This window comes from Sinohyriopsis cumingii, chromosome 11 (assembly GCF_028554795.1).
Source record: "Sinohyriopsis cumingii isolate HCF-2022 chromosome 11, ASM2855479v2, whole genome shotgun sequence".
NCBI classification, from domain to species: domain Eukaryota; kingdom Metazoa; phylum Mollusca; class Bivalvia; order Unionida; family Unionidae; genus Sinohyriopsis; species Sinohyriopsis cumingii.
The window spans coordinates 105,139,244-105,283,422 of NC_142971.1; the positions used below are offsets into that span (position 1 = coordinate 105,139,244).

Sequence of the window (144,179 nt, forward strand, 5' to 3'; positions counted from 1 at the left end):
ATGTTGCAGCTCAACCTTTGAAGTACTTGTACAAGAAAGGACAAGGTCATACATTCTTTTATCTTTTGCCTTGCAAGTTATTATTCTGTGATAGGGATAGTGCTTATAGAAGTGAAGGAGGATTGAGTTCCAGTAGTGTGGACCATATACATTTATCAGAAAGTTCCAATGAGAGCCATAGTGCTTCTAGAAAACGCAAACTTGGAAACGAAAAGGATAATATTGAGACTGAGAAGGCCAGATATGAAAAGACATCATTGAATGCTTTAAAAAGTGCTGGAGACTCTGAGGATTTATCACGAGATGCTACTCTCCCAATTCGAGGAAGGCATAAGAAGTCCATGCTCATAGTGGAAGATGGCTTTGTCCGGATTCGAAGGGAGGATGAAATGTCTAGTATTACAGAACAGGAATTTGACACTTATTCTCGATCAACAGATCTTATTAGTGGCAGTCAAAGCAATGGTCAAAGAAGCTATGATGGATCTAGTGAAAACAATATTTCTTCATGTTTTCCATCAAATGATGGGTTTTCACAAAGTGATCATGCAAGTGGAGGAGTGGTGATACCATTTTCTTGGCAGATTCCATTCAGCCATCACTGTGCATCGGACTTAAATACATCTGACATCGTCCTGTCTCTTTCCATGTCAAATTTAACTAATGAAATGGAGACAGAATTACAAAAAGCTTTTCAGTCCAAACCAGTTAGTGACATGGACCTTGGATCTAATATAAGTCTTCCAGTCACACTGGAATGTTCTACAAATAGTGACCACCGATGCAATGTTGACTTTTATCAGGAGTATCATGAGGAGAACCATACCCCACAAACTTCTCCTTCTGTAGATTATTCAGCAAACCATTCCAGTGTCATTTCAACCTCTCGTCTCCTGCAATCAAAACATGGCAAGGATGATCCAAGCATACGGAAAAAGCTATTTGATAGTGAATAGTACTTACATAAATATGTCAGAGAAAAACGATAAAGTTGAAATTGAATAATTAGTAGAGGAGAAGGTTGCTTTAGGGACCATAAAACTGATGAAACAAAATGCATGTATATTGCACTGTAAATCTATATAATATTCAGGATATACATAATGTGTTGATCATGTTACTCATGTTGGTGTTTAGTTTTGGTGAGTATTTTTTAGTTAAATGTCATGCACCTGTGGGATATAAACCATATTTACATCAGTATGTTTACTTAGCTGTACCAAAATATGTACAGTCAGTGTTCTCATTTACCAGCCCAGTATATCTAACTCTGTCTTTACATTAACAATTCCTGCATACCCCCTCTCATGAATGTCAATGCCAAAGAATGAATACCAGCAGAAATCAAAGTATCAGTAGTGTACATTTATTAGATGAGGTAAATGCAACTTGTGGCAGACATCTAACCTAAATTGTGAGTTGTATTATTTTAATTCTCTGTAATCGTTGATATTTTCACTTTGTAATACTGGAGGTGTTAGCATTGGTTCACCCTTCCAGTGTTCAAATTCTAGGGGAGTTCATGTACTGTTATAAAGACATAAAGATGGTGGCATTTCAGCTGGACTTACTGATGTGATAGAATCAACCAATGTATAAGTTGCCTCCACCACCCATTTAAACCCCAACCCCAGCAATGGTTAACCTCCATTTTTAAATGTGCTGCCAAGGCTTCCAGCAGAGAAACAGAAACTAGGAATGTTTAAAAAAGTGCTTACCTTTGGAAAGCCCATAGCAATGGCCTTCACCCCTTGCCAGCCTGTCTCTGAATTTTGTTTTCAAGATGGGCAGTAAACTTTCAGCTGACGAGTGCCCAGAAATTATTAACGAGAATCCAAAGATAATTGTCATCATGTATCCTTTTTCAATAATTTAGTCGATGTCTGTTAGAAAGTCATTGAAAAGTTTGTGTTTAGTTTATTGTCTGTGGTTTAGTGCTGTAATATTAACATATGGATATTTGCTCTGGTAAATGAGCTGATTTTGGTTTTGGTATCTCAACTGTAAAGTTATGTCAAATAATCTCGGTATATTGTTTTGATAGTACACATTCTTCTTGAGTGAGCTATTCTCTATTCGATTGACTTGTACATGAAGTACAATAAAAAAATTAATTTTGCTGATTGGGACATTTTGTGTTTGTGTTTTGCTTACAAATTAGTTTAAAATAAGTATTTTTTAAATTTAGTAGGAAATTAAAAAGTATTGTGTTTCAAATGTGTACCAGATATTGTCTTATTGGTGCCTTGGTGTCTTACAGTGACTTTGACTTTGGCCTTGTCTTTGTAGTTAGGCTTTGAATTTGCTCATCAAAGCTGGTATTTGTTCTAACAGATGTTGACAGAGGCATTGGTAGTTTACACTTTCTCCTGTGGACATCCCAAATTAGATCTATGTCCTTGGCCAGTTGAGAAAGTAGTAGTGGGAAGAAGCCCAAAAATAATGGTGAAGGAGTTTTTCAAGGATACATAGATGTCATCAGTTGATGTTGGAGCCTTTATAATACCAGAACTGGATTGCCCTTGTCATCCATATGATATCAGTGGGAGATCAGATGCTACATAGATCAGGGAAACACATAGAAAATGTGAGCAAAGGCATAATGCTGGCACTTATACATCGCTAGGGTAACCTATTATAGTATTCCATGCATAGTCATTAATATAACAAGTTACCCTTGAATAAACACTTTTATTTCTACTTAAAACTACATTGGTCAAAAAGGGCCTCCTATGTAGGCAAAATGTATCTAAATGGAAAAATGTATGTCATCTTGACCTTTACACCAAAACTTAGCCAATCTTAATAAAGCATAAAATGTAGGTCACAGTGACCCTTTTTGGTTGTAATGGTGTAATAGAGATGCATCCAACCATTAAATGGGGAAATGTTGGTAACAGTGACCACCTTGTATTGTAAGGATGTGGTACATTTAGGTATACAATCATTTACTTGGATTATTCTACTCTGACAAGTGCTGAAGAAAGAAACTTAAAACACAAACTTTAACCCAAGTCACTGAAGCATTAAATATAAGTCACAGTAACCTTTTGTGGTGAGGGGTGTACTATTTATCATGCATTACATAAATCAAGTTTCTTGGTTCCAGACAATTTGCAAAAAAGACCTATGTGATCATGTGCTAAATGCAAAACTTCAAGCCAGTAAAATCTTATCTTTTCAAAGGGTATGGTACTGATGGAGGTGCATAAAATCATTTAGTTTTTTTGTCATGAATAATGATTAAGAAATAAACATAAAACACACAATCAAGCCATAGTCATTGAATTGTGAAATATGTCACAGTGACCAATATTTGTGATGAGGGTGTAATACTCTTCAAGATTCATCCCCTCACCATTTCATCATTATAGGTTTTGCAGTATATATAGTATATATATTGGGCGCAAAAAGCCTACGTGGTCTAGAACAAAACAAAAACTGGAGCCAATAAAAAGTGAAATGTTCGTTGTAGTGACCTTCATTTGCTGTAAGGGTGTGGGGTAGTAAGTAATAGAGATCCATACAGTCACCTGTTTTGATAATTCTTGCTTGAATAGAGCTTGAAAATATGTTTTGTAAATCTATGAAGGCTGTACAACTTATGTATATACAAAGTTAGCAGGGGACGATTGTGGCCCAGTCTTTGTGTGCTGGAATTGTGTCTGAACGAGTGTGGATTCAAATCCTATTGACATATGTTGACTGCCATGGTGTGTCCTTTGGCAAGGCACTCTGACATCAGTTGCTTTGTTACTAAAGAACGTTGATCATTTTTGTGCCATAAAACACTTAACCAAACCAAACAAAATTGTGCCTCTCCATTGAATATAGATGCTGCAAAAGCCTCACGAAACTGTTGTCTAGGATGTAAAAAGGAGGAATAGTTGTGGTGAGGCTGTACACATGTATATGCTTTTATATGTATCAATACCAGCACTAAAGGTGGTACAGAACCTATCCTGTTTTGTAGTGGCATATTTATTTGTTAGCTTTCATAACTTTTTTTTCAACCGTATCTCTTCAGTTGAAAATACTGTAAGCTGAGGTATGAATTATGGATAAATGGTATGAATTGTGAATATTTTGATTTTTATGTGCTATTTCTGCTGAATTCTTTGTCTCTTTTCTAGAAAAGTTGATTTTCATCTTCTGTTATAAATGTGGACAAAAGTGTGAATGTTTTGTGAAACATTTATTGTCATATTTTTGTTCATGCAATTGTATAATTGATCATGAATGAAAATACATGTGTCAGTACTTCTTCCAGGGGTCATCCACCAAATATTCTGGCTGCCACACATAGCCTATCATGTGCTGAAAAATGGCATTAAACCCAAAAGACCACAAGACCAAAATCTAAATGAAAATGGTACCAATCTGAAGTCCAATATGGCTACCACAGCAGCCCACTTGAAAATATTATTGTTACTTGTCCGGAATGAAAAGTCTTATGGACATGGGGTTTCTGCCTGAAAACTTATTATGTCTTGTTGGTCGTGAATAGAAATTATAAGTGCCGATTGCACATCCAATATGGCCATTACAGCTGTCATCATGAGATTCTTGTTATTAATAATTCTTCTGAATGGATAGTCATTATCAACATGAGGTTGTTACTACAAGACTTCTTGTGTTGTCTAGTTGGTCCTAAATGAAAATAATGCTGCTCGAACATAGTCATTATGACTGCCACATTGGCCATACTGAAATCTTGTTCAAGTGACAGTTTTTAGTAAGTCATAATAAATAATTGTGCCGATCTGACTCCAGTATGGCTGCCACAACAACTATCATGAAAATCATACATCAGCTAACCCCCAACTTATACGATAGTTGCATTTCCAAGAGAGGTCCCATATTTCAAAATTGCATAATAAAAACTGTTTTGCATCAGTGCCTTTTTATTTTCATTAAAAATAAGAAATTCAGTTAACTTTGATACCATTCATTTTAGCTGTTTAGGAATCCAGTTTTGTTTTAGACAAATAATTTAATTTTTTTTTAGTCTTCACCTACAAAATTAAATTTACAAAAAAAAACCATATGAAATCTTATTAATGCAAAGTTCATGTAAGTCAAAAGTGCTTAAGTCTGCATACACCTGTACTTCTTCTAGAAAACTGGTCATATTGACATTGTGCTTTCACCAAAAGACTTCTTATGATGGCTAATTGGTCCTAAATGGAAAGGGTGCAAACCTGATATCCATAATGGCCACCATAGCAGCTGTCTTCAAAATCTTGTTATTTTTACTCCTCCAGAACAGAGAGTCATATCAACATGGAGTTTTCCCTGGAAGACTTGTTATGATGTTTTGTTGGTCCTAAATCAAAATTATGCTTTTCTGAGGGCCAGTATGACTACCACAAAAGTGGTGGCCATCTTGAAAATCTTGCAGTGTTTGCTCTCTTAAATGGATATTTATTTTAATGTGGGATTTTGTCAGAAGACTTTCTTGTGGTGTCATATTTTTCATATTTTTCTTAAATGAAAATCACGGATCCTCAGTATGGTCACTGTGGTGGCTGCCTTGAAAATATTGTATCTCTATTCCTCCAGGATGGATGGCAATAACAACATGTTTTCAACAGTAGACATCTTATGATACCTAGGTTAAAAATGCCTGACTTCCATTTAAACAGAGATGTTGATCCCTTCCAGCTGTAGAGTATGGAATTGATAAGTCCAATTAAATTCTCTATCTTTCAGATTAATGTTGCTACTAGAGAGCTTTGTATTAGATTAGAAGATATATACTATCTGACAAAGAATACAGTTTTTATTGTGTTCTGATAAGTTAAAGTGTATATACACTTAGGCGGAAGCAAATGCTTGGCTTGTTAGCCTTTTGAAACCAGAATGCCCAGTTTCTCTTTTTGTTAGTATTCACCTCGCTTCTAATCAGTGTAGTTGAGTTTGATAGAAGTGCTTGTGCACTTCCATAGAGATTCATCTGGCAGTTTGTGGTTTTGGGATCTGTCTGATTGGTATCTCACAGAGGGTCCCCTTCACTTCCAATTAAATTTTAATTGTTAGAAAGTGATTACTGAAAGGATGTGGAGATGTACCCTACAATTTGCTGGGGATCTAGTCACCTCCCAGTCCCTGACCAGTTTCTTTACTAATTTGTATCTCATCAGGAGGCTGCTTTGGCATTACCAGCAGCAAAGGAGTATATAAACATGTCACTGATTAGACAGTGATTAGTTGAACAAATCAATCAACCAGATCAATTCACTCTAATGAAAATGGTGCCAATTGTACATCCAATATGGCTATCATGAACATTTTTCTGTCACTACTCTGCCCGAATAGATTGTCATATTGACATATTTCTTCTTTTTTTATTTTTTATGAAAGACTTCTAGTGATGTCTACAGGGGACAATCTGACATCCACTATGCACACCACAACAGCCAGTTTGAAAATCTTGTTATGACTGAAGAATATCAGTTTCAGCACTTAGCAGTTAAAAGGAAGAATTATCTTGAATTCCCAAATATTCTCTTTGGCCAGTAGAGCACCAGTTCCTTGGAGGAATTTTTGTTATCATTTGTTACAACATTATTTACATAGAAAATGCATTTTTGCTGACCATACATGTATATGCATCAATTATACTGATTTGTTATATTTTCTAATTATATTTTGTTATGATATGTTATAAAATTCTTTGCCCAAACAAAATTGCTGTTTCCATGTGTGTGTGTACAAACATTTATCAATCAAAAAATCATAATCAGCAGCTGGAAAAGGAGGAAGTAACTTTATTATCTTGTGTACCTTTGGACGGATAATGGACCAGTACATGTTCTGTTTCAGTATGTCATGATCAAAACTATGCTCTTGCATCAATTAGCGTTTACTTTGAGGAATTAGAGTGTGATGGCAACGTTTAAGTTTGCTTCTGTAGTAAATTCAAAAGAGTTTCACATATTAAAACCACATCTTTCACCGGTGTTCATAACATATTCATTTGTAGTTCTTTGGGACATACAAAGAAAGCAAATAAAAAATAAAAATTTTAGAGGCAAAGGATTTATTTGTGTGAGAGATCATTTTCTAGGTTTGCAGTTTTCTTATATTACTTTATATATTTGAGCCAGGAATTTCTAAGCATGATTATTATCTTTACTCATCAAAGACAAAGCTAATACTCAGAACTGGATGGCATATGAAAATGGGATTTTCACTAAAAGACTTCCTATGATGCCTCCTTCGCCCTAAACAAACACAGTGCCAATCTGACAAGCAGTATGGCCACCATCTTCAAACTCTTGTTACTGCTACTTTTCTTGATTGGATTGTCAAATCAACATGGGGTTTTCACTAAAAGATGTCTTAATGTGTCTAGCAGGTCCTCATTGAATGTAGTGCTGGTCTCTCACATCAAGTATGGCTGCCATGGCAGACATCTTGAATTTTATTTTATTGATGTATGTCCTGAATGTCGACATGTGGTTTTCAGTAAAAGACATAGTGCGGTCTTAAGTTGGTCTTAAATAAAAATGGTCCTGATCTTAAGTCCAGTATTATCGCTACAGCAACCATATTGAAAATCATTTTATTGCATCTGCTCCTGAACAGAACGTTATATTGACGTGGGGTTTTCACCAACTGAATTCTAATGATGTCCAGTTGGTCCTAAATGAACATGATACCAATGTGAAATCCCATATGACCACTACATTGTGGCCATCTTGAAAATCTTGTTAGAGTGACTCCTCCTGAATGGAAGGTCACATCAACATGAGGCTTTCACTACAAGGCTTCTTGTGATGACTACATGTACTTGGTCCTAATGAAAATGATGTTCAATATGGCTGCCACAGCAGCCATCTTGAAAGTCTTGTTACCACAAATCCTGATGAATGGATGGTCATATCAACAGGAGGGTTTCACTATAGATTTATCATGATATCTACTTGGCCCTAAATGAAAATGGTGTTGATCTAATATCCATTATGGCTTCAATAGCAGCCATCTTGAAAATTGTGTTATTGCAACTCCAGAAAGGAAAGTCATATTGATGTAGGGTTCTTATGAGAATGAAGTCTAGTCAATCCTAATTAAAAATGGTGCTGATCTGAGTCTAATATGGCTGTCACATTAACAAGCTTGATAATCTTGTTATCACTATCTCTCCTGAATGAATGGTCATATCTTGGGGTTTTTCACTAAATGACTTTTTATAAAATATTTTGTTCACTGTAAATTAAAATGGTGCTAATTTGATGTTTAGTATGTGGCCATCCTGAAACTCTTGCTACTCTTCTTACATTCTGATTAAGGGATTTAATCAGAAGAGTTCTATGGTATCCATTTGGTCCTAAATAAAAATGACTAACCCTCAATATGGCCACCATTATGGCTATGTTGAAAATCTTCTTATTGCAACTCCCTCCAAATGGATGGCTATATCAAGATTGGGTTTTCTCCAGTAGACATCTTATGATACAGTCCCAAATGAAAATAGTTCCAGATGTACATCCATGATATCTGTGAAAATTTTCCTGTCACTAAACCACTGAATGTCTGATCATTTTGACATGGATTTGACCAAAGACTTCTAATGATGTCGTCTTTGTACTAAATGAAAATGGTACCAATCTGATATCCAATATGACCACACCACAGCAGCTAATTTGAAACACTTGTTACACTGAAGAATATCAGTTATGGTTCAGCACTCTAAAGTTAAAAGGAAGAAATGGTCTTATCTTGAATTCCTTAAAATGTTTTCATCCAGTAGAGCATCAGTCCCCTCAAGAGACTCTTGTCTTTAACAAATTTTTGTTTGGATATAATTTCATAGTGGAATTCTGACAAATTACAAACACCGGCATTATAAATCCCTTCTTTTTTAAAATTTTCATTTTCTTCCATATTATAGGAATGGGATCCTTGTGTGGCCAGACATTCTACCTAGAATTGACACTATATGAGTGGGAACTTTTCATTACTGTTTTGTATAAGAATATTCAAACAGTCTGTTTGATACCTGATTCATACTGAGTTTGCAGATTAAAACATACACATATTAATAGATCCATTTCGCATGTGGTCAAGACTGTAATTAAATACAGTATTCTTTCGATGACAAGCCCTGGCGTTCAGCCTAAGAAATGTACCAGAATCTATAGGATGAGACTGTGTAATACTCTTACCTTTAGTAAATATTTGTCAGATTTGTATAGTAGTAGGGCATGGTTATATCATCAAGCATGGGCTTATCATGCAAGCATTGGTCTTATTTTGAAAGCATGGGCTTATTATCAGGCATGGGCTCATTGTGAAAGCATGAGCTTATCATCAAGCATGGGCCTATCATGCAAGTATGGGCTGATTGTGACAGCATGGGCTTATTGTGAATGGGCTTGGCCTTATCATCAAGTATGGTCTTATCATCAAGCATGGGCTTATCTTGCAAACATAGGTTTAACATGCAAACATTGATTTAACATCAAGATAAGGCTTACCATCAAGTATTAGCTTAGCATGCAATCATGACTTGTCATCAGATATAGGCTTACCATCAATTATAGGCTTAGCATGCAAGCATGACTTGTCAACAAGCACATGCTATCCATCAAGTATAGGTTTTGCATGCAAGCATTGACTTGTCAACAAGCACATGGTTACCATTAAGTATAGGCTTACCATGCAAGCAGTGACTTGTCAACAAGCACATGCTTATCTTCAAGTATAGGTTTAGCATGAAAGCATTGACTTGTCAACAAGCACATGCTTACCATCAAGTATAGGTTTTGCATACAAGCATTGACTTGTCAACAAGCACACGGTTACCATCAAGTATAGGCTTAGCATGCAAGCATTGACTTGTCAACAAGCACTTGCTTACCTTCAAGTATAGGTTTAGCATGAAAGCATTGACTTATCAACAAGCACATGGTTACCATCAACTATAGGTTTTGCATGCAAGCATTGACTTGTCAACAAGCACATGCTTACCTTGAAGTATAGGTTTTGCATGCAAGCATTAACTTATCAACAAGCACGTGCTTACCTTCAAGTGTAGGTTTAGCATGAAAGCATAGGCTTATCATCAAGCACTGACTTGTCATCAAACATAAACTTACTATCAATCATCATATAAATATGGCATTCTTACAAAAGGTCAGACTGACATCAGTGTGGTCTTGCTCTACAAGATAAATTTTATATCCTAAGTATATTCTACCCAAAAATGATGGAGGTATTGAAAAAAGGACACCTACATCTACCACATAGACTGATGTGCACATTTAGTTCAGCTGCAGGCAGCACAGACCCTAATCTGCCATTACAGATCGCTCAGGTAGATCATGGTCTGTGTTGTTTGTTGTACTGATTACTCCTAATTGCACAGACCCAGATCTGCTGGTCAAGGAGATCCTCCTTGACAACCACTTCTGGTTTGTTAAATGAATAGATCATAAATTTGCACAGTTAAAAAGTTTCTGTCATAATGATAGTTTGTAACTTACCAGTATATACAGTATATACATGCTTATAATGTGAAGTCAAACTGCAAAAAAATAAAGATCCTGATCTTCTGTAGGGCTATGTTTGTTCTGTTGATTACTCCTAACTAAATACACAGACTCTATTGATTACTCCTAACTAAATATACAGACTATTGATTACTCCTAACTAAATACACAGACCCAGATCTGGGTCTGGGCAGTTTGCAGCTGGTTTTTATAAGTGAGTATGTATGGTATTTACAAGCTTATTTACATTTTACTGAATGAGGCTGGAACAGACTTTATTTTCAAGGTCAGGGCATTAGAGTATTGCACGTTTAAGATCATTCAGATTCTGTGTAAAAGGATGTAATCCTATAAAAAGTAGAGACTGTGTTCTAACAGTCTATTTTTTTTACTATTTTGATATTACACAGGAGCAAAAAGTATTTACAGATTGTATAGACCTTGAGACTCAGAAGCTTCAAAACATCTACTTGCAGTTTTTTATGTTCATTTTACAGATAAACATTTACAGATGTGCTTAAACTAACCTTGTACAAAGTGCCCTTCTGTTGCAATGCTTGTGCATTGAAGTTCATCCCCTTGGTACATGGTATCAAGTGAGTGAAGTAGCAGTGCATTACAAGTACAAATGTAGGGCACAAGGATGTTCTGTTCATTCGAGGTGCTACTTTGTGTTGTGGAAAGGTGAGAGTCAGAAATCTGTTGTGCCATTTTACTGGAATTTGATAACCATCTATACTCACTTGTAAGCCGAGTACAACTGCAAACAATGAAGATATCCTGATCTGCAATAGCATAATTCGCCTGCAGATCCTGGTCTATATTGCTTGTTTTACTGATTACTCCTATCAAACTGCACAGACCCAGATCTGCCGGTGCATTATGCGATGATAGATCTGGGTCTTTGCAGTTTGCAGTTAGACTCGACTTATAAGCGGGTATATACAGTAGTAACGTTTTTAGCCCATTCAGCTGGTTAGTAAAATGACACTATGTCTGAAATGGTTTGAAATAGATTTATTGTAACGGCTTACCACTACTGGCCTGTCAAAGTATTAGATGAATGTGATTATTGCTTCTCTATTTATTGGCATTTCATTAACGCAGCAATTGCCTAGGCATTGAACTCAGGAAAAATTCAGGTGGATCTTCTTGTCTCATGTTTAAAACAGATAATTGATGATTCTATCATGTCAGTCAGTCTTTATTTGGTATCACTTTATCTCATCACCTACAGCCATGACAAGCACTATTAGCACATGCGCAATGCAAGTAATAACATAATATTTCATGCTGTACATTTGATTGTGGGAACTGTTCCCACAAAATTTGACTAAAAATACATAGTAGGGAATATTTAACCACTTTATGTATATCAATACCTCTAAATTGTTTTGATTTTAGATTTAGTATTTTGTTTTCTTTGAATTAAAACAATCAGTCTTGAGGATTTCAAAACTGCTGCTACAATTGTAATAACAATTTTATGCAGATGAGTGTAAGATGATCATCAGATCAACTATTTTCTGTTATGAAGTAACATATACTTGTACATAGTATCCACATTTATTGCCTACTCCCATGTTTGTTTCTACTTTTTGTTCCCTTTTGACTGACTGTTTTTGTTTCCTTAATGAAGAGCAGATGACCAGCACTTGAAGCTGCTTTATTATATTCTGGTTTATGAAGCATCTCAGTGATGTATTTGTTTTAAATTTGATTCTTGTAGGTGGACATGAATCTACAAAAAGCAGACTAGCATCTCAACTGGTAACTCACTGGAAATATCATCAGTGTTTTATCATGTAACAGCAAGAAGCCAACCTTATATAATTTAACAAGTGCATGTAAAATGCACCAGGTCTCTTTTGATATTGGGTACTCGTTGAGACCACTAGAAAGGCAGTCATGATCCTTACAGTACTGTGGTTACATTTAAGATGTTACTTTATTTAAAAAGAAAAGCAAACATAAATGGCCGAGTTGCAGCATGGGTTATGTGCCATAATGTATGTAAGCTATCTGAAAATGTCATACTTGTAATATTTGTTAAATACATGTTTGAGCTGTGAGTTCAAGATACACTTTCATTCAAATATCAAATTTTTTCCATATTTAGAATATCAATATTTAATCATTATAATTTTCTTGGTGCATTTTTTACCTGGCAGGTGTTAAGTTAAAAATACATAGTTGTGTATACATGTATATAAGCTGGGCTAGTCAAATTACTTTTCTACATTTTTGTTCCTTGCATTTAAAGTTGTTGACATATTTTATTAAAATAAAATTTAAAAAAATCTTAACTACATCTTTCTTGTTCTTTTTGTTTTAATTTTCTTACTCTACAGACTAAACTGTAGTGATTAGACAGTATATCAGGTAATTGCAAAGACCCACAGTCATTTTTAAATATGGTTATACATGTGCATGTAGTCTTTCTCCTGACAATTTTGATTCACATAGATCCATTACAACTTAATTTAGGCTCGGCTAGCGTGGGTACGTGGGAATGCCTGCCAGTAGCTTCTTGTGGGTCGGTGGTTCTTCCCTGGGTTTTCCAGGGTTCTTCCTCCACCAGTTATACTGGCCGCCATGTATAGCCTATCTTGTGCTGAAAAATGGCGTTAAACCCTAGAACAACAACAACAATAACAACAACAACTTAATTTATGCATTTATCTTTTAATGGTTCAATATATTGCTGTTTATCATATACATGTATACTCACTTATAACTCGAGTCAGAAAACAAACAACAAAGATCCTGATCTGCCATATCATATTGTATCTGCACATCAAGGTCTATGCTGTTTGTTCTCCTGATTGTTCCTAATAAACTGCACAGACCCATATCTGCTGGTGCATTGGTAGATCTGGGTCTATGCAGTTTGCAGTCAGACTCTTCTTACAAGTGAGTATATTTGGTAAGTTTGTTTTGTATCAGCTGAAAGTAATTTAGGATTTGTCCAAGCAGTCATAATTTTAAAATCTGCCTGATTTTAAAATATAACTCAACAAGTTGTATTGGGTCAGTTGCGTAAAACAAAAAGCCATTTGAACCATCTTGATACTGATGTGCTATCAATGATGAATTAGAAAATACTGATTCAGTGTTTTTAAATAGTCAGTGGTCAACTAAGGTCAAATAATTTCCTTGATGAAACTTACACTAAATCAGGCAGGCAGTGTATCATGAAAAATCCCAAAACCGTTTGACCTGGCAAGGATCAACATTCTAAACACTGGTAGATTAATGGGGAAGGATACCTTTTCCATAGACTTTAAAATCAGCTTTACAGGAAGAGCAGAATTTATATTCATGTCCCTTTGAACACAATTGCAACCACTGAAATTACAGTTTCCAATCATCATTGGATTTTGTGATGCATGTATTTGGGCTGATTGGATTTTGGTGTTTTGAATATAAAAAAATTACATGCTGGGTTTTTAAAACATATAAAATTGCTTCCAGATCTCAACAAACTTTAAACACCAAAGTCAAATTGACTCAGTGTTATACCGCTTGACCTCTTGAGTAATACAGCCATAATTAATTAACATTATTAATCCTGTCCAAATTACTTTTGACCCATCTTGACAACTGTAAGCACTGAAGCAAAACATACCTTGTGGAGAAATTCAAACTAATGTTAATGTTTTATGTTGATTGTGCTCTTTAGTAACCCAAACATAATCATTTAATTTCTTTAATCCTTTCCAAATTACTTCTGCACACACATAGTAGTATCTACCTTGACAAACTTCAAATAACAAAGCCAGCTGACCATGCTGACAAGATCAAAGGGTGAAATTAGCAACTACATGGTCTTATCTTGCTTTAATCAGTTCAGTAAAGAGGTCACAGGCAGTATTACCACAGATATACTACACCTTAATCAGAATATGAACAAATGGCATTACATTTTTCACTAAAAAAAACTTGCATGTGGGAGAATTCAATTAGTGATGGGAGACACCCCAAAACTCAGGAGGTTCATATGTATGCAAAGTTGCAAGTTTTCTTCTTAAAGGTTGCTGTTGCTGTTGCTGTTGTGGGGTTTAATGCCATTTTTCAGCACACAATAGGCTATACATGGCGGCCACTATTAATGGTGGAGGAAGAACCCCAGAAAGAACCACTGACCCACGAGAAGCTACTGGCAAGCTTTCTCACATACCCATGTTGGCTGAATCCGAGATTCGAACCCACACAGCCAGCGGTGAGATGGCAGTGATCCATAACGGAGAGTGCTTTAGACCACTCGGCCACTCAGGGCCACCTTCTTAAAGGAAAAGACTGCTTGGTTTTATCATTAAGGCCTATATAGCAGCCCTATCCAATATACTTAATTTCTTTGTGTGTTTTGCAATAGGGTTTCACCCTCATTTTTTTAGAAAATTTAGGTACATTCAGTTTTGACAACCCAGAGTCTTTAACGTCTGTCACCAAGATTGGACCTTTTTTGTGCTCTCCAAACTTTTCATGTTTTCTTGGCCAATTTTCTAAACAAGCTATTGAATCAGTTGGCTATTACTGTACCATGGGCCTTTCTCTATGATTGTTCTCTAGATTATGTCATGAAAGCTACATTCTAGTGGACTTTTCTCTTCATTCTATGCAGCCATAGTGTGTAAGCATAGCAAGTTTCCAAACTATCCTTCACTATCTACTCTGCTGACAAAAGATGTTCACTCTGACAGTAATGGCACCATCTGCCTCCCTTTCTACAAGAAAGTCAGCAATGAAAATAATAACAAATTAAGCATTGCTGCTGGTAAAGAGCAGTTTTGGGAAGTGGAACTAATTTTAATTATGCAATCCATACCCGTTATTATTACTAAATTAGCCTCCTCACTCCCCACTCTGATATTCTCTTAGTCTTGGTTTAAGTCATAGTTGGATGAGGACTATGTTTATTTTTAATCAAGGCCTCTAATTACTAGTTAGAAGAGAAAATTTACCTTGAACTGGGGACCCCATACCTTGAACTGGGGACTAGTGCCTTGAACTGGGGGACTTGTGCCAGGATGAGCAACATCAGAGTAATAATAAGAGACAACAATTATCTAGTTAAAATTAGTATTACTCCCCATAACTACATTTTATAAAATTTCATGTGGCTTACATAACCTGGTACAAGAGCACAGATTTTCCCCATCCCTACTCAGGTGGTGATTCTGCTCAAGAAAAAATAGAAGATCATTCTGCCTTGGGATCCCTGGTATTGAAAAATGTGCAGTAACAAGGTAAGATTCTAGTATAGTACTGCTGAAATTATTTGCCATTTTAAGACATGTAATATTTTTGAATAAGGTTTTCATACAATTTACAAGATACACTGTATAAGCCATTTAAATGTTGAAAAGATGGTCACATAAGCGGACATTCAGGACTTTTGCTTGATAATCACACAATGATAAGCCATATAAAATTGAATTTTTTTAACTGAAAAGAAATCTGGGTTGATATTATTCACTTCATGAATTCAATAAAAGAATATTATGCCTTAGATAATTTAATTAAATATGGAACTTTGGAAATACATTGAATTCATTGAATATACCAAACAATATTACATGCTGGGTTATTTAAACTTGGTATCTTGAGACAAACACATATTGATGTAATCTGTTTTTCCAGTGACAATTTTTTTCTTCGGAATAAAAGTGATATAATAACAAATTAATCTGCATTTATTAGGTTCAAATCAGGTGGTGATATGAAGAAAAAAAAGAACCAGGCAGCCACATAAATAGCTTGCTATTAGTCATCAAAGTAAATTTATGAATTTCAATTGGTCTTTGCACTAATAAATATATAATATAAAACCTCATTAAGTCATCAAAGTAAATTTATGAATTTCATTTGGTCTTTGCACTAATAAATATATAATATAAAACCTCACTAAGTCATCAAAGTAAATTTATGAATTTCATTTGCTCTTTTCCCTAATAAAAATAGAATATAAAACCTCACCAAGTCATCAAAGTAAATTTGTGAATTTCATTTGGTCTTTGCACTAATAAATATAGAATATAAAACCTCACTAAGTCATCAAATTAAACTTATGAATTTCATTTGCTCTTTTCCCTAATAAATATAGAATATAAAACCTCACTAAGTCATCAAATTAAACTTATGAATTTCATTTGCTCCTTTCCCTAATAAATATAGAATATAAAACCTCACTAAGTCATCAAATTAAACTTAAGAATTTCATTTGCTCTTTTCCCTAATAAATATAGAATATAAAACCTCACTAAGTCATCAAATTATAAATTTCACTGCTCATGTCTGCATGAATAAGATGGAAGAAAAGTTGAAGCAAAGCCATAAAAGCCATACAAAATAAAAAAACACTTCATCCTCTTTTAATTTCAAGGTTGTTTTTGATTCTTGTGGTTGGAGGGTTTCAAAAAGAATCCTATGCAGCTCTGAAAACCATTCTGTTATAGTCTGACTCTACATCCCCGTTTGTTTGTACCCCCCTACCGATTTCAAAAACGAGAATGTTAAGTGTGATAAAAAGTGCACAGAACTAAGTCAATTGAATCACTGATTTATAATGTCTAACCTGACTGTGACCAGAATGGCACTAATGTTGGCATCCCCTGCACCATTTCATGCATAATGGACTTTCAATACTAACACAGCGCCATATTGCGTACACTAAAGGCTAGTTTATTTCCATCAGACAACATAATGACATAGTTCATCCTGTTCAGTAACTGCTGAATAATTGCATAAATTACATAACATTGAGAATTTGGAATTATATCACTCTGCATATATGAACGTAGAAATTAAACCGCTTGTTAAATCCACATGAAAAGCAAATTTGTAGTTGTCATTATTTTCCTTTGCTTGAATCGACATTGTAAATATTGGAAGCAGATGACTTATGTATGTACATCTGTAGTCATGATACACCCCTTTGCTGAAAATGGACTTGTCCATAAATTGGAAATGGATCCGAGCATGCCCGTCTATTACACTGAAAACTTCCGTTAAGCATGAAACGCACATACAATGACGGTGTTAGGGCCACTCTACTCAGTCAGGTTAGAAACTATAAATCATGAATGAATTGACCAAGTTCCTTGCACTTTTTATCACATTAAAGGTTTACATTATTTAAATCGGTAGGGGGGTACAAACAAACGGGTTTGTATTGTCAGACTATAGGTGAATTAGTGTCCATTCCAAGAAGTGATTTCAGAATTAATTTTTTAAAATATAAATCTGATTCAAAGGTCAGATTTTTGAGTACATTTTAAAAGTGAGCATGTGAAAATATGACCAGTGTGTGTGTAAAACAATCAAATGTAGCATTATTTTTCTTGAAAATGTCCCCAATGTGTATGAAAAACAACCAAATGTGGCATTATGTATCTTGGAAATGTGCCCAATGTGTGTGAAAAACAATCAAATGTGGCATTATATATCTTGAACAATCTAAATTGTAATCATCCAATAAGTGGTTAAACGTATAGTTTACTGTTGTACATATAGTTACAACAGCTGGTTTTATCAATGTCATTTTCATGCAGAAATATTTTCCATGAATGGTTAGTTATTCAATTCCAGCTCAGCCAATCGGATACAAGATCACCTCATTAATATGTGTCAATTTTTCTCATAATAAAATTCATTGGACATCTTGATATATACAAATATTTAATAAGTTTAATCATAATCAGATCAGAAATATGCAAGATTACATTATCAATATGACATTTCTTGCTCTTTATCAAACTTTGCTAAGAACTGGATCAGTCTATATTCCAGATTTGACTGAAATCAGGAATATGACCTCCAGGGTGGTAACAAGCGCATCCAATCAGATGCAAGATCACCTGCTTGGATCTTGTTCATTGCTGAGCCTGTATGCAATCTCTGTGATGTAAGCTTATAATCCAAATCTGATACAAAATTAGATCAGAAAAATCACCTCCAAAATGGTAACAAGTTTAGACAGGCAGATGCAAGACCACCTCATTAATATGTATGGATCTCGGTTATTACAAACATTTTTCTAAGCTCTCAATATTTTCAAGCCTGATTAACATGCCCAACCAGTCTGATGGAGGATCACCCTTAATATGCACATTTCTTGCCCCTTATTAAACCTCGCTGAGAGTTTGTTCCAAAACTGTAAAGAAAAGGAATTGCCATAATGACTTCAGGAAGAAAAACCTTATGAAACTAATACAAATATGTAGTACTGCAAGACTGAATAGTGTTTGAGTGGCTGTACTGGGACCAAAGCACTTTGCCAGTGTGGAAAGGTTTTAAATTACTATATTAGACACAAAATATGAGCCATCTTGCAGAGGAAGGCAGTTTATGGAAGGGTGAATCTGGGGAAGTTTTACTCATATGATCATGACACAACCACTATTGTTGATTTTGCCAGTTGAAGAAAAGCAGAAATGAGGGTATCTGCCTGGGTTATAAGTATCCTCTTATTGAGTATAAACATTCTCAGTATATCTATAAGGTATTTATAGGTTAGTGTAATTGCCTACATCCTAATATCTTGGATGTATTGTATCAGTTTGGCATATGGCTGACAAGCATACAAGTCGGCTAAGCCAAAACAATAAGTAATCGGTACGCATACTACAACCCTTTAAATTGTAACTGTTTTTCATAATTTGCAAATTTTTATCAGATCTCTTGACGTCATGTTATGAAAAGAAATTACAAATATTCCAATAGTAATGCTCCTTTTGTTCTTTATGCAATTATTTTTATAATTTCATGCTAAACACTTAAACAGATGTCAGAGCTAGATATTGAAATGTTTGAATATTACCATACTGTCAAGGCACATTCTTACTGACATTATATATTGCCTTCTGATAACATGTACCATAAATGTTTTTACCGCCTATAATAATGCAATGATAACATGTACCATAAATGTTTTTACCGCCTATAATAATGCAATGATAACATGTACCATAAATGTTTTTACCGCCTATAATAATGCAATGATAACATGTACCATAAATGTTTTTACCGCCTATAATAATGCAATGATAACATGCACCATAAATGTTTTTACCGCCTATAATAATGCAATGATAACATGCACCATAAATGTTTTTACCGCCTATAATAATGCAATGATAACATGTACCATAAATGTTTTTACCGCCTATAATAATGCAATGATAACATGTACCATAAATGTTTTTACCGCCTATAATAATGCAATGATAACATGTACCATAAATGTTTTTACCGCCTATAATAATGCAATGATAACATGTACCATAAATGTTTTTACCGCCTATAATAATGCAATGATAACATGTACCATAAATGTTTTTACCGCCTATAATAATGCAATGATAACATGTACCATAAATGTTTTTACCGCCTATAATAATGCAATGATAACATGTACCATAAATGTTTTTACCGCCTATAATAATGCAATGATAACATGTACCATAAATGTTTTTACCGCCTATAATAATGCAATGATAACATGTACCATAAATGTTTTTACCGCCTATAATAATGCAATGATTCTAGCAATAAACCAGATACAAAATAAATCAAGTCCTATATAATCACTATGCAGATGTCTGAGAGGTAAGGAAATCAAATCAAATCAAACAGGATATTGTTACAGAGACATAAATTTATATGATATCCATGATCCCAGGTTTGGTTTTGCTGGACTTAATTTTCAGCACATGATGGGACATACATGGTTGCTAGTATATTTGATGGAGGAATAACCCATGAAAGACTATGGGAAGAACCACCAACACATGGGAAGTAACTGGCAAACTTTCTTTAGATACTCATATTGCTTGAGCTGAGATTTGAACTCATGAAAATTGAGGTATGAGATGTGTAAGAGATCTGTAAAGCCAAGTGCCTTAGACCACTCGGCCACCTGCTGTAGCCAGCTCAAAGCATAAAGGCAGAGTTATCTATATCCACATTGTCAGAATGCCTGTCAGGAGGCAGAAAGATTTGTTGTAGATTTTATATATAGGAAGTTGATATCTACAAACTGTATTGACCTTATATACTTGCTTAATTTGGTCAAAGTCATATTTGGTTTTTGTAATATGACTCTATGGTCTTCAACTATGTAACAAAAAGAAAACCCAACAAGTTAAGTAAAATTTAACAAATAATTTAATTCTCTAACTTATAAAATGAAAATTAGGAGGAATATATAGTACAGTATTGTGATTTAAATCCTGAAAGTTCACAAGTCCAAACGTATAGAGTGTTCTATGAACTCCAGTGGTCTTCCAAATGAATTTCAATCTTGAATATGATGATACACCAATCCTGATGTATCACAATGATATAATCCAGAATGTCTTTGAATGAATTCACAATGTTCCAAAAGTAATGTTTAAGTCCATAATATCAATGAGCACTTGTAATTCCATTTAATAATTTAAAAAAATAATTCCCTCAAATTATATCTGAACACAACTAAAAGTGATTCCACAAAGATTGATATTCATACAGAAATGAATAATTAATGGCTCACTTTGTCTTCTTTATATATAGACTGTCACTTGACTTATTACACAACAAAATTTTATGGACCTAGGTCATTTCCAAAGGTAATTTCCATCAAATTCATAAACAAGAATAGGTCTATTTACTGAAACTTTAGCAAAGAACTTGACAAAAATCAGGTAAATCTTAGAATTTCCAAGAGGAAAACCAAGGTCATGAACTCAAATCCAAGTAATCATGTTTGTTAATAATGATCATTATCTTAGAGTATAATCTACAATCATGGACAAAAGTAAGATGTTTACAAACGTCACAATATATAATCATGAACAAAAGTTAAACACACAATATAGATATACATAGCACTTTCACATCTGGTATGATATGGATGGGCTGTTTGCGTGTCATTTTCACTAAAGAATTCCAAAAACCATCATGAATATGTACCGGTATGTAAAGTTTCAAAGAGATATCTTAAACAGTTTTGGAATTTTACTCCAGAAATGAAAAGCAAAAGAAAAACTTTAAAGATATTGAAACTGGGGATTGATCTCTCTCTCTCTCACACACACACACACTCTAACACACACACACACACACACACACACTCTCTCTCTCTCTAACACACACACACACACAGATACTGACTCAAAATATTAGGGATATACTGAACAGTTTGAGAGTTTTCCTCTGGAAACAAAGTGTGAATGATGATTGGATGGATGGGGCAAGAGAAATATTTAAAACTGAATTCCCCACAGCAAAAGGCAAATTTGGACATATTGAAAAGTTTTGAAGTTTTGCTCCAGAAACTGTGTATAATGGATAGATATGCAAATAGACAAAAACTAAAACAAACAAAAAAAATATGTATAATGGACAGATATGCAAAAAGACAAAAACTAAAACAAACAAAAAAATACTTAACCAATGAATTCCTAACTGCAAAATCCTGGACCACAAGTCTAATTGTTTAGAAAGTTTCAGAGATATACTGAACATGATATGTAACTTCAAAAGATGAATGGATAAATGAAGAGACAAAATTAATGAAAATAATGAAATGAACAATTGTGAATTGCAAAATGTATTCGTGGACCAAAGTATAATATGTGTACCAAGTTTCACAGAGATCAAAGTATAATATGTGTACCAAGTTTCAAAGAGACATCTTGAACAATTTTTTACTTTTACCCATGAAAGAAAATTTTGCATGATGAATAAAGAGATAAAATTATTGAAAATAGTGAATTTCAAAATTGTGAATAACCGGAATAGTATCATATGTGTACCAAGTTTCAAAGCAATATTGAACATTATTGGAGTCCTGCTCATGAAATTAAAGTCTAAATTTATGTCTCCTGCCATTATGTTGTTTAATGTGTGTGTGTGTGTGTGTGTGTGTGTGATTTGGATTTTTAAGCCATACTGCTACATGTCTACAAATCCAAATCACTATGGAAGTTTATAGTGATTTCTAAGCACTGGGGCATCATGCCAGAGACATTTGTAGCATCATGTCCCACCCAGTCATATTATCCTGACACTAGGCCAACCAGTCCTAAAACTAACCTCTTAATGCTGAGTGCCAAGTGAGGCAGCTGTTAGTACCAATTTTATAGGTCTTTGGTATGACTTGGCCAGGGTTCAAACCAGCGACCTCCTGCATCCAAAGCAGACGCTCTTACCACATAGGTCATGGGAGCAGTCAATGTTTAAAGTGGTAAATATCTGAGATAATGGATGCTGTTCTGTTTCACATCAACAAGAAACAAAAGCATCAACATTTTAATTCAGCAAAAAAAATCAAAAATTTAAATTACAACTATCGTGGTTAAAGATATAGCACAACAATAAGTGCCAGTAGACTGAGCTATCATGAATTATGAAAGCAATTTGATGATGATTAAGGCATAATTCTTCACTTTGCAAGTGGATCTGTTCTGCAATAAAGCACTTGTTGCATTAATTCATTTTTCAATAACAGGGTTGTAAAAGAACAAATCTGGAAAAATAGTGTGTACAGGAGAAGCATGAACATGTAAGCTGCAAGTAAATAATAATAATAATAATAATAATAATAATATAATAATGAGGACTTTGTATAGCGCCTAATCTTTAGAAGCTCTAACCACTTTACAACATTAGACAACACCTATAAGATCAAAAACATATAATAATATGATTACAAAAACAAACACCATGAAATGAGAAAACGTTTAAAAAAACAAAATGCTGAATTTTGACAATGAAAAGTCATATCAATCATAGACATTAAGATTATATAGTCAAAACATTACACACATGATCCTGAAAACTGGTAGATAAAAGTAAATCCAGGACTTTTAATTCATACCTTTATCCCAAATATATATATTTTTTTATTATGTGTAATATCACAACTGCAAGAAATCAGTACCCTCCAATGATGAATACAAATAATACTATACAAACTGAGATATCAACACATTTTTATATTGAAAATTTGTTTCTAATCTCATCTGGACACGTGAGATAATATACAACCTTTCTGCAAGCAGTAAAACTTTTGACTTTGGAACCTGCATTTTATGCGTAACTTTCTTCGATCAAGTGTGGCTACCATACTTGATTTTTGAAAGAGTACAGGAAATAAAAGTCAACATGAAATTCACTGCAGTTCCAGCTGCAAATGTATACAACTAGCAGTAAAGAACTTATTTTGAACATCAATATATACAAACCATAATTCTAATTTACTTATTAATTCAACATCAATATATACAAACCATAATTCTAATTTACTTATTAATTCAACAGCTATGCAGTGGCACTACTCTTTGTTTATATTAAATGTTTAATAAATTAAAGACAAATGGTTGAAAGTTTTCTCTTAACTGCCCAGGTTTTGGTATAAAGTAGCTGTTTCAATTCTAGTATGCTGTCAGCAGTCCAGTATCTTTATGGTCATGTAATAGTATTGGCACCCCATGTACATATGCAAACCCTTCAGCCAATCTAAACTGTACATGAAAGTCACAGTCTTCTCTGGCACAGATTAGATGCTCCATGACATAGTACATGGTCTCAGAAGTGACTGATGAATTTTAATATGAGAGACCTTACAGGTATTCTACCCCCACCCCACCTCATAGATGAACCATACAGCCAGTAACCTTCCTGAGGCATGGAAAAAAAATGATGCCAACATGTGGAACTGATATTCAATCCCCCTCAAGAAGAAAACTGAAGTCAAATGCTGAAATCTCTTACAATGGGTAGGAGAAAAAGAGACAGTTGTTTATAACTCTTGGTCCAGCATCAGTACTGTAACACTACAATGTAAAGACAATTCAATGAAAATCTAAAAAATATTTAACTAAAGAATGATTCAAAGCATACTCTGAGCATAAAGGAATTCAGTAATGGTATTCTATAAATTAATGACGTACAATGTGCCCAGTCAACTGAATAGTTCATAACTAAATGAAATTATTAGCTAAAGAATACACAACTTCAAATTAAGATGAAATGATCTGTGACTGAATTGTGTTCAGGACCTCCTCATCAAAGGTGAAAGAAATCTCAGTAACAAGGGAGAAAAATGTATCCATGACAATTAAAATTACTCAGCATGGTGAATATGCCCAGGAACAGCTAAAAGCTATATCAATCTCTAAAACTTAAGCCATCAAAAAATCAAATGAAGATTATAAACTGAAACAAAACCCCGACAGGAACCCCAGTCCAGTATCAAGCAATAGTCAATAGGAAACAACTCCTGCTGGCATAATAGCCAAGCAGTCAAGGTGCGTAACTCTAACTTCAAAAAGGGAGGAAAGCAGGGTAGAAACTTTGGCTGGATTTATGAATGACAGACACTTGTCCTGCCAATGGAAAGCAATGCAATGAATGCAACAAGATAAACCATTTTGCATGTGTCTGAAAACCTGCTTTTGAATGTAACGACAGCACATCTCAGTGATAGCAATGATTGAGTTCTTTGTGGACTGCATTATTATTATTATAATATATATATATATATATATATATATATATATATATATATATATATATATATATATATATATATATATATATATATATATATATATATATATATATATATAACCATGATCAAACCATTATCTATATTGAAATAGGTTCCAAATAATCCAATTTAAGCTTCACACTGACTCACAAGCAAATATTTTACTAAATCAATATTTTAACACAATTTGTAGGGATATACGATTGTGCTAAGCTGATTGACACTCAACTGTTTATAATTTTAACTTGCTCAAGGTTTAGGCTGTTGCAAATTGTGTTGCAAGTAATGACAGTACCAAATTATTTCTGTCATATATGCAAAGACATTCTCAGTCTTTAAGCTTACTCTGGAGCTAATAAAGCTTATTTTCACAGCATACAAAAGGAATGTGGGGCAGTTTATAGACAACACAAGTTCAGGACTTAATTTAGAGACCATCTGATCAGAATGTTCCAATATATTAAAGGTATCAATCTTTTCATGGGAAAATTTGACCTCAATGAAGTAAAGTCCGAGTTGGATCATAAGCAGATTAAGTCAACTGTGAAAAAGCCATCATTTTAAAATATCAAGTAGTAAAAACAAGTTACAGCTGCTGCTGCACAGGTCATGACCTTGAAATTTGTAATTTGCCATGGATGGCCTCAGACCAGAAAGGATTGTTTTTGTTGCTGTGGGGTTTAACGCCATTTTTCAGCACATGATAGGCTATACATGGCAGCCAGTATTAATGGTGGAGAAAGAACCTGGGAAAACCCCCTGAAAGACCCACCGACCCAAGAGAAACTACAGGCAAGCTTTCTCACATACCCACACTGGCTGAATCTGAGACCTGAACTGCCGCAGACAGAGGTGAGATGGCAGTGATCCGTTAACGAAGAGCACTTTAGACCACTCGGCCACTCAAGGCCCCGAACAGAAAGGAATGCCCTCCTTTGATAAGCAAATTTTGTAATCACCTTGACAAATTGTTTCTCTCGGAAAAAAATATTTAAAAGTCCATTCATGAAAGATCTATGTTTGATAAACTTTATGTAGGCAACTTGGCTGCTGACAAAACTATTTAACATTTGCAAGGGATACCATTGTCTGGCCCAAAAATGTCAGCATAAGTCACAGCAGTAATGCTCTTGCCAAAAATGTCACTGCAGCAATTCTGAAATGCTCAATCTGCATGGAACAGTGACTGTGAAATGTCAAAAAGAACCACTTATTATCTCACATACAATTCCACCATCCATATCAAGTCACTGGAACAGAGCTGTTCATTTGGGAAAATAAAACAAATGTGTGGTTTGTGTGATTTCTATAACTGATACTTTAAAACTAAGACTCAAGAATATTAATCAGAGGGATTGATTTCTAATCCAGGCACATAAAAAATGTCATGTCTGATAATAGACTGCAATATACTCTTTTGAGGTGTTTGCCACATTCACCCATGCTACATCTATCCCTAAACAACAGCATGGCTCATAAAAAAATGGTCCAAACTATTAAAAATATAAAGGCAAAGGCAAAGACTGCGTGGGTTCGAGTCTCAGATTCAGCCAATGTGGGTATGTGAGAAAGCTTGCCAGTAGCTTCTTGTGGGTCGGTGGTTCTTTCTGGGGTTTTCCCGGGTTCTTCCTCCACCATTAATACTGGCCACCATGTATAGCCTATCGTGTGCTGAAAAATGGCATTAAATCCAACAACAACAACTCATGAGAAGGCACCTAAGAGCTATCATATCATCTACCAACCAGCAACTCAAAACTCACATGATAAATCTTGCTTTAAAACTTGTAAATCTATTCTTAACAGCTACATGCATCAAAAGAGGCATTATGACACCTCCTCAAAATGGCTCAAACCCCTCCATATGGGAGAGGCCATATATGTTAGACACAGTCATGGGCATTGTAAACTGGTAGATGTATAACAGCAGGATAGTCCACATTCCTACACCAATCCATACCCAAAATGGATAAAATCTTTTGACACAACCATTGGTATTTATTTAAAACAAATGAGAAACCATCTGATGATGTTGACTTTTACTTGCTAATAGATGAAAGAGTTTTTGACATGGAAAAAGACCATTTGGGTGGAATTGCCACCATTTGTCAATTCATTGTTGGCCCTGGATAATAATACAGCTGTGCCACCAAGAACACCAATTAAACCACCAATTTCCATTACCACACCTACAAAATGTGTGTCATGCAGTCTGATCATATTGCTGAAGCTCAAGTTCATCCAGGTGAGGTGGGGTTAGGTGAGGTGAAGTGAGGTGAGGTGTGGCAAGGGGAGGGGAGGGGAGGGGAGGCAAGGTGAAATCTTGTCAAATACATATCTAGCCAAATAAATCTTGCCAAATCCATATGTAGCCAACAAAATCTAAATAATTTCATATCTACTCAACTAAATCTAGTAAAATCCTTATTGAGTCAATTTTGACAAATTCATATCTAGTCAACTAGATCAAGCTTAATCCATATCTAGCCAACTAATTTCAATTCAGTCAAAATACAGTCAACTAAATCTAGTAATATCCTTTATACTGAGTCAACTTTATTTAGACAAATCCATATCTAGCCAACATAAATTGTGTAGATGTAGAGTCAGTTATGGCAAATGGTCTGAAGAACATTAAATCCTCACCCAAATGGTCTGTGTGTATACATCGCTGTCAAAGTAACTGATATTTCCTCATAATGTTTATGTTTGCTTTTAACTTCAGAACTATTTTCCAGGTATTTTATTAGTCTAAATCCATTCAGGTATAATGCATCACGTGTACAACATGATTATTAATACCTTCAAGTGAAGAGATTTAACTGTGCCCAGTGTATCTCATTTATTTTGCTACACTTGAAAGGGAAGTATGTAACACTAATATTTTTCTTACCAGTTGCTAGTTCAACACTATTTCAACATTCATATACTTTAGTATCATAAATTTTGTGGGGTACCAATTTGTGTGCTTTTCGCTGACAACACATTTCAAGATCCAATGAAAATTAGCCACATATGATGATACCCACCCCTCTTGTCCATTTTCTTAATGTGTTTTGTTACTAGAAATTGATGAAGCTACTAGTATTTGATAAATCAACGTCAATACTGTAATCTGGTAATAAGGTATTAGCTTTTACCCATGTTTGTTTTATTTTAACCTGTTGCAAAAGAATTTAAGGTATCAAGCAGCTGTAATTGCCACTCACTGCCTTATATTTCATGTGAGATAAGTATGAATACAGAGAAATAAGAAAAAACATAAGGTTTTCAAACACTAGTAATACTTAAAATGAATGAAAGAATTAAAAAAATTCTAATCTATGAAAACTAAGTTCAAATCAGTTCTTCAATCAAGTACAATTACAGTAACTGAAAGTGAAAAACAATTAATGAAAGTGAAAAACGTCTTCCGGAAAAATATTTTTTAATAATGATATCTCTCAAAATACAACATTCAATGTTTTATCTCATAAGACAAATAAGGAGACATGGACTTCTACAGTCAGCATAACATGAACATTTGGCAGAATCCTACCATCTGCAGCTATACTAGAACCCGTTTAAGTAGTTAAATCTGGTTTCCTTTATTATGACAGCTGCCAAACCTCCCAGTAGGTGTTGAGGGTTGTTTCTTGAGATTCAAAACAATTTGAGGTTCCAAAAGATGGTGATGGTGGGGTGGCGTAGTGGATTGATCAGTGTATACATCTTTAAAAAGTGTCTTTTTACTATTGAAAATGAGGGGTTTTTTTTACCGATATAAGCCCATTGAAAAGGACTGCAAAATCATAATAGAATAAAATATGTTTTCACTGAAGCATTTAATACACTTTCAAACAGAAAACAGACTTATTGTTGTCATATGATCACCATATGTGCACAGTCATATATTTACAACCACAGATACAATAAATAAATCGAAAATACACATTTCATTTTGAAATCCCCTGAATAGTGTAATACAGTCTTAACTAAATGCAGTCTTTGCTGCTCTCAACAGTTTAGGAGACCTGCCTACCAAAGGAAAACTGAATGCAGCACAGGATTTCATGGGGTGGTTTTTTAGTGGTGAATGACATTATAAGTATCATCTTTCAAACTAGACCAAATGAATGGAAACTCTTCAACGAATTTATTTCTGTTGTGGAGTCTATGTAGACTTATTTTAGGTTTGTTGTCCAGATTACATTTTATGTTAAAAAAAATTATCCTTTACAATAAACTGAACACAGAGCAAACCAAACACGTTTCAACTCATCTTTATAATGGTGGCTGTTGATTCCAGAAATGAAGAATATCTCATTACTGGATTTGACTGAAAAATTGAATTTGACAGGAAATTATATAAATTGTGAAAAAATGTGTTTCTTTGTTATAAATTATTTATCTGCTAGGCAAATCTGGGAAGTTCCTTGATAAATTGGGACAGCTGGTCTGGCAGGTTATGGTTCAGTAAGGGCTCAGAAGGTGATCAAGTGTTATTAGAGTTTGTCTTTGCACTTATCAGCATCGGGATGGTACTGCTGTTTAGAATCCTCAGTAGGACTTTGAAACTTGGAGATTAGGACCCCACAGTCCCCTAAAATTGGGGGTCCATAATAGAAAATGGGTGTTTCTGCACAGAAGTGTCTGAGTGAAACATTTTATCAATCTCAATACATTTCTTGTTGTAAAAATACAGAAAATGAAGGTTCCAGAACCAATAGTCCAAAAGGATTGCTTTTCCTTGCTTTACAGCAAAAAAACATGACACTCTGCCAATATTCAACTGTCCATCACTCTTCACTGTAAAAGTTTCTGACCACTTCTTGTCCTCTGTTGAACATTTACTTTCATGGGCATGTTTACTGGTTTGGAACACCAGACGCTGCAATATTTCTCCTTTTTAGCAACACTTTCGTTAATGCTGGATCAGTTCTTAACTGCTTTATGCTGTTACTGCATTTACTACATGCTTTCCTCTCTTCAAACAAATCTGATAAACTTATTTGCAGCAAGTTTGTGTTAATTATTTATTTGGTTATAAATCAATCAATTTAACCAAGTCAATATAATTTACTGTGGTGTGCTTTTTGTTTTGTTTGGATAATCCACACATTTTCAAACCAGTCAAAGTAAAGCCAACCATTTTTAAAACTGAGTCTATTTTGGATTCAATTTGCAGATCTTTGCTTAAGATTAAAAGACTACATAACAGTAGCTTGGTAGAATGGACCAGATAATTACTGTCAAGGCCATCTGACAGTAAAGACCATATACGTGAGTTTCAAATGGTTGGTTTGCCTTCCACTAATACACTTTAATTTAACAGGTGGCAGCTTTGTCTACAAGGGGATGTTTTTCATTGGTCTTGTTGAAAGTAAAAACAAGCATCCTCAGGATTCATGTTCTTTGATAACTGAGGATTCAGGACTTAAAACTGCCAGGGGTTACAGACACAGTTTATGACACAGGATAAGATGTCTGAAAATGCTCCTGCTTGCTGACGTGCTTCATAAAATCAAACTTCATCAGCTAGGAGTTCTGAAATTTAGTTTGATGGGCTGTGATCACTTTGCCAATTATTTATCCGTTTGTGAATCACAGTTGCATTTCAACACTTTGCTTAAACAAATGAATCACACAACATTCCATGTACCAAAATAATAAATGGAGAAAAATCCTACTTCCAAGAAATGTTGCTGCTGATTTGCTGATCATAAACTAAACATTGATAATGATGACTTAAACAGTGTAATTTAAGGAAATGAAGATTCATAACTTTTGCTTCTTCAACGCGCACCTCTTTGATCCACCTAACTTGGAAAAAATTGGACTGTTACACCGTGGGTACCTTATCTCTGAAAATTAGCCTGATGGGTTCTCCCTCAACAGGTTCTTAACAATATCACCCTAGCTATCGTCTGTCAGTTAGGTTGTTGTTGTTGTTGTTCTAGGGTTTAACGCCATTTTTCAGCACAAGACAGGCTATACATGGTGGCCAGTATAACTGGTGGAGGAAGAACCCTGGAAAACCCAGCGAAGAACCACCGACCCACGAGATGTCAGTTAGGTAATGTGTCTAAGGGTGGTTTCATATTCCAAAACCCATTTCAAACCCCATACACCCAGAAAGTGACCCAGGGATTATAATAAAAAATGCATCACATATTTGATAAGTGCATTATAATGTTGGTTAAAAAAAACTGGAAAATGTCATTGCAATTGAAATTTATGTACATCTGACCTTTGATTCACCCCCACCCACCAATTACCCTCCACCCACCCCTGGAGGCAGGATGAAGTATAATGCAGATAGCTATCCCAATGACAACATAACTACTAAGCTTGTTAGTTTCCACCCAGCAGATTAGGAGATGTGGTCATGAACTGATGGAAGGATGAATAAAAGGTATCACAAACAAATTGCATACAACAACAATTAAATGTATACAGCTTTAGAATTTTAAATATTGCACAGAACAGCTACATAACTGAAAATATTAACATCTAACATCTTAGCTCATGGAAACTGAAGAGAAAAAAATGACAACAACCTCCACTTTGGTCCATATCAGAATGGACCCTCCATATGGCCCCCCTGTCACTAACATATATAATCTTAGGACACTGCTTGACAGAGTGACTTGGAGACACTGAATTTGGAATAAATTCTCTCATAAACCAATGGTCAAAGGGACCGGATGTCTGGAAAGTCGACGGACATAATTTTGGCATTAGAAGCAGACAAAGCTTGAAAGCACAAAGTACTTGCATCAATTTCATGAAGTTCATTGATACCAATATAATGATTTGCTTGAATTTAATTGTTTATATTTGCATGAATTTAAACACAAAACATAAACCAAAACTCATTAAATTGGGCTTCTATTTCACCAGCATTTGTCTGAAAGCCTTGACTTAAAACATTTGCCTGAATTAACTCAAATGACCTTAGCCTTAAATTTCAACTGAACCTTGAAAATCTTTAGACTTAAGCATAAGTCAAAATTTAAGTTCTATTAATGAATTTCAGGTCAGATTGCTTCATCCTAATGTTGGGTTTAGGTCAACACTTTAGTTCTATTAGTGAAATCCAGGCCTGATTTTAGAAATGGATTATTGACACCATTTGAAGCTAGAATGACACCACTTGAAGTCTATCACTAAGAGTTGCCTGCCCATTGTCAAGATGCCTGGACTACAGCAACTCCAGCATCACATCTCTGTGTAGTCATATGCTCTTCCATTGTCTCCCAGGTGTCTGTGATGGGATCATAACAATCAACAGTCTTTAACAGGGTGCTGCCATCATACCTGGAAAAGCATAAATTACAATCAATTGCATAAAATATTTGATAAATTTATCAAGATAATTTACAAGAATGATATTCACATTATGTGCAACAAAAGTTTTATTTTATGTGTGCTGTAGTTAGAACCCAAATGTATCTTGAACATGTGGATTTTCAACAATGCTGAAATATAATACTTGGCTTAAATTATAAAATTTACATGCACATTGTTTGTAACCTAAACACAGGAAATCAACTTGCACATAGCTTATATATATATATATATATATATATATATATATATATATATATATATATATATATATATATATATATATATATATATATATATATATCAGTCATAATCTGGTAATTATAAGCAAGTTATATGGTTTACCAAGTTGAGATAGAAAGCCATCAAAGTTAAGATCCAAGGTTTATTATTGCATCTGTTCAATGTAAGTATGTGGTAAACTCTATTTTAAGGAAATGTACTTGACATAGGGTCAAATATGAATGTGTAATCCTCCTGAAAGAATCAAACAGTTAACAGCTTATAAACAACAAATTAACAATGATGATGAACCATAAACATTTTTAGAACAATGAACTTCAACCACTGCTCATTTACTGCCTGCAGGCCTTAGAATTTAAATTTTGTAACCAAAATAACTGGTTGACTAAGAAGTACTAGTCCTGCTGAACCCTCACAAAACTCCTTCTGCATCTTCACTAGGTCTTCCCATCAAACAATGACAGACTCATACTGAGATTTACCTGCCATCAGATTACTGAAATATGAAAACAACTATTCTGATAGTCTTGGGCTAGTAGTCTATTGCTTGCTTGTTTTGAGTCCCAGACTGACCGTAAGAGGCCTTGGTATCAAAGTGGTAATATGTGAAAGTCAATTTCAGCTGATTGTAGAAGGTATATCCTTGCGATTATTTTATAAAAAAATACTTCACCAAATTAAAAATGGTATCTATTGAAGCGGTTTTGACAACAACAAAACAAATACAGCCAGTAAATGAGCAACAATTTCTGTTTGAAGACAAATCTGTAACAGATGACAGTCAACACAATGAACACCAATTTTTGGAGTAAAATGCTTTTGATAATACTTGTGCATACTACACTAGGGGAATACAACCACAACTTCGCATATATATAGTCCTCCTAAGTATATTTTCAGCAACAAAAGTTCTAAATGTTGTTTTCCCCGTCGAGGTGGAAGTCAAACAAGAGTGTTTGTGCCATGGATAAAGCAGCTGGTGCCAAATCTCATCTCCTAGTGTGGATGTGCATGCATTACCAGGTTTAAATGTAAATGTGGGAAATCTGGAAGGGTGTACCAATAATGTAATCGCCTGGAAAGCAACAGTCTGATGCTGCTGTTATAAGCTTCACTAGGTCAAACTCAGTTGCCTGTGATGAAAAGTCTCTGAAGTAATAGCTAGAAAAAGTCCTCTCTGACCGACATACCACAGCCTGGATAATATCAGTTATGATCAAATGTTATTTAAGTAGCAACTGCCCTAACCTCTCGAAGTGATATGCACAAGAGACTCATTTAGTTTTGGGTCAGTTCTCAATATTCAGAGTGATTAACCAACCCATCCGATTTTGGATAGTATAGCTTGATCACAGGTATCATCCTATCCTTTTTTAAATAACATCTCCCTCTCCTCAGAGCTTCAAGTTCACATCAAGTACCATTTCAAAAGCCCTAATGGGATCTCATTGATGCCCTTCAAGTCAAAGGTTCCATGTGGAAAGAGGTATCACAACAACAGACTGATTCCCAAAGGCAGAAGCTCATTCTTAACAATACAAGCACATGTTTAACTGAACCATCAAAATAGAACTTCAAATAATTCAGGTCAACTAACAAGACATTTATATCATTGACTCTGTCTGTTGTAGCTATAACCACTGGAAGAAAACTCTTCTTTACACTACTTATGTTTTCAAAGTGGTGGACCTTCTTGCCTGAGCGATTCTGTCCAACACTTATTCTGAGAATTGTTTTCCCCTGAGAGCTAACTTGATTTTATTTAGCGCTAGGTTCAACAATTCCAGGTTCTAAAGAAAGATCTTCATTCATGGTTGCATGAAAAGAAAGATCAACATTTTCTTGCCTAATTTATTGATTTATTTAGCCAAAACAGCTCATACATTTTCTGACCATCATGTGCAAGTATTTCTGGAATTACAGCAATTGTTAGTGAAATTACATGACACACGATCCCATACAATATCCTGGTTATCTTCTGTCAGCATAAAATGCTTGCATCTCATGTATTTGCTCAATCATGCTCTTTGAGTTTACACCTGTAGTTATTGAGTAATACAAGGGCGTTATCGTAAGATAATATTAGACAAGAAAAGTTTGACTTTTTCAGTTACGACAGAAGAGGAGCAAAAAATACAAACTGAGTAAACTGCTCACTTCCCTATTGTGAGAAAACTCCACAGAATCACTCAAAAGAGACAAAAGCACACACAGATTTGATTTTTTGATGTCACAAACAAAAGTAATAACTAACATATGGATGGGAGTTAGCATCAGTCCTTCTACCCAAAGGGAGATCACTCTTATCTGAGTGCTACCAAAGTAGGCATACAATATTTAGTGCTTTTGTAGTGAAAACAAGCCTAAAATGTATTATATTCAGCTGATATATTTGAAGAAGAAATTACTGTACAAATTGGAACTATTTCTGAGGGTCACTATGTGTAATTCTGCAAGGCACTGTGGGTAAACTTTGTTCCATGTTATCCTTTGGCAAACTCAACTATACTGTCAATGAAAACTTTTGAAGAATAGCCAAATATGTCATACCCATGATACCCATTTACCCTGCTGATAATTACATACAATGACCTCTAAAGAAGGTGCTGATTTTTATTGAAATTTATGTTGTGTTTACCATCATTTGCTACAAATTATGTTCTATCCAAAATTTAAATTAATACCTATGCCATTTACAGGTGAAACAGCAGCTTGCTGAACTCTGAAAGCCTTGTTAACTTAATCAGACAATTCTGTACTGAATTTCTAAATCTTAGACTCCTCCATACAATTGCTGGTAATAAAAAAATTCCCCTTCAAAATTAAATTTTCTATCACCTATGTAGTGAATGGATAAAACAGAGACTGCTTCAGTATAACAATATGCTATACCAAAAATATTTATGAGTACCATAATATCAGATCATAATAATTTTAAGTCACAGTCTGATATGATGGTCTGTAACTTTAAAAACAAGAGGCCCAAGACTGTTCACCTGGCTGATGTCTGCCTAATAGCCAAATGTAAAAGCAGTCAGCTAAATCTGGGTCAGTAGAGTGCTTTCTGAAGACATTAATTCTAAAGCTGACGATTGCATATGTTAAGCAAACAACTGTTAAAAGGTTTCACTATCTTTCTGTATATTTATCCCTGATTGCTGGCATATCAGCATTGTTTGGCCCTGAATTTGAAAGGCCTTTATACTGAAAACTTTCTGTCAAAGTTGGTCAAATTCTGATAAGGAGTTTTTTAAGTATCTTTTTAGCAATGTAGCCAGATCTGAGGCTTCAAAGCAGTTCATACCATTATGCATCTGTCCAGTTTGGTCAAATTCTATTCAACATTTCATAAAAGCTGTACTATTTTTAGTAATGGTGGCTATAAGTGATTTGAAAATAACCGAGATGTTAGTATGTAATTGGTATATCCAATAATGTTCTCTAAGAATAGTGCTACTAGAGAGCTCTGAATCAGATTTAATAATTTCTATTTTCTGATATTTAACACAATGTATGTTGTTGTCAGTCATATTAAAATGCTTAGACACGGGAATTTTATGATTATGAATATCTCTCAGGTGCTCTTTTATTCTCACTTGTAATTCCCTTTTTTGTTTCACCTACATATTGTTTACCACATTTCTCGCAGGTGAGTAAATGGATGACATTCTGTGCAGTACAGTGTCCTCTAAGTTTTGATTTATATTTGAGGTTAGTAAATAAAATTTTAAAGATCTTTGATTTATCCATTCTATTGCAGAAACTTAAGTCTTACAATCTAATACTTTGTTTGCGAATGTTTTTCCAGTAACACTAGGATGTTTTCTAGAAAACTTAGTTCTTATTAATTGGTTACCGAGTTTATAACCAATCTTCTGCACAAAAATCGGTTGATGATGAAAAATCTCTGGGAGAATCAGGAAATAATTATCTTTATGATATGTGAAGATAGCTGGTATTACATTGCAATGCACTGAACTTTCTTGAATAAGTTTTAGTAATTCTGAACGACCTAGCCAGCTTGCTTTTTGAAAAGCCTGTTAGAATCATAGTTGGATAGCCTCTTCTTTCATGAAACTGAACTAAATGGGAGGCAAGTTTTTCAAAGTCTGATTGTTTAGTACAGATTCGTCTAAATCTTAATAACCTACTAAATGGACCTGATTTTTTACCATGGTATGGATGGTAGGAATCGTCATGGAGATAACAATGTTTATCTGTCGGTTTACAGTATAAATCGAATACTATTGTATTATTTTCACAAATAACTGTAGTATCTAGGAATGTGATCTCATCCTTCGAATATTCTTTTGTAAAATTAATAGTTTTAGGGTAACTGTTACAGTATGAGTGAAATTTATTTAATTCCACCTCAGAGCCGATCCATATCATAAATATATCACCAATAAACCTAGGACAGATGTATGGCTTATAGGGTGCTGATTTTAGCATTTTCCATTCAAGCTCACCCATAAAAATATTGGTGTATGATTGTGGCGACTTTTGTTCCCATTACAGTTCCACCAATTTGTTGATAATGGGTGTCATTGAAAGAAAAGTTGTTACAATGCAATACCAATTTTAATAAAGCCAAGACACTATGATTAGAGAATCGATAATTTGGTTTATTTAAAGCTAGGGTTCTAGCTATATAGGTTAAACCTTCATGACTTGGTTATATTGGTGTAAAGATAGGTGACATCCATTGTGACCAAGAATGATTCATCTGGTAAATTGTGAATCACTTGAACTTTACTGATACAGTCAGTCATGTCCTTGATATAGGAAGATATTAATTTTAAGAACAGTTTGATGTGTTGATCAACAAGGCTGCTAATTTTTTTCTGTTGGTGAGTTGTTTCCACTATTAATTAGTCTTCCAGGGATTTTCCCTGGAATAAGGCATTTATGTATTTTAGGAAGGAGATAAAACCTAGGAGTATGGATTTGGTCATTGATGACGTTAAGAAAAATCTTATCATCTAATTCCCCTTTATCATGAATTTGTATTAAAAGATTTTTCACCATATTGTGGTGTCTTTATGTCACATCCTTCTTTTTGTTTTAACAATTCTCATCGTTAAGTTGTCCAGGGCCTCTTTGACGTATTCATCAGTATTCATGATTACAATTGTAGAGCCTTTATCGACTTTTTTTATCACAATATCTTTATTACTGGTAAGTTCAAGTAAGGCCTGGTTCTCATTTTTGGTGATATTCAGGCAGTTTCTTCTTCTTTGTTTAAAGGAAACTAATGATAATTTTGCCATTTTGCAGAACTCCTCAATATACTCATTTCAGTTTGATGGACACCAAGTGCTTCTTTGTCTGAATTTATTAAATAATTCATATTCAAAGGAGTAAGTCTCATCATCCCTATTTCGGGTACAATGAAAAAATGTTTCAGTTTAATTTGTCGAAAGAATTTCTCTAAGCCTTTGTGGATTAGACCAAGGTTAATTTCCCTAACAGAAGGACTAAAAGATAATCCTTTATTTAGGGCAGTGATATGTGACATGGTGAGGGGAAAGTTAGAAAGATTGATGACAAAATCTGAGATATTAAGATGAGTATCTCTGTTGTTTGAATTATTGTTAAAGTTTGCTGAACTTGCAAAGAGTCTAAAGCTGTTTAGAATACCTGGTTGGGTATTATTTCTTCTTCCAAGACCTATGTTGTTCCGCGTTCATTTACTGGGCTTGGATCATTCATTACGTTTCACCCGTTGTCTTGCACTCTCAATCTCTTTTAAAAGTTTATCACATTTCTCATGGTAAAATACTTATAAATGTCTGTGTATATGTTTAAAAGCTGCCTCTGTACTTTTGATTAAATCCAGATGGCAAGTCTCTCTAAGTTTATTCCTGGCAATTTGGAAGGCTGCATCACACTCATCAATCTTGTTATGGGTGTGGTGAATGTCAGGCTAGTTAGTTCTTTGAGGCTTCTTGGAGGATCCTCAAGCAATTTTCCCTGTAAGGCCATACTCTTGGAGGTATTCCAATACCTCTTTTAATTTCACATATTTGTAAAGAAGTTTTCTCGCTCCTTTATAAAGTGTAATTGATTGGGATGGTAGTAGCAAGCGCTTCACTTTCAGGCATCCTGTGACTGGTTCTTCCAGTTTTCAGTTTTTGTTTTAAGTCTCATTTCTACTGACAACTGTATGTGTAGAAGAGCTGGAAAAGATTACTGATGCACTCTCATACAGACTCATAGGGCTCTCATTAGTTTTGGGATCTTGTAGACTGGACTCCCGCTGAGGGTCGCCTTAACTTCTGATAGAATATAGACTTAAGGAAGACAATGACTTTTTGGATGCAGAGGCCCTCCTGTCTGCTGGGGTGTCCTAGTCACCCCCTGTCCCTATAAGTGATGACTGATAGGCACCAATCTGAATGCATGTCATGCCAGAATACTTCTATCAAATTTGTTTAAAGTCTTACTTTTTTTTAAAAAGGTTCTTACTAATGACCATATTTGATGGTAGACTGGCATCATTTGCAAAAATCTGAAAGCCAATTGTGCAAGAGCACTTTCTCTCAAATTTAGTCAAATTTTGTTAAGTGGTTTTTGATCAGATGTCATTTAAATGTTTTCTATTTTATTAGAAATGACTGCTACATTTTATGGTGGATTGGCATCTTTTGTACAAACCTACAAGCCCTTCATGCTCAGTTGCTTTCTATCAAATTTGGTCAAATTCTGTTTAGCAAAAGTTGTTTTAAAGATATTTCCATGTTTAGTAATGGTGCCAATATCTCAGCAGTCCAGCATGATTTGCATGACTTGAAAGACCATCATGCCAGAACTCTGTTTATCATATCTGGTCCACTTCTGTTAAACTATTTTTCTGTTATTTTTAAATGCCAATTATATCTGATTGCAGCTCAACATCACTGATGTTTCGAAACCCATTAATGTCATAATGCTTTGGTCAAACTTTGAGGAGTATATGGGAATGATTCATTGAAATTCTTTTCTACCTTTGGTTATGGTGGTTATATTGGATAGCCAAGTAGCATAAAGCCCTTCAGTGTGTGTGTGCTGTTTATAAAATTCTGTTCAGTGGCTTTTTAGAAGAAGGTTTAAAAAATTTTTGTATTTTATGAAGGATCTGCATCATCTGTACAAACCTAGAAGTTTTTCATACAGGATGATTTCCATAATATTTGGTCAAATTAAATAGAGTGGTTGTTGAAAGAAGTTGGTTTTTCTTCTTTTTAGTTAATGGTGACTAGTATCATCTGTACAAACGTAAAGCCATTTATGCATTGCAATGCTTTCTGTCAAATCTAGTAAAATTATCTTCAGCAGTTTGTCTGACAAAGTTACACTAAGATTTTTTTCTTCTTCTATTTTCAGTAACAGCTGTCATATTTGAGGTCAAATTAGTGTAATTTATATAGAGTTAAATGTTCTTCATGCCAGCATGCTCTCTCGCAAAATTGGTTGATACGGTCAAGTTGCTTTTTGACAGTAAGTTTAAAATAGCTGTTTGTCAATCGACAATGCACAACAGACAAAACATACCAAACACAGGACCATGCCATAAGCTCAATGGGCTTTAAAGCCATTTGAGCCTAAAATCATTTTCAGTTATGTCATAAACAGAATTTCAAATCTATGTTAAAACTTGCTCAGTGACTCAATAGGCCACTTGCTAGCATATATTATGGTACTGATTTCATGATCACAAAATTTTAACAAACACAACCTTTCAACAAATTAGGCCATGAACATTTATATACTTATTGTGCTAAATAGACATCATTAAGTATCAAGGATCAGTTATTTGTGAAAATATGATATTGCTTACAGGCTGATCAGTGTTTTTTCATGAAATTTTGTGACACTAAAATATTATTTAATGTAAATAATAAACATTACTGTCAAGATTCTCTATTTAAACAATAAACCTACCCAGCCACAAGAAGAAGTTTCTCATTCAGAATACAAGCCCCTACATAACAGCGTGGGGCTTTCATCTGTCGTACAGATGTCCACTGACCAGTGTAGACATTGTAACACTCTACTGTGGCTAGGTGCTCAAAGCCATCATATCCACCACAAACATAAATGGTGTCATCTATCACAGCCACACCAGCTCCTGGAAATAAAACAAATAAAAAGAAATTGGAATGAAACTCACCCGGTGTAAATTCATATTTCTCTCTCTCTCTTTCCCTCTCTCTCTCCGCTTACTTGATAAACCAAAGAAACTGAGAAAATTACTTTTTTTCTTTATATTTATGGTATAGGATAACTGTGTCAAAACTTTATTGTTAGATTTATATGAAAAATAACAAAATATGGCAGGTACAGTTGATGACACATGTCTAAATTTTATCAAAGCCAACTTTTGCATCAAAATAATGTTTCTTTGATACTACTTACCCAATCACAATACCCTAAGGAGTACACCTACTATGCAAATCTGGCCCTCCCAGGTTAAAATCGTCAGTTATGAAAGCTAAAAGTTGTCAGTCTGTCTACCTAGGTGGTAATTAATCTCTCCGTAGTACAGAGTTTGGTCCCCTGAATACTTCAATTAGTACTAGAGCATGGTTGAAGATCTCTGAGTACAATGTAAATGCCTTATCCTGGTCCAGACTGTTGAGTTCCCACTGCTGGATGTATACCTTGAACTGGTCTTTGGGGACATATGTAGCTGAAGGAATCCTGGACAAATTAGAAGCAATGAACATAACAATGTGGCCTCTGAACCAATTTATTCAGGCAACTGATCACCATGGCAAATTCTTTCCCATTTAACAGTGAAGAATAAGAGTCATACACTAGTTTATCCGATAAAGGCAGTGCGAGAATGTCATCATTTCTCATTACAGGGAGGCTGTTATGGAAAACTGAGGTGAAAACGGTCACCTTCTCTCAGCTTCTGGTCCACTTTTTTCCTTCAGAACTGTGGCCTTCTGTGTGGATAAGATAGGCAGGACTGTTTCCCTATCTGTTCTGTTCAGGGAGGTGTCCTTTGTATATGTTTGATTACTTCTCTGAAAATATTTCCTTGGCTTCTGAGACTGTCTTTGTTGGAGATATGTTTCTTTGGTGGTTTGCCCGCATATTTCTTCCACCTGGCTATTGAAAAGGTAAGAAAGGAATATCTGCATTCTTAGCATGTCTTTTTGGCTGCTTTTTTAAAATGTGGAAGTGAAGAGCAGTGCATATATTTCTGCCAGTTGTACATTTTTCATTACCGCTAAGGCAATGACCAGTGTGTGTCAATCAGTTTGGTTTAGTTGCTGTACCACATGAAACACAGACTCCCATGCATGTCTGATGGGAGTCATGTGGGAGAGGATCAACTGTTTTCTTCTTGCTACAAGATTAACTTGAAACTTATTCTAACATGGACCCTACTGGCACGTTTTTTGTCATTAATGAATTTCCAGTTCAGTCATTCTTAGGACAATTTAGACATTCACAAGCCTGCAAATTTTTTCTGCCTTCTGCTGGGGTGAAACACTGCTCTGTGTGTTTTATATAATCTCCTACTAAAATCTGATAGTAGGCATCACTATAAAAATAAATGTCTACTGACACTAGGGTCCAGTAAAATGTCTGTAAGCAAACCCAACAGGTTTGTGACTCAACCAGACTATGGATGCGGCTAGAGTGCCTGTTCTTGATTAGCAAGTCAACCAATGCTGAAACTCTGGACCACATCAGATCAATGTCTGGAAGGCATTGCCATTGCTTGTCTTCATCATGTTAAACAAAGACTGTGTAGACTGCAAGCATACTTTGTCATCTCTAGAGGAGTGTTTCGAAATCTACAATCTGAGATGTAGATGGTGATGACTGTCTAATGTGGTGGCTAACTATACTAGTAGATTGTCCTGACTGGGATATGATAACTTCCAGACAATCACTAAGTACTCCCTTTCAGTGGCATAGACATTGTGAATGAATTGATTCCATTATCATGTGGGTGATCTGGATCTGAAATGGGCATAGTAGCTTTGGCACTATACTGGTTATGCTGATTCACGAGAATGCCAGTGTTCTGATGGCAAGTAGACATGATGGACAAAGGTATTCACTCCTTTATGCGTAGGATCGACTGTTGTGTTGACCTGTTGCTATCTGATACATATGGCAGAGTCTGTTTGTGGTGGGACAGTACCATTTTATCTATTGTGATGTTACCCAGTTCCTTATGATAGAATAAGTTATTAGATATTTGATCTGCAGAACTGATCCTTACTTTCATGGAAGACTGTACCTAATTTAGCTGATTTGATCTTGATTTAACTGATATACAGTTGGTAGAGATGACTGGACATCAAACCCATGTGATATCAGACCAATTGGTTAATGTAAAAGTGATTTTTCATGTTGAGGCTGTGAAGGAGGAGCTGAGGCTTTAACTGTTGTTGACAGGGATATCCTAGTTCAGTTCTTGGCTGGTGAGCATTCTGGATTGTGATACTATTCCCAACACAAAGTCACTGACCTAGGTGACATCAGCATGATAACTAATAGCATCATTGTCCTCAAAGTAAGCTTTGGTACTTTCCCTTTCTGTTCTAATAGTGCTCCTAGTACAGAGGCCTGGTGACTTTTGGTCCAACCTGTGCAAATTTTACATGTCTGGAGTAGCAACCCACACACGGAAGACATGTCCTATGGCTGTCTTCCATACCTTTCCTGTGTTTACATTGTTAACACTTGGTCTTGCACATGATCTAAAATCTCTAGGACAAAAAATAGAGCAAATGATATTATACAGGTATAGTCATTCACATCTGCTTTATAAACTCACTAAATTGTGGAAGTTACCTGCAAGAAAGTACCCACATGGTAGCCTATACAGGTAAGGATAATAAGGCACTGCTTGTAATAAATACAGATAAGACGTTATATAAATTATCCTGCAGCATTGATTTTAATAACTAAAAAGTGGATGCTAAAACAATAAACTTTTTACAGAAAACTTATACATCTGACCAAAGCTGTAATTGTATGCATGCAGCACTGACTACAATAACCATTGCAACCCAAAGTTTTATATGCAACCAAATTTATTTGAACAAGAAAATAAAGCTATTAAACATATCCCTGATATTACAAGGTCAGCAGGTGCACTATTGACCCATGCATGCTATGTTCCAAAATGGTGCCTATGTGTACATTTATTACTAAGTTGTAATTTTACAATAGCTAGAAAGAGTCTGACTTCAAAAGAAAGGAACAAGAAAAAATATCATACTTTCTTGAGAAAAGAAACACCTCCAACTTGCTTGAAAGTCACAATATCTTTCCTCAAAATTCATGAAGATAGTTTGTGAGGTCTCTCATCAGGAGAAAGCATGCTATTCAGCATGAGTGAAGTAGTAATTTAACTAATTATGGGATCTGGTGTCAATCGCCGTGCCAAGGGGAGATCACTCTAATTGCCACCTATCTGCGCAAACAACTTTTAGCTGTCATAGCTTGAAATTTCAGCCTGGGTGATTGAATTTACAAGGTGGAGGTACTACTCTCTAAGGTATTATAATCATGTTTCATATCTGAAGAAAAAAAATCCAACAAAGTCAAGTAAAGTTATCTTGTGGAAACAAAACTGTTGACGGACAGACATTATTACTATATGGCTCGACAGACATTGTTAAGAATGGGACTCCTAAAAGTAGGTGATTAGCTCGATTAGTATAGTGATATCTTAGCAATCATACATTATGGACACTAATTATAGACATACCAGATCGCTTGCTGGACATCGGAGCTAAAGTTGAGAACTCATCTGTCATAATGTCATACTTTTCTACTATCTCCAGAAGATTTACCCCATCATATCCTCCAATAAAGTAGATACTGTCTCCTGCTAGAGCTAGTGCCATTCCTTCTCGCCCCAAAGTCAGACTCCCAACTATCTCCCACTTGTTTAGAATGGGACTGTACCGCTCCATACTGCTGTGACGGATGTAGCCATCAAAACCTCCACATACATAAACCATACCTGTGGTGAAAGAAAAAATAATATGATGATGCTGATGACAATGCATCATAACATTAACACTTCCTCTGCTCATCATCTAATATTATTATCATCACCAATGTCATCATCATTAATACCGCTATTATCGTATGCAGTCCACGCCAACAAAGCTGCAATATCTAAATCAAGGTTACAGACTCCAGAACAATTTTCTAACAGAGATAGAATGACTATTCTGATTTAACTTAAGAACAAAAGAACAAAAAGTAGAGTGAGAGTCATTTGATTTTAAGTAAATATTTTTTAAAAAACTCTAAATCTACCTATTAGTCTAAATGTCAGCACAGAAATAAGCATCAGTATTAAACTCACTTTTTCTTTCTTTGTTCAGATTTTACTCATTATACACGGAACAAATCACTATAAAACCCTGATTAAACTGTATCCCTTCTTACAGTGTGGGCAGGGTCATAAATTGGCTAAAATGACATGAAACTGGTTGAACATTATTTTATTGTTGCTACTTCACGTGAACATAATAGCGCCTCTTCCCTAAAATAAGAACTGGGATTTAACATTAGTGCACATCCTAGTTTTGCATTCTTATCACTATCATTACTCATCCATTTATCAACATACCTCAATATAATGCTCCATTTATGTCTCTTCAATGATTCCATTAACTGCATTAAAAAGTGGGAGCACTTTATTAATGAGTTGACTATAAAGAAAACAAGTGTATAATGAATGGCACATTAAATGTCCACACCATAGTTTGTAGTCCTCTATACAGATGAAACTTTCTGCAAAAACCACCCAAAATAAGCCATATACTCAGATGACCACATCTGTTGATAGGATACAGCCATGTTTTAGTCATGTGACTGAAGTAGTTCCAGTATGCAATAAACAAATTACCTTTTTTTCTATTGGTGGATTGGCACAAGCTGTAGTGAATGTAAGGTCTGATTGATCTGGATTTTGTTTCACAACACATCAATACAAGTAAGTTATATATTGCCTTACCCAGGTAAACATCAAGGTAAATGACCCAGGCTGATCCGATGGCTGGATTCAAATACAAACTAATAAGCCTCCAAAAAATCTGAATGTATGCATATATATGATCATGATTCTATATTCAACTTATTTTGAGTCAATATCTTGGGATAATTTGATGGAAAAATACCAAAACATCCTCTAAGAGTGGAACCCATTACTAAAGAACCTAAGGGACAAGTGAAATTGATTTATTAACTAAAACTATGTTATTACTTTGTGACTATGAACAATAAACATGTATTATTACTTGGATTGTAAATTAGTGCTTCCTCTCTATCTTATATATATATATATATATATATATATATATATATACACACACACACACATATATAACACACACACACATATATATATATATATATACACACACACACACACACACACACACACATATATATATATATATGTGTATATATATATATGTTTATCCAAGGTATAAATCTAACCCCTGTGGACAGTGACACCAGCAAGTCCTCTTCTGTACATCATGGAGGCAACAGGTTTCCAAGCTAATTCCTCTGCAGAAAAATCCATACACTCCACAGAGTCAAGCCGAGCTTGCCCATCATATCCCCCAATTACATATAACATGCAACCCACTGCTGCTGCAGACACATAACGCCTCTTTCTAGTCAAATTCTGAAATAAACTATTTCATCTAAACTCCCTGGATCATTGAATGTACATGAAGTCTTAAGAAATATTTTATGAGATGTGTGGAAATTTCAGAGATTTTACCAAACCATTTATTGGGAGAGGAAGCAATCCAAAAAATCTTTCGCAAACCAAAGCTGCTTCCTTTATTCTAAATCCAAATAAACAGGCTCTGTACATACTGTATGCCTGCTGCCTGAGGTTAAAAATGTCAAAATGGAACATTGAAATTGAATTTCTTTTAATATGTAATGAATACTTTCATGTTTTTTAAGAAACAACACATTTCCTACGGTCCTATTTAGAATGAAGACATACCATCCTTGCTTTCACTTCAATAAATTGTTGCTTTCTCTCTTTAATTAATTAATAAATTTTAACATCTAAAATATTTTCTTTACTTAAAAAAATAAACATATATGAAATACATGAATATCAACATTATCAGTGTAGTAGTAGCACATTCACTTTGCATCTTGGCTATCACAGGTTCATTCCCTAATTAAGGCCAGTGTGATGGTCCGTGTTCACCCACCTAAGGTAAATGGGTTAGGATCTCTAGTTTCCTGAATCTGAACAACCAATATGCCAACAATGAAGCTGTCATGAGCATTTTGCCTCATTTGAAAACTCGATTGATAATTGGCACAAAATAAATAAAGTTCAAACTTTTCATTATGGTAGAGCAATGTTAAAACAAAAACCAATGCAAAATAACAATTTCAAGGTATTATGTTTTTCTTTCATGAATTTATAACAATAAAACAATGAGTGTGTTTACTTTGTATGACTTTGGCATTTGATGACACAAACTATTTTTACATCCTTTATTTCATTAGGACTTTTTACTTTAATATGTAAGCTGCTAGCATAAAATCATGCAGAAATTTCCCCTACATATAGTACATACCGGGAGCTGAATCCACTCATCAGTTTTGGGACTGTATTGCTCAACAACGTCAACCATGTTCTGATGAACCCCAAATCCACCTATCACCACCAACACATCATCAATCCCTGAAAATGGCACAAAAGTATTAGGGTTTTGGGTAATACTATCACATATTCTATTTTACAATTTTCCCTCACTTTAAGGTATTGCAGTATAAAGCAATTCTTCTACCTCAATATATGAATAATATAATTTATAAGGCAGTCTGATTTTGTGACTTCCATGAGGAACATTAAAATGAGGGACTAGTTTAAAGTTGCAATGGATAAATAGTGAAACTTCCCAAAATAGGACCCTCTGGAATCCTGCATTCTCTATAGACAGGTCAAACATTTTGGCCATAATAAGGCAATTTTAATACCAATCAACTCCAATATGCTGGCAACTTCTATGAACTTGTCCAATTCTCTGGTTCCAAGAGTGACCAGTTAAGAGAAGTTTCATGACTATTCTACTACTATTAATACTGCTGCAACTTCTGCTAATGTCACTAATGCCACCTTGTTAAAAAGTTTTATGAATTAGCAACAATCAATTTTTGTGGCTGCCCCCCCCACCATCAAACTAATCAGAAAGTTAATTCAGACTCAGTGTACCAATTGATAGTTAATACAACTATAGAATAGAAACTAATGTGTGTTTGTGTGTGTGTACAAGTATAGAAGAATAAAAACTAATAAATGTGTATGTATGCACACACATATGTATGTATGTATGTTTGTATGTATGTGTGTGTGTCCGTATGTATGTATGTATGTATGTATGTGTGTGTGTGCATATGTATGTATGTATGTATGTATGTATGCATGTATATGTACATACATATATGTAGTTAGGTAGGCAGCTATATAGGCATGTATGCTGGATCTGCAGCAATATTTTAGTAAATATGGAATATAGCTCATTAAACTTAAACTTTCTAAGGACACTACTGTAGAAGCTTAAATTTACATATTAACAGCTGCATGCTAATTGTTTGCAAGTGCTACCTTTGTTTTGCAAATGATAGGAGGATACAAACAAAAATATCTGCTCTTTGAAAAGCAAGTTGTTTAGTAAATTAGTTTTCTTCCATAATACTTACCTGATCATATTACATTAGGATAACTTTCTTTGCTACCTCTTATTCATTCCCTCTCGAAAAGACAGAAAAACATCTTTCTGTTTCAATATTATATAGATGACCGGAAGCAACTCTTACAGATTATTTTCCCTTTCTATCCACTAGATGGCTACTGGTATATCTGGTTTAAACCAGTTTTTTATATATATACATGAGACCTTAAAAGATGCTCACATTGCAGGGAAGTGTGGAAGCGATTATTTGTAATGTGATCAGGTAAGCATTATAGGAAAAACATACAACTTCCACCACCTGCTTCATGTGTAAAGGATTTATCTCCCTCTGTAGTCTATCTGCCTTCACGGCAACGCTTGGGTTTTCCATCATGGAAGGGGATAACGAAAGTGGATGAGGCCTGATAAACAATATTCTTACGGAAGGCCCTGAAAAATTACTTGGATCACCCAGACATTTTGTGGAAGATATCAATCCAAGCCTGATGAAAAAGGAGTCTGACACTGACAGGTAGCGAACATGGGAAAGCATGATGGGTGGCAGGAGGCTTGGATGAGGAGAAACACTTTCTATCTCCTCTTTCTGCCTGACAGTGAGAAGTAGGGGTGAATGACTTTATATAATACTCTTGGCCATGGCTATTCTGTCATCTTTAGGAATTGTCTCTTCTGTATCCCTGCTAACAACTGTTCCTTCTTTGGAATAATCCCTGAGTGGGAATCCAAACAAGGGAGCTTGCATTGATAGTAGCAACATTTGTGCCACCTGTTTTCTGACATCCTCAATTCAACCCCTGATAAAAAGGAGAGAGCTCAATGGGAGGTTATGCGAGGCCACCACACTGTAGGACTTCAGAGGGGAAGAGTTCAAGAGTGCATATCTTCTGAATAAGTTCATGTTGAATGAGGACGTCAGGCATTAGCCATAGTGTGGTTAAAAATCCCTATTCAAGACCTTGGTGATACGGTTCACTAAATCCCAGGCATGATCAATTCTAATGTTCTCAGTAGGACAAAAAGTCACCAAGGACACAAAGTCAAGTAGTGAGGAAGTTCTTACAACATTGCTCACTAGCTTCGAAGTGGCAATGAAGACTTGCCTGTCCCCTTTTTAACAAAGTGGTTTAATCATGCCAAAAGCTGAAACTTACTTGTCAAAATTAGGTATTTCCAAAACAGTATATAAAAATGTGACTTATACCAGTGAGATGAGAAGATAACTGGCAAGTGACTCATGCAAAAGAAGGCTTTTGCATAACCAGGGCTCACAAATGAAAGGTGTGCCAGAGATACCGTGGAAAGTGGTTCAAATATGTCTTCTTCAGTCAGTTAATACCCAAGATAGGTTCCACATTGTGCATATTAATGTTTATGTTCATGTATACTCAAAATTGGAGAGTAGGTCAGATTAGTCCCAGGTTTGTCTGATATTCTCTCTTCTGTGATGATGAAAGGTGTCAGTGATTGTGTAGTGGTAACCCTTTATTGTACTCAGTGTGAATTTTTTCTCAAAGAAGAGCCTGAGCAAGTTATCTATTCGTGGTATAGATGCCTGGAGAAGTATGATGTGTTTGTTTGAGTACCACTGGATGAAAACATGCCATTTGCATTCGCATATTTTCAGAGTGGAGGACCTCTTCATTACTGGTTGTGATTTTTTTTATTTCTAAGGGCTTGTTTTATATGATCCAGATGTGCAGGTAGTTCTGAAGTAGGAATGAAACAATTACCATCATGGTTGTTTGGATAGATGAGGGAAAATCCGAAGTCTCCTTGAAGTTCCTGCACTTTTTGGAATCAGCAATGTTGGAGGGTAGGCAAATGCATCCAGCCCATTTCAAAACTATCAACAGAGTATCGACTGCCTGAGTTTTGAGTCTGGGACCAGAGATACAAAGGTTGGGATTTGGTATTCCACCCTTGTTGCAAATAGGTCCATCAACAGTCATCTCATCAGCTGTTTAAGAGCATGTCAATATCCAGCACTTCTTGGCTAAAGGGTAAGTTGATTTATCTCCCTTGTCTGCCACAAGTGTCATACTGAGGAAAGGTCAGTATGCAGGCAGATGACATCTTTCTCCTGAGCTGTGTGTTTTTGAGATTTGCCCTTAGTTCTAGTCTTTAAAACAAATAGAGCATAACAGAACACAATGTTGGTGCAGAGCTAAATCTTAAAAAGTTGACCAGAAATTGATAAAAGACAGTCTAATGAATGAAGCTTACAGGTAATATAAAATGACAATACCACTTGTAAGGAGAAGTATAAACCTGTGGACATGAACATGTGATGTTAGAATGAAGTGTGGTGCAGAGCAATACCAAATGATGGTTACCTGGAAAAAAGTGATAGCAGATGATCTCAATTACAATGCTACCTGTAGGGAAGGTCAAGGATGGTATGTACAGATAGGATCATTGAAGTATGGTGTTCCTGCACACATATAGACATTATAGTCCGAACCTGTTCTGAGAAGTCGCATAGGCTACCCATGCAATACTCTTGAAATATGATGGAATGTTTATGCAGATAAACATGACTCAAGTGTCGCCTATAGAAACATGCATGAGTGAGACATGACTGAGTAAACCATGTATAGAAATCTTACCTGTACTTGTCCAACCAAAGCGGAAGCAATATAGAAATATACATAAGTGTCAATATTACACACAAAAAGCTTCAAAGAGGAAATAAGGCACCGTTATAGATACTAACAAAGTAGGTGAGACAATATCCAAAATGAATCAATTACCTCAAGCCCACAGACCAACTGTACAAGTTAAAAACAATGAAGTTGCCATTCGGACACAGCAAATGCCTTGGAAAAGAAACTTACCAATATGTACCCATCAGTAATATTAGTCACCTATATTAGTCGTTTTTGTGAGCACTAGAGACATGCACATAATAAAATAATTATAGCCCGTACCTAACTTGAAGTAGCTTAGGCTCCCCATGCAAGTACAAAAATGTGTGATGATGACAAAGTGTTAGAAAAATTGTAAAGGCAGTACTTTGTCAGCATAGGAAGAGAAAAAGTTGGAAATACAGATGGAGTATACTTTCCATAGAAGTGAAAAACTCCTAATGGTATATCTTCCACATGGATTCAGGTTTCTGTGATGTCTCTCATCATGAAAGTATGATTCGTGGCATGAGTGGAAGTAGTAACTGACGTATTCTTAAGCTTGGCACCAAGTCTTATACCTAAGAGGAGATAACTCTGCCTGAGTGCCACAAAGGTCGGCAAACAACTTTTAGCCCCCTTTAGCTAAAAGTAGTATCTGGAATGGCCGGATTTGCTAGGTAGTAGTACTTCTTGCATCACTAGGACCATGTAACCATCTGATCTGAATTGATAGCAGCTATAGTGAGGTCCTATCTAGTTGCGTCAACTGAGATGAGTCGACCAAATCAGAACAGATTACAGATTCCATCTGGAAACTGGGCAATAGATTTTGCTCATTCAGGTCAGAATTGGTCTGACATAACCTTATCATGCTCAATTGCCTCTATACCATGATGCCTAAACATCTACAAGATCATGGATAAATTAAAGTAGCCTTTGATCATAACAGCAATAACATTTTCTTCTCAAAAGCCAGATAAATTAGCTAGCTGTAGTATTCAGAAACTCAACAAGATAATGCTGCTGTCATTGGACCAGGCCCTAAAATCCTGCCCCCCCCCCCCCCCGTAACGTTTTTAAAGAAGCAGAGTCCAAGAGATTCTCTCCACCATAGAAGAATGAAATTCCTTGTAATGCATGGTACTCCTAACAAGGGCTAGGTATGAAGGAGAAAAAGGTATGAACACTTATACCCACTACTGACTGAGCATCAGGGGGAATCTCCTTAGGATGTGTCTTGCTAGATCAAGCAGAATATTCACCCAGGACCCACCCTACCTTGGGTGGGGACTATCTGAATCACTTGGCATTATTAACCCCACATTTCTGTATTATCATCAGTACAAGAACTTGGAGCAGGGGTGGCAACTGGACTGTTGTTCATACTGAATGGGAATGAGTATGAAATTATACCTCTCCCTCATTATAACATCATAGCCAGAGTCTGTTCTTGCTGGCTTTGTTATGTAACATATCACATTATACTGAGAATCATCATATCTATCACAAAATACTGAGAACAGTGTAATATACAGAACTGTGGTATAGCAGGCATTATACAAATTTGTTAAATTTTTAAAGTAAATGAAGATATAAGACTAAGTTTCACCTTGTATGTTTTTCAACCCTTATTGTTATACAATGCTATGATTTTGGTAATGGAGTCCACAGTGGTACCATATCATATCCAGAATCATGTTATAACAAGGAAGGAAGGATATATACTGCTCCTTGGAACATGAACCAAAGGAACTTGCATAAAGCCTGGTGGATAGGGATGTCAAAATAACTGTCAGGTCAGATAAGAAATGATAATTCACACCAGTTTATGTAAAGTCTTACTGAACATGCAATCTCCTTTTGAATTCTTGAGTGGCTATGCACTTGTTGAGTTGGCTGTGGTTTACAAATGGCCTGAGCCTCCTGTTGGCTTTGGGCACTAGAAACAGCCTGGTGTAAAAACTAAGAGTTCACTGCGAACTCTCTCTACAGTCTGCTTGCTGAGTTTTGACTAGATCTCCTTGTTGCTGTTGTGCAGTGTTCATCCTCTTATCTTTCTGCTGATGATGATCTTCATCCTTCAAGTCTACATGCTTGTCTTAGAGACAGATGTGGTGTCACTCAGAAATTAGCAAAACCTGATAATGTCATCCATGGAATGCTTTGAAACTAAACTCTCTCTTACCATTGTGGGGATGGAGTATGCAAAGTCACCTATGTTATCACCACACTCAGTGTAGTGGGGCATAGTGGAGTATGCAAAGTGGGGCATAGTGGAGTATGCAATGTCACCATAATGGGGCATAGTGGAGTATGCAAAGCCACCTATGTTATCACCACACTCACTGTAGAGGTAAGGTTCCTCTTCCAGCAACAGTCCACATGCAAATAAACCATGCTCTAGGTGGTGCCTCTTACCACTGAGCGGCATGGCACCCCACCCACCCCCCACCCCTGAGCAGATACTCTGTTGAAAATTGATTCACAAGTTTGTCTCACAGCTTTGTCTTGCTTGCATGGACAGCTGAGAAGGGCAATAGATGGCTAGATGGTTGATGGTTGACTCTGTAGCCAAAATAGGCAACTGGAATGGTAGCCAGCTATATAGTTGGTTCAGGCACTGCCTGGGTGGAATGTGTGGTGAAAAGGACATACAGGTTTGTTAGATCCAATGTAACTCTGCATATTATGCATTTTCAGACTGGTACCCAGCATGGTTGGCAGAAATGATGGATACATAGTAATTCATCACTCAGTATATCAAGTCAGACAGCTGGATGGGCTGGGTGACAATTGGAGCAGCAGCATATGTCATGTATGAATGGCCATTATGGGCCATCAAAATCCAATGTAAACCCCATGCACCTGGATTTATATGTCCAAACAATGGGTAGTCTGGTTATACGAGACCTTAATGCTGAATTGTTTCGTTTTATGAACAGTGAACTGAACATTAATATGTTCAAATACATGGAGACTGTTGGGTCAAAATAAGACAAAAACTCACTGTGAGAAAATAAATTGACAAATGTTTTAAAATTTAAAAATACAACAAAGCAACAGCAACAGCAAGTGCAAAATAGAAATAATGTCTATTTGACAATAATGGGGATACTTGACATTCAACATTTACACAGAATATTTAAGTCCAAATTGCCCATGTGATAAATCACATGAGAAAATCCAACTCTGAATAAATTTGAAATAAGTATTTATTCAGAATCAAAGTCCAAATTTCTCACGTGAAAACTTGCGTGTGAAATTAGAACTCTGCCTTATTTTCAAACATGGTTGTATGTAATGGAAAAGAATGTTTTCTAAGTTCTACTTTCTCATGTGAAAATTTAGATTCTCACGTGAGCAAAATCTGCACATGTGAGAATCAGGTTAGTTTTTCCTTGGCTCACAAGATCTAACAAACTGCACACATGAGCCTGCAAAATCTACCCTATTTGCATACATTTCTAACAAGGTTATCATGTGCAGCTTATGAGCAGCTCATGTGAATTGGTGAGATTTTTCTGTACGGGTCAAACATGCTGGCTTTATTTTACCCATTCTTGGTTTTAGTCTTGGTCCAGTCATTACAGTTCTAAGGTCAGGGCGTAGATGAAACTTTTTTGCCTCATCCAGTAGATCTCTGCATTCATGGCATCTTTTCACCAGCAGCTAAAACAAAATATTTGAAGCTGAATATCATAACAATTTTAAAAAAAAATAACTGCATGTCCTATGCCATGACCTTTGGTAAGTGGTTTCTAACAACGACTTGAATCGCAATGTACCTACAGTTTTTATATTTGATCTCATTAACTAGATTCAAAGAAGCATTAAGACAGCTGATTAATGACAGGAAAAACAGAAAGAAGAATAAGGCAAAGACAGAAAAGATTCATAAGTCAACAATAGTTCCAATGAACAATGCCTCTCACCTATGAAGAGTGTTATGAAAGCACGGCTTTCTGCATATCCAAGCAAGATAAAAAAACGCACAATATCAGGGTAAACATTGTACGCACACTTTAGTATCATATCAAACTTTTATTTGAATGTATCAAATGACTGACATATGACTTTGAGAAACTTAAACATTGAAACCTTGTTGATGCTACTGCCTCTGCAGGCCCTGCCAGGAAAGTTGTTGTTGTTGTTGTTCTAGGGTTTAACGCCATTTTTCAGCACAAGATAAGCTATACATGGCGGCCAGTGTAACTGGTGGAGGAAGAACCCTGGAAAACCCAGGGAAGAACCAACGACCCACGAGAAGCTACTGGCAGGCTTTCCCACGTACCCACACTAGCTGAGCCTTGGACTCGAACCCGCGCAGACAGAGGTGAGATGGCAGTGATCCGGAACGGTGAGTGCTTTAGACCACTCGGCCATTTGGGGTCACTCTGCCAGGAAAGTGATATCCGTATCTTTCCAATCCTAGGCATGCCATGTTCCAACTCAGACCCAAAATTCCAAGCTGGAGCTCACCAGGGTTTTATCCAGTAAAGCCCAAGTTCACCTGATTCAAACAGACTGTGATTTACAAGTGCAAAAAGTGACAGAACAACCCATATACAAATGTTACCAGAAAATCCTCTGAAGTTAAAGAAATCGCTAATTGATATTTGTGGTATCCTATTTTGTTTCAACATCTACATGCAATTTATTGATACTGTATATTGTTTTTTAATTGCATGTATGCAGTACCAAAATAAAATTATAGCTATGTTTCAGTGCACAGTATGCATGTCTTTGGTTGTAAAATAACCTTTTCAATCAACAAGACATTAAGCTTTATCAATACTTACTTTTAAAAAATGTACTACACTTATTTTTAATCATTGTTTTCTTCTGGTGTTTTCTTTAAAAGCAAATCTATTAAGCCTGCATAAAAAATGAAATAGTGGAATCCAAATTGTTACAAGCAGTTTATTCAAGAATAATAAATAATCTTAGGCACTGTATGGAACAACATACTACACTGTATATAGACATTAGCTACATTAGTCAATACTTAACCGAGATATTTGCTAGGGATAGCCAAAACCACAAAATCAGGTCCAGAAATTTTTCTATGTTTTATAAAAACAGAGTTGGCAAGTTGCAGCTCAAATGCTACTTCATGACAAAAATCAAAAGGAATATGACAGCAGAAATGCTGAATTACAAAAAAAAAGGGTTCCTTGCCTGCAAATGTTTTATAACCTACCGGTATAGTGAAATTAGCAGACCTTGCCATATACAGGACACTTGTGCCCATGTATGAAAGACAAAAACCAAACTAATGCATACAGACCTCCTCATCCACTACATCTGTAATGTATACAGCAGTCAACAGAGGTAGTCGGACATGCTTCAGAAGCTCCGGAAGATGTGATGTCCTCTTGTCTGCATCATGCTTCACCCACTTTATAACTGACTCATAAACAGGCTCTTCGGTGTCCACCTTTATCAGTCACAAATACAATCAAGTTTTTCATTAACACATTTTTGAATCCTGTCTGAAAATCTATTCTAGATGAGTTTATAGTGACATGAAAATATATTGACTGGAACAATGAGTTTCAAATGTCTACACCAGAGTAAAGACAACATTAGTCACATGTTTCAAGGGTATCTGATTTATCATTTGTTCAAGAATATGACCAAAACATCCTTTAAAATGCAAAAAGAGGGATTAATGTTTTATTTTCGACATCTCTGCTTTAAATTTATTTCATAGTAATTTCTGATTTCGACATCTCTGCTTTAAATTTATTTCATAGTATTTTCTGACCATCACTCAAAGAGGACTAGAGATTATAAGATTTTCCAGCTGACCAACATGGCCATCAAACTGGAGATCTGATAAGAGCCATTTTTATTCAAGACCTACTGGACATCATAGGTTGTTGTTGTTGTTGTTGTTGTCGTGTTTAACGCCATTTTTCAGCACACGATAGGCTATGTATGGCGGCCAGTATTAATGGTGGAGGAAGAACCCGGGAAAACCCCAGGAAGAACCATCGACCCACGAGAAGCTACTGGCAAGCTTTCTCACATACCCACATTGGTCAAATCCAAGACTCGAACCCATGTAGACAGAGGTGAGATGGCAGTGATCCGTAATGGAGAGCGCTTTAGACCACTCGGCCACTCGGGGCCCCTGACATCATAAGATAACTTTTTGTGAAAGATCTCTACCAATATGACCATCAGTTATGGAGATTATATCTGAATTTTTTAGGATTTAACGACACCTCAACACAAAAATATCCATGTGCTGCCAACCAAAAGTTATGCTCCTGGCATGCACAAGTGAAAAATTCCACACAACTATAGGAAGATAAACCTTTCAAAATAAAGAGAAAATAGAAATGGCAAATAAAAGCTGTTAAAATTCTGAAAAAGATATACGATAGAAAGATAAAGGTAAAAAATGTGAACTCAATTAAACCATTAAGAAGTAGGTAAAACATGATTTTTAAGAAGGCTACCATTGCATCCATACAGGTGGGCATGAGCACCATTTTCATTTGGGACCAAGTAGATATCGTAAGAAGTCTCTTTTTATGAAAACTGCACATCACTACGACCATCCATACTGGTGAAGTAGCACTAATAAGAATTTCAATATGGCTACAATGGCAGCCATATTCAAAGTCTGGGAAGCACCAATTTCATTTAGGACCAGCTAGAGATTATAAGACATCTTTTAGAGAAAACCCCATGCCAGTATGACTTTCTGGTCAGAAGGAGTGGTATTAGCAAGATTTCTTTCCTGCTTTATGATTAGAAAAGCACTAAAGAATACGGAAATAAATCAGAAAAGAACTAATATGACATAACAAAGTCAAACTAATATGAGACAAACTCTTGTCTTCATGCAAATGCATTCCAAGTTTCATAATCTTAAACAGTTCTGGAAATAGTGTAATTGGCAGAAAGATGGACATAATTTGTATGACTCCTAACCTGCTAGTCAGACAGAATTCCATTTTTACTCGACAATTGTTGTTGTTGTTGTTGTTGTTGTAGGGTTCAACGCCATTTTTCAGCACATGATAGGCTATACATGGCGGCCAGTATTAATGGTGGAGGAAGAACCCAGGAAAAACCCCGGAAAGAACCACCAACCCACGAGAAGCTACTGGCAAGCTATCTCACATAGGCTGAATCTGAGACTCGAACCCACGCTGACAGAGGTGAGATGGCAGTGATCTATAACAGAGAGTGCTTTAGACCACTCGGCCACTCGGGGCCCCTTTACTGGGCAAAATATCCAGTCATGCACAAACACATTATAAGGTTTCTGAAAATATCTCCAACATTCTGGAGGTATTGAGTTAACAAAAGTGTGAAGACTGGACAAGCTGACTCCAAGATTCCACTTAAACTTTATATACTTGTGTATGATAAAATGCAAAGAATCCAAGACAGCTGGATCAAAACAGTGATGAACAAATACATGGACATGGGTAGCATTATAAACCCCATGACAGTCGTTAAGAGGCATACAAAAGTACATGAGATATGGCAATTAATCCCACTTTAATGACATTATGGCAAGATAAGCTTAGATTCATCAAATAATGCTTTTAAACACCATAATCAAGGATTCCTAAGTTGTGATGTTTTACCTAACCTAACTAACTTGTGAGGCAACATTCTAAACAAATTCACCTACCCGCAGGTCATCACTACTGATCAACTGAACAACTTCCTCTATTGGCAATTTTAGAAACTCTTCATGTTCTACAATCTCCTCAAAATTGCGTCGGCAGAAGGTCTGAGCGGCTGAGACGAGATCCTCACAGGAATGTCGCTCTGCAAAGATCTTGATTCCCAAGCCATTTGTGAAATCCAGCTGTTTCTGTAGAAAGGTACTGCAGGCAAACTTTACCCCTTAAAAAGGAAAACAAAAATAATCAAGTGAAGGTAACAAAGATAAAATAAAGATCATAGGTCATATAATACATATATAGATGAAATTATTAAGTCCACATAATAATGTTGTTGATCAAATTAAAGATTTGCATTAAACTCAAATGATAAAGATTACATTAACTGCAAATTAATGAATTCTGAAAATGGATTAAAAACTAAAGTGGTTAGATTCTTCTCATACAAATTAGTTCCCCTCATACTAGGTCTATATTATATGTAATAATTAAAATATATGTATGTGTATATAAACTCTGGAACTACACTGATATGGGTCCCTGAGTTTATGCCAAACGTTTTTCTGCTTGAACTATCTGTGACAGTTCTTCATGCACACCTTCATCTCTGATAAGCCCATTTTCAGCTGTTATTTAGGGTTACCATAAATCCCATTGCTAAAATGTATGCGTCAACAGTTCACCACAACTTTAAATTCATGGAAAGATTTTAATACAGTATAGTTTTCTTAAGAACTTCATTGAAAGAACTATTCAACTCATTCTCCCTTGGGGCCCCGAGTGGCCGAGTGGTCTAAAGCGATCTCCGTTATGGATCACTGCCATCTCACCTCTGTCTGCATGGGTTCGGTCTCAGATTCGGCCAATGTGGGTATGTGAGAAAGCTTGCCAGTAGCTTCTCATGGGTCGGTGGTTCTTTCCGGGGTTTTCCCAGGTTCTTCCTCCACCATTAATACTGGCCGCCAGGTAAAGCCGTGTGCTGAAAAATGGCGTTAAACCCTACAACAACATCATTCTCCCTTAAGTGTGAAATCAGAGAAAACTAAAACCTATACACTTTTAACTCATACTTTTTTATTCTCTGTCATTTGAAGTTAAAATGAGTAAAATCTGGTCAGTCACAGATTGTATTATGTTGTGTTATGGCTCTATTTTAAAAGGCATGAAACAAGTAGTCTACAATTTACAAGAACATTACTGTAGATGGAACCTGTTACACAGAAATAGTTTAACTATTGAAATGTATACAAATAAGGCTTCCTTGATTAGAAAATAATCTGCATTCAATCCATTTGATTTCATTATTTTTTATCTTGTATTTCTGAACTTAAGACTTTTGATTTAAAAGTATATGTCCATATTTAGTTTATGATTACTGCAATACCACAAAATATACGGGGAAAAAAATAGTTTCTGAATGTTTTGCTAACACCAGGATAAAATGTTTCAAAAATGCATTAAGACACTGATATGATACACTGAACTTTCACGATATGATGGAATTTCAGCAATTCATAAATTGTTACCAGATAGACTTGTAAATTACAAACGGAATGATTACCTTTCTGAAAATTCAGTTAAACTGTGTCTTTGGATTTTCTATTTTGTCATGCACCATGAACATGCTGTCACAGAATATGTGACTGTATATCACTAATAGGGGAGACAATTACTTAAGGGAATTGGCAGCTGAACTAATAAATTACTCTTGCAATCAACAAATCTGCTTTATCTTTTTATTCAACTAAAGGAAAAATGAAAATTGCACATTGTTTATTTTTTCATACAATAATACATGAAAGTAAAAGTATGGAAACTAATAAACAAACATTACATCCAAATGCACTTCACTCCAATATTATGATTGTGTCACTGTACCATAAATTATGTGTCCACTAATCTGCTCTCAAGTGTGAACTTAATTGTTTATAAGGTCTTCTCAGGCAATGTGTATATTCTTTTTGATTTTCCAGTGGCATGGAGCTTGGGTATCATGCAAAGTATATCTTCGATTGATACCCATGGCTACTCTGATTTTCAAGGCTATTTATAATTTCCTTCAACCCTTCCACTTTCTTCGATTGATACCCATGGCTACTCTGATTTTCAAGGCTATTTATAATTTCCTTCAACCCTTCCACTTTCTTCGATTGATACCCATGGCTACTCTGATTTTCAAGGCTATTTATAATTTCCTTCAACCCTTCCACTTTCTTCAATTGATACCCATGGCTACTCTGATTTTCAAGGCTATTTATAATTTCCTTCAACCCTTCCACTTTCTTCGATTGATACCCATGGCTACTCTGATTTTCAAGGCTATTTATGATTTCCTTCAACCCTTCCACTTTCTTCGATTGATACCCATGGCTACTCTGATTTTCAAGGCTATTTATGATTTCCTTCAACCCTTCCACTTTCTTCGATTGATACCCATGGCTACTCTGATTTTCAAGGCTATTTATGATTTCCTTCAACCCTTCCACTTTCTTTGATTGATACCCATGGCTACTCTGATTTTCAAGGCTATTTATAATTTCCTTCAACCCTTCCACTTTCTTCGATTGATACCCATGGCTACTCTGATTTTCAAGGCTATTTATAATTTCCTTCAACCCTTCCACTTTCTTCGATTGATACCCATGGCTACTCTGATTTTCAAGGCTATTTATAATTTCCTTCAACCCTTCCACTTTCTTCGATTGATTCCCATGGCTACTCTGATTTTCAAGGCTATTTATAATTTCCTTCAACCCTTCCACTTTCTTCGATTGATACCCATGGCTACTCTGATTTTCAAGGCTATTTATGATTTCCTTCAACCCTTCCACTTTCTTCGATTGATACCCATGGCTACTCTGATTTTCAAGGCTATTTATGATTTCCTTCAACCCTTCCACTTTCTTCGATTGATACCCATGGCTACTCTGATTTTCAAGGCTATTTATAATTTCCTTCAACCTTTCCACTTTCTTCGATTGATACCCATGGCTACTCTGATTTTCAAGGCTATTTATAATTTCCTTCAACCTTTCCACTTTCTTCCATTAAAGAAATTAAGACTTTGTCATCTCTTTCATCAATTTCTATCACCCTACCAATATATTCTTTACCTTCATACAAAGTCACAATAAAATCACTGGGATTAGGTTTCACAGGCTGATGTGGATTAGGGCAGAGGTTCTCAAACTGTAATATGTAGACCACTCGTGGCCTGCAAGTTTCAGTCAGGTGGTCCACATAAAGGTTGCAGAACAATCAAGATCCTGAACTTTGCTCATCTATTGCATTAGAAAGGAAAGACTCCTGATATTAAAATATGAGTTGTGTGCTTTTACTTACAGAACAAAAAATGTTAATTATTATTTTTTATATTTAGCACTTTTATGCAAAGCGCTTTACAATAGTTAGCTAACGGTACAATCAACATTAGGAAAGATAATTAAATGGTCCGCCAAGACCCTCATCAATCATTCAGTGGTCTGAAGAGGCCCTCTGCAATGTTCAAGTTGTCCAAGAACAAAAAAAAAAAAAGGTTAAGAACCAGTGAATTAGGGTATTTCACATTCTGGTCAGAAGATGTTGGAACCAGTGCATCAACTGAACTGTGTTGCTGACCAACTTTTAATGGTTTTGAAGTTGGGATGCAGGATTACAACAATTTCACCGTTAAAACAGCTATAACAAATACAAGAGCTAGATATTGTTATCACTTGCCCATTTCTAACACTTTATACTGCATGCACTTGCATCATTCTTTTCACCACTTTAACTGTCATGCTTCTAAAACATCTATGCTGGCATCGAATTACTCCTGAGAAACATACTTATACTTGATCTGGCATTTGCCCAGATGGACTAGCAATAATTAATACTAGTGCTTACTAGTCTAGCATTCATGATGTAAAAAGAATAGACACTTCTCAACATAATAGAACTTCAATGAATGAAGAAAACCAATCCTGAATCATGAAAAGAGGGTATGATTTCACATAAGATACTTAAAAAATGCCCACAGTACTAAAAAGTACATGAGGTATACAGAACTGTTTACGGTATGTTTTGATACAATGTACTTAACAAATACTCATTACAAACAGGTACATGATGTATACAAGTCATGTTACATTTACATTTACTAGACAAAATCATGTTGTTGTTGTTGTTGTTGTTGTAGTAGGGTTTAACGCGATTTTTCAGCACACGATAGGCTATACATGGCGGCCAGCATTAATGGTGGAGGAAGAACCCGGGAAAACCTCGGAAAGAACCACCGACCCACAAGAAGCTACTGGCATGCTTTCTCACATACCCACATTGGCCAAATCCGAGACAAAATCATGTAATCTACAAGTTACATGAACACTGCTAATAACCATATTAACATGAGTAATGTACAAAGGTACTAAAAACAAATAACACTTTAAAAATAGACCCCTATCTAAAAAAAAAAAAATGTTGGCACTCTATGCATCAATTATTCTGCTATATTGAGAAGTGGAATAAATATGATTACTTACCTTAAAATATCTGATTTCAAAACCGTCCCACAAAATGTTTTTCTTAATTCAACATGGATGCATATGACTGGAATTTCATCATTCAAGTCTGCATGCTAAAGTTTATCATTTTTGGTTGGCATTCAGCAAACACTGACACATATATTATATCACATAAAATACATTCGCTGAAATTTTAATTTCCTTAAAACGAGAGACTCATGCTGAGATAATAATTATACATTAAAGCTGTTATATGTCGGGTCTTCTTTACACACACTACCAAGATAGTTCTTGACATGTCAACAACGATGTATGATGGAAATCTTGTAGATTACCTTGCAACAATATTTTTCTGTTTTTGAAAGAAATCCCTTCCATTGTAAGGTAAAGCAATCATTTCATACAAAACTATATTTCTTTCATGGTGTACATCTCTGATCTACTTAAGTTTAGTATTACAAGTGAGGTAGGCAAAATTATGATGGCCATTGTAGAAAAAAGGACCAAAATATAAATTGTGCTGAAAATTGAGCGCAAGAATAATTTTTAGTAATTTCATGGAAACATTTTCAGTAACATTACTTTAATAATAATTTACCCTCTATCTTATACAAAAAGAAAACAATTTTTCCTAGTAAATAACAATAAGTTTTTTAGAATACTTACCAATCAAAAAACCTAAGGCGAACTACTAATGCCTCGCAAATTCAACCCTTCCAGATATTAGTTTTAACAAAATGGAGCTAAAAGTTGTTGCCAACCTGCATGGCAGTCAGGCAGAGTAATCTCCCCTTAGGTATAATACCTGGCAGCAAAGTCCCTTCAGTTACTACTGGAGCATAAGGCACACTCTCTATAGTTGTAACTGCCGGGAGTGTGAATATATATTATGATTGGGTAAGTATTCTCAAAGAAACATATTTTACTAGGAAAAATTGGTTTCTTTAAATATGTAACCCAATAATAATAACTTAGGAGAATAGGTAAGAAGTAGAGAGAGGTACGTCTATGGAATGTGAGATAGATTCTAGGTAACCCAACTAGATTCTAGGTAACCCAACTAGAAAGAACTCCACATGTTGGTGTGTGGCATCAAATATGGAAAAAATTTACCCACCACAAATCCAGTGGAAGTTGTGATGCATCTTAATTGATGTCGAACAACTGGGAAGGGTAACCTGCTAAGCTTTGGATATAGGTCCTACCAGATTGAATTGGGCCCTCTGGGATGACAGATCTCTGGGATAAAAGCTAGAAAAAGTGGACTCTGATTTCCATCCCACAGCCTGAACAATGTCAGTTAGCGAATAGTTCCAGTCAAATGCTAGGCTGGTGGCAACTGCTCTAACCTTGTGAGCCAAAATGCGTAATAAGTTCATTTGAACTTGGGCTATTTCCCTATATGCTGAGCAAATAACCCACTTAATCCAGGATGATGGCAACTGCTCTAATCTTGTGCACCAAAATGAGAAATAAATTCATTTAAACTGGGGTTATTTCTTTATATGCCAAGCTAATAAACAACTTAATCCAGAATGATATCTTCCTGTCCTTTCTTGAGAAGTAAAAAGAGGCATGATCTCCCTCAATGCAAAAGTTCTGTTTTATTAGCGTGCCACTTGAAAAACCAAACTGGGTCTTGTAGGTAGCCTTCAGCGTGTGTCCAAACTAGGCAGAGGTTTCCTCACCACAGTCTAGTCACCCGTGGAAGGAAGCTGGTTCTTGGCAATGAAAGAGAATGTCATCACAAGTCAGGCTGACCCATCTTGTAGGAACTGCATACAATTCAGGTCTGCTGATAGGGCATGTATTTTGCTAATTCTGCCTGAAGTTGCTAACACCATGAAAACGAAGGTCTTGTATGAAAGGTACACCAGAGATACCCTTGAAAGTGGTTCAAATATGTCTTGTTCTGCCAGTTAGTACCAAAGATAGGTTCAACACTGGGCATAAGGCAAATGTTTTTGGCCTTGTATACTTAAAGCTAAAATGTAGGTCAGATAAGTCCCTGTTTTGTCCAATATCCTCTCTTCTAAGATGATGAAAGGTGTCAGTAATTGTGGAGCAGTAACCTTTTATGGTACTCCGTGCAAACTTTCTCTCTATGTAGAGCCAAAGGAAGTTAGCTGTTTGCATTATAGATGCCTGGAGAGGTATGATGTTTTCGTTTATTCACCAATTGGTGAAAGCATGCCCTTTGCCTTTATATGCCTTCAGAGTGGAGGGCCTTCTTGTGTGAGTGATTCTCTCCATAACTGATTGTGAGAATTGTTTAGAGTAAAACCCGGTTATCTTGATTATGTAAGGGGTGTAAAAAAAATAGTCGACATAACTGGGTCCTGAGATATCAGGGTTTAGTTGAAAAGTATACTGCAGAACAATGATTATGCATCTGAAGCACCCAAAATGCTGAGTTTTGTTCCTAAAAACAAATGGCATTTCTAATGCATAATAAAAATAATAATTCAGTCATTCCAGGTTGCAGAAAACAAAAAGATTGGAGGTCTTTTAAATGAGATTAAGTAACATGTCACACATTTTTACAACACTTAAGTTATTGTAACAATCAGTGGTTTAAATTTTTTTATTTCCCTGTGAATACCCTTTGGTAGCCTCAGCAAGGCAATGGTTTTCTCATGCTGAACAAAATCTAGGTCAATTTAAGTACATGTACATGTAGAACGGTACTTTTTCTTCTTAAAGTAATTGCTTTACTTGGTGCTGACTTTAACTAGTAGCAAAATGTAACTGACCAAATATGTACAGTACATGAAAATCGACTGCTTTTGTTGCTCATCTGAGGTTTTTCTACACCCATATGCTGGATTTTACTGATAAAATTTGACTCTGTACCAGATGAAAAAAAGATGAGTCTGTATTCTTGTACCAACCAACTGTAAAATGTGTTTAAAGTATTTAAAGTTAACTGTCTCAACGTCAAATTCTGCAATAATCCAACTGATTCTATTCAATGCAGTTGTAGTCCCATACCCTACCCAACTTTGATCTGTGACCAGTGGCAACAACACAGCATCAGAAAAGGAGTCGGCGTATCAGTTTGATGGAATGTAAGGCTTTGATATTCAATTCAAGATGTTACTCTTCTCAGCCACTTTCTATTTCATTCCATTTGTGTTGAAGAATCTGTAATCGTGGCAAAGCAATGAACAACTTTATTTATAAAAAAATTTACTGGGCACTGTGAATTTTTTTAAATACCATTTATGCTTTTATTTACTCTTGTTAAAAAAATAATAATAACCATGTCCTTCTGGGGTGGGGGGTACCATCTTGGTTTGGAATTTTGCTAGTTTCTATTGATAGATAATTGTAAGTCACGTGATCTAGGAAAGCTGAATTTGAAGGCTTACACTCACTTAAGCATGGAAACACTTTAACTATTTACTTCATAAGTGAACACTGAACCTAAGTTGTTAACTGTGTATGGATTAAGTTGGTGACTGGCCATGACTATATAAGAATACAATTACACTATAGTTTGTTCCACAAATGTGAATTTTATCCTATCTGTAATTCTGTTTATTTTCAGGTTAGCATCATTAAATGTAGCTAAAAGTACCTAATTTGTTTTAAATATATAGTGTAAAACAAATTAGGTATTTTTAGCTACATTTAATGTTGCTGACCTGATAATTTACTGAGTTACAAATAACGTAAAGGTCAGAAACGCATACACTCAATTACAATTTCCTTACTCTACAGAAACTCATACACTCAATTTCCTTAAAGTATTGTTTACAACATAACTTTCTCCTTTCCATGCAAGCAATAAACCATGCATTGATCAGACTGGATGATTAGCATTTGTACCTGTAAAATTTGGTCTTGTACTGACTTTATCCATCCTTGCAGCATGAGGTACCTGTAGTAGCAGAAATGCAAGATCAGTTTGTTGTAAAATTCTCCGAGATGGACATTAAAAGTTGCATTTCATCAATTTAAGTGGGTCTACATGTTACTTCGGACCAAAACTTATGTCCGACATAACGGGGCTATCAATTTAACATGGGTCAAGATAAGCAGGAAAAGTTAGCATAACAAAAGATTATTTCAGGACAGGACCAAAATTGCTCAACATACATGGGTTCTCAAGATAAACAAGGTCAAGATAAGTGGGTTTGGCTGTATTTCTGAGGACCTAATTCAAACAATCCAGACGTGCAGCTCTGAGTAGGAATGAAAAAACCATCATGCTTATTTGTGTAGATAAGGAAAAATCCAAATTCTCTGAGGAGTTCCCATTGTGAGATTGATGAGGTCATTGATCCATGACTTCTCCCATCCAAGTGGTGCAAGGTGCATAGTTGCCAGGATCGCAATTAGTGAAAATAGGGATAAAAATTAGTGAATTTTAACATGAATTTGTGAAGCGATCTTCGAGCCTGGGAATATTTGTCGGAACAAATGTTTAGCATGGTCTCCAGCTGATAAAGGTAGATTGTGTTCAACAAGAAAACACAAACAATGCTTCAGCATTGGTAGCTTGCAGGTCTTCCGTCGATGGCTTAAAATATTCCACAGCTGAAATCTGCTGCGAATTCTTAATTTTCCCAACCTCTATGTGCTTTTTGCTACCAATGTGCTTCCTCACATCATCTCTGCCACCATGCCCAATGTTAAAATTTGTGGCACACTGCATGCAAAAAGCATGATGTATATTGGTGTTTGATGGCTGAATGCACGGCCAATTTTTTGGTATATTCCAAACTAAACTTCACTTTTTGTGCAATACATTTCTTTTTCCTTGTTGGTGAAGACATTTCCAAGATGCGATGCCAAATGGTAATTCCAATCAGTGTTTGTGGTGCATGCGCAGAGCAAAATTTCTGGTTAGGCCCCAGTTTCTCTCAAAAGCATTTGTAAAACTACTCTTATACATATAGATTAAAATATGCTAAAATGCTTGCTACATACCAACTGTACCAATAAGCAATAGTTCCACTAATATCGTAACCAGCAGTACTGGACCATTTTGGCAACTGCTGATATCACGACTAGCGCTTAACATGAAATCGGTTATTTTATTAAAGATTTAAAATAATCGAGAATTGGGGAATTCATGATGCATGCGGCATTAATCTGTGAATCACTGAAATTTATGCCAAAATCATGAGGGTTGGCATCTATGAATGTGGATAACGCAAAACTCTGATTCTCTTGCCTTTTGTAGCACTTTTGGAATCAGAAGTGTTGGTGGGTAGGCATATGCATCCAGGCTATTTCCATTCTATCGACAGAGCATCATCTGAGTCCACCGGAGATATGAAGGTTGGGAGTTGGTATTCCACCTTGTTGTGAACAGGACTATCAATGGTCGGTTCCATCGGGTAAATATCTGAATGAAAACCGAGGGATGAAGAGACTATTCCATCTGTATTAGTTGATTGTTCTGGGACAAAGATTAGGCCAGTACATTAGGAGTCCTGGGACATGGCAAACTTGTATGTGGATTTGTTGTTGACAATACCACTTTAGAAAGTCCCACACCAGGACACAAAGGTCTTAAGATTTGGTTCCTTCTGGTTTGAAATAAGTCACTACTGTAGGACTTGGTTCCTCCTTGTCATGTGAGATTAGTCACCACTGTAGAGTTGTCAGACAGAATCAGAACTCCCTTGCCATTTAAATATTTCTGCCATCAGTGAAAAGCTTCTACTATGGCCTTCATCTCCAGAATATATTGAAATGAAGCTGTTGTTACTGGCGAGAGCATACACTGCTGGTTTCCCAAAAGAATGGTAGTAGGTTGGCTCCCCAGCCTACTGCATTTGCATTGATACAGACTGTTATCTCAGGCAGTTGTACTGGTAGATATGTACCCCCCATGAGCCAAGTTAGGTTGCCCCAGTTCCACAGATGGTGCCTCATTTGTGTGCAGATGGTGAAAGGATGGTCCAGTAGTCAAACTCAGGGACTCCATTTAGGCTGAAGAATCATTTGCAATGGGCGCATAAGAAGGTGACCTAGGACCATAACGTCTGCTGCCACGTTGAGCAAGCCTAGTGGGCAAAGGAATTGCCATGTGGATAGAATTTTCCTCACAAGTAAGGTGCTGCCATGGTTATGATTTCAATCCCAATCCTGAGGGAGACAATATGTTGCTGGTGTATTTAGTGCCATACCTAGGTGAACGAATTGTTGAGATGGTACTAGGTCAGATTTTTCCTTGTTGACGAGAAGCTCAGGTTGGTAACAGGTGTTATCATGTCATGTTAGATCTAACTCACTGATGTTTCTGCAGCATGTGGTACAGGTAACTTGATGCTGCCACAATAGAAATGGTCTGGACATGTGCCATTACTACATTCATCAGACAAGTGGAGACCCTGGGTCTGATGTTGAATCCCAATGGGAGTGCCCTGAATTGGTATACAATGTTGTAGATAAATCACAGGAATGTCCTGGAAACCTTGTGAATAGGGACATGAAGGTATGCACCATTTAATTCCAACTGATGGTGAAGTTTCCCTCCTGGAAGGCATTCAAAATGCACTGTGTTGTTTCCACTGAGAACCAACAGGCATGAATGAACTGATTGAGGGTGCTTAGGTTGAAGACCAGATGCAGAGTGTCGTTTGCCTTGGGGACCAAGTAAAAACTGGAACAAATGATAGGACCCTATCAATGGTTTATCTGCTTTGGTATGCAAGAACTGTGGCTTTCACATGGTGGAGGTTTGATAAGATCGTTTTCAGAGGTTTGTGCCCTATGATTGGTCCTTGGGTCCTTTTGTTGATTTCCCATAGTATCTCTGTATTAATGGTGTGGTTGTGGGAAAGAGAAATTGGTCTCTTGGGTGGCTTGTTTGCAGACTTCTTCAATCTGGCTGTGAAACAAGGTTAGAGGATAAAGGTTGTGCTCTTAGCTTGGTCTTATGGTGGTCCTTCAGGAAAGTGCAGGCAGAGTGCACTGAGTCACATTCCGCCAATTGTAAATTTGTAGCTGCGGTGTGTTGAGCGGCTCTATTCATAATTCGGGCCATTCTTGAAACCGGCTCCCATGCATGCCCTGAGGTATTCAGAGTGGGAAAAGATAACCTCTGTTCCACCTGTTGGATGATAGCCATAGAAACGAAAACTCCACTGAAGTGGCTGAAACAATACTGCACACTAACTGCTGAGTGTCATCATAGGCCATTCGGTCCATATGTGTGAAGTGTGGCTGTGTCATCCCCAAAGCAACAATACCACTGTCAACTGCTGGGGTTCACAAATAATAATAATAATAGAAATAATAATAATGAGGACTTTGTATAGCACCTAATCTTTAGAAGCTCTAAGCGCTTTACAACATTAGACAACATCTATAAGATAAAAAACATATAATGATATGATTACAAGAACAAACACCATGAAATTAGAAAACATTAAAAAACATGCTGAGAATATTTAAGGTAGGAAACATTATTAGGTCTTTAAGTTTGTTCTTGCAGTCGAAATAAGTGAGTTTTGAGAGCCCTCTTGAATGTGATCACTGTGTCTTTGTGTCTAAGTTCAGTGGGCAATTCATTCCACGTTGCTGGGCCCTGGTATGCAAAAGAACGCTGTCCATATGACTTTGTTTTCATAGTGGGAATAATGAGTATACGATTGTCAGAAGGGGAGCGTAAGTCTCTTGCTGGTGTGTACACATGGGTGAGGTCAGATAGGTATGTTGGACTAGAGTCCGACAGTGAAATGTAGCACAGAGAACAAATTTTGTGTTTGATTCTGGATCGAATGGATAGCCAGTGTAGAGTACAGAGCAGTGGGGAGGTGTGCTCTGATCGTGGTACTCTAAGTATAATCTGAGCAGCTGTGTTTTGAACTTTTTGAAGTTTCTGGAGCAGATATTGAGATGAACCAGACAGAATTGAGTTATAATAGTCCAGTCTTGAAAGTACTTATGAACACCCAAGTGTTTTAGTGGCTGTAACTGAAAGATATTTGTGAATTGAGCTGATGCGTCTCAGCTCAAGATATGCAGCCTTGCATACGGAAGGTTGGTGTGTGGCAAAGGTAGAAATGCTGAAGATGATGAAGGTGGGTCACACTTTCTGTAACTCTCCCAGCCCAATGAAGTAATTGAAATCAAACTCTTCCTTACCATCATAAGATCAACTTATGCTGGAGCTCTGGTCCAGGTTGATGATGGAGTGAAAGAAGGAGGACAAAGATCCTGGGGTCAAAGGTGTAAAACATCCTCACTTAAGTTTCAGAAGGCTGAATCGCCCTGTGCCATCGGTTAGTGTAGAATAGATGACTGCACTGGAGGACAAGCAACATCATCTTGGTTGCATGAGGTGAGGTGAGGCTATGGTCCCCTATAATGCTTGAGACTCAGCTGGCAAAGAGTGACAAGGTCTGTCGCTCTCTAGACTCGCAGAATGCCCTGCATTGCAAAACATGACTTTGAGACAATCACTGAGTAAAGTGTCTTCTTGTAGCAGTATAGAAAAATAGCAAAAGCATGAGGAACTATTCATGACATTGTGCCAAATTAGTATCCTGAGGTGGTATGAGGGTTAGACTGTTCCTTGCACATGTCTGCAAAAGTCAGGTTTGAGATATTGATGTGTTAGCCCTTCTTATCTCCAGGGTCTCAACGGAAATAGGCCATCCACGTGAAGAGGATATCATTAGAATCATCAGTTTGGGACGGGTTATGGGTTGTTTGATTCATGTAACCTGTCTGTATGTCTGCAGAGTGATAGGAAACATATCTGTTTGTTAGTTCTGTCCCTTGCTGAGTCCTGTGGTGGTGACTTGGGTAGCAGAGCTATTCAGAGCATGTCAATGTCCGGCACTTTGTATCTGAAGGGTAGGTTGAATTATCTCCCTTGTCTGGCAGAAATTCTCACAGAGAGGAAAGGTCAGCATGCAGACTGGTGAGGTCTTCATCCTGAGCTGTGTGTTTTTGCGCTTTGCCCATAGTTCCAATCTGTAAGACAAATAGAGCAAAATGCATAAAACTGGAGTCCTGCACCTGTCATTTAGAATGCAATGTCCGTGCAGAGCTAAATCTTAAAAAGTTGATCCAGAAATTGATAACAGTCTAATAGAGCAATGAAGCATAAAGGTAAAATATAATGACAATACCACCTGTAAGAAGAAGTATAAACCTGTGGGCCTGCACATGTGATGTTTGAAAACAGTGGGGGCACAGAGCCATACCAAACGATGGTTATCTGGAAAAAAGTGAAAGCAGACGATCTCAATTACAATGCTACCTGTAGGGAAGGTCAGGATCGCTTGTACAGGTAGAATGCATTGAGGCATGGCATTCAAAGACTAAGGATGCCATTGTAAAGGAAACTCACCTGTGTGTACCAGAAATGATGGAATTATACACATAAAAGGAATTTCTTATGGGCATAAAAGCATGCACATATATAAATATTGTAGCCAGAACGTATCTTGTGAAGTCACATAGACTACCTGTGCAAGTGACTAAGGACTCTTTAAATATGATGGAATGTTTATGCAGATAAACATGACTCAAGTGTTGCCTATAGAAACATGCATGAGCAGGACATGACTGAGTAAACTGTGTATACAAGGCCAACCTATACTTGTCTGACCAGAGCAGAAGCAATACAGAAATGAACACAACTGTTTACATTACACACAAAAAAACTTAACATAAAAGGGAACTGAGGCACCATTAAAGATATGTACAAATTAGGTGCGACAATATCCATTATGAGGTAATTACCTGTAGGGAAAAGGTCCACATACTGCCTGTACAAGTGAAAATACTGAAGTTGGTGCCCAGATGCTATGAATGCCTTGAAACAGAAATTTACCAATATGTACCCATTCATAATGGAATTACACATATATCATAAATCATCATTTTTATAAATGCTAGAGACTTGCAAATACAAAATAACTGTAGCTCAAACTGAACGTGAAAAGTCGCTAAGTTCCATGTGCAAGCATCAAAATGTGTGATGGTGACAAAGTGTTAACTAATTCTAAAGGCAGAAATTTGTCGACATAGGAAGAGAAAAAGTTGGAAATCTAGATAGAGGACACTTTCCTCATAAGTGAAAAACTCCTCCAACTTGTAGTGGTATATCTTCCACATAGATTTTGGCTTTTGCGAGGTCTTTCTTGACGAAAGCATGTTTCTTAGCATGAGCAGAAGAAGTAACTGATGGGTTCTTAGACTTTGCTGCCAAGTCTTATACCTAAGGGGAGATCACTCTGCCAGACCGCCACATAGGTCAGAAGACAACTTTTAGCTCCAATTAGCTACAAGTAGTATATGGGCAGGGGAGGGGGCTAGATTTTTGAGGTGTTAGTTCTCCAAAGGTATTATGATTGGGTAAACTATTCCAAACAAACTATACAGTGAAACTGCAGCTTTAAACAGCCCTGGTGATGGTTTCTGTAAGAAATTTTTTAAACTAAAACAGTGTTCTAGAGTGTAAATCAACCCAACAAACAACAGTGTAAAATTGATCATACATTAGGTGCATACCATACCTTTAAGCTGTAGCAGACAGGCAGCAGGCAGAAGATCCTGGACATTGTCAACGGTCACAGTGATCGTTTCTGTGTACACAAATTCTAAAATGATCTCTACCACTGAGGATGCTATTTCATGGAGTTCTACCACAGCCTGGTCCTTCTCTGATAACTACCATAGCAAAAATGAAAAATGAAACTTGCTAAAAAATTAGAAATATATTCATATGACAAGGATGGCATGAAAATATGAAAAATGAAAGGACATACTGTACCCTATTCATTTAAACTAATAAACTGGCAAATCTAGTTGGTTTTGACCTGCAGAATGAATATGAAAAGTGCCATCTATTTCCTAATTCATAGTGGTGTAGCCATATATTATATTCCTGATAATTAATAGTTATTAACAGTGACCTCAACAATAGTACTATTAAGATGAACTACAAAAAGTACCATATCTGCCGGCCTATAAGTCAATACTTTACCAGAAAATCTCACTTCATCATGTACTCCGAATCGACTTACTGGATGCCATCTAAGTTTCTGTATGTAAAAAATATCTCCAAACATATGTGTAAAAATAATTATTGCTTTAAGGAAGATATCGTGTATGAAAAAATATAGGATCTGACATTGAGGAAGACTTAATATATTTACATGATCAGTATTAAATTCACTTACATCAGATGTAATTGCGCTAAAGCAGCATGTTCTAGGAATATAGTTGTTTACATCTGATTACATATATGTGCATTAGAATAAACAAGTTAGCAAGCGTTAAGCATGATAAAGACAGACATTCTGTCCCATTTTTCTTCTTGCACCTCATGATGATCAAATAAAATATGCCCAGGAAGAAAAAAAGAGAGAGAGTGAGAGGTTTCAGGACAATTGACCTATTGCCACTTGTCAATCATGCTGACCAATTAACCAATCAGCAAGCATAAATTAGACACACCTCCAGGCATTTCCTCCAACAAGCTGCTTGTGGCAATAATGAATTGATTATGTTAAGTATTTACAATTTTTGCAATGATCCGTTGATTTCTCAATTGAAAAGAGTAAACAGAAATCGATGTGAGCCGTCTAAATGGAGGAAATAGATTTCATCCTTGCCCAAAACATAGACATAACTTCGATGGATAAAGACTTTTTTCTCACTGCATGTACAATCAGCTGAACATGGAAACAACTGATGGCAATTACAACATGTATGTTTGCATAAAAGTATGCAGAAAAGCATGTCCTTTCGATGGCTTCAAGGAAAAACAGAATTGAAATTGAAAAATACATGTAAAAATAAACGTTTTCAGAATATGGGTGGAGAACCACCCAACTTTCGGGCTTTGATGTATATTTTTATTTATTTATAGGAAGCACTGAACTGCAGACTACATTATTTTAAAATTTTAAAATTTACACTTTAATGTTGGCTTGTCCCAAAAACAATGATTTATCATCTTGATCTTTCAGACATTAAAGTGACTCTTTACTTTCTCATTGGGCTGAAGGAGGGGTGGGTATGCAAAAATGTAAAAATAAAGAAATACAAAACAATGGTTTCAGATAATTATCTTCCGATATATTAAGCATGAATTTACATGTTTACATTAACAGACAGCATTGATCAAACTTCCATCTGACGAACATAGTAGAACATTAATACTGTTATTTACAACAGTATACAGTACTTCTAAACAGTATTTGTTTATGATTTTGTTATTAATTTGTAATTAATTTACTTCCAAGGCAGCATGAACATAAACCAGATACAACTAATAAAGATAAGATATATATTAAATACATTGGCATCTTTTGGATTGAATTTCCTTGTACATGAATAAGTTCTAGAGCAGCTTTAAAATTGATTTTTATTATTTACGGAAATAACACACTTAGAATATTACAATACAAACTTGAACTACAAATATAAATACTGTCTACTGCAGTATAATGTATGCAAGCTTTAAATTTTACATTTTTAAGAATAATACAACTCATTTTCAATAAACATTTCACTTAAGCTGAAACATATTTCCTTGCTAAATACTGTATTTTTGTCGGAGGTTAGCAGGGTGTCATGTCATGTGATTTGGTAGGTGGAGCGATCTGTTATCAAGTAAGGTAAACTGTGTTAATGTACAAGGGCAATACTATATTCCATTATCAATTAATACCATGGAGTAAACAGTTCCTTCGCTTTAATTAGGGTATCTATTGTCAAACCAAACAGCTCTGCAGTGTTATTTAAATGCTAATTAAATAGGCTACATCTGTAGTCAGGTCTTTTCCAGATAACACCTGTCTGAGAGCAAGATTCCAGGGACCAGATCAAATTAGTGAGGCTACTACCAATAGGGAAATGAGGCTGCCAATAGGGTATTGTGAATATGGTACCTTGTACATGTAATGCCAGAAAATGTCAGGTGCTTACTCAACTATGACACCTTTTGTACTTGCTGACAGAAGTGTCATAGCAGTGATCTGCTATTTGGATTTTTAACATAGCTTTAACAATTTTTCAGTCATATCACTATGATGTCTGCAGTGTGGCAGTTTATAGTGATGTCTAGCACTGGGGCATCATGCCGGCCAGACATGTAGCATGATGTCCCACCCAGCCACATTATTCTGACACCAGGCCGACCAGTCCTAACACTAACCTCTTAATGCTGAACGCCAAGCGAGGTAGCTGTTAGTACCATTTTTATAAGTCTTTGGTATGACTCGGCTGGGGATCGAACTCACAACCTCCTGCATAAGGCACCCTAACCACTGGAGCGGTCACTGTCAGAGCAATTTAAACCAACAACAGGCATGAGCAAAGATCAAAGCCAAATGCCACCTAACTACAGGAAGTGTGCATGCACTGAGTCTCACAAAAAGGATAACCTTATTTGTTGGGATTGGAGAGGTCATTGTACTTGCAAGGAACATTACACAGCATGCTAAATGGTCATTCTTGGGATTTAAATGTGGCTAAAAGATACTTTCTCTGAAATGAATCAGGTACTTTCAGTCAAATTAAATGATGCTGACCTGAACATTTACTGAGCTGCAGATAGGATAATATTTGTGATGCTATGTGGAATGAAACATAACAAAAAGATGAAGCAGAGTATTGATCTGGCTTTGTCTTATATTCAGCATCAACTTATATATGGATGAAGGATGGAAACTTTCCAAAATTTGCAAATTTGTCTTATACTCCACATCAACTTACAGACCGGCAAATATAGTAGTAGATAAACAAATAATGAACCAAATAAATAAATGTGTGTGTGTGTGTATTTGTGTGTACACATGCAAGCATATGTATGTAGTAGTGTTTTACGGCATCACAACACAAAGATGCTATGTAGTGCCAACTAAAGACAGAGTTTGACAGCAAATATGCAAAAAAAAATTAAAAATATACTGCACAAAAATTTAGGAAGCTAAACACTTCCAAAATTTATAGAATTCAGTACAAATAGATACGATTTAAAAATGTAAATATGGCTTTAGAAATATGATGATTTGATTTTGTTAGCAGGTAGGTGCCTGTTTGGAGAGTTCTTGACTATAGCCACTAGGTATGCTTTTTTAAAATGGCATATCCAGTTGGGCTCCTTTCCTTTCCTTGCTTCAGAACTCCAGTTGCAGTTGTGAGAAAATGTAGTTAGCTTAATAACACTGAAAATACACGTAAGTTTATCACTGATAAAGATTCCATGTGTAAAATGACATGTCAGACCATTAAATTTTCAATCAAATTTGGATTTAACAATCATAATAAAGTGCTGATGATCCAACAGGAGGCATATAAAACTCAGTATTTCCTGATTTTACTAAGTGCAACTCTTCTAACAGAAAATTTGTTTAGATCATCAAGATCAGACTGAAATAACATGAATTATTTAGCACATACATTGTTGGTAAACATGGCACAAAAGTAGTCACTGCTGGCTGCTAACACAATCCTATGAGCAGGAAAGTCTTCCCCTTGTACTCTAAGTATAACATCGCATAGTTTCTGTGCCTTCCGTAGATTGTTCATGGTGATTAGGAGGGACTTGGAATGAGGATCTTTGAAGACCTGATACTCCATTGTTGTTAGCCAGTCTAAAATTAAAAGCACATATTCAACTAAATATTGCATGTTATATCAGACACACACAGGTCAATATTAGAAGTAATGGGTATTCCGAAATTTTCTCAATATGGAAAATACATTCCAACCAGTGATACTCATTCTTGTCTCTAAATATTACAATGAAAATCAACGTTTAAGTGAATGCATGCTTGCATCTTTGCTATCACCATACACACATCCTATTACTGTAACTAAAATATAATCTGGAGTGCTTTGAAAATCAGCTTCAAAGTCCTAAAATATTTAACAACTGACAGTGTATGCAAGTGCCATGTAGCACCATGGATTGAGGTAGAAATATTGCTGTGTAGTGAAACATTCAAATGATGATAGAGATTTTTCATTAAGAGACAACATTAATATGGGGACAGTAGGTAAACTCAGACAAGTCACATGCTGATAAATTCAAGTATATTTGTGGTCTGTTGTACTGGAGTACTTGTGTTTACTGTTTTTATGGTCTAATGATGTGCCATGATACTTTACTGCTACCGAAATTTGTTATTCCTTATCTTACAAGCTCATGTTATTCTGAATGAACTCAAGCTATATGTGTAAAATTAAAGATCGCCTTTGACATCGATTAAACCAGTCCATATGTTTCTCTATTCCTCTCTCAGAGTTATAGTCCAACTTCAGATTGCTTTTCAACTGACTGTTTGAAGTGCAATATATAATTACTTATAAGTTAAGTCCAATTACAAACTGCACAGACCCAAATCTGCTGTTACATAATGTGCTAGCAGATCTTGGTATACAGTAATCAGTAAAACAACACAGACTCTGATCTGCTGGCACATTATGCAATAACAGATCAGTGTCAATGTTGTCTGCAGATGGATTTAATGTCTAAGAAAATATATACAACTGCAAGAAACACTTTTCCTAAGCCATGTTCATTCCAAACATTTGGTGGCCAGTATAATAAGTTTTGATTAGTATTAGAAAGACCTTAAAGGGACAAAATTATTTGACCTACAGGCCAAGTACTATGTTACCAAAAAGCATGTTTAGGAAAAATGTATTGCCTGACAACACCACCAATTAAATCAGATTTACAGAGGTTATACATATTTGCAGTATTAAAGATTTAATGTGTGTGTGTGTGATTTGGATTTTTAACGTAGCTTTAAAAAAATTTCAGTCATATTGCTACGATGTCTGCAGTGTGACAGTTTACAGTGATGTCTAGCACTGGGGAGTCATGCCACAGACATGGGGAGTCATGCCACAGACATGTGGCATGATGTCCCACCCAGTCACATTATTCTGACACCAGGCCAACCAGTCCTAACACTAACCTCTTAATGCTGAGCGCCAAGCGAGGCAGCTGTTAGTACCATTTTTGTAAGCCATTGGTATGACTCGGCCAGGGATCAAACCCACGACCTCCTGCATCCGAGGCGGAAGCTCAAACCACTAAGCCACCAGAGCGGTTAAAGATTTAATGTTTAATGTTTAAAATCTATATAATTCATAATTCACAAAATATGGTTATGTTCTCAGTCTGTTCTCCTCACTTGCTATCAGGGATGAAAATAATCAGAATCAGTTTAATGCATAAGCAGCTGCTTGTTAAAATGATAAACCATTTATATATATACTAAAAAAGAATGGTGAACAAAACACCTCCCCATCTAATACAATTAGTTATGAAAATCTCCAATACTTCACTGACCCCAAGGCACAAAGCACAATTGCTTGTCACACTAAGTAACTTAAGTATGGGCAATATGTATGTAAATATCTGATTGTCAATTAATTCAAACAGGCATCAAGTGAATATTTCTATCAAAAGACTTAATACAGGCCTCAAGAAAGAAAACAACAATGTGCTAATGGCTTCCTAGAATGCATTGAGGCATGTGTCTATACAGTGATGTTTATTAAACCCAAACTGGTTGTCTTAAATTGCATCATTTTGCACAATATTTGGAAAGCAAATTGCTGCCACATGACAAAATTAAGTCTCTCAAAGGGACTGACACTGTTCAGAAATAATTTCCATGGAATTCAAGATAATACCATTTCTTCTTTTCAACTTCAGAAGTGTTCAAATGGTCTCTTTATTCTTCTTGAAATACAATTTTCGAATTAGCCAATTTCATTCAGAACAAATCAGACACCGCTAGAAGACTTTTAGTTAAAATCCTATGACAGGAGACCATCCATGAAACTATGAGCACAATGTAAAGCCATATTGGATGCCTGCTAAGCACTGTTTTAATTAAAAACCAAATACACATCATAAGAAATCTGATGGTGAAAACCCTATAAATCAACATATCCATATTCTGTAGGAGCAGAAATAACAAGATTTTCAATACAGACAACCATGGTGGCTACATTGGCTGTTACATAAACATTATTTTTATTCATGGCCAAGTAGACAACATAGGAAGTCTTCTGGTGAAAACCCCGCATCAATATAACTTTTGACTTAGGAGTGCATTAAGATTCTGATGATAGTTGCCATGGCAGCTACATTTTAGGTCAGAACTGCTGTCTTTATTTAGAACAACTAGGCATCAAAATAAGTCTTCTATTAAAAAAACCATGTCAATATGACTTTCCATTTGAGAAAAGTAGCAACAGCAAAATTTTCAAAATGGCTGCAATGATGACTATACCCGATGTCAGATCAACACCATTTTCATTTAGGACCAGCTAGATCTAAAAAAGAACTATTTAGGTGAAAACCAAATGCCAATATGACTTTCCATCTAAAAGGAGTACAGTGTAATGATAACAAGATTTGCAAGGTGGCCAGCACAGAAGTTTTAGTAATATTTCAGTCCATTCGAGATTTTGAGAATGTCACCCAGGGTTAGAGCCAAATGACAAGTCACATGGCTATTTTGCATTGTGCATACAAGGGCCAATTTAAACATAACACAGCATAACAATTTTGGAAAATGATAATTTAAACATGCTTATAGATTCTTTCAAACTTACAAGTTATGTGCACTTAGAACAATTTATACTACTTACATGGAAACAAATTGTATTCAGATTGCAGAGATGATCTGCATATATTTCACAAGTGCATTCCAGGCAATCACAATGTATCACTTCAAAACCTGTTTAACTCAAACCCACCTGATATGGTTCTGTTCACAAAAACATGATTTCTGCTAAATAAATCTTATAAAGAAAAAAATACAGGAAGACCTCTTGACTCCACAAGATATACAGTGGAACCCTGCTATAACGCGGTAATTGGGGTCCAAAAAATTGGATCGCATTAATATCGGAGTTGCGTTAATGTGGGGTTTTACAGTATTGTACTTTTTTCAGAGAACAACTCATTAACACATATACATGTATTCATGTCTAATGTATATAATGAATAGGAAATCAACACCATTTACTATCGTGCCGTTGTGGCATTCAGTTCACCTATAATGCATGTAATTCCACTGAAAAATTGCACAAAGATTTACAATATTCAATATTTTTTCCCATATCATTGTGTCTAAATTCAACGTCTAATATATAGCATAAACAAAGTATCAACACTGTTTACTTGCTCTCTGATATCGTATTATCGGGGTATGAAATTAATCCATAAAATATGTAATTCGATTGCAAAAGTTGCATACATATTTAAACTATTCAATAATTTTGTCACACATCATTATGTGTCTGAATTCAATGGGAAAAATTAACATCAAAATTAGGTTAAGAAAGACAAAGCACGTGTACAGTTCATTACTCTCCAGGGTCTATGAATGGTGTCTGTACAAATTTTATACTGCAAGAATTTTCTCATATGCATTTCCATGTACATTTATCCATTGCAAATTTTCAATAATTAACGCTTGTACACTTATTCGTTTGAACAACTACAACAAGAATAATCACCAATCAACACATGCTTTCAGAGTGGATATAACTTTTGCTTCAGATTTTGTGAATATCGAAAGAAATGTGTGAAAACTACTATACTAATCATTGCATAAAGTGCAGAGAACAACTTGCACTTGTGAACTTGCTTTCCCATAACAGGAACATATTTTTATAAAAAATAGGAAATTAATAACGAGTTCATAAACAAACACCATATCCATGTAAAACCCGAGAACTAAGTGCTATTGGCCTGCAAAGGTCACAAGTCACTTTTATTTAAAAAAATTCCAGCTAATAAAGCAGATATTATTTATTAGTCAACTGATTGTGTCTAATAACACCGCCAAGCCCAACAAATATGTGACGTTTTTTTTTGTATTTATGTTTATTAAATTGTGAGAATCTTTTATCAACCACCGCATTGGCTGCTGCTTGTTTGTGTGTGCAGCTAAAGAAGAAACACGTCAGCTATTGTTTGAGCAACGATTGTACACAGAATTAACTGAAGGCAATCAAAGATGACTTTTTACTGGCTTTACTCACGGATCAGTAACAAGTAACATTTCCAATAATGTTTATTTTGGCATAACACTTCAAGAACCTGGTGAAATTGTTACATTTCAGAAGCCAAGCCACAAGCGTATTATATTCTAATGCATACTGGAACTCTTCCCAAAATGATAATAAACATTTTACACACTATTTCTCGTACTTTAAAAAAAGTATTTTTCTGGGTAAGAGAAAAATAAACATACCTGTATTTAAAATTTCAGGAACCATGACATGATCGTATTCTGTATTGTATTATGCTCAAATTCATACAAGATCTCTTCCCCAAAACGATAATACTTTTTTTGCGCAAAGTACAGAGAACGAATTGCGTTTGTGAACTTGCGTTTCCATAATGGTAAAATATTTAAAAAAAAAAAATAATAGGAAATTAATAACAAGTTCATAAGTAAACCCCATACACATGTAAAACCCGATAACAAATCATTCTGAGCAAATTCAACTACTCTACTGATACCGCATTACTAATTTCCCTAGTATTAAAAGATAACAGATTCTGCACCATGTTAAGTACGATTATTAGACCCTAATGCATATTTACTGGTATAACGGTACCAATTGTGCAAGGCCAGGTGGGCGGAGCTTAAGGTGTATGGAACATTGTATTCAGAATTAAAGAACAACACTAGCTGTGATTGGTGCATTATGTAAGAGTTGTACTTTCTGTTTGGCTTTAAAAAAAGTTGAACCTCTTGGCAACATGTGAGTTTGTGTTAATTTCTATCTAGATCATATTTTGTATTTTTTATGATTTTTTTAAAATATGGTACACATGGCTGAAAATGTGCTTGTTGTGACTAGATAACTCTTACCCCTGTCTAGTTCCAGTAGAGTTATCTCTTAAATGCAATGGAGTACCTGGTTATGTCATTGTCAAATTGACAATCTAGCATTGTTCTATATGACAGTGTGTGACATGCATGCCCAAGTAGGACAGAAAGTATATTTATTTCACAAAACATTAGCATTGAGGTATATGGAAAAACAATTGGTACCGTGATACCTAAAGGAAAGAATAGCCTCACAGTGTATCCATAGAAACGCATACATGTGGGCGGCATTTATGAACTATACTAGTTTGATGTAGGAAAACAAATGTGTGTTGAACACTTTTGGTCAAATATTGAAAGTTCTTTAAGAATAAAATGTATGAAATCTTTAGAAAATAGCACAAGATGGCTTTGGATGGGGACTTTTGATAACTATAGCTATGATAGATATAGACTTGTATTACCTGATGCCTTTATGTATGTGCTGTTACCTCCTAGATTGGAATGCATGCAACAAAATAAGTTATGTAAACATAACATAGTTGATTTTGGCCAAATATTGGCTATTTTACCTGCAAAAGATGAAAAATCATGTGTACAAAAACAGCTATCTTGTTCTTGTAACACATGCCATAAACCAGGATAGAGAACACTCTAAGTACACTTGTAGATAGATCACTTGTACCATGTAGGATGTTCTGGTATGAGTAATTTTAGGTAATTTATTAAGGATATAGTATTTCTTCCCACTTTGATTTTAATTGTCCTGCTCTAATTGTCCTTTCTTTTTTTTTTTACATTCTCCTGCTTTGAAATTGTTCATGTAGTTAGTTCAGTTCTCTTGCATTCCCTTTTGTTGAAGTAGCAGTGAACAGTTTCCTTAAGTCAGCATTTCCCATTGGCACTTGTATAAGCCCAATTATAATCTACTATTGACTTTCAATTAATCCTATTTCTTTCTGTCAAGCTGCTCTTGTGGAATTTCCATGTTTGGTCCAACATTACAGAATGATAACCATTTTAGTCACACAGTGTGTATTCATTCCATTCAAATCCACACTGTTCTTGAAACTTTGCATCCCATCGCAAGAATCCAAATTGGCATGAGATGATATCTGCATGGTTATGGAAGGCTGCACTCTACATGCCGGCATTGTAGAAAATATGAACTATGTGATATGAAAGAGCTGCATCATCTTAGAAATTAAAATTACATGACTCTTGAGGTCTCCACTAAATATAGGAGTCTAAATATTAGGTTCTCACTTTATCAGTAATGTATTTTGAGATAATTTAATTGCAATGAAGTTAATACAGGTTGTTGATGAACTCATCTATATTACATGGATAATGTATTCAAGGTTACCACACCTTATGTATATCATTCAGTTATCTCCCTTACACTAGTCATAACATTTCAAGGAAATAAAATCTCACATTTTCAGTGACTGGTTATGAAAATAAAGAGAAGATTTGTGAAGTATTATATTAGCCCTCAATCTTGATGCAAATGTAAGTAGAAGCAATTTAATAATTTCTCACAGTAAAGTTTACAAGTTTAAAAACTGATAAGGTATGTTCTGCTTGGATCTGAGATAAGTTTCTCTCTATCATATGCCAATTATTATTAAATTCTTATGTAGAAGAAATATACTTTATATGTATCTATATTATCTAAATTATTCACCCTTTTATATTAGATGGAAATGAACACAACTTCACTTGAAATTTGGGTCCTGTAAGGGATGTTACAGCACAGTTGCCTTTGGGCTGTCCTTGGACCTGTTGGGCCCTGCCCCATATATTTGTCCAAGGTAAGGTCATCAAACTTTCACTTTTCATTTTCCGCGTTGCTGATTTTGCCTCCTTTAATTCCTTTATTATAAACTACCTCTCCCTTTTAGATAAACACTTTCCTCCTGTTTTTAACTCCATTTGATGTGCTATGCTTAGTGTTTATATTTGGCATTTTTCTGTATTTTATTCCCCTAATTTCACCCCCCAATCCAACATAACCACTTAGAAGCTGTGATTTACTATATTTGGTGACTGATTGGCTTATTGAAACAATTTTATTCACATTACAAAGGAGGAAAGCTTACTATTTGTGTTACAAAGAGGATGGGTAGGTGGACCTTTGTGTGAGGACTGGTGGTTAGTGACCTCTTGTATCTGCAGATAGTGTAAAATGGTCAAAGCTTAAACTTTATAATAAGATTGGGTCATGTCCACCTGTCTCTGATGTTCAGTTCTGCACCTACCAAACAAATATAAATTCCTTTCTTTTAGGTGAATTGTACATTTTGAAGTAGGACAGGTACATACTATTTGGTACATTGACCTTTGACCTAGTTATTACATAATATGACATAATGTGATTTATCCCATATCACCTATGTGAAGTTCAATAAGTGCTGATATGAATAAGATACAACTCATAGTTGAAAGAATTCATTTTATTTCAAAAGATGATTTTGATGGTGAAGCAAAAGTACGAAAACAAGTGTTCAAACAGCTCAATGACATTTCTATACACATTCATATAAGACATAGGTTAGTACCTCATCAAATTGTTTTTCACAAGTGAGACTAAGTATATTTGTTACTTATACAGTCCCGAACTATTTCACAGATTACTGGAAAAATTAAGGTTTGCTATAGGTATAACGGTACCAATTGCGCAAGTCCAGGTGGGCGAAGCTTAAGGTGTATAGAACATTGTATTCAGAATTAAAGAACAACACTAGCTGTGATTGGTGCATTATGTAAGAGTTGTACTTTCTGTTTGGCTTTAAAAAAAGTTGAGCCTCTTGGCAACATGTGAGTTTGCGTTAATTTCTATCTAGATCATATTTTGTATTTTTTATGACTTTTTTTAAAATATGGTACACATGGCTGAAAATGTGCTTGTTGTGACTAGATAACTCTTACCCCTGTCTAGTTCCAGTAGAGTAATCTCTCTTAAATGCAATGGAGTGCCTGGTTATGTCATTGTCAAATTGACAATCTAGCATTGTTCTATATGACAGTGTGTGACATGCATGCCCAAGTAGGACAGAAAGTATATTTATTTCACAAAACATTAACACTGAGGTATATGGAAAAACAATTGGTACCGTGATACCTACTGCAGGGCATAAACTGGTAGAATAGGCTACTTCTGTCCAGTGGAATCTATATGAAAGGGTTTGTGACCGCAATGGTGAAAATAAAGGTTAATTGCCGGATTTGATTAATGACATGTTCGTCCGAGAGTTATGCGTTGGTACGTCACTGTCTTTTGAATGTATATGTGTAGTTTTTCAGTCTTCTTGCGATTCTGAAGCGATAAAAGACGCGTGAGAAAAGTCGAATCGAGTGGAGGCTTGTGATTACCGTTGCACTCCTTGTGTTTATTTATATAACCGATAAAGTGATTTCATGTCAGAGATTTTGCCGTAATTTATTGATAAAACGTCAGACCCTATGTCTGTTAGGACATATTCTATAATTCTGAAGAAAATAAAATATCATCCCTGTTGCTAGCTTTTGTATTATTTTATTACATTTGTATTGCAGTACAGCTTAATGTATCGCTGTTTTAACTGTACCTGAGTGGAAAATGCAAACAACTGTATTTAGGTGCAAAGTTGTCTTGTCCACAGTCTCAAAACTTGGAAATGTCACTGTTTATTTTCATCCAAATTTAAATGGTACTTACTAATAGTACGCCGGAAGTATCCGAATCAAAATCCGGAACATAAAATTTTCACCAAATGCTAATATGTAGTTCGGATGCACACAACTCAGTAGATAAAAAGAACGAGACACGAGTGGTAACAATTACAGATAAACGTATGTGTAACAAAGTTAAACTGTGTAACCAGTCCAGTCAAGAAATTATTGCTGAAATTTATTTTGTGTTTTTTAATTACTTTCTCCAGTGGCGCAGGTTAAATCTGCATAATTTGAAAGCGAAATAAATACCACGATTCCATTATATTTTCTTTAGGATTTAAAAACAAAAGTTCATCTTTCTGTTATTGTTAAATTATGCAGTCATCTGAGTGTAATATCATGCTGAAACAAGGTATCAAAATCGGGATGAACAAAAAAGAACCAGCACATGACCATTTCCTTATGCTTTTGGGTATATTGAAAACAACATGGACAATATTTCGGTCTCATTAAAATCAAAACTGAACTACAGCGATCGCTTAGGTGTCATGTTCTCATGACCTACGTTGTCTTGTCAACAGTCTCAGACAGCGAATTCCGAATAGCTGATTTGGTTATTATTAGATTCTTAAGGTGTGCCGAAGATGAACAGCGGTATTTTTATTTTATTTTTGTTGGGAGGTGGGATTTTTTTAAAAGTAAAAATTCATACCTTACTAATGTGCTGAAGTATGTGTTTATATTAATGACTTTTATTTGTTCGCATTGGTCACGTAAACAAGTTTACAAAGCAAGCATCTGCTAGCAGTCCCGTCTATTAGTGATTGTGACTAGACTACATATATTGAGATTCATTATATATATATATATATATATATATATATATATATATATATATATATATATATATGCAATAAACTGACAACGAACAGTGCGAAACTAGTATCTAGCTAGCCTGAGCGCTTTCAACTCTTTAATGAGTCTTTTTCAAAGGCAAATACAAAACATAGGCAAGACAAACATATAAAACAGAAAAACTGTTATGTTTGCGAAACTTTACATGGCTGTTTCTACAGGAATTCATCCTTTTAACTATATTATGCGTCAACTAGTTTATTTCAGCTTGTTGCTGATACTGGAAAATATTTGCATTGACCTAAAAATGTATGAGCCATAACGACATCTGTTATTTTATGTAAATTTATGTAAGCGCAGATTATTTCCCGGATATTTCATTGTTATAGTAGTCATGGGCTATTAAGCAAATTAAGAGAATTATTTAAAAGAAAATGTGTCGGCTGCAAAAGATAATTTTATTTTTGCATGTTTGTCTTTTTCTAGTATTCTTGGTTTAATTCGCTTGGTTTCAATGTTCTGAAGCGGCGTATCCAGTAAGATTCCTTTATTTCCTGGTCTGGGGACTCCAGTTGGGGTTGTGAGAAATTTTAATAAGTGTTATATCACTGAAAGTGTGGCCAGGGGAGGAGAAGTGTTCTGCGACCGGGCTTCTGTACAGCTTTTTGTCATCCAATCAGATCTATGAAGGTTGATCCATTTGTGTAGCTTTTCAGTTTCTCCGACATACTGAAGGCTACATGATCTTACATGTAATGAGATAAATGACATTCTCTGTTTTGCACGTTTTGTTTTGGACCATGTATGTTTCATTTTTCTCTAGTCACTGTGCTAGAAAATGTCCTGGTCTCTATTATATGTTGACAGGTTTTGCAGCTTTTATCGCCACAGGGGCCAGATTGACAAGGGTGGTCTTGATTAGTGATTGGCGTTAGTTTCACCCTGACTAGGATGTCCTTGAGGTTTGTTGGTCTCTGATAGGCGACTACAGGTTTGTTAGGGAGGATCAACTTTAGTGCTTTCGACGATTCCACGATGGGCCAGTGTTTCCCGATGATTTTACCTACTTTGGGGTTGTCTGGATGGTAGGTCAGGATAAATGATATCCTATCAGCCTTTTCCTTCTTTCCATATTTGAGAAGGTCATCGCGGTTTGTTTGTTTAGGCCTTTGGGTTTCCTCCGTAATCAGGTCTTTGTCGTAGCCTTGGTAAATTAAATGTTTAGATAGCTCTTCGGATCTTTTTAGGAATGTTTCATCCTCCGAGTAAATTATGCGTGTCTTCAGTGCCTGGCTATATGGGAATGTTCCTAATGCAGTGTTTTGGATGACATCTGCTTGGGAGGAGATGAATTTTATTGACGGATGACAGTTGTTTATAAATGATATGAAATCGTCCAACCTTTCTCTTCCATGTTGCCACTTCATTTCTATATCAGGCATTCTTCTATACTATAGGAATCCAGGGATTACATTTTCCATTCTGTCTGGTGTATATTTATAATGATGAACGGCGTTTGTGGGTGGCAAGTGGGGCGACCGCCCCAGGCCCCACTTTTGAGGGGGCCCTGCGCTTCAGGCCTAAGGTCGTCCGGTAAATTGGAAACGCTGATACCGGCCGCACGTAATGCACGCAAAGTTGCGAAGTCAACTTAGTCAACTTCGTAACGCAATTAACAAGTGGCAGCACCGATGCAGTAGCATACCAATCGATATACCGATACTCTGGCCCCGCGCGGTCATGGTCGGCCCTAGGCCCCGCGTACTCCTAACGCCGCCTCTGTTTATAATTCTCTATAATTTATTCTATACACCTTGATTTATTTCATAGTAATAGAATGACTGTGTAGATACATGAGAATTAATTACTAGGTCGTCATGTGAGTGTGTCTGCTACACACGAGTGCATATAATACCGATTGAGTAACATCATTTTTTGGTGATGTGTGCTTAGTCGTGAGGTAATATGGGCTCGAAGTAATTTTAAAGCGATGGAAGAAAATTTAAGTTCAATACCATATAAAACTTGTTTAAAAGTTTATTTCCAAATGCCGTGCACACAGGGGGTCCCGCTAAAATGATCCAAGTCGGGCCCCGCGTTTGGTTCCATAACTGTGTGCATGAGCGTATTATACAAATACCAAGATGCGTATGAAAAGCTGACATACATGTATTTGCTTTATTTTATGTAGTACAGTTGGGCCGCGTCTGTATGTAAGTGAACTTCGTACAACAGCAGTACGATTATCAAAATACCTCCACCAACAAAGTGGACGCTGAAACCGCACACATAGTTGAAGACGAATTGACCCTACACGAGACGATAGTTCTCGACGCCTACAAAGTCACGTGACATGACGACTTGTTAACCTCCGACAAACAAGCAGCATCTGGCAAAGAAAGAAGTGCTAGATGTTAAAGCACGACTGGTAAAATCCTCACAGTCACAATATAATATAGTTCTCTGCTAGACCTCAGGTCACATTTAGCATTTTCTAAAAACAACCATTACCTAATGGAAAATAACCTTCTAGAATGATCTAATGAGCCTTGTTTGTTTGCAACACTATAGCCTACAAAGTTCACTTTGGAGTCTCCAAAACCCTGACCCTGATCAACACATTTAAGCCTTCTTGTTTAGCTGAAAAATAATCCTGATAATAAGTTCATACACGTAGAGAATAATGAAGTTATTATTAGTTGTTTACATAAATGAAATTTAAAAAAATAAAAAAGTCAATCAGGTCAAGCAGAAATGAACTCAATTTTGGATAAGGTCAAGTCCAGCAAATAATATTACATTACAATAACATATAACGAAAAAAATTAAAACTAACAAACAAACAATTAAATTAAATATACATAACAACGGATACAACATCTGTCACAGTTGTTTAACTGACACAGCAGTATAAAGGGAAAATTACAGCTTCTTGGCTATAATGAGTTCTATCGCGGTGGAATTAGCGAAAAAGCCGTAGTGTAAATCACACGAATGTTTGAACGTTCGGGAAGTTTCGCTTTTCAACGGCAAGAGTTCATCACCAAAGGTTCAGTTGAAGATAACGCAAGTTACCGAACAAGTCCAGTGCAGGTTTTGCTACACTATAGTCAGATGTCATGGAACAACTGAACCACTAGTATTGTATCGTTGACAGAACTCAATTGAGGTGTTTCTTAAATCGCTCGATGATACGGTGAAATAGATCGTATAACATTTCTCCTCACCAGCAGAGATGATCATGACTAATAATGACATTCACAATTTTTATGTTGCCTCTCATTGCTTCTCATTGTGTTTTTAGCTCCAGCGACGAAAAAGTTCACGAGCACTGCCATATCACTGATGCAAACAGAAGATTCGCACAACGCATGCGATCGTCAGTTACAAATTAATCCAAAGAAAAAACGAATTCATGTTGTGCTTCAAAACCTTCGCGGGTATGATGGCCACTTAAAAATGCAAACAATAGCAATAGCGTCTAATGCACTATTACTCACTTTTCCCGAACACTATGGAAAGATTCAAAACGTTTTGGTTGGGTCAGCCGCATTTCATTGATTCGCTGCAGTTTCTAAACTCCTCGCTGGACAAACTCGTCATCGACTTTGTAGTGAATGGTAATGATAGCTTTAAGATTACTCACCAATATGGTGGTACTTTAATGAAGCAATTAATTAAAATTCATTTACCCGCGTGATCCAGACCGTGATGAAAACATGTTTGTCATACTGTTTCTTAAAACATGCTATCCATATGAATATATAGATTCTTTCGACAAAGTTAATGACACTAGGTTGCCCTTTATTTAACAATGGCGCGTGAAAATCTGGGTGCTAATTACGAAGTGCGTGCAATTCCATGTATGGACGATATTGCATTGCCCAAACCTTGGTGACTATCATGACTTGTAACTGTGAACATATCTGTCTTTGCAAAGTTTCGTGATACAACCTTACGTGAATACAAATTTGATTCCGCGCATTACTTTTTGTCACCTGGAATAGCTTGAGATGCACTGCTGCAAAAAAAAAAAAATATTTAGTTGCAACTGCTCACCGATATTGACCAGCATCTGTTTATTGAACGTGGTATTCGTGACTGGATTTTTAAGGCGAGCCACCGATACGCTAGAGCTAACAATCCAAACGTGGACGGGTATTATCAGGTTCTACCAGACAGTTACATCATGTATCTTTTTCATCAAGAACTTATATGAATGTATGAATGTACAATGATGCAGCCCATTCCTCATTGGGGGGATTTCAGAAGATTGATTCAACAACTATGGATATAAATAACAGCGATACCGGTTGCTTTCATGAAGTTGATCTAAAGTATCCCAAAACATCACCTTCTTTGCAACAACTACCCACACTAACTTTCCAGAATTTGGTACATCTCAAGCGGAAGCGTGTTGATATGGCTAGGTTGGTTTGCTTTAGTCTGATTGTTGGCGTTGTTATTCGTTTAAAAAAAAGCTGCTTTATTGTTTATTGCCTCATAACCGATTCCCTCGCGTGTGATGATCAGGAAAAAGTTGTAAATTCATTGGATATAAAGGGAGTTGATCCATCTCAGCTACAGTCTAAAAGATCAATTGTGATGCTAATCATTTCAAGATTCAGTAATCAAGATTTGCTTTTGTTTTCGTTTTGTTGAGGGGACGTTTTTCAATAATGTTGGCAGAGGGATCAGACACTTTTATAATTACCTGGTATTAATGACAACTTTGAAACTGTTCTACTAGGCCATCTACTCCATTAAAAAGTATGAAGTTGAAAATTAAAAAGCATGTCATATAAAATAACATGTGATGCATTGTCGTGTTTCATTTGACACTACTAGTTTCTGTAGTTTATCTTATAATCTTTCCAGCCTTAGCAAAGAAGGGATACTAAATTAAAACTCTGATTGTTTCTTAGCATGTGAAGTTCCTCAGTTAAAAACCAAATACTACAAAGACAAGTCACCAAGTAACTGATTGTTGTCAACTGTTAGTTTCACCCTAGTGTTTGTTTGTTAGTTTGTCTGGAATTTAAAAGTTGTCAAACTTACTGGAATTCTATTATTTCCGAATGCAATTTATTTTGTTGAAGTTTGTGGGATGATTGCGTAAGTAAAATCAATACCTGTGAATTCATATCTCAAATATTCAGTGATAGATCCATGAAATTAAATTGATGGATAATTTTCTGGCAGCTGTATAGTGCAAAACTTAGTAGGCTGCACATACAAAGAAGGTGTTAAAAGTACTTGAGCTGCTGTATCTTTCTGCATCAGTGAGTGCTACCAATCTGCTAACCACCACGATTACCTGTATTTCAAGCATGATCTTTGTCTATAAATGTCATTAAATTAAAGAATCGTTTTCCTGAATGTGTATTCAATTCAGGCTGTAGGATTATAATAGACGTTGATCATTTATATACGTTTTGGACTGCCTTGTTACAAAGATTACTACTGAGGTTGCAGTGACCTTTCTAAGTTGAGATGCAGTGGAGGATGTTTATGGTTACCCATATAATTTCATCTGAAACTAAGGAAAGGATTGCAATACATTGTGTTTTACAAACATTGATGATCAAAACAAAAATTATTTGTCGTTGATGAGTTCCATGAAGTTTTAATAAAATTAACATGACTGTATGACCCTATTTAAGAAAAGATACCCTGTTGCCTTCTTCAAGAAACCACCAAACAGGTAATTGGAATAGCAGTAATTTAATCAAGTATGTCAGATTTGTCTGTATTAAACATATCTAACATCATATATACATAAAACCGTTTGTTTCCCCTGTAAAATATGTTTCTTTGATAATACTTACCCAATCACAATACCTTAGGAGAACTACTACCTCGCCAATTCAGCCTTCAAAGGTTAAAACGTTTCAGCTAAAAGGCTACAACTTTCTCCCCACCTAGGTGGCAGTACGATAGAGTAATGTAAATCCCTCGAAATCGTAAGTTACTACTGGAGTGGACGGCACGCTCTTTACATGGAAATGACTGCAGGGAAGCTGGGAGGGTGTATGTATATTCTGATAAGGTAAGTATATTATCATAGAAACAAATTTTACTAGAAAAAAAGTTTGGTTTATTATTCAAATACGTTATCCAATCATAATACCTTAGGAGAATATACACGTTTTTGGAGGGAGATACATCCCCTTACCCCGAAAGACCATCTCCAGTCCCCTAAGGTATGTAAAACAGCTTCTAGATAACTTCCTGGAAAATAGACTCCTTATGTCAGGGAGCGGCTTTGAAACTGAAAAACTGTCCCTCCTGCAAATGCAGCGGAAGTCATGATTCCGCGTCTTTATGAAGCATTTGTACGACATGAAAGATAACCCTTTGAATCACGGATAACGATTCCATCACAGCAATCTCAGTCTTTTAGGATGAAAGATCTCTAATAAAAAAATGGAGACATGTACACGGATCGCCATCCAACAGCATGACTATTATCAGACAACAGTTTCGCTCATAAGCATAATTTGTGGCGACTGTCCTAACTTCGTGAGCCTATATGGGAAGCATATTCGTTGGTGTGGGGTTATTTCCGATATTCGGAACTGATAGTCAACTTTAACAAGGACGAAAATATCCATGCTAATATATATATATTTGAAGGTAAGATAAGGCATGAACTCCCTAGACACAACGGCTCGCCCTTCATTAGGTACCACTTCCTTGCTCGCACTGAGTCCAGTAGATGAACTTGACATGAAATGTCCAGAGTAGACAGGAATTATTACCATTATCTAATTACCCATCAACGGTGGCCTGTTCGTGGCAATACAAGCATTGGGCATCATAAGCGGTACTGATCCATCCCAGTAACTATCAATCAAACTAACTTGGAAGCCTTCACAAATATCACTATCATTTATTACTTAAGGGATTTATCGGTGGGTATTGCAGTCCTCACCCAAACAATCCACATACTATGTATCTTCTTTTTCAAACTACTCATGGATTTATTTTGGGAAAAAATCTTGTTTCCATCCAATAAACTTTCGGAACAAATCAATTAAATAACTTATGAAAATTAAAATGGATAAAATTAAGAAATACTGTCTTGTAATCTGGCAATGTAAAAGTATGGGACTAAATATGAACAAACCTGAACTCCTTATTAAACTTAAGAAGACCAAACAAAAACCAGATATTATTTGCATTCAAGAAACTCTACTACATCAGACATCCAAATACTTACCAAAAATCCCTGCCTACTCAACCAGTAAATTCGTTATGAGGGATAACGAAAATAAGGAGAGGGGCCTGCCTATCTTTGTTAATGACTCACTCTCAAATTCAACATTTGGCCAGCCCTCAGACTGACGAAAGATACCCAATAACCCTAAATTTCCACTCGGTACTCATCCACACAGTCCAGCTGACAATATAAATTTTCAATATTTACGACCAGGGAAGAACTTACACTGTTTCCCGCCTCAACTATGACCAAATATCTAGCTCTGCAAATGAGTATATAATTTGTGGCGATTTCAACGCACATAGCAAACGTTGAGGAGGAACCCGCCTAAACAAGCGAGGTACACGGATTGAGGAATGGATATAAAACAATAACCATGTAATACTCAAAGACGGAACTAAAACTAGGATTAGCCCAGAGGATGGCTCTTTATCTGCATTAAAGGATTGGCAGCGAAGGCTCCGCTGAGAGCTTCGTTGCTGATGATACCAATGACTAAACGTTTGGGTAACTGCCCTTGGAACATATGATCTTCGTTCCTGGATAGGAGTCTAGCAGCAACGGTAAAGGTCTTCAATTCCACGCGTCATATCGGATACTTGGCGTTCTTTCTGCTCAAAGGGTGAATGATGTCGTTTCCCACTTTAGGTAACACTCACGTGTCGCACGTAGAGTCTGGCTTCTTAGATGTTGGTTTTGTACTCGTTGGCATGAGCCATCAAATGGAAAACGGTACTACTGTGATTCAATCTCAGGCAGATATCCACATTTCCAAACGCAAACGATCCATCAGATCTAAACTACGTCCTTGCAGAATTTTCTTTCGACGGTCACAAAAACCCACAGTATGATGATAGTCAGCTTCTGTCACGGCTGTGTCTTAAACTTGTCCTCGTATGCTATGTCAGGTTCCCATACGACACAAGCATCTATATGAGTGTTCTTGGAATCTTTTCCGTACGTCAAGAGATTTTCGATGTACACTCGTTTATGGTAAGTATTCATGCTGCTGATGACTAGTTTGCTACAAATCCACTTTTCTGAACTAGAAATTAATGATATTGTTGACGGGGGCTACATCGGCTCCCGGAGCTGTGATGTCCGTTTTGATAACTTTGACTTTCAGGTACAAGTAACTGCTATTCACATGGATGTAATCTTCCAGCTGTCCTTTGATTTCAAATTCTATGGGGGCTGAGGTCGTCAGAGAGGAGATGGGATAAAATTCTACCCATTGGGATTCTTGCATCGTCATCATAGTGAGTGGCATGGCAAACATATCCAGTTACGACTTGGAACATTCTCAAGGCTCTGCGTGCATCATATTTTCTTCTTTTATTTAATAATCAAAAACATCTAATTCTCTTGCGGTTCTTCTTTACTTTGTCTTTTTATAGCTCTGTGTGTGTGAAGTCCTCTGGAGAGGTGTCTTCGTCGTCTCTTTCTGCCTTGTCCTTGCCGTGGTGTCAGGGAAGCATGAATGCCTGACTGGAAATCATACAGTGCATTTGTAGGAGTTTCTCGCCGATCCAAAATAACTTTCAAGTTTGAAGCAAGACATTTTTGCCTGCTCTCAAGAAAGTTTCTTTGGGGTTTTGTTTGTCGATGATGACATTTTGGAGAAATTCCTTGCTTGCGTCAAAGTGGCATCTTTCAAGGCGTGAAATCCTCGTGTCACCATCGACTTCAAAACATGGGCTGCCGAACGAAAGGCCGATTTCAACATATCTCCTAAACCATGTTCTAGCTGTAGAGCGACTCCTCGGTACTCAGGATACATGACTTACAATTCGTTGGAGAATCGTTTTCGAAAATGGAGTTTCACCGTAACTTTCCCGTTGGATAATTGAATATTTTGTCCCAGATCTTCTTTTATACCAATGTTTACACTGTCGAAATACAGCTTACTGACGGGCTAATAGTGAGGATGTACAAATCCTTGGTGAACGTGATAGGTGTTTACACCTTCCTCGTCATTGGTCGTGGCAGAATCCGCTTTGAAAGGAATGATTCGTAGTAACGGCGCGGCTGTGTGTCCCACTACATTATACTCCACCACATCAGAGAACACAAAGATCAAATTTACTCCGTGGCTCAGTTCTACAGAGTAACGAAATAACTTGGCAAAAGTCCACCAGATGTTGACCGCTAATATAATAGCCTGCAGGAATTTTCAACATATAGATGTACCGTGAAGTATCAGGGGACACTGGTCGTTTCATAGAGACATCTACAGTTTCGTTTTCATTAAAGTATTGTTGCACTTGATCTTTCAGAATTTCGAACTCAAAAATATTTTGATTTTCAGTGATATTTTTAATATGTGTAGGGTGAATTATTTCGACCAAAGCTACTTCCCAATAGGCTTCGTGATTAAATTGGATGGACTGAGGTAATTTGACCGTGAAGCAGCACAAAGTATTGTGGGGAATCACACCCATGGAACTATCACTGGGTAAAGTTAAGTAAAATTGGTTATTCATAATTCCAGAGTTCTGCTGTCCGAGGGGTCACTAGAGGTCAGAGAAGTGGCCAAAAGAGGATTTTTGTGGTTGTTGTTGTTGTTTTGATGGTGACTATTGGGAGGGTGACAGTCGTTTGGCGCAGGACTCCCGTTATTCCCGTTAGACTATTTCAGAGAAGGATCGTGGAAATGGTAACCGATGCCACTGCTCAGTAAAATGGCCCACAACTGTTTGCCTCCTTGTTGCAAACTCAGATTGGCAATGGCAGCACCGATGACATGATACACCACAAAGATTTGGCAGAAAAAGACGATTTCCGTTTTAGGCACACAGAGTCCACACCACACCCACAAGGGTTGCTTTTGTAGATCTTGCAGAGAAGAACTTGGAGAAGGAGTGGTAACTGTAGTGGTTGAGACTGTGATGAAGGGCATGATGGTCACTTCTTTTCATAGTCGATGACTTGCGAAGCGTCGATCCAAGGATCAAAACTGGGAGTATATCCTTTCCAACGTACTCTGACTTCTTTGACACGTTTTCCCACTTTACGGGTTCTTTGACCGAGCACGTTTTCGATGTCGTACACTTCGTCTTCTATTTTTGGTCACACCTTTTAACTCGGGCAAGTAGAACGTTCCTTTGAACACTCCCACGTTTATGTCTTTCAATTTATAGAAGGCAGGATGACGACCACTAAATGATCCAGTGACACGAAACAATTAGGTGGCCCAGTTGGGTAAGTAACCTTTGTCGAAAGTGCATTTCGTTTTGTCAGTGCGCATCCAATATCCCGTCGTCAACACTCTACCTTTCTTCGGGACATCCACAAACGGGTGACGTACCAAACAGGCGCTCAAAGACGGTCACTTTGTTGCCGGAGTCTCTTCTTGGGGTGCACATGCGATGCTCCGATGGTAAGATTGGTTGTACGCTTTGACCAGGTGCGGTAAGATGTCAATGCACTTGAGAGTGTGTTGATGCGTAAAATATTTTCACACGCATTTCTTTCAAGGTACGTTTAAAACGTTCCACGATGCTGGCTTTGGTTTCGGGATTCTAGTTGGTGAAAACACGAATGTCTCGTTTCTTTAATTCTTTTTGGAAAGCTTTGTTCAGAAATTTGGTTTCTTTGTCGGTTTGCCATCGAAGAGGGTGACGACCACATTGTTTCAACACCAGTTTTAGGGTTCGCACTAACTCAGTGCTCGATTTGGAAGTCAATGGTACGGCCCAGGCAAATTTGGAAAAGTCGTCGATGACACAAAACAAATATTTGTAGCCACGATTGTAGCTGGCCAAATGAGAGACATCGGCTAAATCGGCTTGCCATTGATGATCGATGCCCTCCACTCCGGTGAGATTTTTGGCAAATTTTCGTCGAACGGGTTTGTGTAAGGTACATGGTTTGTTCTTCTTGTAACAGTCGTTACACTTGAAGTAAACTGACACTTTTCAGTCGGGTTTTGGCAGCACGATACAATTTCTAAAGTCCTCCGTATCCCTCAGGATAGTATGGATTGTTGTAAGTGCTGGATAACAAATTCTCTATCAGGACTCTCTCTCATTATTAAGTCACACACTCTTTACTGATGCTACTCTGGATGGGGTGAGGTGATGGTTTGGAAACGGCTTTACGTGTCCGACGTGCCACGGGAGTAGAAGTCGAGGGTAGTGGTGGTGGCGGTAATGGGATGGGTTTTGTCTTGCTTTCTTTTTTCACTTCTGGTTTCCCTTCTTTCCTTTTTTACTTCTGTCGAAGGAGGAGTAGACTTCATCTTTTTAACCCAAGCTTTGAGTTCTTCTCTTGGAGATGTTGGGGAAAGGGGCCAACAAGGACGCTGCAGTCTTACTCGGGTTGGGAGCCGCTGATGGGCTTTGAAAGACTTATCGTGCCTCTTCCTCCTCAGGCATCCGTGGGGCTGCGTTTGTCTTGCTCACTGATGGTGGTGTCGGCGGTGGTTTCATCAGGGTCTTAAAATCTTTTAGAGTCGGTCGAGCTGTTTCGTCTAAAGCTTTCTGGTGAAAGTCGAAGTCGTTGCAACACTTGACCGTACCGTTGCGATTTTTGCGTTTCTGACAAATCACTGCGATCCATCAACAATTGCAATTTGTGTTGTAACTGAAACATCTTGGCCAAATGAGGATTGATGGGGGGGGGGGGGTATGCTCGGTCCGTTGTTCTTACCAAGGATGGAATTTCATCCATCGTTTGTAAGATACTAAAGTCAGTTTTCGTCCATCATATTCTAAAGGTCATGTCTGAAATCTTTTGACCCAAGAGGTCCCTTTTATCTTCTTGATCCTTTTTTATTTTTGACCCATTTGTGAAGCAACCCCCGTTATGAGTGATTCAATCATTGTTCCCAATATTTCTTTCAGCAAGGGTGCCAACAACAGGTGCAGAAAATGGATAGGTATTTTCTTTTGGACCATTTGGCGAAGAACATGTCGATGCTTGGCTAATCATTCTTTCTGATGTTGAGACAAAGTTATCAGTCCTTTCAAGACATTCAGGCAACATTCACACACTGTATTGACGACATCTTTGGAGGCGGTTTGAATGAGTTGTTTTCGCATGGGTGGAGGGGCTTTGGACAGAACGGACAATACATCCCAATGTTTGGTAAACGATGAGGTAGTCCTTTCCTTTTCTTTCCTTTCGCTGTACAAGAGGGATGGTTTCGGCGGGGGGGGGGGGGGGGGGGGGGGGCGGGGATGACATACTTGTTAGTTCCAGGGCACACACACAAAAATACACTGACGTCAATGACTTGGCACACACCCTTTAATCTTTTTTTTTTTTTGGAGTAGGTCGAAGGGTTTGTAACAAGTCTTTATGATGAACTCTTTGACAATCGCTTCGTCAAAAATGTGACATTTTTTCTATGTCACCAAACAATCCTCCCCTTTGGTCGTTCCTCTTTTTCTTTGGACGATGGAGTCTTTTCTGGGGTTGAGGTCGATGCTTGGCATAGCGTTTGTTCGGATGCGGGGTCAAATGACGAGACTGTCTTTTTCTTTTTCCTTTTCTGTTTTGGACAGGAGAACGATGATGATGACGACGTGCACTTCTGGCAGGCGACATCTTTTTTGCGCTCAGGAGCACAAACACACTGATATCCATCGTTTATCCCAGGTCTTTTTTTATAGTGGAATCCGTCGACACTTATTGTCCTTCCGTCGTATCATTTTCATGGCAGGCATCACTCGACTTTGAGGGGTTCGTAACGGACTACATCGGGAAAGTTCTTGCTTGGATAAATCCAGTAAACTATGTAACATACCCAATCTCTCTTGGACCTTGATTTTTGGGGCAGGTACATTGTTAATAGCTGCCACTGCAGCTAAAGAGGAGGAGGGTGTCACCACAGGAGGAAAAGTTTCTGGAGACACGGGTTTCCATTTTTTCATCAAATTAGGAAAGACGCGTGTGAAATTGGGTTTGGCTGGCATCGCCAGCAATGGAGAAGTGGAAGAATCGGAAGCTACTGGAAATATGGTCGCTGCATGTCGTTGCCTGGGAATGTAAGGTTGCGTCCTGGTCGGAGTGACTCTCTTGTGGATGGAAGCTGTTTTCTGGGGTCTTTTCTTGAGACTTTTATTTTTTCTGGAGACTTTCCTTTTTCTGGGGCTGTGACCTGGTCTTGACACCACTGCTCTTTTTCTTCTAGGTACGCTTGGCTTTTGTCTTGGGGAGGACTTTGGCGGCATTGGGATTTCATTTTAAGAATGAGCGAATGATGACACCTCATAGAGAACCGCTACCTCCAGGTTTGAAAACGATTTGCTTTTTGGTTTGTGTGTATATGTGGAGATCTGCCAGTTGCGTCAAGGCTACTTTGTTTCTCTCAGAAAAGCGTTTGGTTTGATGTGGGATATGAATGATGCCTTGAAGTAATTGGCATGCTGTCACAATAAACTATCGTAAGACTTCTTTGAGACTGGCTTCTAAGACAAAAGCGTGTATTTGTGGATTTTTTGTTTCGCACCTGATGCCGTACAAGGCATGAATCAATTTGACGGGAAAATGAGACTGAAGGGACGTCATGTTGACGAGGTGCAAGAGAAACCAAAAGTTTCCGAGCTTTTTATAGATTTTTTTTTAGTCGACGGGGACGTGTACACGACAGGCCCTCTGTCTTGACACCAGTGGTAAAACGAAATCGCAAATAATCGTGGGATTTAAATCCACGGTAAATAGGCGTGAGGGGTTTGAGTGGCATCGTTGTACTCACGAATCAGCCAAGGAGTTAATAACTGTTTAGCTAACACTTGCGAGTTATCTCTAGGGCTTTTAAACAAGACCACACAATGATCATTGAGACTAATCGCGCGATGGGCTTTACATTGTTGAAACAAATTTTGGGTGAAGTAAATGACACTGACATTACGATGATGCCCTTTACGCGTAAACCACAGTTTGATTTCTTCTTCGTCTTCCCCTAACACCCTAACATGTCGTCTTCGCCAGGAATGCCTTCCGCAAACACGATGGAATCGCCTTGACTTTCTCGCATGAGGCTGTACGCCGATTGCCACTCGTTGTAACACCACACGATACGTTGTGGTGGACGATCGATCAAATGATTTTCATGTTCGATCAAACGTTTGACAAATTTGGTTTTGCCTGAACCGCTCGGTCCAGCAATTAACATGTTAAAAGGATCACGAAGATACAAGGCTTCCCAACCAGCACCATCTAAATTTTCGTCGATGACATTGAAAGTGGAGAAAGACGAAGCAGAGACAACAGAGGTAGCCATAGTAAAAAGGATGTCACTTTGAAATGAACACAGGGACACAGAGAAGACAAAAGTTTTTATATTTTTTCAGGACACGTTTATTTCAGACCTTTTTAAAACTGAACACGAAAGATACAAATACATAAAAGCCAAATTGTTAAGTACATCGACAAAAATACACATCAAAACGGTCAAAGTAGAATGTAAACTAGTCACGGTACAACATATTTTTGTAACGGAGGTGTGGTGTCCAAGGGACACTGGATAATGTTCTTAGAGTCTCTACATTTGGCATAGTCTCACAAGTGTCCTCCCGGAACGTTTTCTCGGAGATGTCCATGTCAATGACGGTCCTGTCCTGAATGATTTTCTTGTCAATGAAAAGCTGGATATTATAGATGCAGTATATTTCTCTTTGAAGAACACCTCTAACTTGTTGTGAGGCAGAAATCTTCCAAACTGCTTGTATGGATTTTGCGAGGTCATTCTGCCTGCAGAGAGCATGCTACTAGCTCAAGCCAGATTTGGCACCAATCCCATTATCAAGGGGAAATCACTCTAACTGCCACCTAGGTGGGCTGATAACTTTTAGCTTTTTAGCAAAAGGACTTATGGTAATAATTAAACTCCAACAGTAAACATATGGAAACACTATCATATTCAAAATTCAATAACTTAACTACCTATAATTCTCCATGCACATCTAACCTTGGTGCAAGCTTATGTGTGGAGAACACCATACGAGCCGCGGCATTTTGTTTATTTACATGTGCATGAAACATGTTACTGATTAAGCACCAAATGAATCCGGTGCTACTTTCATTGAGTACTCCCGAGTCAAGCCTGTAAAAATACTAATATTGCATCAGTAGAAATGTGTCTATATTTTTTTAAAATTACATATAGGATAAGCTTTCAAAAGAAATTTTTACTAAAATTTTAATTTTCATTATTAACCAATTATGGACCACCAAACCCATAAATACTCTATTATTTCTTCACCCATTTCTAGACTGGTTCACAGTTCTTCCGTATAATTAGTACCATGTGTCCTATAACCAGATTTTTTTTACATAGAAAAAGTTGTATTTTACTCATTGATATTGGAGCATAATTGTAAGAAAGAATTGGCCATGCTTGTGCATGGATAATAGTGCAATATCATTTTATGTGATACCAATGTCTATAGCTAAATTGCATCCGCATTACATGTTGCTGTATTGTATTGTACTTATTAGTGGCTTATTTTTGTTATTAAAATAATTGTTTTCTGCCTTTGTATCTTCATGTTATCTTTCTATGGCATGCATGCTACACAAAAGAAACACAAGCATGCTGACATCAGCAAGTATGACATCACAGGGTATCAAATTACATGACACATTGTATTTTCATCTCTCACTGGCTATAAGACAAGTTTTAAATGTTTTAAATTTCAAAATTGCATTTCTTTTCTTGCTCTCACAGAAATAATATGCAGTGCATTCCTATTCATATCAGTCAAACAAAACAAATAATGATAAGAGGCCATTGCCCTTTTGTGACTAAAACAAAGACACACACCCATGAAGCATCAAGAGATGCTGACATTCCAAACTTATTTAAACTATCATCACATGTGATTCATCACCCCCAAATCTTAATAAAAAGGTATGAAAGCCAAAGAAAATTTCCATAAGCTTTATTATACTGAAGAATTAAATAACAGAGTGCTACTTTTTAGTATAAATCAATGGGGAAGGGTGAGGAAGCAAAGAATATATAGAGTAATTTCTTCAAGCCTGGTAATGTTCCCCACAACAAGTAGGAAAATGTGCATCAACCCAAAAGACACAGCCACTTGAGGTCTGTCACATAAGGACAACAAGTGACAAATTTGAAAAAGCTATCCAAAGTTCCTACAATGTTGACATTGATGTTGGAGACGGAAAGCCTATGTATAAACTGCTGTGGCTGAAGCTAATAAGTAAGCTGGAGGTGGAGAAATATGTGAAAAACATTGCAATGCCAAGACAAGTCCATGTTTCTATGCAATATTCAGACACTGATAAAACTTATCACTGCATAAACTACTTGCTAAATTTAAGCAATAGAATTGAATTGCATATTAAAGTTGTCTAATACATAAATCTATACCTACATTTACCCAAAACTCATAAAAAGTTAAGAAAAAGTCCCAGAATGATTACTGTGGCTACTCTTCACTATAAGCAGTGTTAAATTACTTACTTTTTAATATAAAGCTGAATAAAATGCATAAACTACTTGTAAAATTTAAGCAATAGAATTGAATTGCATATTAAAGTTGTCTAATACATAAATCTATACCTACATTTACCCAAAACTCATAAAAAGTAAAGAAAAAGTCTCAGAATGATTACTGTGGCTACTCTTCACTATAAGCAGTGTTAAATTACTTACTTTTTAATATAAAGCTGAATAAAATGCATAAATTATTGAAAAAAGAGAAATAAAGCAAACCTTGCAATCACTCAATTACAAAGGGGAGGGAATACACCTTGATTTGGCAAACCAAGTAGCAAGCTCTAATTTACAGCTAAATGATTCCTTACTATTACTTGATAGTAAGTGCAGAGCAATGTTGGCTTTATATATAACTTTTGTTTCAAATGTGAAACCATATTTCTGACATGAAGCTTGTTTTCATCTATTCACAACAACATATCTGGTGAACAAAACATGTATCACTTAGTGCACACAGGAAAAAATGCTGAGATGTGGCATAATGTGTTCCGAGAGCACCAGTTTCAACACCCTGACTCTAAAGGTTTTCTATCATGGGACTTGCAGTTATACATCAAGAATGTTTCAACTGTGTGAAGAGATGCCAAAGAGAGGTTGGGGAAGAAAAACTGCCTGTGTAAATAATGCAACACAGATAGGACTTTTGCAGAATTCTATTGGGAATGAAGGGTTGAAAACTATTCTTTTAAGTGAAAATGTCCCTCCCTGCTCCCTCAATAAAAGGGATGCAGAAAAGTTCCAATACTGTTTGCCAAAGAATTGAATGTACCAATATGAGAAACATGCTGAACATAGAAAAGGTGTCAAGGAGTTTAATTCTGTGATAAGAAATAAGACAGATATAATTGATATTCAATGTGACTCGACATATAATAATGCAATTTACAGGTTGAGGCAATGCAGCATGTGCAGTTTTGTGCACAGTCCTTGATTTTTACAATGTTCTCTGCTTTGATCTGCTGAATGTGTCTCTAAAGTTAAATGATCAGTATTGATATATAAGTGATTGTGACATAAGTGGCTTACATTTAAAATCTTCCCCCACCCTCTTTTGGGGAATTGTTGCATGTGTTAAATGGTATTTAACCATATAGGCGAATCTGTGGGCACCAAAATATGAAAATTCTGCCATCAGGCCATACTATGCTCTTTTCCCCATGGCCTGAGCTATCTACTGCCACTGTCCAGTGTATAAAACCATTCCCATCTGTCTTTTGTATAGACTTTTTCCTCCAAAATCACATGCAAACCATGAAAAAAAAAGACTCCATTATGATTGTCATATGCAAAAACTACCAAAATGATACTCTGGATGCACATGGTAACCATGGAAACAACAAGTTCCTATTATGGTATAGGTCGCATATAGGACTCACAGTACTAATTCAACTCCAATAGTAAAGATATGGAAACACTATCATATTCAAAATTCAGTAACTTAGCATTTCTGGGTGCTAATGATGAGACCTATAATTCTCCATGCACATCTAACCTTGGTGCAAGCTTATGTGTGGAGAACACCATATGAGCCACGGCATTTTGTTTATTTACATGTGATGAAACACATGTTATTAATTCTGCACCAAATGAATCCAGTGCTACTTTTATTATTGAGTACTCCTGAGTCAAGCCTGTAAAAATACTAAAATTGCATCAGTAGAAATTTGTCTATATTTTTTTTAAAATTACATATAGGATAAGCTCTCAAAAGATATTTTTACTAAAATTTTAATTTTCATTATTAACCAAATATGGACCACCAAACCCGTAAATATTCTATTATTTGTTCACCCATTTCTAGACTGATTCACAGTTCTTCCATATAATTAGTACCATGTGTCCTAAACAGTTTTAGCATGGGAGGGCTGGATTAGCAAGGTAGTAGTAGTGGTCCTAAAATAGTATGACTGGGTAACATTTGAAAAAACAACTGTAGTTTTGAAAGTCATGGTATTGTGATGTTATGTGGCAATAAAAATAGTAGATGGAGAAATGTTCCTATGGATCAGTTTGTTTCTTTTTTTCAAATTAGTGAGTCATGAATTTCAGTACACTTGATAACACATACTGCTTTGATATTTGTTAATTCAGATGTTTTGCAAATAAAAAAGGTAACCCAAATCTTTATTTGATTAAAAACAGATGCAACTATTATGATGATCTGTGCTGAAAGGATATAAATAGATCCCAATGATATGATGATCTGTGCTGAAAGGATATCAACAGATCCCAATGATATGATGATCTGTGCTAAAAGTATATCAACAGATCCCAATGATATGATGATCTGTGCTGAAAGGATATCAACAAATCCATACATGATGATCTGTGCTGAAAGGATATCAACAAATCTTAATATGATGATCTGTGCTGAAACAATATCAACAGATTCTAATGATATGATGATCTGTGCTGAAAGGATATCAACAAATCTTAATATGATGATCTGTGCTGAAAGGATATCAACATATCCTAATGATATGATCTGTGCTGAAAGGATATCAACAGATCCTAATGATATGATGATCTGTGCTAAAAGGATCTAAAATAATCAAACTGAAATACCATGTGGTCAGCTCAACTTAAAAATATCAACAATTACTGTCACATTGATGATTTCTTACAAAGTCAGAAAATTACTACTACTGAGTTGATATCTAACAAAAGTTGATTTTTGACAAAGACAATTCTGTCAATTACATGACTTCTAATCAAATTCATTTATGTCATTAACTTCATTTCTAATAAAATCAAAGTCAAAATATAAAGATAACTTGATTTCTGATAAAGCTAGACAATTTGTTATAGTGTTGACTTCATGCAAAGTCAAATTCTATCATATAATCGATTTCTGCCCCACACTATTTACAATCAAGTTGATTTCTCACTAAGTTAGACAATTTATTTTATAGAGCTGATTTCTGCTGGCATTTTCTGATACTCAATTGATTTCCAACAAATGTGGACACTTGCTGTCACAGAGTTAATTTCTGACAAAGCCAAAGAATTTCTGGTATAGAGTCAATTTCTTAACAAAATCAATTTCTGTCAACAACTAAAATAGATTGGTTTAATTTGCCCATAGCAATTAAACAATTTGTCAGTCTAAAATATGGGCAGACAAGTATAGTAAATAGCATAATTATTGTTTTCATATGCTCCTAGAATTTGCAGACTTTTAACACAAAAAATAGTTTACTCTTTTCAAAAATTAAACAACATATTATTATCTTTTATTGATTGACAGTGTATGAAATAATATGGACAATACTTATTCATCACTTAAATAATATTCCAAAGCACACTTTGTTATTTTCATGCAAATAAAAGTATTTATACAAAACTAATATTTTACATCATTCAAACTTTTTTCTTAAATGGGCATTTACAAATGTGGATCTTTGGCTATTAAAGAAATGCCACTTGGCCTTCATTAAGAACAGTCCAGTAAACTTTATGACCATTAGTCAGTGTCTCATTTCTCAGAAGTATTTGCATAATTTCTTCTGATCTAAAGTCAAGAACAAACAATTGGAGTCGCAGGACAGTTTTATATAGATACAAACTTATGTGTAGTGACCAATGGTGGGAAGTGATTATAGACAGGTGGTTTTTCTATACAGGTAAGTTATGCAGGTGCAATAAAAGATGAAAAACACAACAGGTATAATTTATTTACATGGGTGGATAGGTTAATGAGACTGAGGATGGTTTGTTTCAATACTGACTGACCAGATAAATAATCATTAAGACTGTCAGCGTTTCAATGACCATGGAAATAAAAACTGTGCCTGCTGAACACATTTGGCAGATGGTCATTATATCAAAAGAAATATAAGAAAACTGGAGGATATGAAATCTGATTACTATAAATAGGTGGTCTTACTTTAGTCTGGGAAATTTATTTCAGGTGAAAACGTATTTATGGATTTATGGTCATATACCATGATGCATTTGTATGAAGTGCTAAGATAAGTAATACCAGAAATAATAAACAATAAAACATTCTGATTGATTGCTTTATTTTTCACTGTACATATGTATGTATATATATATATATATATATATATATATATATATATATATATATATATATATATATATTAATGAATTACCACTTAGTATGTATATAATTAAGAAAAAATGTTAATAATGATGACCAACTGCTTTAAATGTACAACTAAAGATGCACATGTGACCAAGCTTAATTGCTAATGGCCTAGTTCTTGAAGAGTGATAACAAGTTATCACAGTCCACAGTCTAACTGCTAAAGGCCTAGTTCTTGAAGACTGATAACAAGTTATCAGTCTAACTGCTAAAGGCCTAGTTCTCAAAGACTGAAAACAAGTTATCACAGTCTAATTGCTAAAGGCCTAGTTATTGAACAGCACGAAGAAAAACAAAAGTTTTTATATGATGTTGCTAATACAGTACATAATTAAATTATTCTGCCTCATATAAAACAAACTATTATGAACAAATACTGGTCAACAACAGTATTATGCCTTACATTTATAAACACTGACAAATTAATGTAGACAAGGAGAGAGGATACAGGTTACCTCACATTTATAAACATGTGACAAATAAATGTAAGCAAGGATAGAAAATACATGTTAGTTCACATTCATAAAGACTAAGCTGGTATCAACAGACATAGGGGAACATGTTGGTTCATATGAATACCTTACGGTTCAGTGAGTTTGAATTTACAAGACAGCAGTACATGAAACTGCATGAACTGCTGTCTTACTTTGGTCAACATACCATCTTTACTATATAAGAATGAAATGGGTTTACTGTACGACTATACAAAGCATGAAAATTGAACCCTAAAATCAAGTGAACTCATCAAAACTATAGTTTCTAATGTGCTTATATTTCTTTCTCATGGTTTCTTATTGCAAAAATTTTCCACAGAAGTTAACCTCTTCACCAATAGGGTTACACTTTACCAGAGCATCTGACAAATACAGTAAAAGCTTGACTTATAATTCACCAGTGCCTAAAATAACCAAATTTTATTATTTCCTTTGCCTTCAAAGGACAGAAAACTTAACCTTAAGTTCAAACAACTTGCCAATCAACACCACTTTCCTTGATCGCTTAATTAGAAGATTTTCAGCATTCTGTATTTTCATATCACATGCAAATTTTGGAAAGAAACTGAAAAGTTTCACAAGTTGCTCCTAAAATTATGAAAGTTATTTTTTTGTTTCTAGGGGAAAAAAACACTTTGCATCTGGGGGCTTTAACTAGCAAATTTTGGCCAATAATTTGTTAGCAAATTTCCATATGCCATGATACTATTAAATAAAATAAAAAAGCTCTACAGCGCTGTAATAATAAATCTGAACTTCTGTGCATGTTTGAATTAAAACGGCAATGAAAACAAGAGATATAAATAATAACTGGCACATAAATACTGTATGTACTCATCTGTAAGTCAGGTTCAACTGCAAACAACACAGACCCTGATCTACTGTTGCATAATACACCATCAAATTAAGTCAATATTGTTTGTTCTACTGAATATTCCTTACAAACTGCTTAGACTCTGATCTACCAGCATGCATGCTGATCTGGGTCTATGCATTCTGCAGCTGGACATGACTTATAACTGAGTATGTATTGTACCTCTGTTGTCAAACTGACCTCAGTGGAACACAAAGACAACATGAAATACACAAACAAATGAACCAATGGGCAATAATAACAATATGCTCCAAATTTGTGGAGGAGCATAAAAAACACAAAAGTACAAAAAAGATGTTTTGAGAAAGCACCCCTTTTGCCCAAAAAATATCTTTGCTCAAGACAGGTTGTCTCACAGTAATACCAGTTTTCAAGGTTGAAATTGAATAAGGAAAATAATACATAATAATTGTACATATATTTTGCTTTTTATTCATAATCTTGTTCAATTATTACATGCATTCATATAATAAAGTTTATAACACTAATCATGTCCATACATTGCAAAGTCAGCCATGATAACACTCGCTCAATTTATATACAGCTAAATCTAGGTCACCCATAACATAAATAATAATTGGATCAACTTAATAAACAGAAGGAGTGACCTCAATAAATATAGACATTTACAGTTACAGAATTAACTGGTCAGAAATAAGCAAATAACTTAATAAGAGAAAAATACAAAGACCATATTTCCCCCATTTATTAGATATTAAAAATCCACAAACAAACAATTTAAGACAGTATCAGTACAATGAAAGTAGGCCAAGAAAATCTCTGATTATGACATTTTTGAGAACTGTGCAGGTTTTCACAACAAATAAACAATACAAACCTTAGAGTCAATTGTGTCAATGATTGCTAATCTTTTAAAGTTGGAACGGTTAACTGTTAATAAGGATTTTCAAAATGACGGCATTATAATCGTGGTGTAACAAGTGCATAAATCTGGTATATTGTCTTTTGCATACAACTTTACCTCACAAATCTAACAAAAGAGGTTACCAGCTTATTATTGCCTTTTTGTGCATTTTGGTTCAGTATAATTGACACTGTGCCTGCAAAATGTACTCAGTGATCAATTACAAAGGATTAAATAGAGGTATGTAATGTGTTTAAATCTAGTTTCAGGATAGACTCTCCTGACAAATATTCTTTATTTTTGAAACTATATCTAGATAAAAATTATTTTGAAGAATGAATATACTTAATATGCAGTTTCATGCTCATAATGAAGTCACCCAAGACTGATCATAATAAGAGCAAAAGATCAAAAAAGTACTTTGAGAGTAGTAAGAAGCCCATTCAATCAAATGCAAGATCACCACATTAATATGCACATATGTAACCCATTACAGAAACAATCTAAGATCCTGATGACAGCAGTAGGTATTCCACATTTCATCAAAATCTGACCACAAATATGGCTTCTAGAGTAGAAATAATCTCAGCCAATCAGATGCAAGATTACATGATTAATATGCAAGGAGCTCACTCACCATATAATCCTTCTAAGATATAAGCTAATATTTTAAGTATGATTTGAATCAGAAAAAAAAATACAACTTGCAGAGTGGGAATAAATTCAGATAATAAGATGCCAGCACATCTCAAAAGTATGCACAAATCTCACTCATTACTGAACATGTATGAGATATTAATGACATTCTAAGTTTAGTGAAAATCAAATATATAAAAATACAGCCTCCAGAGTGATTAAAAGCTCAGTCAATCAGATACATGATTACACATCAAAATGTGTGGATTTCTCATTATCGATTCTGTTCAATCTCTGGATTCTACAAACCCATATTGTAAATTTGATCAAAATCGGGTCAGAAATCTATCTTCCAAATGGAAACTGGATCAGAAATAGGGAAACCAGCATGGTAAGCATTTGCACAACACATGGACAACAGCTGATGGACAAAGCATGACAGACACATGGTCAAGCAATAAGCTTTCTCACCTTAAAGCCAATTGAGATAAAAACAGATGGATCTACGCTACTACTTCCTTTAATTGTCGTATCAAGTGCAGCACAAGTACACTGATTTTACCTGGCAATGATTGGAGCAACACGTTACACCATTCTCTGCAAAGTGGGATATGTTGTTATAAGTTAATCCAAGATATCAAAGTATTTCTTTATTCAAGCTACATGGATCTACTTTTTGTGTCAATTATAGCTTTGACAACCATTGAAACTTCAGACTAGAGAAGGAAACCATCAAAGATATCAGCACTTTTCAGTTTTGCCCCATCAACTCTGGAGATCTGAAACCTTCATTATCATCTGCTCATCCACCTACAGTGGATTACAACTGCATTGTCCAGTTTACCTGGTTGCCACTTACTGTTATGAATTGTGGCTGAAGATGTTGTTCTTCCCTGATAGTAGGCAACTATTAGTCATATGGTGGGTACTGGGAGCAAATGAAATCTTTCTAGAATCTATTTATAGCATGACTGCAGAGGGTGTAAATAGCATATGTTCTGAGAATGCCCACTAATTTGCCTTATTTGTTTATATATACTTGAGGTTTACAATGCCAAGAAGGGTAAATCCACATTCTTAGAAAGCTTTAAAGTGTAGGGATGTTTTGTATGCAGAACATCATGAAAAGCTTGGGTATAAATCATTATAGCATCTGTGAACTAGCTGCATTTTGGACTCTCCATTTTCTGTGACCAATTACCACTTATTAAACCATGCTAAACAGTTTGATTTACTTACATAGACACTTGTAAATTCTTGTTGTCTCTGTCTCATTTTTCTATATGAAATTTATGTCTTCCATTTTTCATTAACTCAATGTATAATCCGTCCTGATCTGACAGTTTGATTAGGGGCTTCTCTACCATATTTGTAAGGTTTAGAATCACTGCCATATCATTCTGAAAGATGGTAAAGCCACAACAAATCTTTTGATAATGTTGGCCAGGCACCTGTCCTATGCCTTCTTTATCTTCAACATGTTTTAATCCAACAATTAGTAAAGGATGTAAGTCATCACCTGTGTACTGCTGGTCCCTTTTGCCATCCATCATGATGTCTCTTTTTCTAAGGTGTCCATTTGCAAAAGTGACATAAAGGAATATGTGGACCTAAAGGTTCACTTGATTATTATGGAAAAGAATGACGCTTTCTGATTACCCTGACCACATGGAATTTTTTAAAAATGAATTCTGATGAACTCTGAAAATACCTCTACAGTAACACTGCATATCTACAAACTTTGGACTAGATGCCCTTTATGTATGCTATCTAGATGCAGAGGTCACCTATGTTGACTTAAAGGCAGAGAACTTTCAGTGTTTCTGCATTATGTGAATGATGTGAAGTAGCCGCCCTTAAAATTTACTGAGAAGTGAATTTCATCACTGTCAGAAAGGCAACTGTTAATCATATGTCTGAAGGCTGCTAATCCTACTGAATGTCCTTACAACAATCCAACAGGTATGGAACAGAGCTAAAAGAAGTGAGATCTGCAATGAAAGGAATACAAACTTTCTAACTTGGAGGAAAATTTACCAAGCCATATGGAGAGACACCTCAAAATGCTTGTGTCAAAACTGTCATTTGAGACTCAGACATGCTACAAATAAATGTACACAACAGAATTAAAAAAATGAGGCTAAAATAAAAGCATTCAAAAATGAAATCAATGTTAAGATCTCTATGGAAATCTGCAACACACCTGAGGCAAACTACTATGGTCAACTCTGATAATCAAAGCACCTCACTGACAATGCGACATCAAATCTGGCTGCACAGGATTTGAAGCAGTGGTGTGTTACATTTCCAACATCTACATCTGTGTCAGGCACAGTTATTACAAATGACATACAGAAAAATGAAAATTTGTCATTTTCACCCACTTGATTTGTCAGCAAATGTCAATATGGTATCTGTATGGCTTTCAACCATACACAATTCAGCCATACATATATCTGTAATCCAGCTCTAACATATCCACTATGCACTGCCACTGGAACAACCAGAGCAACATCAATGTATGATCTATCTCTAACCACATGTCTACTACCAGAAAATCTACTGCTTCCACTGACCACTTCAGACTGAATTATATTCATGATGATTTTCTTTTTTGTTCATTTAATTTACTTTCATTTTATTCTACAGTGGATAAATATTTTCCTAAAAGATAATGTTTCGGCGTTAAAAGACCAGTGACATCAATCATAGAATATTTACTAATTTAAAAGTTTTTTCATGTATTGAATTATAATTGAATGATGGATAAATTAATGCCAATTAGATGTTTTTTTAAAAAGTAATTATGAATGCACTGGACCATTGTGCATTTTCTACCTTTGGCATTCTCTCTCTCTCTAAAAGGAAAAATAAATGCAGTTTTGACATGAAATGTCTGTAACATGTTTAAAACAAACATGTTTCTCAAGAGCGAACATACTTCTCTCTCACACACACATATATTAATAGAAAGAAGTTCTTGAGACATAAGTAGACAGAAACAGATAAGAAAAGTTTGTAGGCATGCTCAGAAGCTGACAAGCTACACAATTGGCAGTGATGTAAAACTGGTATAGGAAGATTTTGTTGGTTACTGATACATGTATGACTGCTATCAGGGAAGACCATCATCAATCACGATTCATAACAATAAGCAGCAACTTGGTTAATCTGACAATGCAATCAAAATCTGCAGTCCGATCACCTGTCTTCACTCAGCGTACATTGAGTTCAGGCTACAAGGAAGAGTCCACATTACTTTTGAAATTGTGACCTTTGACCTGCACTACCTTAACTCCAGAGAAATGCATCCAGAAAGAGAAATTACACTGCCATTTACTTATCGTCCTAAAATGTCATATAAAACATGATCACATTATGTGGATGGAGTTCAGGTTATGTGGATAAATGTTCGCTCAGACTGATGTACTCTCCAGTGATTAAAACCCATTTTGATGGGCCTGATCTGCATGTAAATGCCAAAGATATGGAACAGCTAATGTTCATTACATCTCAACAAGTAATTCTTTCTTTTATGTCTTTCTTCTTTTGCAGACAACGTTCCACTTAATTCACAAGAGCAAAATAGAAAAAGATCACATGCCATGGTATTTCTATTTATGCAATATATTATGATAATAGCTTGACCACCTGGTCTGGAGTCCTTGGTACAATGGCTTGGCAATCTCTGTATTCATTGATAGGATTACAAATGGCATCATACATCAACTGGTAAGCCTGGCATACAAGGTCAATAGATCTTTTCTTTACAGTTTCTCTGTAATGAAATGTAAACAAATTAATGATATCATTCAAAAAATTATTTTAATTGTTTGATTTTTGTGTATGCACAGGATAAATCTACTAAACATAACACACTGTACTTTTGTGTTAAATTTTTGAACGATTTTTAACCATTAAAAATCAATTGAATGAATTTGACTTTTTAATGGTCTCAATTGGTAAAGCATCACAACTGAGGCCACATGCCTGGTTAATAAAATTCTGATACTTTTATTTTAAAAAGAAAATAAAGATGTTCTATTGTTAATGTACACAAATAAACAGCAACAATCACAATCAGATAATAAGCAAATAAACATAATCTTCCTTAAATGACTTACATGCATTTATTTAGTAATAGTTTACCTTAAAAGCTGGCACTTTTATGTTACCAAAGCTTCAGATTAGCTTATTGTCAGCCCTTATCTGTACTTGCTCACATGAAGTAGTGTTTTAAATGCGTGTGCCCTTGGGGCATTTTTTCAGTATGTGTGTCACAGATATGCCTACTACAGTACTTGCTGACCATAGTTAATCTGTTCCAGCAAGTTTGAAGTGAGTTTTGGATTAATCTTGTTTTTTTTTTAAAAAAAAACAAAAACTTTAATTTGGGATCAAAATGTTTTTTCAGTATTTGGAGTCTAGTTTTCATTGATCGGAGAAAAAAATTATGATATTAAATGAGGAAAAATTCATGACCTCAAAAGAATTTTGATTGTGAGGGTATTCCAGTATACTAATGGTTCTGTATTGTGGGGTTTACATTTATGTAGATGCATGTAAAGGTGACACAAGTGAATGACAAGCTAAGAATAATCTCTAAAGGGCAAGTAATATACTAGGTGAGTGATTATGTTATGTATGGCCTTTATTTTGAAGATTTACCATCAGTAAATATTGCAATTATTGACACTGGTATATGAAGGGAGCCCAATACTAACATGATGGGATAGTTTCCAATTAAAAAAATCATAACAGCACTTTAATTTCTATTATCAGTTTGTGTTTCTATACAATGAGTTACTATTTATTCCAAAATGGATCAAACTGGACAATCAAGTTGGATTTTCAATGTAACATACCAATGACAGCAGAAGCAAATATCCATCATTTTAATATTGATTTTCATGATCCTACACACTAGTGGTAAGAGCACATGGCATTACCTTTGTTCATCTGTTTAACACTTCTTGGTTAACATTCACATTTAGGTTATTTCAGGCATTAGTAAACAAATTTAAAGTTAAAAGAAAGTCAGTTTCAATGTCAATAACATTCTAATTAAAATCAAGATCCCTGACATAATATAAATCTGACAGATTTGATAACAATTTCGATTGACCAATCAAATTACAGCTTTCACATTTATAAAAGTCAAAAACATAAAATGTCTAATGTTAGTGCTCCCTAATACAAAATTTGACTGTTTAAGCAGACAATGAAATTCCCAAGATCAACAGAATATGATCCTTATCAATGTATTCGTATGTACTAGAAATAAATGGACAGGGAATTCCCAAGGTCACCAGCATATGATCTTTTATCAATGAATTCATATGTACTAGAAATAAGCAGACAGGGAATTTCCAATGTCACCAGAATATGAACCTTTATCAGTGCCTGTCATATCTAATATAAAAAAGAAAGGGAATTCCCAAGGTCAAAAGAATATAATCCTTTATCAGTGCCTGTTATATCTAATATAAATAAGAAATGGAATTCCCAAGGTCACCAGAATATAATCTGTTATCAATGCATCCATATCTAATAGAAATAAGCAGACAGAGAATTCCCAAGGTCACCAGAATATGATCTTTTATCAATGCATCATATATAATAGAAATAAGCAGAGAGGGAATTCCCAAGGTCACCAGAATATGATCTTTTATCAGTACCTGTCATATTTGATAGAAATAAGCAGACAGGGAATTCCCAAGGACACCAATATATGATCCTTTATCAGAATCTGTCTTATCTACTTAAATATAAGTAGATCTAGATTTTAATCAGATTGATGAATATATCAACTGTGTAAATTATGTTATCTAATTAAATTTGTAACAACTTTCCCTCAATTTCTTTTCCTTTCTTTAAATTGCTTCATGAAGTTTTAGAATGGACCGATTAATGGGTGGGATTAAAATGAATGAATGGATGAATGAAGTTGCATCCATTTTTACCAAAGTTTAAAACAGAAACTTAGGAGTCAAATGCATCCAATTAATAGGATCCATTATGCAAAAAATTCTCCTTACCTGTTTCTAGAACTGAGGATAATACTACATTGTGGAAGAACCAAACTGTCAGGACTTGCTAAATAACTATCAAACTTATTCTGAAATAAAGAAGAAAGCATTTCAAGCAGTTGTACTGGGTAATTATTCTGTATTACATGTTCAGGCCAGTTGTAGCTAGTTAGACATGCACAACAATGTGGCTTATGTATAAAAACATCTGAACATGTGCTGCTTGAGTACAGTTCTTATGTTTCTTCAAAAACATCCTTCTGCTTCTATTTGGTAGAAAGTTTATGTACTTAATAACTGAGTCATAAAAGAATCATACACTGTCTGCTCTGTGCAAAGAATGGTCAAGTCACTTGGGAAGGTTTTCAATCTCAGTATAGGCATTTGGAAAGGCTTGAAGTTTTCAATCCCAAATGGCATTAAGGAAAGGTTTCAAATAGTTTACGATGAATAATATTTCAATTCCATTTGGCATCTGGGAAAGGCTATTATCTTTCGATCCCATTTGGCATATGGAAAACACTTGATGTTTTCAATCCCAAATGGCATTTAGGAAAGGTTTCAAATAGTTCACAATTAATAATCTTTCAATCCCATTTGGCATTTGGGAAAGGCTATAATCTTTTGATCCCATCTGACATATGGGAAACACCTGATGTTTTCAATCCCATTTGGCATTTAGCAAAGGTTAAAAACCCCAATACTGCCATTTTTCATAAAGTTCACCATTCTTCCAATCTGTCCAAAGTTAGATTGTACCTGGTTTTAAAGGTACCCAACAATGTTTAGGACCAATATCTTTCAATATTTAGTACTATTTAGATGATTTGGCATACATAACTTTTTGCATGTAACAGTGGCATTGGGGCTTTAAGCTTTCAATCCCATTTGGCATTTTGGAAAGGTTTTCTGTGTTCAGATTCATTAGGCCCATCTAAGCCTTCAGGCCCAGATGGCATTTTTGAAAGGAATTAAGCCATTAGGCTTTTGAGAAAAGCGTTATGGCTTCAGGCCCTGTTGGCACCTGAAACAGACTTTATGCCATCAATCAGAGTTTTATCCCGTGATCTGACAAACCATGGCAAACAGCTGGCTGTCTGTGATTTCATTAACAACACAACCAATGATTTCCTTTTGCAAAAATAATACAATGATTCATAATACTAAAGAATGAAAAACACATTAGTTTTTGGACATGGAATCCTGGGATGATGTTTGATAATTCTATATGACATGGTAGAATCATTGTCTTTTCCTTTCCATCTTACAAAAATTTAAAACAAGGATGATTACCATAAACTGAACACTCTAGGTCCAATCCATGTTTAATGTTTAACGTAAAAGCTAGAAGGGCATGGCTTACTATGGAGATTGCTGACCAATGGGTCTAAATGACTAAGATTTATTCTAAAGGTATACAGTCTTGAATTAAAGTTACTGTGCATTATTTTCTTATTAGATCTACTGTGACCTTTATTACCTCAAGTGCAAGACATCCACACAGACTGGTCATGGAAATGACTCTTGAATAAAAGTCATTCTGCTAACTCCATTTTTTAAAGTCACAATGACTTTGACCTTTTTGCTTCTGACCCTCTAATCAACAGATTTCTTCCAAACCTCAAGTGCAAACCCTTAACAAAATTTGACCAAGGTATGTAGCTGAGAACTAAAATTAGTATGCACAAATCGTTTGTCATCTTTCAATCACAGTGATGCTGACCTTTGATCTTTTGACTTCTAAATCAATAGCCTTCTTTCTTGTTCCAAGAGCAAGCCAACCACAAACAATGGTCCAAGTCTGCGATGTAGAACTAGTTGTTATTGTGTAGGAACCATTTTCCACCTTGTAACGGTGATCTTGACCTTGGATCTTTTGACCCTAATGCAAGCTATCTAGAAAGTCTAGTCCAGGTATATGATGCAGAATGTGTGCAAAAGAAAAAAGAAATGGACAGATGGCCAACCTGCCAAAAGCTAGACAGCATAATAGCATAATTCATTCTGCCAAAATGGAAAACCTTAAAAACATATAAAATTTGAAATCTATAACACTGGGAACTAGCATCAACCAGGTATTAAAAGAATTAATTTAAAATCTCTAGCCAAATGAAACTTATTTTAGAATGTTCTGACAACTAAATTCTGCATAATGCCATGTTTAACCTGAAAACTACTTTTATTCTTTAAAAAAAAAATCAAATGATGATGATGGTGACTAATTAAATTTGCAATCCTATGTTTAATATTATTATAAAAGATAAAAAAATAGATAAAAATTAAAATTTAAGGGTCAAACAAAAAAGTGGTATGCTGGGGTTGAAGAATGCACTGTCTCATAAATCTGAGGTCAATGTACTACAACAAGTGAAATACTGTCTAAACAAATATCTCTTTCACAGTAACGTTTCAGCTTTAAAAAGATCCTGCACTGAGTATGTACATTTCTTTATTTCTCCTACCTAACTCTGGAATTGTTAATTTGCCAAAACTGCTCCAGTGCTTAAAAATACATGCTATACTATACATGTAAATTATCAGTTGTATAGCTACTGACCATGGCAGACTTCACAGTAAGTGCATCCATTCCCTCGAGAGATGACAAAGGACCCTGAAATGAGCTTCAGTGAGTTAAATTATTTCTAAAATTGAACAAAAATATTCTAAAGAATAGGGTGGATTACATGAACGAATTGGACAGTGCATATGACTGTTCCCATTTTCTTGTCAATTGAATGCAAGGATTGTTGTCATAATTTTTACAATGACTGTGCTTCATTAGATTTTCCTCTAAAATATGAAAACTTTTTATAGGGTAATACTTCTCAAATCAATTAGCCAAGGTGAATTTAACTTCAGGTCTGTACAGTCAGGTATCAATAAATAGGCAAGTATTTTACAACAGGAAAAAGAAACAAATAGTTGACTCAACTAATTTAGCAACATCAATATTTAGGACTATCTGCAGTGTTGTGCCTTGAGCAAGCCCAGCGGGACATTTCCCCAACATACAATGTCAATTGCCCCTAAATTTAACCCATGTTTTTTTCATTACGGGGGGACAGAGGTATATACAATGTCACCCAAGCATCTCAACCAAGATACAACACTGAATCTGTGCTTAAAAATCTTGTTATTTCAACAATCCAGAAAGAAATAAGTAAAATTTACAGCAACCCACAAATGTTGTACTTAAATTACCCGTTTAGGTTGGTGCTGTTGAATTGTTGCATAGGTGTGAGCCAGTCCCACTCTGTTGAGTACAAATGCTGCCTGTTCATTCACCAAGGTGTCTATGTGGGCCTCCACCTGTGAAAATGTTTTTGAAAAAAAAACAATGAGAGAGTGTGTAATTGTGTAAGTAAGTATACGATACTTGAGTACAGTAAAAAAATGTCTGAATGTACCACAATATGCACTACAGTATATAACAATTACATTAGAGACCAACGATGAACTTTCCTGGTCCTGAGATTTGTTTTTAATTTATGGCTTTCAATAGCGGGAAAAATATCTTAGTCTGATTTACAGCAAAATAACATCTTACATATGTACATATTAGAAAAAATAATTATATTGAGATAAAGGAAAAATAAGGGCCTGTATATATGAAACACTAACTCAGTGAATGAGGGAATATTTATATGCAAAATCCAAGCAGAAAAAAAACTGCTCTGCTAATAATCTCAAGCTGCTTCTCAATCTTACAAATGAATACATGTTGTTAACACATTAACATATGCTAGTAAATAACTACACAAATAAAATGAGGTTCATTTTAATCTGAAAATTGTCTACAAGATGGATCTGGATGAATATCTTTCATACCATTCCATTCAGCCACCATCTTGACCACCATGCAATTAAAGGTTCATTCAATATAATTATATTTGAATTTCCAAACTGCATTTGTGACCAACAGAACTATTTTGTAAAAACATTACAAATATTTGGAATTATTTTTATTATTAAAAATGAAAACATGCTTTTAATATCATTAAATTGATATAAAGATTACATCCTTACCATTCTGACAACAACTATCGATGTACTGGTACAATGAAACAGTATTGTGGTGTATACCGCCAGAAAAATTACCTTGATAAACCGGTATACTGGTAATAATGCACTACTAATACTGCATATATATATATATATATATATATATATATATATATATATATATATATATATATATATATATATATATATATATATATCAGGGACTGAAGATACATTTGCTCAGCTCTAAATGGCAAGTGGAAATTTCCAGTGGTTACAAGGGTTTCACTTCCACTCTTCAATGCTCATAAACTCTTAACTCTGGGACACCAGACTGGTCTCAGATTGACAGTATTTAGAACTGGTGTTAGAAGGTCTGCAGAATGATACTTTTAGAGACCAGTCACAAAATTCCATAGTACTTTCATACCATCTAGTCACAGAAACATGTGATGTTGGTGTGCTAGAATTCTATGAAAAGTTTCAAAATGATCATAGAATAATGCATAGATATTGTGTAAGTTTGGTTAATATCTTTCTGTGATAATATTCCAAAAGTAACAATCATGACATCTTATAAGTCAATGGGATATTGAGGCATCCAAAGGTATTTCAAACTCATTTCATCACACTTAGTTTATTCTGCGGTTGTATATTTTTTAAAAATCTGCATGTTTTATCTTGCATTGGTGCATATTTTAATGAAATTTATCAAACAAATCAAATAATGTCAATATTTTGATTGCCTTGACTGAAAAATATAAAAACTATTTAACTCATTTCATTTCAAATCAATGTTCCTCTCTTTGCTGCTTCTCAATATACCATAGTTATTCTAATAGAAACCTTGGGGACAGTGCAATTTCCAAAGGGGTGAGACACTGAATACCGTATATCACTGTCTGATTAATAAAGATTTTAAAAATAAGCTTTTTATTCCTTCTAACAGCCACTGGATTACCCACATACAGTTTTCATTATCAAGACGTACCATAATGGATATAAAAGGATCTATAAGCCTTGATAATGTTGGATTTTTGTGTGGAAAAAAAGGTGGCAGGAGCCTTTTATTTGAAGGGGATCTTCTATCGGAATAGCTAAGGTATATGCCAAACTGTATTTGAAATGAATGCTTTTTTATGACACTGGCTGTACTTGCAAACAAATCCTATTTCCATAGTTACAGAACTTTCATGTTTAATGTCTGACAGGATCGATCCCACAATAGTAGAGATGCAATATTTCCTTGATACAGGTATCAGGTAATATCTTTCTGCTGATACAAGTACTGGCTTTAGTCAGTAATTTCTGATTCATCATGATGCACTTCATAAGAGTTGGGACAATCTATAGATCTATGATGCTGCATCTTGACACATAAAGATATAAGAAAATAAAAAAGTAAAAGTTTTTTTTTTTAAAAATGAATTTTTCTTACCTGTTTTCCTATGAAAACATTATTGTTGATAATCACATTAATAATAAAAAGTAAATATATCCAAATAATTTTAGGGGGCCCCAAGTGGCCAAGTGGTCTAAAGCGCTCACCATTCCGGATCGCTGCCATCTCACCTCTGTCTGCGTGGGTTCGAGTCAAAGGCTCAGCTAGCATGGGTACGTGGGAAAGCCTGCCAGTAGCTTCTCGTGGGTCGGTGGTTCTTCCCTGGGTTTTCCAGGGTTCTTCCCCCACCTGTTATACTGGCCGCCATGTATAGCCTATCTTGTGCTGAAAAATGGCGTTAAACCCTAGAACAACAACAACCAAATAATTTTAAATGAGATAAGAGAGAGTGTCACTGTGAGGAGTATGCCCTGTTGTTTCAAAACTATGCAGCATCTCAAAGTTTCTCTTTGTCTTTTTCACCAAGTCATTTGCCATACTTGAAGACACTAAAATCTGCTGCATTGTGATATCTATCAAGTAGCAAATTCAATACTACAATGAACACTGCGTAGAAATCTCGAAACCTTCAGCATATCATATTGTGCATCATTTAACTGTATTGTACATGGTGCCTCTGTAATCAAGATGATGTATAGGTCTACAACAACACGACCACCAATCACCTTAAATGTGAATTGCTAGGCTATACAACCACTGCTTAATGCTTTTATGTCATTAAGAAATGCATGTACAAAAGAATACTAATAGACAAGTTTTAACTGACTGTGCTAAGACTTGGTAAATATTACATTCATGACCTAAAGATGCAAATATCAACAAATTACATTGCTCAAGCAGGTTTTATTAGAGTTATTGCCCTTTTTGTACTGTTGCTTAATTCAGTTTATTTTACAATCTTGTTAGCATAACCAATCCCCCAGATTTTGTGGAATTTCCATGAATCAGGGCCAATTTCTTCATCACCTAAAGATGCACGCATTGACAAAGATCCATACTACTGCCATTTTATTTAGAGATATTGCACTCTTTGTCCTCTAGCTGCATATAACCCAATGTTGTTAACATAATTAGTCCGAGGTTTTTAACAGACTGCGATGAAACAGTAAATATTATGTTCATAACCTGAAGATGCACATATCAACAAATCACATTGCTCCCAAAAGTTATGTTAGAGTTATTGGCCTTTATGTCTTGTAGATTAATGCTCTGTATCACACACTCTCATTAGTGCAATCAATCCCCTGGTTTCTGATGGACTGCAATGAAACATGGTAAATATTGTTTTCACCACCAGATGATAAACATACTGACAAATCAATTTACTCATGCCATATGCTTTAGAGTTATTGCAATTTTGTCTTGTAGCAGTGTATGGCACAATCATCTAATCATAACCAGTCCTAAAGTTTATAATGGATTGTTATCATTCTTGGTAAATATTAGGTACATAACCTGAATGTGCACATGCTGACAAATTACTTTACTCCCACAAGTTTTGTTAAGAGTTACTGGCCTGTATATCCTGTAGCTTAATGTAGTGTATGACACAATCTCATTATATCCTGTAGCTTAATGTAGTGTATGACACAATCTCATTATATCCTGTAGCTTAATGTAGTGTATGACACAATCTCATTATATCCTGTAGCTTAATGTAGTGTATGACACAATCTCATTAGTCCTGTAGCTTAATGTAGTGTATGACACAATCTCATTATATCCTGTAGCTTAATGTAGTGTATGACACAATCTCATTAGTCCTGTAGCTTAATGTAGAGTATGACACAATCTCATTAGTCCTGTAGCTTAATGTAGTGTATGACACAATCTCATTATATCCTGTTGTTCAATGTAGTGTATGACACAATCTCATTATATCCTGTTGCTTAATGTAATGTATGACACAATCTCATTAGTCCTGCAATTGTTGACGGACTGCCATGAAACCTGAAGTTACACATATTGACAATCACTTTGCCACCCACATTTTTTAGTTATTGGCCTTCCAACTCTGTAACTTAACGCACTGTATGACACAATCTCATTAGCACAAGTCCCAGAGTTTGTAATGCAGTATCTTTTGGATTGCTGTGAACTCAGTACATATTATGATCATTATCTAATGATGCGTATAGTGATGAAAACTTTGTGCTCCACTGATTTTTGTAAGAGTTACTTCCCTTTCAAACTTACAGCTGGATGCACAAGTATGACAATTTTGTAAAAGCAAAAACTCTTGCAGTTTTTAGTGGATTCATTTTTGTTGGGTTTGGTACTTTACAGCATAGCAACACAAGTAGGTTATTTAGTGCCAAGGCGATTCGATTAAAGTGCCTTGCAAAAGGACACACTGCAGTAGCTGAAATAGGCTTATCTAATGGTTGGATTAGAACCTGCACCCTTTCAGTCACGAGTCCATCACACTAACCACTGAGTCACTGCAGTCAACTTTTAATTGACTGATGTGGAATATATTATGGTCATCATAAAATGATATGCATACTGACAAATCACTGTCCTCATACATTTTTCAGAAACGTTCTTTTATTTTAACTACAGATTTATTCCACTGCAAAATAGGGGTTGGATGTGGGCAAAGAAGGGGTGCATTTATGTGAACCAAATGCTCACCACTGCTCTAATTTGATAGAAGAATGAGAGAAAACTAATCACATGCATATGCCAGGAAAGAAAATCCCTGACTAGTCAATGCATATGATAGATTCTATAAATCTCACAATCTGTTGATGCTGGAAAGTAATATCACCTGGGCCTGTAACATTTCCTGCCTGGTGTCTGTGAATTCATATAGAGCTACAGCTGACTGCATCAGATACAGACAGTTCACCATGTATGCTGCCATGTCCACTGTGTTAAGACGGCTTGCTGACACTGAACACATCTGGATTAGTGGGTCTAACACACTGGTCAGGATCTAAAAAAATTTAAAGATGAACTTTGAAAAGTTTAATAGAATGGTAATATCAGTGTCTGGTGTGAATTATGAATACTGTGAATTCATTTCTTATTGTATCATCTTACATGATTCTGCAAGAAATGGCATTTTTGTCGGTTCTTTAATTTGTGGTTTGAGAATGGAGGTCTATCATTAATGACAGATCATCATTCAATGGGCTTAAAATTTGTGGTTTGTATCAACCATGAAATCATGAAACTTTGTAAACCACAAATACAAGTTCAGTCTCAGTATTAACAACATTTTGCATGTTTATAGGCTTAAGTGTAAAACTCACTTGCATTCTTTGGTATATGTTTTGAGTGGATAAATAATCTCAGGATAAAGTGGGGAGGGTCCTGGAAGTCTTGAAAGAAAAAGATGGACTTAACATTGGGTTTCTTCGAATCCACTCACATTTTTCTTTATCCCCAGCAAAAGGAAGTCACAAAGGAAAATGCCTAATATGCATAACCGCCAATCCCAGAAAATACAAAAGTACTGACTACTTATAACAAACATACTGATTTTCAGGAACCAATACTAATTTTTAAAACTTTAATGCATATGTAACTACATACAACATTTACAACCATCGGTAAAGTAGGACAATAACTTATTAATTAATGTCAAAGTTGCATCTGTTGCACTACTGCACCTTCTGAATGGGCACCCTGTTTCATTTGGGTGCCCATTTAGAAAAAGCAAGAGTGCAACACACTCACACTCTGACAAATTCTGTTTATGAGAGCCTTTTCCACACCTTGTTTTCTCAATCATTATTGGTTCCAATAAACCATCTTTCATTGATGATCTGAATCCTGTGTGACTTTTTTTTACTAAACTGTTTTCATTCTAGAACATGAGCAATCCTTTGCAAAATTACAGTACTGTACAATTAGCAACATAGAAATAAATAAATCATTTCAAAACATAAATATGTCATCAAGTAAACAAAGAAATAATACTTTAGAAGAAAAGGTCAAAGTTATTCGACTTGACGGCAATGGGGAGAATGGGAAGAGTTCACTTGCCGAAAGATTTTATGTTGGGAAGACTCAAATAAAGAAGATCGTAAATGATAAGGATAATATTCTGTAACAATGGGAAAATGGAGTAAATGGAAAGATAATTATTTTAAATACGAAACAATGTATGTACCAAGATTTAAATAACGTTTTCGAATAGTTTTATAATGCACATGCCAACCATATCCCACTCACATTTCACACATAAGAATAAGAACTATTAATTTACGTTACCGTATTTACCGCATATGTTGGGACACGACAAAATAATTGGTTTTTTTCCTGTCCCAGAACTTATCGTGAAACATTTTTTTCACTTTGGTCATATGTCCCAAGACTTAAGAACAAAATAAATTGATACTGCATTTGTGCTCCCCTCCCCCCAACTGCACGTCGCAATAAAATAGATAAATAAAATGCTTAATTGATTATAAAAAGAAAGAAACTAACCTTGTGTTGTTATCATTTATTCCTTTTTTTCAACATCAGCATTAAAGAATAAAACATTTCCACGAAATCCGTATAAGTAGCATAGGCTTCCATACTGTAGCGTGTATCAATTATGTCCGATACCACACACCATGTTGTTCATTGACATGAACAATGAGCAACAACTGTGTGTGGTTGTGCTCAAAGGTCTGAACATGTTATCCGACTGAAAACTGAACTGGAGCCAACAAAATCGCATACAAGAGGGAAATAGTCAACTGATATCTTGAAGACGCCATTCACGCATGACATGGTGTTGGGTGCAAAATAATCAAGACTGAATTATATTCAGGTCTATTGTATGACAATATCTCGCAAAAAAAAAATCATTTGAAAACACATTCACTTGAGTACAAGTGACAGTCTTTTCACCAGCTACTTTCTTTGAACCTACCGACAGGACATCAAAGACAAAAGGTTATTTTTATTACAAAGCGGCGATCTCAGAAGCCGACCCCGGTTACTTTATTTTGTAAAGGATATCAATACAAAGGTTATTTTATTGCAAAGCAAACCGACATCGGAAGTTGACTATGGATTCTGTGAAGTAAGCCAATTTTTTGTTTTTTTTGAATATACAAAGACGGCCGAGATATGGAAGCATACTTGGGTTCCTTTTCAACTGTATTCATGGGAATTTTGAAAATAAATTGAAACAATGGAACAAATTTCAAAGTGACACAATATAGTGCTTTGTGCAAAGATGTCGATGACCCAGCATCACCCAGAATATTTGGAGAAAATAAAATCATGTGATGAATTCGCTAAGGCCAGAAGAGAACTATACTGTATGCCAGTATCTTGTAAATAAAAATCATTATTTTAAAACACATTCACTTGAGTGCAAATGACAATCTTTTTGCCAGCGTGGGTTACATAAGTATCATTAATATTTACCCGCAGACATCAGTGCACCTTTGTATTAATTATTACTAAAGATGCCATGCACATATAAGCCCTGGTGGTAAATAAACACAACAGGCAGCCAGCAGTAAACTTCTTTGAACTTGCCGACAGGACATCAAAGACAAAGGTTATTTTTATTACAAAGCAAGCAGACGTCGGAAGCCGACTTTGGACTCGGAAGCCGATTTTTTTTAAAGGATATCAATACAATGGTTTTTTATTGCAAAGCAAGCTGACCTCAGATGCCGACTACTGGATTCTTTTAAGTGTGCTGATTTATCTTTTTTAGCTTTGAATATACAAAGACGACCAAGATATGGAAGCTAACTTTGGTTCCTTTTCAACAGTATTCACAAAAAGTTTGACAATAAAGTAAAACAATGGAACAGTTTTTAAAGTTGCACAATATAGTGCTTCGTGCACTAACATCGATGACCCAGAATCATCCAGAAGATTTGGAGAAAATAAAATCACGTGATGAATTCGTGATGGCCAGAAGAGAAACAGTTCATTTCACCGACAATATGATCATTAACATGGATGAAATTCTAGTGTACTTTGATCGCATTCCTGGATGGACTGACGATAAGATGGGCATCAAAAGTGTGAGAATTAGCAACACTAGTGCAGATTTGAAAAAAATCTTCCTTTTGTTCTTGCAGTTTCCACTTCAGGTGGTGTGTTGCCTCCAACAATTTTTCATGGTATGAGAAAGTTAAAAAAGTATTCAAGTACCAAAATAATAGACCATACGTGTGCAGGAGAAGGGTTGTGTTGATGAGATGCTGCTGCAGTGGATTAAAGAGTTTTATCTCAAGTACAGTTTTATATTTAAAAAATAAAATTTCAGTTGGATTGCAATTACTGACATGTAATTTTCGAATGATTTAAAAGGTGTCCCACAATTTACAACTTGAAAAAAACGATGTGTCCCAGAACATACAGTGCACAAAAAAATTACTTTTAAAATTAATTTATGGTGTCCCAACAAATATGGTGTCCCAACATATGCGGTAAATACAGTATCTTGAAATATCTGTTTTTAAGACAAGAACATTTTGATTATTAATACTACTTTTAAACGAAGATATTAACTGCTCTGAGTTATATGCAGCTTTCCTACTATATACACATATACTTACACACCTGACAAATATAGTCCTCCTCTGGGAAGGCCACCTGTCTCATAAGGACACTTTCCCGGTACAGAATGGGTGGTCATATAAGAGGGGGACCACTGTACTAAGGATATAGTCATGAGTGGTAAATTTTGTACCATGATATAACCATATGTATTCACTTATAAGTAATGTCCAACTACATAGACCCAGATCTGACATTGTATAAAACGCATCAGCAGATCTGGGTCTATGCTGTTTCTTGGAAGTAACCAGTATAACAAACAAAATAAATTCTGATCTGCCAGTGCATTATCTGATGGCAGATCAGGGTCAATGTTTTTATGCAGTTGGAGATGACTTATAAGAAAGTAAATATGGTACTAGTTAATTTGTTTTACTTGATTATAGTTCTTGGCTGATTACAATCAATTAAAATGCAATTCACAACATTAAATATCAAAGTGCCTTTATGTACAGTGTATCCCATTCATGACAATGGTCTGCTTTGTAATACAAATCAATATAATGTGGCATTAATTATAACACAGAACATTTTAATGGTTCCCAAATTCCACTTATAATGATAGAATTCTATAGTAAGTGTGATGATAGTTTCCTGTAGTGAGTGAAGAACATCCTGTCTGTTCAAATGACAGAATTTTTAAAATAATTTTTATCCATATTATTATGAGATGACAATCTTGTATTTGAGGATTTTAGCACTTTTGTGATGGTTTAACTTGAGATGAGAAAATGCCCAAGCAGCAGCTTTATTTACACCGACTAAGGATCAAGGTAAACCAAGGTAAATCTACCATTGCATAATGAAAATAAAATAGCAATACCTATGCCATGTCAGTAAAATACTGTAAAACCATCACTAGGGTCCTTATGTCTAGAAATGCAAGAATATTATCCCTATTTCAGCTTACTTTTGCAAATTCTATAAAGTAATTGTTAAAAGTTAATTCATGACAGATAGCATCAAAAGTAAAACTTTATGACATCACACAAGAATACATGTTTTCAGAAGTTTATCAAGGAGTTTTACTGTTCTACAATAACAAAGTTATATTTGTAATTTTCTCAAGATCTATTTTGCATTGTACAGATACTAAACCTGTTTGAAGTCCTGCCTCTTGTCATCGATTGTGACCACTGATGAGTCATGACAAGTTAAGACTTGTTTCAGAAGGTCTAAAGTTTGGGTCAGTGATGTTGTGGCCCCAAGGTCTGGAGGAGGCAGCTCCACCTGATGGGAAGGTTATAAAAAATATAGCAAAATTAAAATCTGACTAACAATCCAACTATTTCAAACTGATTATGCAAGTCTTAACTGTTAATTCAAATGGTCATGACGGAAAAGATGGTAGAAGAAAATGGTCTCATTTAACTGAAAACTGCAAAGCAGAATCTCAGCAGTGTCAATGCCGATGTCAACAGCATAACTGGAAAAGCAATACAGCAATACATAAATACAAAAACTCCATGTTTTTTTCCTAATTTGCTGAAAGAATAAGTTTGATTTGCCCTGGGGATAAATCCAAGTTGTTAGGCTGAGATGTATTCATATGCCATCTCAAATAAGTTCTCTCCCCTGACCTGAAACAAAACACAAATGTTTGTTTTATATTCATTAATTCGAGCTCTTTTATGATTACTAAATATTGTTTTTGCTAAACAGCATGAATGTAACAAGTCTATGAAATAATAACTCTGAAAGATTAATTTCCAAGAAAGTTATGAAATTATCTTTATAAAACCTTTCTGTAAACTAATGACTTGAAATAAATGCTAATTGTTGAAGCAATAGAAAAGTATTAATAACTGTCTGAAATTACATTCTATTATATTTTTTAACATACTAATTACAGTATGAAATTAATTTTCTTTTTCAGAAAACCTTGTGTGTTTGATTATTAAGGCAATTGTCATATGCATATACTTATGTGAAGAGAGAGAAAGAGAGAGACAGAGAGAAAGACAGACAGAGTGCACAAGACCACCATTTACACACACATATATAGAGTATTGCAACATGCTGGATGTACCACATTAATGATAACTTAAAGTTAGCATAGGTTGCTTAAAGTACATTTTATGGTACTAATTACTGCATTTCAAATCATGAGGTTTGTGATGGTATATTACTACTTATGTCGCACTTATTTAAAGAGAACATTGAACAATATCTATAGACAATTAGACCCAGCTCCCATCCTTGTAATTTATGTACAAACAAAATATTTCATTTTTGTTTGTTCGAAATCAGATAATTTAATCTCAATGAAAACATGTTAATTTACAGTAAAATACTTTATATGACGTAGTTTTTCTAGAAAAAGATCAAGATGTAAATGTAATCAAACACACAGAAGCACATTCTCTCCATAATCTCAAGAAATAAGGCTTTTGATATTTACAGTCTTTTTTAAGACCAAAATGTCTCTGAAACTTTCTCTTTATTTATTTTACCCTACCTTATCCAGAAGTTTATTTGCATGACAGTTGAGGCTGTTGAAGAACATGCGATGACTTAGGTCCTGAATTTCTGAGATGGTCCCTAAAAGGGCTGCATCGGAGCTAATTATCTGACTAAAAAGGAAAAGTTCAGTGAATATCAATTGAGACCAATGACAAAAATTCTTTTATTCTTGAATATTTACTGCCTGGAAATTTAAAATATGTAAATGTAGATGCAAATCAGCATAAAAGAAACCTTCAAGATTCACTGCTGGCACTCTATGAAAAGATTAACTATCAAAAAACCATTAAAAAACAATAAATCTGATGACTAACTCAAAAATTCTGCCATGCAATTATGTAAATATCATTACAGATACAAAATGGTAAGATCCGCCAAGAGGAAGAGCGGACTGTAATATTTTATTCTTATTATCAAATTATTCAGAAGTTAATGTAGATTTATGACTCAAAACACCTCACTCTACACTGGAGGGAAGATTAAATTCTCAGTAATTATTAGAAAATCATTCTAAAAACAAACAATGTATCCATTCCTCCAAATCCAGAACAATGAATTCCTTCAACATTTTGGCTAAAGGAATAACCATAATCATTAAGCTTCCACATAAATAACCTGGATGTTTCTTTTCTTTTTATCTCCATTTTCCACCTATGTACAGTCCATTTTCCACCAATTTACAGTCCATTTTCCACCTATTTACAGTCTATCTGCTGATTTCTTGTTATGTACATTTGTTTTTTAAAATGAGAAATTATTTTCTATGTATCAGTCTATCATTATGTTACTAATGACTTTTTTCTGTGTTCACACAAGAAGCTGCTGTTTAAATTATATCAAAATACATTATGATTTTCCAGAATTCCATCTACATATTTTGGAATAGAGAATTTTCACAGTAAGTTTGTAACAGTGTATATACCTGATAATAAGTCAAGACCAATGGCAAACTGCATGGACATAGATCTGCCATTGCATAATGTGCTGGCCTATCTAGGTCTGTGCAGTTTGTTATAAGTAATCAGTAGAACAACAACACAGACCCTGATCTGTAAGTGCATTATGCTATGGCATTTCAGGATCTAGGTTGTCTGCAGTTTGCATTGACTTATATGCTGGTATATATGGTAACTGTCCAAAATCTGGAATGGTTGGCATTTCTGTAATCTAAGCACTGACAATTACGCCACTGTTGCTAGAAGTGATGTGATGTGATTTTGATTTTTAACGTAGCTTTAACAATTTTTCAGTCATATCGCTACAATGTCTGCAATGTGGCAGTTTATAGTGATGTCTAGCACTGGGGCATCATGCCGCAGACATGTAGCATGATGTCCCACCCAGTCACATTATCCTGTCACCAGGCCGACCAGTCCTAACACTAACCTCTTAATGCTGAGCGCCAAGCGAGGCAGCTGTTAGTACCATTTTTGTAAGTCTTTGGTATGACTCGACCGGGGATCGAACCCACGACCTCCCCGCATCCAAGGCGGATGCTCTAACCACTAGGCCACCGGAGCGGTTTTGCTAGAAAGTTATGCCTCTGTCATGCCATTGTTATAAAGGCAAAGACAAATATACATAACAACTCTCACACATGTCATCATCTAAAATCTGTGTACCTGGACCTATTTGGAGACCAGGTTTGGAATAGTTTAAACATCTTGTGTTAGTAGAATTATTCCATGACATATCCCTATGCGTTTTATTATCTATTAACCCCCGGCCCCACTCAACCCCCAAGTGCAACCATCAACCACTATTTCTGGACCATGAAAAAGGGTTGTAACCTATACAAATCTGTTAAATATATTATTAGCCCTCCTGTTATTTACTGCATATAGAAAGTTTAGTCAGAAAATTAAAAAAATGTCTTTCAATAAACACCTTCAAGAGACCCAAGTTTGGTAGCCCCAAAATTATACCTCCTTTGCTGATACTTATCGGTGACACACAGTAAACCAATGTACCAAGTTTGGTGATTTTTCACCAACTGATTTCTGAGGAGATATAGTTATGGACAGATGGATGGATGGAGGAAAACACACCATCCCCTTGCTAAAGTGTGGGGATATGTCAGAGGTGAAACAAGACAATGCATATTAGTTCACACTGAAAGACTTACCCTATTGTATTGTGATAGAATTTCAGGAGGTTATTTAGCTTGTATAGTGTTACAGCATCCTGTTCAGATACAAGCACCTGCTCTACTCGCACCTGAAATAGATGTATTTTATTAAGAACTGAAAACATGCAAACACCCCAAACCATACCACATAAAAATCTCAAAAAGCAAACTGTACAACTTTCACACATTATCTCAGCATATACTTATGTGCATGTTGCATGAAGGATGAAACATAACTTTACACTTTTGGGAAACATTTTAGCCCATTTTTTGTCATCATACATGCTACCATATATTTATATACTTTGTAACGAAAATGTACCTTGAATGGCCTGCAAACACCCTCTGTAATGTGTCCCAGGGCATCTTGAATCTGTGCATCTGAGGCTGCAAAATAATGTATACATATACACATGTATAATAATTTTTATTTGGTAGAAGATGAATTCCATTTTATTTGTGTTTGTAAAGCTTATGACCATTTAAGAAAGAAATACTTTAATATCTGACTAGAATAGTTTGTATCCTTCAGGAGTCATAAAAAATAGTAATTATAAGAAATCTTTCTTAATCTATCAATTTGGTTTTTGTTCTAAGACAACCTCTGATAACTCGGATGAATGATACTACTTAGTACTTGTAACACATTTTTTTATGTCATACACTGATTATTCATGGAAAATCATGTATGTATATTCATTCTCAATACCAAATTTAATTTCTGTACATTATGATCCACACTATATTATTTGTATTTCCTGTGAGACAGAAGCTGTTTTGGTCACTGGGTCTGCATGAGATTTGCCTCTTTAGTGGACTGTTTCCTGACCACTTCCATCTAACCATGAAGGAGAAGGCCAGAAGAAACTGATTGTGATCTGAGAATGGCTATATATGGTGACCATTTATCAAGGCAATGTGGAGAGAAAGGCATCTCCTTCCATGAACTGTAAATTGAACAGATGCTGCCTTGGCTCAGTGTAAAGGTACTCTGTTAAGCATGTGCTTAAGAAAAGTCATCAAAAGCAAGCTAAACATGAATCCCACTGTTATGACAGTGTAACTAGTTGAACTTCTTGCCCATATACAGATTTTGACATTCCTAGGCTCCCATGGTCTCTGCCACAAGCTGGGACATAAGAGTGATAAAATAGTGTGCATATATCTTGTTCTTGTAGAAAGCTGGGTTAAAATGTGATGGGAGTTGACAAAGTAAAAAGAAAAACGACTTAAGTCCTGAAGTTGCATCTCAAAACACTGGACAATTTAGTATAACAGCAACTTGACCAAGCTGTGATGGTTGTTGAATAAAGGCTTGGCTTTCTTGACTAATCGACTGATATATGCTGGAACCCTGGAAGCAACCAAAGAGAAAGTGGACTGAGGTGAACATAAAACACTGGCAGCAATAGCAGAGATTCCCACCGCCAACCAGTGAAATTCGGGACAAGAAGGTAAAAGAAATGGTGATTCTGTTGAAAAATTAGGGAAACATACTGCAGCAATGAAAAATTCCAAATGGAAACCAGAAGAATGATAAAATCATTTTGAAACATTATAAAACATGTCTATATACAGTTATACAACATAATTTACAGCACACAGCTCTGTGTATTCTTTTAATTGTCCTCCAAACTGCTTCTGGATCTTTACAGCTTTGCCAGAAACTTCTTTTCCAATATGACTGCATGGTAATCATGGTGGACTTACAATTACTGTCCAGTATATTAAAGTCAAGACACAAAAGGTTTAAAAAAACAAAGCTGATTAAAGTTACAAATAAACACAAATGTAGAAACCTAGTTTAAAAAAAAACACAGTAGATAATGACAAAAACACACTCAAACAAAATGAAGCATTCCAAAAAATGGTGTGAAACTGACATTATGATGCAAATTACCACAAAAGACTGGCAAGGACCAAAATGAACTCTTCTCATTATTGGGGGCGCTCACCAGATAATATGTACTTTTGAGAGAGTGACGTATGTAAGGTGAAGTAGTTTGCATTTAAAACATGCACAATGGAGAGAATGTTGGCATACCTCTATGCTACATTAATGTAATGTGGATGATATTTCTTTTGGATATTGTACTTTTGGAAATTTTACATGATTTAAGCACACTACTAACTAAAATGATGCTCCCTTTTGTTAAAAAATTAGCCTGATTAGTCTAAAGTTCACTATACATAGCAGCTATTAAATAGGGAAAATGAATTTTGCCAGACTAGACAATACCAGCTTCTGAAAGTGCAATGAATGAATTACCAAAAATATAAAATGTAAAAAAAGTTATCAGCTCTTTTTTATACAATTACCTCTGAAGTTCAGGAAGTGAAAATGACCAAGTAGAGCTAGCACTTTTTTGAAAGGTTCACATTTGAAGTAAGGTTAAGCTGTATACTCTATAACCCATAGTACACCCATCAATCATACACCAAAATAAAGGGAATTAAAGGTTCTTTGCATTATACCTAAGATATACAAGGTCTTTTTTAAATATCCAGTATAACCAGTGAGGAAAGCCAGGGAAATTCTTTTTCTTTAAAATCCTAACCCTATGCAAAATATGAAACTGTAGAGCGCCACCTTAAAGCAAATATAAAAATGTTTGCAATTATTTTTTTTATTTTCATATAATTATGTATGATGTTCTGAATAAAATGGTACATTCATATTGATAGTCTGGGCATCTGATGGCCAGGTCAAATCCCCAACCAATAGTTATAGCTGACAACACAACAAAAACGCAAAACTGACACAATTAACGAATTCAAGTGGAAATGGATTTGACAAACCCTTCGGAGAGACTAACCCAACATCTTTCACTATGCCCTGGATTGGAATCCTCAAAGCAAACTCAGAAAAGGATGACCAACCATGAAGAACCCTAGACATCAAACAAAATAGATCATCTTTATGTCCTGGAAGGGCTTAGGCAGGTAGCCCAAGACCTGACAAATGGAGAGCTGCAGTTAAGGCCTGATGTATCAGAGGAAATGATGATAATAATGATGATGATGATGATGATATACAAAACCTTTACATGTAAATGTGCTTTAATAACTTACGTTCACATCTCTTTAGCACAGTCTGAAGATGTTCTTTCTCAGAGGCAGCAGCTTGGTGTAACCATGCCAACATGTCTCCAACATATCTCAAAGGATCATGGGAATAGAGTTCAATTGGTCTAGGAGTGCCACCAGGTCCTGTTTAAAATGACATAAAACAAGTCATGTTTAATTTGGTTTTATGCTCTACCCATGTTTTCCACCTTAAGGTTTTTTCTTAATTTGGCTTAATAATCACAATGAGCAAACTGAAATGAATTGTATTTATTTTAGATATTTTCCATGGTAAACACATTTCACTTTTAATTCCTTCAACGTTTCACTTTTAATTCCTTCAATGTTTCACTTTTAATTCCTTCAATGTTTCACTTTTAATTCCTTCAACGTTTCATTTTTTTTTGTTTTTCAACACAATTTGACATACACTGAAATATACCCTAAACTGAACATAGGAAATGGGCCTGAGCCTTCAAACAATGTATGATTTTCTGCTAAGTTCTGAATTACTCCATTATGTCTTTTATACACATGCCAACCAAATAGTATGAATGTACATCAAAATCTAAATACTAGAGCAAACTTTTGAACTAATTTTGACCAGAAAAATATTAAATAATCTGAAATTTCTTACTACACATCAAGAAGAAATTGTTTATTCAATGTTTAACTGACATCATAAATACAGATATATATATTTTTTTTTCAAAAATATCTGAATTCTCACCTCCTCTAGTGAGAGCATCAATAAGCCCTCTTACTACAGCAGTTCTTCTAGCTGTACCAAACTCATCAATGGAATACCTGAATGCAGATGAAACTGCATTGTATAGATGTGAGGAAGAAAATGATGATGATGAAAAGGAAGAGTTGATAAGTCATTAATATATTACAAATGTATTAAACATTTCATCAAATGCTAAAAAAATATATAGCACATAACATATTTAACTTTAAAGTGATGACACCTTCAAAGAAAGCATTCCGGCCACTTGTTGAAAAATAATCCTTGAAAACTTTTCAATTATATATAAAAATGAGTACTATAGCTGCTAAATGTTCAAGATGGCCACTGTTCAGCCATGTTTTGTCATCAGATGTAGACCATTTCCATTTAGGACTAACACCCACAAAAATGTGTTCATAAAAATCACATACAGATACTATCTGTATATTTAGGTTGGGAAGTAATTATAAGATTTCAAATTCAAAACTGTGGTGACCATGCTACAGCATTTTTATCAGCTACATTAGAAGCTTTTAGTGAATGCCCCATGTAAATACAACCATCATTTCTGGAAGAATAGTGATAATAAGATTTTCATTTAAATGGGAGCTAAAGGCATTTGTAACTTAAGATTTTCATGAATAGTGCCAGAGTGACAATACTATATTTGAGGTTCATGGAGCAACATTTTCATTTAACTCATTAACCCCTGGAGGTTTCTGATATTTTTGTCTGAATTATGAGTAGGAAACACAATTTGGGGACTATTTCTGAATACATCCTAATACATCGACTTCCAAGAGATTTTTGGTTAACCTAATGCCTAGTTGTGTTAGAAATGTCATTTTTCATTGACTATTTCACGTGCGCAAAAGCAGAAGGGTAACAGTTGGAGTTTTATTTATTTTTTTTGCTTAATGAACACATCAGTTTTTTTTTATCCAGACCACTTTTTATTCCAAATGCCCATTTCATCCTACTTTTTGCAAAGGTTCACCTGACAGTGTGCAGTTTAGACCAGCTGCCTTTAATCAGAGCACAAAAAGTCTAAAATACAGACATAAAATAGGATTCCAACAACATGCAAAATTTTGGTGGAAAAAATTAAAGTCCAACAAATTATTTTTCCCTCTGTATTTTGTAGTGCAACTAGAAAGTCCAGATTATTTGGTATCATCGCAGAGCTACATATGACTACATTTCTATAATACCACCCACTTTAGTGTATCTTAAATGACCTTGACACTACTGAGCTCAGAAGTAGGCTACTACATCCTGACATGTAAAGGAGGTGCCAGGTGTTAATTAGTTAAGACAAACTAAACCTTCTGCTGAAACTAGTCACATGCTTTACGATTTTCCTCCAGGTAGTTTTGGAGACTGAAAAAATTGCCTGAAGATGTTGGCCACCAGATGACAGATGGACCATCACATAATCTCTTCTAATCTTCAATTAGTTAGAAATGGTTATTTTTCAAAGATAGGATTGAGGTATAAAACAATGACTAATTCAGCTGCGTCATTTGTTTTTCTGGCTTCTGCAGTTAACAGACTTTTAAATAAGTAGTCAGTCAATGGCATACCTTGACTACCTTGATAGCTGGCTTCAAACCTATATGGGTATAGTGATTAGTCTAAATACCCTGTCTTTGAAGGATTCATTATTTAACATCATTAATATTGTATACCACTTTGTGTCAATAGCAATGTCACATAGCAACACCACATAGTACTACCAGTGCTAACTGTTCACAGTTAAATAATGAATAATCTCATACTGAACCTCCTGGTAATTACATTTAAAACATAACTTATATAAAATATTTAATATTATTAAACCCATTCATAAGTTTCATATAGAAAATTACTTACATTAGATTTTCAATCTATGCCCTTACCTAAAAAGGACTGGCCTGTCTTGAAGTGCTAGCATAGCTTGACATAAAACTGGAGAAATATCAGGGGAATCTCCTGTCAACATTCTGCACTCATCTAAAAATAATTAACATTTTGTATACATTTGTAAAGGTCCTCAATTAAGCAGTACACGTATATTAAATACATAGTTATCTTAAAATTTTAGCAAATATTTTCATGAGTAATCAAAACTGCATACTTGATGCTAATGTAACAAGCCACAGATGAAAATCTGCTATGCTCCTTTTTCACACAAGGTTGCCTGCAAAGAGCTTTCTTTAATTTCCATGATAATGCATAAATAAAAATACTCTATCAACAATACAATGTAGCATGCTCTGATTTATGAAAGTACCCATTTTATTGATTGATAAGGTCATTCTGGGTCAACTTTCTGAGAAAATTTTACTTGGCTTAGCAATAACTGATTAAACAGGTTTATGCATGTTCATTACAAATGAGAATATCTAATTACATGCAGCCATGGCTGAAAAAAGTCATGTCAAACAGAAACCGGAAAAAGTGGTACGGGTGTGCCATCCGACTGACTTCACTATGTCTCAAATTGAGACATTATGTTCAAAGGCCAGGCTTGTGGAAGTGAAAATTTTCATTAGTCATACCTGATCTGCAAGAATTCAGAATACAAGGATTTGATAACTGGCTTTAACAAAACAGGTAACACTTGTGAAGTTATGTTCCTACCTTCAGTAGTAGGAAGTTTCTTTTTTGGATGCTGCAAATAGCACTGGACAGTGCATATGGAATGAATCAGATATCATGGGATCTTGCAGCTCTGCTTCCCTAGATGTATCAGTCAAGGTGAGGATTTCTTACAGTTATTTATTGTTTGCTAGTGACAGCAGCCTGTTGTCAGAGTGGAGGGCAATCTAGATACTGCCATCCTCTCCATGACTGAAACTCCAAACTCATTTATGTGCAGGGCATCCCTGACAAGAACCAAGAATGAAGGCAAAATTTCTCAGGGTATGGATAAAATGACAGTGACCTCAGCTGCTTGAAAAGGGTGAGAGTCGTTATGACTTTCCTCATTATGACTGTTACTAAAAGGCAGATCACTGATCCAGGAATTGTCCCACGGTGAAGAGGCAATCAGAATTTTTTGCAGTCTGTACCTTTCATTTGCTGAATTAGTTTTGGAATCAAGACTAACAAAGGAAAGGTATATACCCACAGTCCCTCCCAACTGATTGAAACAGTGTTGACAACCCATGATAATAGGTCAGGTAAAGGGGGACAAAGGTGAGCAATTTTTTGTTCCACCTTGTTGAAAATTAGGTCTATCATTGGGTGGCCCTATAGAGCACAGAATTGGTTGAATATTAATGATGGAGAGACCACTCTGGGTGAAAATGTAGTCCTCTTCTTAAGGAGTCTGCTAATACATTGAGCCAGTCTGACATGTGTCAGACTTAAGTATTTTGTTTTGGGCACACCATCAAGCATGACACAAAAGTCAAATGATTTTGTCCCTTAAGCATGACTGTTCAGGACAGACTTTCCTTGCATGCATTTGACCCAAGAGGGGGCGGCATTAAGAATGGCTTTCATTTCCAACAGGTTGATATGAAAATCTTCCACTTACATCTAGCCATTGCAAGGTCTGGTAGCAAGTGTGCTCCCCAACCTGACAAACATGGTATCTGCACAATTTGTTACTTCAGTTGTAAGTTTCTACAGGTATTCCCATTGTTAGCCACTTCCTGTTTAGCCACTGTGTAAGGAAGTGTTTGATATTGGCTGAGATCATAATGTTGTGATCCAGGCCGCTCATGCTCAGTCACAAGTGTGCCTGTATTGCATGCATATAAATAGAGAGTGTGAAACCTGTCTGCTGCCACACAATGAATAGGCCAACGAGTTGAAGGAACTCCCTTGCTGAAATAAACATCTTTCTTTTAAAGCTTCTCTTCTCAATGCATTTGGAAGGAAGCTGTAACAAACTGACATGTCCTATAATCAAGATACCTAGATGAATAAAATGTTGAGAGGGGATAAAGTATGACTTCTCAACAAATTATCCAACCTAATCTGTGGATGAGTGGAGAACATTTTGATGTATGTCATCCAAGTATGCTGCTGTCGATATGGAAGGGGTTATCCTGAACTGGGATATCATGCAGTATAACTTTATTTTTATGATGGCCCAAGGGCTTACAGGAGGAGGATGGGATTGGTGTACTGTCCCCATATATGTGATTCAGTGATATAATTTTGATGTTATATGAATTTGTATGTGGAAGCATGTGTCTGAGAGATTGAGTCTAACTACACACTCATCATGCTGCACTGTCAGATGGATGAACTTTACCATCTCCTTCTTGAATTTTTGTGCAGAAAAAAACTGAATGAGTTTGCTTAGGACAGTCAAACAAATGCAATGATGATTGGTCAGTATAAGTCAAAATGTAAAGCTTCATGTCTGGATAGAATATTTTCATTCAGAAATAGGTTACGTGATACTTGTAAACACTCGAGCATCAATGGAACAAGTTTTGACTGTAAAACCTCCTACCTCAAACATTGGGTGATATCTGACTATGAACACAATACTTGTGGGTGGGGTCCATTGCATATCCCCAGTGCAATTCCAATACAAAACACTGCTTTCACTCATTTATAATGTTGACAATGAAACCTTATGAATCAATGATACCATATGCAATTCAGCATTTGGGGTTTAACAGGAAGTCCATATATGAAAGACAAATTTGTTAAGCTTCCACGATGAAAGATTCATGTTACAACAGAATACTTGTTCCAGGGCCCAAAGTGCCAATCAAATTTAGTTTAACAACCACTCATGGCAGGCCAAAGTGCCAAGACGTAAACAGCTGCCTACCTGAAAAATGACATATGTTACAACAAGCACTACAATACCTCTACTGGTAGCATGACTTATATTGTGTCAAGCATTTTACTGGGTTAACAGATAAATAAAAATTGTATACTGCAAAGAGAACATATTTATATGTGTGACTTTAAACTAATTTGCAGGAGTTTATGTGAATCACTGAGTATATATGATACGTATAGCTTTTACTTACTTTGTGTCCATCTGTATAGTCTCTCAAAAGCTGTCTCTTGATGTAATGCCATGGACTCCATTATCTCCAACCTGGGTTGATAAGAGAGTTACAAATTAGCATGTAGTGTAAATTTAATCTACTGTATATACTTCCTTATAAGCAGTGTCCAACTGCAAAGCATAGTCCCAGATCTGCCTTAGAAGGTCTACATTGTTTGACTAATTGCTCCCACACAGACCCAGGCCAGCTGGTGCATTATGCAAATGCAGACCAGGATCTATGCAGGTGGATCCAACTTCTAAGAAAGTATACATGGTAGTCCATTTCATGGGTAACAAATATCCACACAAAATAAATTCAACACAAAAAACAGTATTGACAATTGACATACATGAATTATTCCTCATTTCCCTGGAAATATCCCTGGTTTTAATAATGATTCCATTTGTGACATTTTTCCTAACAAAATCTGTTTGTTGGGTCTCTAAAAATGTGTTTTCTTTAACAAAATAAAATCTCATTCAATAGTGCACATGGAAAGCCATAACATCCAATCAGCAAACTTATTTTTGGTCTCAAAACAACCTCGGAAGCTATTAATTACCTCTGACAATCAAAAACTCATTCATGCTATTCTATTTGATGTAAAGGAGCCTTCATCTAAAGACAATCTGACTATGACATGTAATGACTTAATCTCTCTATTGAGTTGCACTGCTCTGGCAAAATAACATCTCGGATCAGTTACTTCATTTATGAAATATAGTAATGATACAAGATGGCAGCTTAAATGATGCATGAAGTCGGCCATTTTGCTTTCTGTTGCTAGGGTATACAGTGTTTTATGGCCTGAATGACAATGAGCACTGAAACTAATGGATTACAATTAGAATGCAAAATTTCATGAACATCAAAACTAGTGTAAGATTGTAAGGACTCTACCTGATGTATACTTAATAAATACATATCTACTCACTGTGTCCTGCTTAATTTCCCAAAGCAATATTATTCCCATTTTTACATATATCGACTAATTGCTGAATAAACAATCAGCAGAATGATCACACTTTTTCAAAGCCCATTTCAATCAGGTCTCTCCAAAGTGCTACTTAATCATGTGTGCAGATAAGCCATTTGTGTCAACAAGGTTAAGGGTAGATCTTTTCAGGTCAACCAAGACCTGATCTGAATGTACATTTCCACTGTCTTCCTCATGGAATCCTTATTGCTGCAGTGAGTTTCCATAAATGTCACACCCCTATCAATTTGGATTTTCACTCCTTGTTGGAAGCATTTACCATATTTACCATATATGTTGGGACACCGTATTTGTTGGGACACCATAAGTTAATTTTAAAAATAATTTATTTGTGCACCATATGTTCAGGGAAACATTGTTTTTACGAGTCGTATGTTGTGGGACACCTTTTAAATCATACGAAAATTACATGTGTGCAATTGCACTCCAACTGAAATTTTATTTTAAACAATATAAAACTGTACTTGGATAAAACTCTTTAACCCTTTACCTCATAGAGCATAGTGACAAAGTGCAGCACGCTATAAATAGAACACCTGTTACCTAGCTGACCGCATACGCATAGCCTGCCTGTGAACTGTTAAGCAATGTATCTGAATTTGATAATTTATAAAAACTAATTGCTGCCTACATCAATATCAGAGCCTTTACCTAAGTTATTTAATCTTTCATAGTTGTGATTCCAATTGTGAAAACTTCATAAGTACTGAATGAAATTCTGCCTGTGAACTGTTACGCAATGTAGTGTATG

At 35.7% G+C, this 144,179-nt stretch overlaps 3 protein-coding genes across 3 annotated transcripts in view; 1 reads left to right on the forward strand and 2 right to left on the reverse strand.

Moving 5' to 3' along the window:
• The window catches only part of LOC149789211 (uncharacterized), a 15,258-nt gene extending 2,456 nt beyond the window's left edge, over positions 1–12,802 (forward strand). Inside the window, exon 1 of the mRNA XM_089975377.1 lies at positions 1–12,802. This exon is cut by the window's left edge and continues 2,456 nt beyond it. Coding sequence (XP_089831503.1) covers positions 1–956 — 956 coding nt within the window. The 3' untranslated portion in view covers positions 957–12,802.
• Positions 12,803–28,442: 15,640 nt separating this feature from the next.
• Positions 28,443–86,588, reverse strand: LOC149789212 (kelch-like protein 12). The gene is made up of 11 exons (XM_089975378.1): positions 86,485–86,588; positions 77,481–77,674; positions 73,586–73,739; positions 58,599–58,816; positions 56,229–56,378; positions 54,496–54,610; positions 47,196–47,302; positions 46,078–46,270; positions 44,330–44,587; positions 40,528–40,714; positions 28,443–32,331 (listed from the first exon to the last, which is right to left on the reverse strand). Exons 2-11 carry the CDS (start codon positions 77,658–77,660, stop codon positions 32,202–32,204), a joined length of 1,692 nt encoding a protein of 563 aa, XP_089831504.1. The 5' UTR covers positions 77,661–77,674; positions 86,485–86,588; the 3' UTR covers positions 28,443–32,201.
• Positions 86,589–108,208: 21,620 nt separating this feature from the next.
• LOC149789213 (conserved oligomeric Golgi complex subunit 6-like) overlaps positions 108,209–144,179 on the reverse strand; it is a 63,669-nt gene continuing 27,698 nt past the window's right edge. The window contains exons 7-19 of the mRNA XM_089975379.1: positions 142,408–142,478; positions 139,321–139,414; positions 137,423–137,499; positions 136,699–136,836; positions 133,949–134,013; positions 133,624–133,715; positions 131,494–131,608; positions 130,134–130,265; positions 125,281–125,448; positions 120,308–120,415; positions 119,664–119,717; positions 117,116–117,195; positions 108,209–114,855 (exon numbers count right to left, since the gene is read on the reverse strand). Coding sequence (XP_089831505.1) covers positions 114,708–114,855; positions 117,116–117,195; positions 119,664–119,717; positions 120,308–120,415; positions 125,281–125,448; positions 130,134–130,265; positions 131,494–131,608; positions 133,624–133,715; positions 133,949–134,013; positions 136,699–136,836; positions 137,423–137,499; positions 139,321–139,414; positions 142,408–142,478 — 1,342 coding nt within the window. The 3' untranslated portion in view covers positions 108,209–114,707. The remainder of the gene's footprint in view (positions 114,856–117,115; positions 117,196–119,663; positions 119,718–120,307; positions 120,416–125,280; positions 125,449–130,133; positions 130,266–131,493; positions 131,609–133,623; positions 133,716–133,948; positions 134,014–136,698; positions 136,837–137,422; positions 137,500–139,320; positions 139,415–142,407; positions 142,479–144,179) is intronic.

Bases quoted from the DNA above. Each gene is read 5' to 3' on its own strand.
- LOC149789212 (XM_089975378.1), bottom strand. From the start codon at position 77,660: ATGGAGTATCAGGTCTTCAAAGATCCTCATTCCAAGTCCCTCCTAATC. The intron at 47,303-54,495 runs GTAAAATAAAGC...TGCCATTTTCAG, and splicing joins AAGACTAAAACCAAGAATGG to GGATTGATGATGTGTTGGTG. The intron at 40,715-44,329 runs GTATGTCTATAA...TTTTATTTCCAG, and splicing joins GATGTCCAGCAAGCGATCTG to GAGCTGGTGTGGCTGTGATA.